General features: G+C 46.5%; 1 protein-coding gene and 1 long non-coding RNA gene across 2 annotated transcripts; one reads left to right on the top strand and one right to left on the bottom strand.

Annotated features, from left to right (window-relative positions):
- The first annotated feature begins 50,138 nt into the window (after positions 1–50,138).
- Positions 50,139–134,637, top strand: LOC120988611 (probable N-acetyltransferase 16). The gene is made up of 4 exons (XM_040416191.1): positions 50,139–50,351; positions 85,568–85,792; positions 107,972–107,989; positions 133,934–134,637. The coding sequence occupies exons 1-4, from the start codon at positions 50,169–50,171 to the stop codon at positions 134,543–134,545; spliced, it is 1,038 nt and encodes a 345-aa protein (XP_040272125.1). The 5' UTR covers positions 50,139–50,168; the 3' UTR covers positions 134,546–134,637.
- Positions 66,851–77,799, bottom strand: LOC120986520. Its single transcript, XR_005775692.1, has 3 exons — positions 77,666–77,799; positions 71,118–71,122; positions 66,851–66,893 (listed from the first exon to the last, which is right to left on the bottom strand). It is a non-coding gene; the product is annotated as an uncharacterized LOC120986520 (long non-coding RNA).
- Positions 134,638–144,179: the final 9,542 nt, after the last annotated feature.

The raw sequence follows: 144,179 nt of genomic DNA, 5'->3' as shown, positions 1-144,179 counted from the left end.
GCCCCTGCACTTCCTGAAGCTCTATTGTTCCACTAAAGGAAAAAGCACCCCAGACCATTATGGCGCCCCCTCCACTGTGGCGCGTAGAAACCATCTCAGGTGGGATCTGCTTGTCATGCCAGTAACGTTGGAAACCATCAGGACCATCAAGGTTAAATTTTTTCTTATCAGAGAATAAAACTTTCTTCCACCTTTGAATGTCCCATGTTTGGTGCTCTTTTGCAAAGTCCAAACGAGAAGTTCTGTGGCGTTCAAGGAGACAAGGTCTTTGAAGACGTTTTTTGTTTTTGAAGCCCTTCAGTTCAGATGCCGTCTGATGGTTATGGGGCTGCAGTCAGCATTAGTAAGGGCCTTAATTTCGGTCGAGGATAGTCCAGTGTCTAGACGGACAGCCTCCGGCTCAGTCTGATCCTCCGGCTCAGTGCTGGTGAAATTTTTTGGGGTCTTTCACTTCAATTTTTTGTTCCATAACCCTTAGGACCATTTAAGAAATTCCAAATGACTGTCTTACTGCGTCCCACCTCAGCAGCGATGGCGCGCTGTGAGAGAAAAAAAAAAAAAAAAGTCCAGCAAAGGTACCCTGTTTAGCGCATAAGATGACTAAATTTTATGAGAAATAAAGACATAAACAAAACTCTACATGATCAATCCGAGGCGAGAGGCCAGATTACAGTCAGATGCACTGGGTAAGTGGTGGGGAAAATAAATCCCTAGCACTGATACCCTAAACTGGTCCTCTGCCCAGGTACGTCTCCTGGTGGTGGGGACGCCCTGTCCACGTACCTAATCTCAAGCTCCTGTCTGTCCCTGGTAAAGTGACGGGTGGAGAGAGATAGGTTAAAGTGGTGCCCTAACGGATCACTAGCACAACAATAGAAAGACTAAGAGGTGTCCACTGTATAGCGCCCTCGTGACAACTTGCCAGGAGGTACAGGGTCCACCTAGAGGATGAAATATACACACAAACACACACACATAGACACAAATAAAGTAAGGATAGATAACCTACAACCTGCGCGCTGTGAGAGACCCTGCTTATGCAGTTCAACAACCCGACCACGCTCAAAAAGGGAGTTTTTTTGGCTTTGCCATCACAACGTGTGACTACCTGACAGAAAATGACAATGAATCCACATATTTGCACAGATTTGGCCTTTTAAAGGCATGTGGTCCTAAACTTTTGATCAGCTGAAAAACAGCCTCTTTCAGTTTATTCATTGTTTTCATTAATTTGAATGCTCAAAAAATGTTTTGTCTCAATCTCATTTCTTCTTGTTGCATGTTGAAGCTCTACTTGGAACCTTGTTAAGATCCAACAATGTAAAATATGATTTTTTGCCATTTTTCAAGTGGTCTTAAATAGAGTTGAGCGAACACCTGAATGTTCAGGTTCGAGAAGTTCGGCCGAACTTCCCGGAAATGTTCGGGTTCGGGATTCGAACCCGACCCGAACTTCGTCCCGAACCCAAACCCCATTGAAGTCAATGGGGATCCGAACTTTTCGGCACTAAAAAGGCTGTAAAACAGCCCAGGAAAGGGCTAGAGGGCTGCAAAAGGCAGCAAAATGTAGTTAAATCCCCTGCAAACAAATGTGGATAGGGAAATAAATTAAAATTAAAATAAAATAAATAAAAATTAACCAATATCAATTGGAGAGAGGTCCCATAGCAGAGAATCTGGCTTCATGTCAGCAGAGAATCAGTCTTCATGTCATAGCAGAGAATCAGGCTTCACGTCACCCAACACTGGAACAGTCCATTGTCAGATATTTAGGCCCCGGCACCCAGACAGAGGAGAGAGGTCCCATAACAGAGATTCAGGCTTCATGTCAGCAGAGAATCAGTCTTCATGTCATAGCAGAGAATCATGCTTCACGTCACCCAACACTGGAACAGTCCATTGTCATATATTTAGGCCCCGGCACCCAGGCAGAGGAGAGAGGTCCCATAACAGAGATTCAGGCTTCATGTCAGCAGAGAATCAGTCTTCATGTCATAGCAGAGAATCATGCTTCACGTCACCCAACACTGGAACAGTCCATTGTCATATAATTAGGTCCCGGCACCCAGGCAGAGGAGAGAGGTCCCATAACAGAGATTCAGGCTTCATGTCAGCAGAGACTCAGTCTTCATGTCATAGCAGAGAATCAGGCTTCATGTCAGCCAAAACTGGAACAGTCCATTGTCAGATATTTAGGCCCCGGCACCCAGACAGAGGAGAGAGGTCCCATAGCAGAGATTCAGGCTTCATGTCATAGCAGAGAATCATGTTGCACGTCACCCAACACTGGAACAGGCCACTGTCAGATATTTTTAGGCCCCGGCACCCAGACAGAGGAGAGGCTCATTCAACTTTGGGTTGCCCCGCAATATAATGGTAAAATGAAAATAAAAATAGGATTGAATGAGGAAGTGCCCTGGAGTACAATAATATAAGGTTAAGGGGAGGTAGTTAATGTCTAATCTGCACAAGGGATGGACAGGTCCTGTGGGATCCATGCCTGGTTCATTTTTATGAACGTCAGCTTGTCCACATTGGCTGTAGACAGGCGGCTGCGTTTGTATGTATTGATGCCCCCTGCCGTGCTGAAAACACGTTCAGACAAAACGCTGGCCACCGGGCAGGCCAGCACCTCCAAGGCATAAAAGGCTAGCTCTGGCCACGTGGACAATTTGGAGACCCAGAAGTTGAATGGGGCCGAACCATCAGTCAGTACGTGGAGGGTGGTGCACAAGTACTGTTCCACCATGTTAGTGAAATGCTGCCTCCTGCTAACACGTTCCGTATCAGGTGGTGGTACAGTTAGCTGTGGCGTGTTGACAAAACTTTTCCACATCTCTGCCATGCTAACCCTGCCCTCAGAGGAGCTGGCCGTGACACAGCTGCGTTGGCGACCTCTTGCTCCTCCTCTGCCTTCGCCTTGGGCTTCCACTTGTTCCCCTGTGACATTTGGGAATGCTCTCAGTAGCGCGTCTACCAACGTGCGCTTGTACTCGCGCATCTTCCTATTACGCTCCAGTGCAGGACGTAAGGTGGGCACATTGTCTTTGTACCGTGGATCCAGCAGGGTGGCAAACCAGTAGTCCGCACGCGTTAAAATGTGGGCAACTCTGCTGTCGTTGCGCAGGCACTGCAGCATGTAGTCGCTCATGTGTGCCAGGCTGCCCAGAGGTAAGGACAAGCTGTCCTCTGTGGGAGGCGTATCGTCATCGTCCTGCGTTTCCCCCCAGCCATGCACCAGTGATGGGCCCGAGCTGCGTTGGGTGCCACCCCGCTGTGAACCTGCTTCATCCTCATCCTCCTCCACCTCCTCCTCCTCTTCGTCCTCCTCGTCCTCAAGTAGTGGGCCCTGGCTGGCCACATTTGTACCTGGCCTCTGCTGTTGCAAAAAACCTCCCTCTGAGTCACTTCGAAGAGACTGGCCTGAAAGTGCTAAAAATGACCCCTCTTCCTCCTCCTCCTCCTCCTGGGCCACCTCCTCTTCCATCATCACCCTAAGTGTTTTCTCAAGGAGACATAGAAGTGGTATTGTAACGCTGATAACGGCGTCATCTCCACTGGCCATGTTGGTGGAGTACTCGAAACAGCGCAACAGGGCACACAGGTCTCGCACGGAGGCCCAGTCATTGGTGGTGAAGTGGTGCTGTTCCGCAGTGCGACTGACCCGTGCGTGCTGCGGCTGAAACTCCACTATGGCCTGCTGCTGCTCGCACAGTCTGTCCAGCATGTGCAAGGTGGAGTTCCACCTGGTGGGCACGTCGCATATGAGGCGGTGAGCGGGAAGGCCGAAGTTACGCTGTAGCGCAGACAGGCGAGCAGCGGCAGGATGAGAACGCCGGAAGCGCGCACAGACGGCCCGCACTTTATGCAGCAGCTCTGACATGTGGGGGTAGTTGTGAATGAACTTCTGCACCACCAAATTCAGCACATGAGCCAGGCAAGGGATGTGCGTCAAACCGGCTAGTCCCAGAGCTGCAACGAGATTTCGCCCATTATCGCACACCACCAGGCCAGGCTTGAGGCTCACTGGCAGCAACCACTCGTCGGTCTGTTGTTCTACACCCCGCCACAACTCCTGCGCGGTGTGGGGCCTGTCCCCCAAACATATGAGTTTCAGAATGGCCTGCTGACGTTTACCCCGGGCTTCGCTGAAGTTGGTGGTGAAGGTGTATGGCTGACTGGATGAGCAGGTGGGAGAGGAGGAGGAGGAAGCCGAGTAGGAGGAGGAGGCAACAGGAGGCAAAGAATGTTGCCCTGCGATCCTTGGCGGCGGAAGGACGTGCGCCAAACAGCTCTCCGCCTGGGGCCCAGCCGCCACTACATTTACCCAGTGTGCAGTTAGGGAGATATAGCGTCCCTGGCCGTGCTTACTGGTCCACGTATCTGTGGTTAGGTGGACCTTGCCACAGATGGCGTTGCGCAGTGCACACTTGATTTTATCGGATACTTGGTTGTGCAGGGAAGGCACGGCTCTCTTGGAGAAGTAGTGGTGGCTGGGAACAACATACTGTGGGACAGCAAGCGACATGAGCTGTTTGAAGCTGTCTGTGTCCACCAGCCTGAATGACAGCATTTCATAGGCCAGTAGTTTAGAAATGCTGGCATTCAGGGCCAGGGATCGAGGGTGGGAATTTACGCTTTCTCTCAAATGTTTGTGAGATGGAGAGCTGAACGCTGCCGTGTGACATGGTTGAGATGCTTGGTGACGGAGGTGGTGGTGGTGTTGGTGGTACATTCTCTGTTTGCTGGGCGGCAGGTGCCAACGTTCCTCCAGAGGCGGAGGAAGAGGCTGAGGCGGTAGCAGCAGAAGAGGTAGCAGGGGGAGCCTGAGTGAGTTGCTTGTTATTAAGGTGTTTACTCCACTAAAGTTCATGCTTTGCATGCAGGTGCCTGGTCATGCAGGTTGTGCTAAGGTTCAGAACGTTAATGCCTCGCTACAGGCTCTGAGGGCACAGCGTGCAAACCACTCGGGTCTTGTCGTCAGCACATTGTTTGAAGAACTGCCTCACCACTGCCTCTTCCTCCGAACTGTGAAAGTCAGTGGCACGACCTTCATTCCATGTGGGGTCTAGGACCTCATCGTCCCCTGCATCGTCTTCCACCCAGTCTTCCTCCCTGACCTCCTGTTCAGTCTGCACACTGCAGAAAGACGCAGCAGTTGGCACCTGTGTTTCGTCATCATCAGAGACGTGCTGAGGTGGTATTCCCATGTCCTCATCATTAGGAAACATAAGTGGTTGTGCGTTAGTGCATTCTATCTCTTCCACCCCTGGGGAAGGGCTAGGTGGATGCCCTTGGGAAACCCTGCCAGCAGAGTCTTCAAACAGCATAAGAGACTGCTACATAACTTGAGGCTCAGACAGTTTCCCTGATATGCATGGGGGTGATGTGACAGACCGATGGGCTTGGTTTTCATGCGCCATCTGTGCGCTTTCTGCAGAAGACTGGGTGGGAGATAATGTGAACGTGCTGGATCCACTGTCGGCCACCCAATTGACTAATACCTGTACCTGCTCAGGCCTTACCATCCTTAGAACAGCATTGGGCCCCACCAAATATTGCTGTAAATTCTGCTGGCTACTGGGACCTGAGGTAGTTGGTTCACTAGGACGTGTGGCTGTGGCAGAACGGCCACGTCCTCTCCAAGCACCAGAGGGTCCACTAACACCACCACGACCATGTCCGCGTCCGCGTCCCTTACTAGATGTTTTCCTCATTGATACCGTTCACCACAATAAGAAAAAAATTATTTGGCCTAATGTATTGAAGTTAAATTCAGGCTTTTTTTTACAGGCACCTAACACTATCTGGCTATCTATTTAGGTACCGTATTACACTAATACAGGCACAACAGTAACGACAGATTGAGCTGAATATAAATTGTAGGCCTAGTATTTAGGCGCTGGGTGACAGGTATACGTTTACGGACGGAATTAAACTTGGAAATGCACGGTAGTGTGTGAAGTTATTAAGGATGACACTATCCGCACCTTCAATCTAATATACCCTTTTATGGATAGATTTAACCTTGGCCTGATAGTAATTCCCTAAATTTGTGGTTTCTGCTCTAAGTTGGGAATTGTATTTCAACCCAGAACAAAAACTGTGCTTTGGCAGACACTAAATAGATTGACCAGCCACAGCAGTATCAACAGATTTAGCTGAATATAAATTGTAGGCCTAGTATTTAGGCGCTGGATGACCGGTATACGTTTACGGACAGAATTAGACTTGTAGATGCACGGTAGCGTGTGAAGTTATTGAGGATGACCCTATCCGCACCTTCAATCTAATATACCCTTTTATGGATCAATTTAAACTTGGCCTGATACAGCAGAAAAAAAATATTTCGGGGATTGCTAAATTGGGAATTGTATTCAACCCAGAACAACTACTGTGCTTTGGCGGACACTAAATGAATTGACCAGCCTCAGCAATAAACACAGATTTAGCTGAATATAAATTTTAGGCCTATTATTTAGGCGCTGGGTGACAGGTATACGTTTACGGACAGAATTATTTAAACTTGGAAATGCACGGTAGCGTGTGAAGTTATTGAGGATGACACTATCCGCACCTTCAATCTAATATACCCTTTTATGGATCAATTTAAACTTGGCCTGATACAGCAGAAAAAATATATTTAGGGGATTGCTAAGTTGGGAATTGTATTCAACCCAGAACAAAAACTGTGCTTCGGCAGACAGCAGACAGTATTACAATTGGCTAGCCACAGCTGAAACACCAGATTTAGGGTACTGCTATTTTGGCCAATTGTATTTTACCCCTCAATAAAATAGCAAGCACAGCCAAGCCCCTGATGTAGGATATAGCAAAAAAATAACCACACTATTGATGGTTAAATGGACTTGGTGGCAGCTTGTGCTGGCGCACCACAAGACACAAAATGGCCGCCGATCACCCAAGAAAAAAGTGACATAAAAACGCTCTGGGCAGCCTAAAAACAGTGAGCAATTAAATAGCAGCAGTTCAATGATCCACAGCTGTAGATCGATCACTGAATTAAGTGTTTTTGCTGAGTAAATCCCTGCCTAATCTCTCCCTAACAGAAGCAGCTGCAACCTCTCCCTACACTGATCATAGCTGAGTGACGTGCGGCGCTACGTGACTCCAGCTTAAATAGAGGCTGGGTCACATGCTGCACTGGCCAATCACAGCCATGCCAATAGTAGGCATGGCTGTGATGGCCTCTTGGGGCAAATAGTATGACGCTTGTTGATTGGCTGCTTTGCAGCCTTTCAAAAAGCGCCAAGAAAGCGCCAAGAAAGCGCCGAACACCGAATCCGAACCCGGACTTTTTACGAAAATACAGTTCGGGTTCGCTCATCCCTAGTCTTAAACTTTTGATCAGGACTGTATAAATATATATATATATATATATATATATATATATATATATATATACAAAAAAAGGAACAATAGACATACAAAAATACATGAAATGCACAACAGTTTCTAAAAATAAAAGGAAATAAACCAGAAACCTAACACTCCTGTTGACGGCATGGGCTCTGGTGAAGGGGCAGGCAGAAAACTAAGATAAATCTTCACTACTTCGGTGAGCCCTAAGTAACACCTAGCACTGGTTTTTCATACCTTATGAATGTTCTCTTTCTACATCCTTCACCCCATCCTCTGATGTCACTGTGGAAGATATGAGTAAAGCTAGATTTTTGACTTTTATGACGTCAGCCCCATATTACCTCCGGTTGCTGAGGTGTGACTAGCCAGAAGACAACTTCAAAGGCCCTAGATGACCAGACTCAAATCTGCATACACAAACATATACACAAGAATCACCAGAGAGGGGGAAGAGCTGGACACAAATTAATATCAATATTTGCAACACCTCCCTCTTTTAAAAGGTGACAGGGGAACTGTCAGCCACAGGACAGTTTCTAGGTACAATGCCTTCATTTTGGCATGATAACCCATCAGCATTACCATGGTCACTGCCTTCTCTTGTGCTGTACAGTGAAAGTGTTCTGCTGAAGGGTCAAACTCCACCTTAGTCCAGTAAAGGGCCAGCCTCCTGCTCCTCCTCAGGCAAACTACATACAGCTAATTCCAGGGGCCCTCTCTCATGGTAAGCTTTGTTCATGTTCGTATAGGTACTGTGCTGAGGGCACCCTGGGGTGTTTGACTACGGACACTGGGAGAAGCTGTAAATCCTTACTTCTGGTTTGGCTATACAAAGAAGCACTATCATGCAGGGTAGTACTACTGAAGCCAGCAAGGGAGAAGTTTAGAGAAGTGCATGTGGCATTAATGGATACAGCAGTTTTTGTGGAGTCTCTGGGCATCCAACAACTTATGACCCAGGCAAAGACTTGCAGCGTACTCAAGTTGTGTGTAATAGAGTTTCTGGGTGTAGTAGTGCAATGACACTAACCTGAGACGGCTGACTCTCTGCATAGGCAGGTGATGATAGAAATTGTTCGTGACGCCAGTGCCAATTAAACGGTGGCACGCCGTTTGCGGATAGCAGGAATAAATTGAAGAACACGTGGTATTAAAACAGAACTCCAACTTTAGTAGTTTTCATGCAGAGACAATATTGGAATCGCAGTTCCTTGGCATACAGTCGATTTTGCAATACGGTTGATGCAGGCAATTACAGATTTAGCAAGGTGATTACAGAGTGTTGAACACAGGACTTGCAGTACAGGAGCTTGCACTCTATTTCTGTCTGATCCTGGAATATAGCAATTCTTCACCAAGGCCCAATAACCTAGTTCTGGCTTTATATCCTTGGCTATAGCTTTAGAAAGTACCTCCTCTGTTATTTTGAGTACCTCTTGCTTCTCTGCACTTTGACTCGGTCTCTCTCTGCTGCTTCCTCAGACTCTTTATCTAAGATATTCCTGTTTCTGCATATGGGGATTCAGGAGGGAATCTTCTCCTGGACAGCAGGCTTCCGGCCTGGACTGGTCTCCGACATTGTCTAATCTCCCACTGTAGATTACAGACACTAGACTCCGTCCCTCTTTCCCTTCCCTGACTGGGCCTTATATAGACTAGGGCTCCCTAGCTCCCTCTAGCGACTAGAAGCTGGAATGACACCCCTAGCAGGCCTGTACATGCAAGTGTCATAGTAACAGGGAAACACATAGCATTGCATTACATGACATTTTATAAAACTGACATATACCAACTTCTCCATAACTAAGGAGGGACGACAGCACACCAAGTGACACTTTGGTAGTGACGGGTATTACAGTCCCCGTACACTACATACCCCACTGCTTTAAGCTGAGTACGACCTCGTACTCCATCATGGGTCGCACAACTGGAATCTCTACCTGAAATAGAAAATAGAGACATGCAGGCATACATACATGTAATTCATCTGCATTTACATTTACATCAGGTCCAATTGGCAAAGGTGAAAGGTGATGACAAGGGGCGTCGTTCTCTTCTCTCAGGATAATGAATGGAACGGGGGCGCTGACCTGGCACAGCGTAACATTATAACCAGGATAGTCCATGACAATGAATAAGTCCATGATAGAACAGCAAAATAGATAAAACAGCATAAAAGTTCTTGGAGGTTCAAAGAACAAACATGAGTCCGTACCCAGGTTATTTTTCTATTAAATCACAGAGGCTCTCATGCGGTGGAGTCCATCTCTGGGCACATTTCCTTTTTAAAAGAGCAAAAATCTCAGAGGCTCAGGTTCTTTTGAGTCTGTGTCCGGGCACGGTTCCTTAGTATGAAGTTGCACAATAAAAGGACAGCAAAGACAAGTGCTGTAAGACCCCTGATCAACCTGAAAAGGGGGTGAAGGGTAAAAGGTGCAACTAAAGGAACAGGCACAACTTGGCGTGGGGTAGCAAAAGCAGGCAGGAGGTCCTGGAAACAAACGTGGCCTTGCTGACTTTGTGATTTCAGTGGTCAACACCTACCACTGAGCCGTGGACAAACTGGCAGCCGCAACAAAGGACCAGAAACATAGGACTCCTGTCCTGGAAGGATAAACACCATAATTCTTTGGTGTATGAAATCAAAGGCCTAGCAGGCTGATTTACAGTGGCATATCATAACCACTCGGCTCCGCTGGCAAGTATCGTCTGTAGTATTCTTCTACAGGCGGGTGTGCCCACATAACAGTGTCAGGGGGCAGCTGTAGGGTAAAGGGGCCCCTAATAGGTATTGGCCCCATAGGCCTAGGGGTGAACCCTCTCGTGGACCGTGCCGGTCCTGGCATGATCACTGCAGGGTGCAATGTGCTGGGTACCGCCGCCGCAAGCGGTCCGGTGCGCTGTGTGCAGCAGTTTACAGCAATCGCAGGTCCGGTCTGGGGCACTGACGGAGCGGTGGCAACAGAAGGTGGTCTACGGGTGGTGACAGGCACCCTTACCTCGTCCTTCTTTGGCGGCGTCTGGATCCTGGCAGTCGCGATCTTGCGCAGCTCCCGCAACTTCTCCTCCAGCCGGATAATCTGCTCACCGATGCTCTCTGTGTCGGAGTCGCTGTCATCTGCTGGCGCCGCCGGCGCAGGTACAGTCACCGATGGTGCGGACTCGGCCTCTGCAGGTTCTGGCGATGTGTCTGGTCTCCGACCCATCCGGATGTTTTTGAAGGTATTTTGAAGTCCTTGTAACTTCCCCATCTCGTGCAGGGTCTTCTCCTGACGAGGCAGCTCGGGGGAAGGATAGGGGCTCACCCATTTCTCCAACACGGTTGGCTGCCAGAAGACGTTAGGCCCAATGAAGGAGCTCCGCTCCTGAAAGGCGTGATGGGCCGGCTCTGGAGAGCGTTCAGGTTCCCGCTCGCAGCCAGAGTAGTCTTCTTCTTCTTCTGCCTCCCAGTCCTCAGATGTTCGCTTGGGACGGGTCACGGCAGTCGCATAAGGGCCTCGCAGGCTCTCGGCAGGGGTGTACTCCACTTCCTCTCCCTCACGGAGGCTGTGCTGATATCAGGGAGGTAGTCTCTTTTGACAGACCTTCGATTCACATAGAGGTCTCTGCCAGTTAGATAGTCCTGAATGAACCCGTAGCCACGGGTTTTGTCGAATGACAGCACCACTCCCTTTCTCCTTTCCAGGCGGGGTTGGGTGTTCGTATGCTTCTCATGTATTGTCTTAGTTAGTTCCTCATAGAAGATCTTGGTCTTTGTATTCCGCTTTATAGCGGCCTCTCGGATCTCCGCCATAAGTGATGACCACTTGAACGAGGGCTGAAAAAAGTCTCTCCACGAGCCATAGTAGGGCTCTGGTTCTTTCTCCCTTGGGCGGCAGGCGGGTGTCTCCGGTCCCGGAGAGTAGGCCGGTGGAGCCTCTTCTGGCTCTACACCAACATCAGGCACTTGCGGTATTTTAGGCGTAGACATTGCAGCACAATGATGCTCACTTTCCAACATGCTCGATCCTTCTGAGGAGAGTGATAGGGTCGCGTCAATTACAGCAGCCAGCTCCTCCCACTGCACTGGGAGGCCGCCCCCCAGGTATTCCAGTATATGGAAGGCGGTGTCCATGCTGGCAGACATGCAAATGTCCAGATAAGCAGTGGCGCCTGACCTTGAACTCCTTCCCGCTCTTTTCTCTGAAAGGCGCCAATTTTTCCCGCCTTTTCGGGATGAAGGTGACGCAGCAGTAAATTCAGCAAGCCCAGCAGCCATCTTTGGGTATAAACGCTGTCTATTCCCTGACAGCAAGCAGGAATGTAAAAAGTCCACAAAACCACACTCCAATGTGGCGATTTTCTTCCTCTTGGTAGCGCAACACTGCACAGCGCTTTTTAGAAGTTTTGGGTACACTTTGGGTACGATTTTCAGTCCACAAAGTCCACTTTAAATAAACAGGTAATTTGTCACTTTGGTCACAGGGCAACTGTATAAGGCACAAAGTTCACGCTTCTTGCACTGGAAAGCGTGCGTATCCTGTTCGTGACGCCAAAAGAGAGGTGCAGCGTACTCAAGTTGTGTGTAATAGAGTTTCTGGGTGTAGTAGTGCAATGACACTAACCTGAGACGGCTGACTCTCTGCATAGGCAGGTGATGATAGAAATTGTTCGTGACGCCAGTGCCAATTAAACGGTGGCACGCCGTTTGCGGATAGCAGGAATAAATTGAAGAACACGTGGTATTAAAACAGAACTCCAACTTTAGTAGTTTTCATGCAGAGACAATATTGGAATCGCAGTTCCTTGGCATACAGTCGATTTTTCAATACGGTTGATGCAGGCAATTACAGATTTAGCAAGGTGATTACAGAGTGTTGAACACAGGACTTGCAGTACAGGAGCTTGCACTCTATTTCTGTCTGATCCTGGAAAATAGCAATTCTTCACCAAGGCCCAATAACCTAGTTCTGGCTTTATATCCTTGGCTATAGCTTTAGAAAGTACCTCCTCTGTTATTTTGAGTACCTCTTGCTTCTCTGCACTTTGACTCGGTCTCTCTCTGCTGCTTCCTCAGACTCTTTATCTAAGATATTCCTGTTTCTGCATATGGGGATTCAGGAGGGAATCTTCTCCTGGACAGCAGGCTTCCGGCCTGGACTGGTCTCTGACATTGTCTAATCTCCAACTGTAGATTACAGACACTAGACTCCGTCCCTCTTTCCCTTCCCTGACTGGGCCTTATATAGACTAGGGCTCCCTAGCTCCCTCTAGCGACTAGAAGCTGGAATGACACCCCTAGCAGGCCTGTACATGCAAGTTTCATAGTAACAGGGAAATACATAACATTGCATTACATGACATTTTATAAAACTGACATATACCAACTTCTCCATAACTAAGGAGGGACGACAGCACACCAAGTGACACTTTGGTAGTGACGGGTATTACAGTCCCCGTACACTACAGACTTCCTAAGGATAGTTTCTTCAGAGTTTATCATCTGTGTACAATGGAGCTAACTTGCTGAAAATTAGCATCACTAATATAGTCAACCTACAGCATCCTTTAACCAGTTAATTCTACCAACTTTGCCTATCTGTACTGGAACTACGGGGCAAGGCACTTTTTCCCTTTCATTGGCTGCAATACCAATAACACTATAATCCCATTTGAGGAAAGCTGTCTGTCTAGATCTGTATCTGACAACATATCTGAGGGGACGGACCGAAGAACAGGATTGGTTTCTAACACAACAGTATTACCCTTAATGTCATCTAAAGCATGTAGTGCACACATACTACCTGGTGGACTATTACTTGACTCATGAGAACTGTTGGCCACTGTCCCTACCTCAGGTGAGGACCTAGGTAAATAAACAGAATTAGATTTTGACATATTGCTAACAGTATAGTCTGAAACCATCCTGCCTAAGTCAGTGTGTAAGATTGAGAAACAGCTCTCATTGTTTGAAAACTGTTTGTGTGTGGATTAAATTAAATGTTCTGTGCTGACGTTCTGCTGTTTGGCCACAAGATGCTGCTGTTTCCTAGGCACAGCTGACTGACTGAATATATATTTCCATATTCATGAGAGGTGTGGTTCTTCAGAGCATGAAGAAGGAGCTGCAGCCATTTTAGGAGCGAACTGAGAGCTGAGGGACTGTGTTTGAGCAGAGAAACTAATGGATCCAGGAGTGAGAGGACCCCCTCTGTGACCATAGCTGCAGCTGAGTGAAGCTGATCATTGTCCAAGACCCAGATCCTGTCCGGGGAAAGGAGGATTGTTTCCAGGAAGGCTGACAAGAGCTAAGGAACAAGCTGCATACCCTGTGAGACCTCATGTTTTCTGGAGAAACTGGTTGTTCGGTTCAGAGACATCAGTGGATAAAGAGCAGACCCAGGACGGTAATATCGTGCACGCATCTCGCTGCAGTGTTGGCGCCTAGAGACTTAGAGCAGGACTGTAGTTAGCTAGTTAGGGTCTCTGCTTTGTGTCAGGTCTAAAGAGTTGCTACTGGTACTACAAGGACTCCATTACTAAAAGGGACATTGCACATTTGAGAGCTGATAAACACCCCCACAAACTCTATCCAGTTCAGCGTTTTGCTCAGGACTAATTAAAAGGGACGTGCTACCAGACTAGTTATGGGAGGGAGAATAATATAGAGCACGGTAAGATTGTAAACTGTTGTGTTGCACCACAGGCCAGCCTGTACTAAGCAACCAACCAATTGTGTTTGTTTCAGGGTAATAGGTACGCCGAGGTAGTTTTAGTTGTGCCCGCCAATAGGTAAATTACCGCAAAATTTCTGCTGGCATCCATCAGAGGGCGCCGTGCTGTGCAACACAGACGTCTCAGCCTTTGGGCTGGGTGTATGTAAATTTATTTTAATGTCTCAGCATTTGTGGTTGTGTTTATTATCAGGTGTTCTGTTTTGGCAAAAGCTGGTGTTGGAGTTGCTTTCCTTATTTGTGACTTTGCTGTATCCTGGGGAAGCCCACCCCAGTACACGGCTTACAACTTGTCGTAGTTGACAGGATACAGCGACCGTTATGGATGGGAACGCCGCGGGAGACATTTCAATGGCTTCGGTCCAGGACCCAGCACAGGGTCTGGCAGTGCAAGGCCAACTTACCCCAACATCGCTGATACAGCTTGCTCCCGCCATGCCCGCCCCAGTAGGGTATATCCCCATAGGGACGCTGTTGCATCACCTGCCAAAATTTGACAGTAAAAACATGACGTTGCAGGACTGGACTGAAAGGGTGCGAAGTTTGATTAGAATCAGTAATCTGACCCCCGAGCTGCGGGCAGAGGTTGCATTGGGGGCTCTAGAGGGTGACGTCAGATGGACAGTGATGGTAAGGCCCGAATTCGAGAGAGACACCCTACAGAAAATATTCTCATTGCTTGAGAGAGCCCAGGGGAGCGTGCTAAAGTAGTGTAGTTGAGGAGTCATTTCTTCAACCGACCACAGCGAGAGGGCGAGACCCTGATGCAGTACTCCAATGCCCTACAGGAGACGCTAAATGAAATACAGCAGCGAGACCCAGATGCCATGGGAGCCTTTCGGGAGGTGGACCGGCTACTAAGAAACCAGTTCATAGTGGGGCTCTCCAACAAGTTCTTACAGGACAAATTGCAAGAGATGACCCGGACGATGGATGACATGACATTCTACAGCATCTACCTAGAAGCCGTGAAGAGAAAGGAAGAGCACATGCCTGTGGCGGTGAGAGTAGTGAGTAGCACCCATGCTACAGGGGACTGGTCAGGGTCTGAAGACTCAGCGTCCTTAAAAGATATGGTCCAGGCCCTGCGGACAGATTGAGAGAACTTCAGCTGAAAGTGTCCCAGATCAAGGCAGAATATCCCCGACCTCCAGAAATGACCCCAGCACCCCGTACCACTCCACCCAGGTGCGTCAAAAGAGGACCCTTCTGCTGGGCTTGTTAACATAAGGCCAGAGAGTGCCCTGAACAGATGAAGTCCGAGCAGCTGTTAAACCTCCGACCGCCGCAGTAGATGGGCGTCCTTCGGCGGCACACCAGAAGCTATGGCTGAGGAACACGACCTGTATGCCAGCAGCCCAGTTATGGAAGCCGAGTTGGAAGGCCAAAAGGTACGCTGCCTAGTTGATACAGAGTCGGAGTGCACCCATATGCCTCTCGAGTTCTTCGAAAGACACTTTGGACATATGATGGAGCCAGAAGACGGGAGCATCATCAGGCTGAAGGCTGCCAACAACAGAGAGATGGACGTCCGAGGGATAGTCTGGATGCGGGTCTGACTGTTTGGGCAAGACATCGGCAAGAAGGGGGTCGTGCTGATGGACCGATCGTCCCAGAAAGGAACGGACGTGACACTAGTTAAGAATGTGCTGAGACCTAGACCATCAACTCTATGCCAAAGAAGGGCCGAAGTATTGGCAACGGGCCACAATGCACCGGCCAACCCAGAAGGTTTTAGAGCAGATGGTGAGGAGCTGTGGTCTGTGAAAGAGCAACATGTCCGGTCGGCCCATTGGACACGTGAAGGTGCCGCGAAGGACCCCGGTGAAGATCCCACCTCGACAAGAGCAAATATTGATGCTGCCAGTGGGGGCTGGACGACAGCTGAATGGACTGGAGGTTCTGATCGAGCCCGCTTAAAAAAGAGGAAATGCAGACTCGCCCTCGCTATTGTGAAGAATGGATGTGTGCCTGGACGCTACCTCAACGTTGAAGACTGTGAGTTGACGGTTCCTGGGTATACTTTGCTGGCCAAAGTTTATATGTCCGTAGGGGCTATCCTTCGATGAGGGGGGTTCACACACCATCAAAGGGAGACCCCAACAGCGGAATGGAACGGTCGAGTGATCATGGCCCGGATGGGGTGGACTGCAAGACCCTGACTCCAGGACAACAGAAGTTGCTGAAAGACACCATTTGGGAATTCCAGGAGGCGTTCTCAAGACATGATGAGCACTTGGGTGTGCTTCCGCCATCGAGCACGAAATCCCCAGCGGTGATGCTGCAATCAGGGAATGTTACCGGCAAATCCCACCTAAAATGTACCAGGAGGTGAAGGACATGGTGGCCAGCATGTAGGAAAACCAGGTGATCCAGGAGAGGAAAAGTCCTTGGGCTGCTCCAGTAGACTTGGTGCGGAAGAAAGATGGGAGTCTCTGGTTCTGCATGGATTATCGGAAGCTGAATGCCCAGACCGTCCGGGATGCCTACCCCCTTCCGTGAATTGAGTCATTATCCGCTCTGAGGCATGCAAAGTTCTTCTCGAGTCTTGACCTGGCCAGTGGGAATTGGCAGGTACCGGTGGCCAAGAGGGACAAAGCGAAGACGCCTTTCTACCTATCTATGGGATTCTACAAGTTCAACCGGATGCCTTTCAAATGTCCCGGGAACATTCCGGCGGTTGATGGAGCACTGTCTGGAAGATCTCAACTTCGAGTTGGTATTAATATACCTGGACAACATAGTAGTGTTTGGGGCCTCCTTTGAGGATCACCTCCATAAGCTGCGACAGGTCCTAAGGCTGCTTTCACACTTGCGGCAGAGTGATCCGGCAAGTAGTTACGTCGCCAGAACTGCCTGCTAGATCATGCAATCTGCATGCAACCGGACAGCATTTGTAGACTGATCCAGATGCGGATCCTTCTCACAAATGCATTACAAGAACGGATCCGTCTCTCAGTTTGTCATATGGACAAACAAATCTGTTTCTATTTTTTTCACAAGGGACGGATCAGGCATTGCAGTATTTTAAATGATCCGGCACTAATACATTTCAATGTAAATTAATACCGGATCCGGCATTCCGGCAATTGATCCGGAATTTGGGACGGAGATAGTACTGCAGCATGCTGCAGTATTTCCTCCATCCAAAACGCCATTCAGTGACTGAACTGAAGACATCCTGATGCATCCTGAACGTATTTCTCTGCATTCAGAATGCATGGGGATGAAACTGATCAGTTCTTTTTCGATATTGAGCCCCTAGGACGGATCTTAATGCCGGAAAAGAATAACGCTAGTGTGAAAGTACCCTAAGACAGCTGTGAGTCCATGGGCTCAAGATCAAGCCCAAAAAGTGCCAACTGTTTAGACAGCAGCAAGGTAGAGGCCGTCCAGAAGTGGCTCCAGCCGAGTACACTACGAGAGGTGCGGGCGTTCTTGGGACTGGCCGGCTACTACAGGAGGTTTATGCCCAAATTCGCTCATTTGGTGGGCCCGTTAAACGAGTTATTAAGGCGCACTGCGGGGGGCGCGAAGAATCGTCCCATCAAATGAGGACCCCGGCAACAAGAGGCATTTGAAGCTGTGAAAGAGGCGCTGACCAGTGTCCCGATTCTGGCTTATGCGCGGCTCAATATCCCATTCCTGCTATACACTGATGGAAGTCTACATGGTCTGGGGGCCGTGTTATGCCAGATCCAGGATAGGCGTGAGAGAGTCATTGCCAATGGCCGCTGGTCTCTGGGGGAGTCAGAGTGCAACCCTGACAACTATAGCTTCTTTAAACTGAAATTACTGGCACTGGTGAGGACCATGACCAAAAGGTTCACAGAGTATCTGACAGGTGCAGAGGTGACCGTGATGACTGACAACAACCTGTTAGCACATCTGGAGAATGCCAAGAACGGTGCGCTTGAGCACAGGTGGTTGGCTCGCCTTTCTAAGTACTATTACCGCATCAAGTTACGGTCAGGTAGGGAGAACGGCAACGTAGATGCACTCTCCCGAGTCCCTGTAGGGTTGTCGACTCAGAGTGCCAGTGAAGAGCTAGAGGACACTGATTACCCATGCTCCAGGACGTGGCACATTCAAGTGGGGTGGCGTCCGGGATGTCAATGGTGTTGGGAAAGACGTTGGTTGATTGGGAGGGAGTCCAGAATAGCTGTCAGCACCTGTGGAATGTGAAAGAATGGGTCGGACCAAGATCTGGCCTCGGCCAGAAGAGCAGGCCCGTGTGACTTCAGAGGGCCAAAAGTTGTTGAGACAGTTGGATAAGCTGACTGTTACCCAGGGCCTCCTGTGTCAGACCATATACTTGCAATCAGACTTGCAGTACCGGTGACAGATTATCATGCCCATGTCATTGGGACCGGAGGCTACCTGGAAAGCCCATGAGAGGGGCGCCCATGAGAGGGGCGCCCATTTTGGGAGCGACAAAACGTTCAAGTGGCTCCACCGACTGGTATACTGTCCAGATTTGGCAGACATGGTGGCCGAGGCATGTCTTAAGTGTCGGCCCTGTGGGCTGAATAAGAGTACTGAACAGCGAGCTCCCTAGAGCTCCTTATGATCGATTATGTACAGATTGGGTACACTGCACTCAAAACAATAGCCATAAGGCTAATTAATTCTGTTTTAGGCCTACATTCTTTCTTTTTTCTTTTTTCATAAATAAAAATTTAAACCTTTATTATTTCCATTTAAAAATCAACACAGAAATAAATATATTGTCTTCAATGTTGTATTTTTATCTTTAGTGTTTTTTTTGTTATTTTTGATCTTTTTAGAGAGTTTACAGTACTAATAATGGTGGCTGTGTTATTTAAATCTCACCATCGCTACCAAGTGTCAGATTAGCAACTGTAAATAATTTACTTCTTAACTGCAACTTTCATGTGTTGGATTGTTCTTATATACAATTTACTTTGTTGCAAAAAATCCCTTCAGTTTTAGCTTACCTTAAATGATCCTCTCCTGCTCTATTAGAGCTAATCTACTATTCATAGTTCTTTTCTCAGCTATATACTGGTCCTCTTTACATTAGGAGCTCTAAACCCCTGAAGACGTCACATTGTGGTGAAACATGTTGGGGGAGCTCTGTTATTTTAAAATCAAATAACTATAGTGTTTGTTATAACTAGGGGATCGACCTTCAGGCATTCCCAGCAGTGTTAGAAGCACATAGAAATGTAAAGAGGACCAAAAATAGCTGAGAAAAGAACTATGAATAGTAGATTAGCTCTAATAGATCAGGAGAGGATTATTTAGGATAAGCTAAAACTGAAGAGATTTTTTGCAACAAAGTAAATTGTATATCAGAACAATCCAACACATGAAAGTTGCAGTTAAGAAGTAAAGTATTTACAGTTGCTAATCTGACACTTGGTAGCGATGGTGTGATTTATATAACACAGCCACCACTTTTATATTTTGATACTCAGCCATTAGTACTGTCAACACTCTAAAAAGAACAAAAAGAACAAAAAAGACTACTATAAGTGCTTAGCAAAATAGCAGTATATTGATCCGCCAACCGGGCGGCTTCCTCCAATGAAGCAGGTTCCAGATCCATCACCCATTCTTTCACATCTGCTGGGCTCAGTGTAAGGAACTGCTCTTGAATCATAACATCCTTTAGTCCATCAAAGCTGGTCATTTTCATCCCCTCCAACCCATTGTTGGAAAATAGTAGATAACTTGGCCACAAGTCCACAGTAGGTGTCAGAAGCATTGTGCTTTCAGCTTCTGAACTTTTGTCTTTGAGCCTCTGTGGAAATGTTAAAATGTCTCAGCAGGGCACTTTTGTTTGCCTCATATTCCTGATCCAGCTCAGGGGGAAGATCTACAAAGGCTTCAAAGTCTTTCCTTTCAGTCCAGATGTTAAGTACTGCGCCCAATGACTGCGGGGCAGCTGGTACTGTCTGTAGGTTTTCTCAAATCCTTGCAAGAAACTGTCCAGATATCCATCATTTTCCAAACCAGTGGCCTGTGAAAACTAGTCTCTCTGGACTCTGGTTGCCTGGACATTTTAGCAAGCTGCATTCTGCAGCGTCTCTCTGCTGATATTGTTGTATAAGCTTTAGCTTTGCATCCAGATCCACTGGGCCAAGACATTTTAAAGCACTTTGTAGAAAAGTATCCATAGCACTATCCGGATGTGAGCAGTTAGACTCCTCAGATAATTGTACAGCCCACGACGCAACTTCCACAGCCAGACCAGTCTAGCAAAACTCTCGTTCATCGGGAAATCCGGTCGTTTGTACACACCAAAACCATCATTGCCCAATAGCAGATTTTGCCATGTAAACATGATCTCCTGTACAGCAAACAACGAGTCCTTATGGGTAAGAGCGATGACATTAGTGATCGCTCCTTCCCATACTTTGGAGAAGATCGCTGCATGTAAATGCACAGGTCTCCTCCACTAGTGATCAGCAGATTATCAGAAAGGAATGCTTCCTTCCCGACAATCTGCTGTAATATCATATATATTAGACGGGCAGATTTTCTGCACAATAATCGTTGACGAGTGTTCCTATGAATGCTTGTTAGCGATCATCTGGCAGTCTAATGCTGCCTCCGATTGCTTGTCCATTGGACAAATCATATCTTTTGGCATGCTGACAGATCTGGATTTGCTAGTGGCAGATCATGCTGTGTAATCATGATCTGCCGCCGGCATACTGCTCTCCTGCATGGGGACGAGCGATGGCATAACGATCACTCTTCCCCATGCTGCTGAGGACATCTCTGCATGTAACAGCAGCAGTGTCCTCTGCTAGATATCTGGCCACTGCCGTGAGGGAATGTTTCCCTCCTGACAATCGCTTGCAGCATTGGGGTGTCTAATACACCCTTTGGTGCCCAATTGTTGGGCAGATTATCGGGAATAAACGTTCCAACAAATGCTCCTTCCTGATAATCTACCTGTCTAAAGGTGCCGCAGATCATCCGAGGACTGAACTAAATATTCATTCATTGGGTGAAGTGATTGTTGGTGCAGACACCTAAATCACCATTTTTGGGCAGCAGATCATGCTGTCCAAACAGCGATCTGCTTCCCAGTAACAATATATATGTATGAGGATGAGTGGTAGCAGCAGCCATCGCTCGTCCTCATACGGTGGAGGTGATCTCTGCATGTAAATGCAGCTTTTCACCTCCACTAACGAGCAGCCACTTCCTTTACGACAATCGTCTGCTCATCAGCACAATGTAAATGCACTTTAAATAGTTAGGGCCTATTTGTAGCGTTTTGTTTTGCTGGCCATAAGCGACATCAATATCCCATAACATGTAGAAGGTGCGCTCATGGATGCATACCGTACAATGTATTTGGGTACGAGCTTACAAAGTCTGTGGTGCAGCCAGCAGATTGTGGGGCATAGCTCCAATTGGGGATTCTGCGATGGAGTAGATGGAGTGGGCACTGCAGGAATAACGACATTGGTGCAGCTGGGGGAAGAGGAAACTCCTTCTGGGCTGTGATATATAGCCTTGGTTTATAATGTACCTACTAAGTGCCAAGTGTTGTAGTCTTATGTAAAGGTTCTGAGGGACTGTCTTTTTTTCCCCCTTTATGTTTCTCATGCTCATGTAAAACATTTTTCTGGTATGCTTTTTTCCCTCTTGTACACCAACTACAGAAAAGTTTCCCCCCCCCCCCCCCTTCATAGTGGTAGAGAGAAGATCCTTCTGGTCTCTCTCCCAGTTACTGGTTTTATGATGTTTGTATGTCTGAAATGTGACAGCCCCACCACCTCCCACATACTGTAGAGTGAGCATCTGACAACAGGAGGAAATGTTACTGGACATCATAGTTCTGAGCCAGACCCCCAGTCCTACAACCACATAGCTGAAAATTGATGTAGTATATACTGCTATTATTCTGTGAGCTATTAGTAGGCCCAGAGGACATCTGGTCATTGTGCTACTTGTTAGCTTTTCAAAGATCCTCAGTATAGGAAGGGCTCAGAGTAAAACTGGTAAAAAGGCAAATAGACAAAATTCCCTTGGCCAACAGATTGCAGTTAAAGGGGTTGTCCGGGTTCAGAGCTGAACCTGGACAGACCCATAATTTCCCCCAGGCAGTTCCCCTTACAAGAGCATCGGAGCATGCAAAGACTTTTTTTACAATAACACTGCCGGGCGGAGGCTTCCGCCCAGCAGTTGGTTTGGTGACGTCACTGGCTCTGATGGGCCAGCTTTAGCGCTGCCCCAGCCGTTTTACAGGCTAAGGCAGCGCTAAAGCCTGCCCATCAGTGCTGGTGACATCACCGGGCTCACTGCAGGCCAGCCTCCACCTGGCCTCCACCTGGCAGCCCCAAGGAGAACCCGGTTCGTCACCGGAACTCCAGAAAATGCCTTTGCCCTGCGGGATTCAGATTTAATGGGTGGAGTCCATGGAGGGGGCTGAGACATGGGAACTTATATTTCATGTAGAGCACGAGGAGTCTCCTTCAAACAGCTCTTACTTCAAGAACAGGTTGGATTACATCTACTTTCTGTGTATGTCTAGTATAATATAAGTATAATATCTCAGGAGGCTTTACAGATATTTTCAGCCTGTTACTGACCACATTTTCTGAGTATCCAGGGAGGGCAGGACAGGAGGCCGCTGTGTGCTGGTGTCTTCTGTGTAATGTGTTGTGATTGTATCTTAATGTCATGTCCATTGCTTTGTCACCTCTATAAGTATTTTTAGAGATAAGTATCTGCCAGGGTTGTAGGTTGCCCCTGGGGTGTTCTTAGGACTGGAGGGAGTGTATATGACACACAAGGTAAGTGAGTTCTATAGGAAACAAAGACGACAGCCTAGGAACGAGATGGAACACGCAGATAGAAATCTCCCATTTCCAAGTGAAGTTTCCTTTATCAATAGCGAGCCACGGCCGAACTGTCACATCAAAAGTAGAAAAACCCTCTAAAAAATGTCACCTTTTTATTGTAAAGATGTTAACCCCTTAGGGTTAATTGTTAAACAGTATCAGCCTTTAGTCTTCTTCAGTTTAGCTGTATGAGACCTTGAATTTTGCAGGACGAGTTGTGTTTTTTTCTAGGAACTATTTTGGGGTATATATGGTGCAGTATATAACTTTTACTATTTTATTTTTAGTGGGAAAGATAAAAAAACAGCATTTTTAACATAATTTTGTGTGATTTATTTTTAAAACGTTCACTGTGTGGTATAAAATTATGATGTTGGCAAATTTATTTTATGCACTTATATAGCGCTACTATATTCCGCAGCGCTTTACAGACATTAGCATCAGGCTGTCCCCAATGGGGCTCATAATCTAAGGTCCCTATCAGAGTTGCCCCTTGCAGACGAGTGTGTCCGGATTAGGTCCGGATGCGTTGCGTCTGTGATCAGGAAAAATCGTGCGAGTAAGTACTCAATTGCAGTCAGTTTTGACTGCGATTGTGTTCTGATGTTCAGTTTTTATCGCGCGGGTGCAATGCGTTTTTACATTTCCATTGTTGTGCAGAAAGGGTTAAACAGGTTTGAAGTTTAGAGGCAAAACTGAAGAGACCGTAGAGAAAGCTATGCAGATAAGCACGCTGCAGTCTCAGTTATGTGAGAAGGATGATGCAGATGTGGAGAAGGTGTTCATACTGCTGTATATTCTCTGCCAGCACAGCCTGATGTGGGAAACTAGGCTTAGAAAGAAAAACTCCCAAGGAGTTACTTGATACCATGACTCCGGTGATAGAGCAGGTCAGGTGGGATGTGCTAATTAATCATAAGACCCTAATAATGAGGAAAAAAGGTAGGGGTTATTAAAACCGGCACGTAGGCAAATACCTGTCTGCTCTAATGTACCTCATCTGGGGAAATAGGGGATGTCTGCTACTTCCACTGTCTACAGTATGGACAAAACAGTTCTGTCCACGGAGACTTCTCAAGTATGTTAGGTGGGGTGTCTCATTACATGGGCAGAGACATGTTTCACTTCTGAGGACACACAGAGGTGTAACTAAAAAAGACTGGGCCCCATTGCAAATTTTCAAACAGCCCACTCCCGAGCAATTTTCCATCCCATGGCTAGTCAAGACACCCCAAACCTCCCCCCATTCATTAGTTATGCCTTCTTAGTGCCCCCACACAGTAGTGCTCCCCCTGGGGGCCTGCTGGAGAGATCAAGGTCGGGGAATGAGGCCCAGGACGTAATGGATGACAGACATCGCCTGGGTCCACAATAGTCATTATTACCATGTTTACTTGCAGTAGGAGGGACACTTTCATAACCCCTAAGAGAAGGACATCACACCCCCTAAGAGAAGGACATCACACCCCTAAGAGAAGGACATCACACCCCTAAGAGAAGGACATCACACCCCTAAGAGGAGGACATCACACCCCTAAGAGGAGGACATCACACCCCTAAGAGGAGGACATCACACCCCTTAAAGGAGGACATCACACCCCTTAAAGGAGGACATCACACCCCTAAGAGGAGGACATCACACCCCTAAGAGGAGGACATCACACCCCTTAAAGGAGGACATCACACCCCTAATAGGAGGACATCACACCCCTAATAGGAGGACATCACACCCCTAATAGGAGGACATCACACCCCTAAAAGGAGGACATCACATCCCTAATAGGAGGACATCACACCCCTAAAAGGAGGACATCACACTCCTAAAAGGAGGACATTTCACCCCTAAAAGGAGGACATCAAACTCCTAAAAGACAAAGGACATCACACCCCTATAAGAAGGAGTTCACACTCCTAAAAGGAGGACATCTCACCGGGACAGTGGGGGGCGATCCTCTATATTACACTAGAAATCTACAACAATCTTCGCTTTTCTCACCAGAACTACAACTCCCAGCATGTCCAGGCTGATATTATGTGATATCAGAGTACATTACAGGGAGGAGATATGAGGACAGAACTACAACTCCCAGCATGTCCAGGCTGATATTAAAGGGGTTGGCCACTTTCTGGCTACTGTTGATCAATGTATTTATAAGATGAAAGAATTATAGTGGCTCTCCCGTTTTGGTTTCTGGATGTAGGTGCTCTGTTCTCAGACTACCACACAGTCTGTAGAATATACAGGTGAAACTCGAAAAATTAGAATATTGTGTAAAAGTCCATTTATTTCAGTAATGCAACTTAAAAGGAATTGCATTAATGCAGCTCAAAATTTGAATTTTGTGAAAAGGTTCAATATTCTAGGCTCAAAGTGTCACACTCTAGTCAGCTAATTAATCCATGTCCCCTGAGCAAAGGGTACCTCAAAATTGTGACTTTGGTGCTTTATAAGCTTTAAGCCATAATCATCCAAATTATAACAAATAAATGCTTGAAATATCTCGCTTTGCATGTAATGAGTCTATCTCATATGTTAGTTTCACCTTTTAACAGGGGCATAGCTATAGGGGGTGCAGAGGTAGCAGTCGCTACTGGGCCCAGGAGCCTGAGGGGGCCCAAAGACCCTTGTACCAAATAAGAAGACACCAGTATTATAGAAAGTGCATGTCGGTCAAGTTACACCTCTGGCTGGAGGGAAGGGGTTAAGTCAAGAATTTGGCATTGGGGGGGGCATTTAGATTTTTGCCTCAGGCAGCAGGAAGGCTTTGTGCGTCCCTGCCTCTGGCCACAAAGCAGTGAGGGAAGGGGGGCCCACGCTGAACTCTTGAACCAGGGCCCATGAGCCCCTAGGTACGCCCCTGCCTTTTAAGTTGCATTACTGAAATAAATGAATATTCTAATTTTTTGAGTTTCACCTGTATAGTATTAAATTTTAAATATTAACAGGCACTCGATCATCAGGAATTGTACCAAAAAAATATTTATTATAGTAACATAGTAACATAGTATATAAGGCCGAAAAAAGACATTTGTCCATCCAGTTCGGCCTGTTATCCTGCAAGTTGATCCAGAGGAAGGCAAAAAAAAAACTGTGAGGTAGAAGCCAATTTTCCTCACTTTAGGGGAATAAAAAATTCCTTCCCGACTCCAATCAGGCAATCAGACTAACTCCCTGGATCAACGACCCCTCTCTAGTAGCTATATCCTGTAATATTATTACACTCCAGAAACACATCCAGGCCCCTCTTGAATTCCTTTATTGTACCCACCATCACCACCTCCTCAGGCAGAGAGTTCCATAGTCTCACTGCTCTTACCGTAAAGAATCCTCTTCTATGTTTGTGTACAAACCTTCTTTCCTCCAGACGCAGAGGATGTCCCCTCGTCACAGTCACAGTCCTGGGGATAAATAGATGATGGGAGAGATCTCTGTACTGCCCCCTGATATATTTATACATAGTAATTAGATCTCCCCTCAGTCGTCTTTTTTCTAACATGAATAACCCTAATTTTGATAATCTTTCAGGGTACTGTAGTTGCCCCATTCCAGTTATTAATTTAGTTGCCCTCCTCTGGACCCTCTCCAGCTCTGCTATGTCTGCCTTGTTCACTGGAGCCCATAACTGTACACAGTACTCCATGTGTGGTCTGACTAATGATTTGTAAAGTGGTAGGACTATGTTCTCATCACCGGCATCTATGCCCCTTTTGATGCAACCCATTATCCTATTGGCCTTGGCAGCAGCTGCCTGACACTGGTTTTTGCAGCTTAGTTTGCTGTTTATTAAAATTCCTAGATCCTTTTCCATGTCAGTGTTACCCAGTGTTTTACCATTTAGTATGTACGGGTGACTTGCATTATTCCTTCCCACTTTACATTTGTCAGTGATAAACCTCATCTGCCACTTATCTGCCCAAGCCTCCAATCTATCCAGATCCCTCTGTAGTAGTATACTGTCCTCTTCAGTGTAAATTACTTTACACAGTTTAGTGTCATCTGCGAAAATTGATATTTTACTATGCAAGCCTTCTACAAGATCATTAATAAATATATTGAAGAGAATAGGGCCCAATACTGACCCCTGAGGTACTCCACTAGTGACAGTGACCCAATCTGAGTGTGTACCGTTAATAACCACCCTCTGTTTTCTATCATTGATCCAGTTACTTACCCACTTACAGACGTTTTCTCCCAGTCCAAGCATTCTCATTTTATATACTAACCTTTTATGTGGTACAGTGTCAAATGCTTTGGAGAAGTCCAGATATACGACATCCATTGATTTTCCGCGGTCAAGTCTAGAACTTACCTCCTCATAGAAACTGATTAAATTAGTTTGACATGACCGATCCCTTACAAAGCCATGCTGATATGGCGTTATTTGCTTATTTCCGTTAAGATGCTCTAACATAGCATCTCTCAGAAAACCTTCAAACAGTTTGCCCACAACAGATGTTAAACTTACCGGCCTATAGTTTCCAGGCTCTGTTTTTGGACCCTTTTTGAATATTGGCACCACATTTGCCATGCGCCAATCCTGTGGGACATTCCCTGTCAGTATAGAGTCCGCAAATATCAGAAATAAGGGTCTGGCTATGACATTACTTAATTCCCTTAGGATACGGGGGTGTATGCCATCCGGTCCTGGCGATTTGTCTATTTTGATCTTTTTAAGTCGCTGTTGTACTTCTTCCTGGGTCAGACAGGACACTTTTAATGGCGAATTTATTTCAACATTCAGCATTTCATCTGACAGTTTATATTCCTCAGTGAATACACTGGAGAAAAAAATATTTAACAGCTTTGCTTTCTCCTCATCGCTCTCTGCGACTCCCCCCTCATTACTCTTTAAAGGGCCGACACCTTCAGATTTATACTTTTTAACATTTATATAATTGAAGAACATTTTAGGGTTAGTTTTACTCTCTTTGGCAATTATTCTCTCGGTCTCTAGTTTGGCCACTTTTATTTGTTTTTTACATGTTCTGTTTTTTTCCTTATAGTTTTTCAGTGCTTCCGTGCTACCCTCCTGTTTTAGTGTTTTATATGCTTTCTTTTTGTCATTTATTGCTTTCTTTACAGTTCTGTTTATCCACATTGGTTTCTTTTTGTTCCTTAACCTTTTATTCCCATACGGTATGTACCTCTCACAATGAGATTTTAGGATGTTTTTAAAGATATCCAATTTTGTGGATGTATTTTTATTTTTAAGGACTTTGTCACAGTTAGTTTGGCCTATGGCCTCTCTTAGTTGGCTAAATTTAGCTTTTTTGAAGTTTGGTATTTTTGTTCCTCCCTGTAGAAATGCTCTTTTGAATGATAATTGGAAGGTTATTACTTTATGGTCACTATTTCCCAGGTGTCCCCCAACCTGCACGTCTGTTGTTCTGTCAGGTCTATTGGTTAATACTAAGTCCAGTATGGCCGTCCCTCTAGTCGGGTCCTGAACCAGTTGGGAGAGGTAATTGTCTTTGGTTATTGCCAAGAACCTGTTTCCTTTATGAGATGTACAAGTTTCAGTTTCCCAGTCTATATCTGGGTAGTTGAAGTCCCCCATAATAAGCACCTCATTATGATTTGCCGCCTTGTCTATCTCGTTTAGTAATAGATTTTCTGTGGACTCTGGTATATTAGGTGGTTTATAGTAAACTCCTGTTAGTAATTTATTGTTGTTTTTAGCTCCATGTATCTCTACCCACAGTGACTCCACATGTTCATGTCCCTCACTTATATCTTCACGGAGTGTGGGCTTTAGACAAGACTTTACATAAAGGCAGACCCCTCCCCCTCTCCGGTTTTGACGATCCTTTATAAACAGACTGTAACCTTGTACATTAACCGCCCAGTCATAGCTATCATCCAGCCATGTCTCAGTTATTCCCACTATGTCATCGTCCTCCTCACACACTAATTCCAGCTCCCCAGTTTTATTAGTCAGGCTTCTGGCATTAGTATACATACATTTGAGAGGTTTATGTATATTTTTTACTCTACACCTTTCCTTCTGAACTGTTCTAGTCCCTCCTTCCTTTCCTCCCCCAGTCCCACTACCTTGCCCCCGGTCTCTATCTGCACTTCCCCTTCTATAGTGTAATTACCCTCCCCCAGTCCCTAGTTTAAACACTCCTCCAACCTTCTAGCCATCTTCTTCCCCAACACAGCTGCCCCTTCCCCATTGAGGTGCAGCCCGTCCATACGATAGAGCCTGTAGCCGACAGAGAAGTCGGCCCAGTTCTCCAAGAACCCAAACCCCTCCATCCTACACCAGTTCTTGAGCCACTTGTTAATTTCCCTAATCTCCCGCTGCATTTTTTGTGTGGCCCGTGGTACAGGTAGTATTTCGGAAAAAATGTCTGGCCTGCCCTGCTCTCCTGGTCCCCTGCTTACCGGAGCTGACATTCCCCTGACTGGCAGAGGAAGTGTCCGGCTGCAGCAGTGCCGTCCCTGGACTGATATGCCCCTCATCTGCCAAACGTGCAAACTTGTTGGGGTGTGTCAGATCAGGGCTAGCCTCCCTGGCACTCTTCCCTCTACCCCGCTTTCTAACTGTTACCCAGCTAGCTACCACACTTTCCTCAGCCTTCTCTCTGTCACCCTCCCCCTCATCTACCCCAAAGAGTGCTTGCTCGGTGAGAAGCAAACTCTTTTGCAAATTGTCAATGCCTCTCAGTGTTGCAACTTGCCCGTTTAGAGACTCGATTAGCGATTCCAAACGGGTAATTTGCTCACATCTTGAACAAAGAAATACACCCTGGAATGGCTGTTCCAGGACTGCATACATCATGCAAGATGTGCACTGGACTGCGTTGTCAATTGTGCAACACATACTAAATGGGGATTACACCACAAAAGCAAAAAATACAATACAATATAGTACTATTTTATTATATCAAATAAAAATGAATCAATATCAGCACAAACATCCAAAAATTATAAAATGCAAATAAAAATATTAAAATTAGTCTGTAGAAAAAAGGTATATTAGGCCTCATGCACGGGCAACATCCGTGCAGCGGGCCGGACCCATTCAACTTGAATGGGTCTGTGGTATGTCAGCACCGCAAAAAAATATGTCATATTTTTTTGGCGGTGCGGAACCACGGAAAGAAACACAACAGAAGCACTCCGTTGTGCTTCCGGTGTTCCGTGACTCAGTTCCGCATCTCACTTGAATGGGTCCGCATCAGTGATGCGGGGTGCACACGGCCAGTGGCCGTGGATTGTCGACCCGCCATTTGCGGGCAGCAATACGGCCACGGCCACCCAACGGCCGTGTGCATGAGGCCTTATACAGAGATCAGTTATGTGTTTGCCTGTCCAACCAAGAGACAAACAGTGTGTTGCTGGCAATGTGTCTGTCACCAGTGATGGCCAGTTCGCAGTGTTCGCCAGCGAACACATGCAGGCTGCCATCTTGACTCACTCGTCCGGCGATGCACAAGTACAGGGCCGTCTTTAATATTGATTGGACCCTGGGCAAAATTTACTTGGGCCCCCTGGATCCTGCCTTCCCACACCCTAGCATGCAATCACGCCCTCCACCACAACACACACAAAAAAAATCCATATACCTGGTAGAGTCCAGTGAATGACTTTAAATACTTCCAATTCTGACAACTCCAGCGGCTCAGGATCAGTGCTCGGGGCAGCTGGGCTCAGGCTGGAAGTGGGCACCGCTCTGCAGGAAGGAGACCGGGGCTCGGCTCACCCTAGTGTTACAGTGCACCCCAGCACCCCACAGTATGCAGTATAGCACCCTATAGTATATAGCACACCACAGTATGCAGTTTAGCACCCTATAGTATACAGCACCCCACAGTATGCAGTATAGCACCCTATAGTATACAGCACCCCACAGTATGCAGTATAGCACCCTATAGTATACAGCACCCCATAGTATGCAGTATAGCACCCTATAGTATACAGCACCCCACAGTATGCAGTATTGCACCCTATAGTATACAGCACCCCACAGTATACAGTAGAGCAGTATAGCACTCCACAATATACAGCTCCCCACAGTATACAGTAAAGCAGTATAGCACCCCACAGTATACAGCAACCCAACGGTATACAGCACCCCACAGTATACAGTAGAGCAGTATAGCAATCCACAATATACAGCTCCCACAGTATACAGCACCTCACAGTATACAGAACCCCACAGTATACAGTCCCCACAGTATACAGCACCCCATAGTATACAGTAGAGCAATATAGCACCCCAGTGTACAGTAGAGCAGTATAGCATCCCACAGTATACAGCACCCCATAGTATACAGTAGAGCAGTATAGCACCCCACAGTATACAGCACCCTACAGTATACAGTAGAACAGTATAGCAACCCACAGTATACAGCACCCCATAGTATACAGTAGAGCACTATAGCACACCACAGTATACAGCCCCCACAGTATACAGTAGAGCAGTATAGCACCCCACAGTATACAAAACCCCACAGTAGAGCAGTATAGCATACCACAGTATACAGCACACCATAGTATACAGTATAGCAGTATAGCACTCCACAGTATACAGCACCCCATAGTATACAGTAGAGCAGTATAACACCCAGTATACCCCACAGTATACAGCCCCCGACAGTATAAAGTAGCTTACAGTATATTAGTATAACAGCCACTGTCACCTTTTCCTGATGTAATCTTCACACAAAAAAGCTCTACAAGTCTAGCAAACTTCTCCTGCAGCAACACTCGTGGTAGACAGGACCTTTGATGACCTCATAGCCATGTGACCAGTAATATTGCTAGGTTACTGTTCACATGGTGATGATGTCATCTAAGGTCCTTAAGAGAATCACAGCTCTCACAGTTCGCTGCCTGGAGTGCCGGCAGGCAGGCATGGCATGGCATGGCAGCAACCCCTTGTGTAGCTGACAGCCTGACACCCAGGGCAGTGGCCAGCAGGGCTCAAGAGGCAGCTGCCTTGGGCCCCCCAGGAGCAACTGGGCCCAGGGCAGCTGCCCCTTTTGCCCCTTGTTAAAGATGGCCCTGCACAGGTAAGCCCTTACCTGTGCCTGTGCCGGGAGTCGGTCTGAAATCACATGCGGTCACCGGGAGCAGACAGTTCCGAGAACAGCCCGATGAAGTCCCCCTCAGCCCAAAAAAGATAACTTGATTCAGATGTTGGTAATCGTAATTTGTGGTATATATATATATTATGTCCTTTGATGAATATGAATGATGGTTCAGTAAATAACTTGTCAATACATTATGTATATGTTTCTTATTTTACAAAAGGTTTATATGTTACGGCATTGTAGACTTTCTCAGGAGTTGGTCTTCTATATAAGCCAAATTCCACTCCTGGATCCAATCTCCTTTACTATATATATATATATATATATATATATATATAGCGCACTGTCATTCGGTATGCCTTGGCTCTTTATATCAGGGATTATGTTGCTGCATCAGGTTATGACAGTACCGGGGTCTCTCTGGATTACTGTAGTCTTGCCATACGCGTTTCAGAGAAACCAGCTCCTTCCTCAGTGGCTCCGATCAGTAATCCATATATCGCTACTATGTATACCCAAAAACATGGGTGGAGTAGATTACTCTCTGGGATTCTGTTAAAAAGTGGAATGGATCCTCACATTGTTCTGGTTATGCCTTCAATAAATATACTAATAGATGTAAAAAAACATGTTAAAATTGTGTACAAATAAATGAACAGAATATAGAGATATCTATACCAATCTACTTACACCTCTTATATTTATAGTTTATACATATATTTTAGAGTTGGGCGAACCCGAACTGTAAAGTTTGGGTTCGTACCGAACTTTAGGATTTTTGGACCCCGGACTCGAACCCGAATATTTTAGTAAAAGTTTGGGTTCAGGTTCGGTGTTCGGCACTTTTTGAAAGGCTGCAGAGCAGCCAATCAACAAGCGGTTAACTGTCTGACCTTAGAAGCCATCACAGCCATGCCTACTAATAACATTGCTGTGATTGGCCAGTGCAGCATGTGACCCAGGCTCTATATAAGCTGGAGTCACGTAGCGCTGCACGTCACTCTGCTGTGCTTAGTGTAGGGAGAGGATGCTGCTGGTGATTTCAGGGAGAGAATAGGAGAGAATCTTTGTTCAGAATGTGAATCTAACTCAGCGATCTACATAGATTGTGTTGTGTGGGTGCAGGGCAGAATCTTTTTACCCTGCCCTGAGCCCAGTGACCGAAAAATAATATTTTATGCAAGCTCAGTGCACTAGCACTGCATCTGAGCTTTTGTGACATTGAAATCCTAACTTGAAAAACTGCACTAATAATCTGGTTGTAAAAAATCACCCTTTTTTGGCAATATACAACATCTGGTGCATTTGCAGGATTAGTCAGTGCAATTTAAGCTAGAAATACAGCCATAATTTACAGTTTTTTTTAAAAAGACCCTTTTTGTGCAAATTACACTATTTTACATCCCTAGCTGCATCTGGACGTGTGAAATTCAAACGTTATATACAGCTTTCATATTCTGTTAGTAAAAAAACACACTTTTTGGCAATATACAACATCTGTATTAGTCAGTGTGTAATTTAAGCTAGAAATACAGCCATAGTTTTCTTGGTTTATAAAAACACTTTTTTGCCAAAATACCAATTTTTTCTGGCCTTGCAGCATTAGCAAGTGTGAAATTCAAGGGTTATATACTGCTGTCATATTCAGTTATTAAACAAACACCCATTTTGGGCAAAAAAGTTTATTTTGCAGCCTTTGCTGCATATGTCATTGTGAGATACAGCCTTTACATAGTGTGGTTCTATTCAGTTATTTGAAATACAGCCATTTTGAGCACAAATCTTTAATTGCGACCTAGTGTGGGTCAGGGCGTGTGAGATACACCCTTTATATACAGGGGTTATATTCTGTTATTTGAAATACAGCCATTTTGGGCACACATCTTTAATTGTGGCCTAGTGTGGGTCAGGGGGCGTGTGAGATACACCCTTAATATACTGGGGTTATATTCTTCTATTAATAAAACACCCTTTTTTGGGCAAAATACACAATTTTTCAGGCCTTGCAGCATCAGCACGTGTGAAATTCAAGGCTTATATACTGCTGTCATATTCAGTTATTAAACAAACACCCATTTTGGGCAAAAAAGTTGCCCAAAAAAGCTTTTGCTGCATATGTCTGTCACCGCCAGTTCTGTGAGAACGTCTAGCAGACGTTCTTCTCTACCTCTTGTATGATGTTCTTTGTTTTGGTTTCACTTTCTCATCTCCTTTCCTTCTGCCAGGTGTCACTTATTTAGACATAATCGTCTTCCTTTATATTCCCTCCCATACTGCCTCACTTTGTGGTTTATACTACTTCCTGGGTGAAGTGTTCACTGCTGGAGGCTGTGTCTGCTGTTAGCTCAGATAAGTCCTTTGCTTTATTGTGTTTGCTTGCTGGCTTGATTCTAGGTGACCCTGACTCCCTCCGTATTAAGTGCAGGGAGCCGGTGGTCATGTCCCCTCACTATTATAGGGTTTTCAGGTGTCACACAGGCTTAGGTATGTGGGCATGCAATCGTCTACCATCGAGACCCTTGTATGTGCATAGCAGTCAGGGAGAGCTCTTAGGGTTTTATAGGGCTCACCTGTAAGCTCCTTAGTTTGGGATCAAGCCAGTCGCTCGTTTATTTATAAGTTCCAGCTATCTGCAAATCTCATCCATGACATTATAAACCGCCATGGATGGATGGATCCGGTTTCAGCCTTGATTGACCGCATGCAAGGTCTTTCGCTGGAGGTAGCAGATCTCCGTAAAACTGTGTCTCAGTTTCAGGTGACCGGTTCTGCTGGCGTTCATGGAGTTTGTTCCGAGCCTCAGATCTCGCTTCCGGATACGTCCTCCGGGGGTAGTGAGAATTTTGTTCGCTTTAGAGAGGCTTGCAAACTCCATTTTCGCCTACGTCCCCATTCCTCTGGTGATGAGGGGCAGAGGGTGGGGATCATCATCTCGCTGCTCAGGAATAATGCTCAGTCTTTGGGCTTTCCGTTGCCGGTAGGGGCACGGCCCCTCCGATCTGTGGATTTTTTGTAGCCCTGGGGAAGATATATGATGACCCGGATCGTATTGGTCTGGCTGAATCTAAACGGAGTTTTTTATGCCAGGGTAAACAGTCCGCAGAGATATATTGTTCTGAATTTCGGAGATGGGCAGCTGATACTTGTTGGAATGATGCTGCACTCCGAAGTCAATTTTGCCATGGTCTTTCAGAAAGATTGAAAGATGCATTCGCTTTTCATGAGAGACCAGCGGCCTTAGAGTCAGCATTGTCTCTAGCTGTTAGTATTGAGAGGCGTCTTAGAGAGAGAGAGGAGACTACTCTTTCCTGTCATATTCAGCCCAAGGACAGTGGAGCTGTCTCATTCAGTGCGCAGGGGTCTCAGTCTGTCTCAATCCCCTCTGAGGAGCAGGCCATGCAGCTGGGTTTGCTTGCCTCCTCTGATAGAGGATTCAGCTCTCAGAGGAGGGTTTGTTTCTGCTGTGGGGGTATAAATCATTTAGCTAATGTTTGCCCCTCTAGGAGATTCATGAAGTTTTCTGAGGGTAAAAAAAACCTCTAAAAACTTTACATTTGCTACTATTGGCAAGGTTGATACGGAAATTGAAGGATTGCCGTTTGCTTGTAGTTCCCATTTTCTCCTACCTGCCAGGGTGGCGCTAGACAGCAAGAACATTGTTTGTGAGATTTTTGTAGACAGTGGAGCAGCTGTCAATCTTTTTCAGAGGTTTCTACCAAGACTGTGCCATCTTTACTCTCTGAATTTTCGGATGTGTTTTCCGAGAGTGGTGTCCAGGAGTTGCCCCTCACCGGGAGTACGACTGCCCTATTAATCTCATCCCAGGCGCCAAGCTGCCAAAATCACGTCTATACAATGTCTCCCAACCTGAAAGGGTTGCTATGTGTACTTATATCTCTGAGAGCCTGAGAAAGGGACACATCCGACTCTCGAAGTCACCTGTTGCCGCTGTTTTTTTTTTTTGTTAAGAAAAAAGATGCTTCTTTAAGACCTTGTCTGGATTTCAGGGAGCTGAACCGTATCACGATTCGTGACCCATATCCGCTTCCTCTGATCCCGGACCTGTTTAACCAGATTGTTGGGGCTAAAGTTTTTTCTAAGTTGGATTTAAGAGGGGCATACAACGTAGTCAGCGTCAGGCAAGGGGACGAATGGAAGACGGCCTTCAATACCCCTGAGGGTCATTTAGAAAATTTGGTTATGCCCTTTGGTTTGATGAATGCTCTGGCCGTCTTCCAACATTTTGTGAACAGCATTTTTTATCATTTAATGGGGAAATTTGTACTGGTGTATCTAGATGATGTTTTGATTTTATCTCCTGATTTCAAGACTCATCAAGACCACCTGTCAGGTCTTGCTGATTCTGCGGGAGAATAAATTGTACGCTAAACTGGAAAACTGTGTGTTTGCAGTTCCGGAGATTCAATTTTACTTGGTTTTCTTCTCTCCACTTCTGGTTTTCGATCGGACCCTGAGAAGGTCCGCGCTGTGCTTGATTGGGAGCTTCCTGAGAATCAGAAGGTGCTGATGCGGTTTTCGGGTTTTGCCAATTATTACAGAAAGTTCATTTTGAATTATTCCTCTGTTGTTAAGCCACTCACTGATATGACTAAAAAGGGGGTGGATTTTTCCTCGTGGTCGGTAGATGCGCTTAAAGCCTTTTCTAGTATTAAAGAGAGTTTTACTTCCGCTCCAATTTTGGTACAACTTGATGTCTCTCTATCTTTTATTGTTGAGGTGGATGCTTCTGAGGTGGGTGTGGGTGCGGTCTTGTCTCAGGGTCCCTCTCCTGCCAAATGGCGACCGTGTGCCTTTTTCTCAAGGAAACTATCATCTGCAGAGAGAAATTACAATGTGGGAGATAGGGAGTTGTTGGCCATCAAATTAGCTTTTGAGGAATGACGCCATTGGTTAGAGGGAGCCAGACACCCTATTACGTGTTTACCGACCATAAGAATCTGGCCTACTTGGAATCGGCCAAGCGTCTGAACCCGAGACAGGCCAGATGGTCTTTGTTCTTTTCTAGGTTTCATTTTGTGAATACGTTCCGCCCTGGGGTTAAAAATGTGAAGGCGGATGCCCTGTCACGTTGTTTTCCGGGAGGCGGGAAATTTGAAGACCCGGGTCCCATTTTGGCTGAAGGGGTGGTCGTCGCTGCTCTTTATCCTGATTTGGAGGCAGAGGTTCAGGCAGCCCAGGCAGAGGCTTCTGATCTTTGTCCTCCTGAGAGGTTGCTTGTGCCTCTCGCTTTACGACACAAGGTTTTTAAGGAGCACCACGATACTGTCCTTGCTGGGCACCAGGGGAGTAGAGCCACAGTGGATCTCATTGCTCGGAGATTCTGGTGGCCGGCTCTTTGTAAGACGGTTGAGGGTTTTGAGGCAGCCTGCGAGACCTGCGCCCCTGCCAAGGTCCCTCATTCACGGCCATCGGGTTCTCTCCTCCCGTTACCCATTCCTTCCTATCCTTGGACGCATCTGTCCAGGGACTTCATTACGGACCTGCCTCGTTTCTTGGGGAAGACTGTGATTCTGGTGGTAGTGGACCGTTTTAGCAAAATGGCACATTTCATTCCCTTTCTTGGGTTACCCAATGCTAAGACGCTGGCGCAAGCGTTTGTTGATCATATTGTTAAATTGCATGGCATCCCTTCAGACATCGTTTCTGATATGGGCACGCAATTTGTTTCCAGATTCTGGAAGGCCTTCTGTTCTCGCTTGGGGGTTCAGTTGTCGTTCTCTTCTGCTTTTCACCCGCAGTCGAATGGTCAGACCGAACGTGTCAATCCGAATCTGGAGACATATCTGCGCTGTTTTGTGGCGGAGAATCAGGAGGATTGGTATTCTTTTTTGTCCCTTGCTGAGTTTGCTTTAAATAACCGTCGCCAGGAGTCCTCTGATAAGTCACAATTTTTTGGTGCATATGGGTTTCATCCGCAGTTTGGGACATTCTCTGGAGAGGGGTCTTCTGGTTTACCTGATGAGGAGAGATTTTCCTCATCTTTGTCATTTATTTGGCAAAAGATTCAGGGTAATCTGAAGAGGATGATTGAGAGATATAAGCGTGTGGCGGATAAGAGGTGTGTGCCTGGTCCGGACCTGAATGTGGGTGATCTGGTGAGGTTGTCTACAAAGAATATCAAACTGAAGGTTCCCTCCTGGAAGTTGGGTCCTAAGTTTATTGGGCCTTACAAGATCTTGTCCGTCATCAATCCTGTTGCCTTCCATCTTGATCTTCCTCAGACTTGGAAGAACCATAATGTTTTTCACAAGTCCCTATTAAAACCTTATGTCCAACCCACTGTACCCTCCTCTTTGCCTCCTCCTCCAATTATTGTTGATGGTAATCTTGAATTTCAATATTGTGGATTATCGCATTATCTGCGGTTCTCTTCAGTACCTCGTTCACTGGGAGGGTTATGGTCCTGACGAGAGGATGTGGGTCCCAGTGGCGGACATTAAGGTCACTTGTCTCATCAGGGCTTTCCATAGGTCTCATCCTGAGAAGGTGGGCTCTGAGTGTCCAGAGTCCACCCGTAGAGGGAGGGGTACTGTCACCGCCACTTCTGTGAGAAGGTCTAGCAGACGTTCTTCTCTACCTCTTGTATGATGTTCTTTGTTTTGGTTTCACTTTCTCATCTCCTTTCCTTCTGCCAGGTGTCACTTATTTAGACATAATCGTCTTCCTTTATATTCCCTCCCATACTGCCTCACTTTGCGGTTTATACAACTTCCTGGATGAAGTGTTCACTGCTGGAGGCTGTGTCTGCTGTTAGCTCAGATAAGTCCTTTACTTTATTGTGTTTGCTTGCTGGCATGATTCTAGGTGACCCTGACTCCCTCTGTATTAAGTGCAGGGAGCCGGTGGTCGTGTCCCCTCACTTTTATAGGGTTTTCAGGTGTCACACAGACTTAGGTACGTGGGCATGCAATCGTCTACCATCGAGACCCTTGTATGTGCATAGCTCTTAGGGTTTTATAGGGCTCACCTATAAGCTCCTTAGTTTGGGATCAAGCCAGTCTCTCGTTTATTTATAAGTTCCAGCTATCTCCAAATCTCATCCATGACAATGTCATAGTGAGATACAGCCTTTACATACTGTGGTTCTATTCAGTTATTTGAAATACAGCCATTTTGGCCACAAATCTATAATTGCGGCCTAGTGTGGATCAGGGCGTGTGAGATACATCCTTTATATACAGTGGTTATATTCCTCTATTAATAAAACACCCTTTTGTGGGCAAAATACACAATTTTTCTGGCCTTGCAGCATCAGCACGTGTGAAATTCAATGGTTATATACTGCTGCCGTTTGGGGAAAAAAAGTTGATTTTGCAGCCTTTGCTGCAAATGTAATTGTGAGATACAAACTTTATATACTGTGGTTCTATTCAGGTATTTGAAATACAGCCATTTTGGGCAAACTAATTTAATTGAGGCCTAGTCTGGATCAGGGCGTGTGAGATACACACTGTACATACTGTTGTTCTATTCTGCTATTAATTAAACACCCATTTAGGGCAAGATCCTAATTTTGAGAAATATGAGGAGAGCGTCAAATAAGGGACATGGCCCAGGTCGTGGTGCTGCTAGTGGAGCGCCTGTTGCAGGGAGAGGACGTGGTTGATCTATGCCAGCTACACGCACAAGTGAAACACCTTCCTCAGGTGCGAGTAGGCGACAGAACCTGCAGCGGTATTTGGTCGGGCCTAATGCAGCTCTACGAATGGTGAGGCCTGAACAAGTACAGGCGATAGTAGATTGGGTTGCTGACAGTGCCTCCAGTTCCTTCACATTGTCTCCTACCCAGTCTCCTGCTGAAAGATCAGAGTTGGCACCTGCAGCCCATGTCCATCAGTCTTTCACCTCACCCCCTTGCAAATCAGCCAAGCAGTCTGAGCCCCAAGTCATGCAGCAGTCTCTTCTGCTTTTTGATGATTCTGTTAGCAGGGTTTCCCAGGGCCATCCACCTAGCCCTGCCCCAGAAGTGGAAGAGATTGAGTGCACAGATGCCCAACCACTTATCTTTCAAGATGAGTACATGGGAGGACCATCGCAGCACGTTTTGGATGATGACGAACAGGTGCCAACTGCTGGGGCTTTCGAAAGTGTGCAGACCGACAAGGAGGGCAGGGGTGAAGACTGGGTGGAAGATGATGTGGAGGATGATGAGTCCTTCGACCCCACATGGAATCAAAGTCATGCGAGTGACCTATGTAGTTCGGAGGAAGTGGCGGTGGTCGCACAGAGCCACCAGCACAGCAGAAGAGGTAGTAGGGTGAAAAAGCGGAGAAGCCGTCCTCTAGACACTACGCCTGCTACTGCTACGATTTATACAGGAAAATCATGACGATTAACAAGGTTGCCCAAACTTTTGCATCCCACTGTACATAACTTTTACTGCTCACTAGGTGAACCTTCTGACGGCCGTCAAGCATGCAACCCGTGGCACCCGTGTAGATTTGGTATTACCGCCACGGATTGCATGCAGGCCTGCCTCTCCTCCTCCTACTCCATCCTCCCTCTCCTTCTCGGCTGACTCCTTCTTTTCCGCTGCTACCGTCTCTTCTGCTGCGCCACCCAAGATCCCCAGAACCTATTTGACGTGCCAGGTGAGAGGTTGCCATGCTGTGCTGCGTTTGTTGTGCCTGGAAGACAAGAGCCAAACCGGTCCTGCACTCCTTTCAGCTTTGCGGTCACAGGCCGATCAGTGGCTAACCCCGCTCAATTTCACAGTTGGTAAAGTGGTTTGCAACAACGGTGCCAATCTGCTGAGCGCGCTGAAACAGGGCAAAATGACACACGCGCCGTGCATGGCACACGTCCTGAACTTAGTCGTGCAGCGTTTCGCTGCCAAATAGCCCGGGGTCCAGGATGCCTTGCAGCAGGCCAGGAAAATCTCTGACCATTTTAGAAGATCTTACACGGCCATGGCTTGCCTTGCTGACATTCAGTGGCGACACCACCTGCCCGTCAGACGTCTGATTTGTGACTGCCCGACGCGATGGAACTCCACCTTGTATATGCTTGATAGGCTTCTCCAGCAGAAATGTGCAGTTAATGACTATCTGTACGAACTCTGCAGCAGGACAGGTTCTGGAGAGATAGTTTTTTTCACCGCGCCAGTGGCTGCTCATGAGCGATGCATGCAGACTTCTGCGGCCATTTGATGAGATCACCAAACTGGTCAGTCGCAGCCAGGGTGCCATCAGTGACATTGTACCTTACGCCTTCTTTCTGGAGCGTGCATTGCGTTGTGTCATTGATCAAGCCATCGAGGAGCAGGAACAGGAAGATGAGGATGCCGCAATGCTGGATAAATTCCCAGGGGGGCTACATCATCTGAGACAAGTTAACAACAGGAGTCTGAAGAGGAGTCAGAGGAGGATAGTGCTGGGGAGAAGGAGGAGCAAGAAGAGAATGCTTTAAACCTTTCTGAGAACACAGGTGTTGCCCGTGGCTGGGGGGAGGAGAACGAGGACGACATTATCCTGGATGATGAGCAGGAGCCAGGCCACTTCACCGCTTCCAGTTTAGTGCAAATGGGGGCTATCATGTTACAGTGTTTGAAGAGGGACTCCTGTCTAAAAAGAATAAAGGGCAAGGACCAGTACTGGGTGGCATCGTACTTAGACCCCCGGTACAAACACAAAATTGTGGAAATGTTACCACCATCACAGAGGGCTGTCATAATGCAGCACTTCCAGGCCTTGCTTTGAAAAATGCTTTTGCGGGCACTCGCAGAGGAATTTCCACTTACAGAGAAACAGTTGCGGGTACCAATCCAACAGCGCATGCAAGAAGAGGGTGTTTTGAACATGTGTTGGTCATTTCGGATATGAGATCATTCTTGCAGCCAACCCATCGACAGCCGTCCTCCAGATCCAGCCTCATGGAACGCCTAGACCTACAGGTGTCTGACTACATCTGGTTAATGACCGATGTGGATGCTCTGAGACGCGATGAACCCCTGGACTACTGTAACTGTTGGCTTTCCTCTCGTCCAGTGTCCTGTCCGAAAGGACATTCAGCGCAGCAGGGGGGATCGTGACCGATAAGCGCACTCGCCTAACTCACGACAGGGTGGACTACCTCACATTTCTAAAAATGAATGAGGCATGGATCTCCAAGGAATTCAACACATGTGACAAGTAGACCACGTTTGATTGAATATCCTCATGACAGCCCACAAATATCCGCCACCACCCAGAACAAATCATGGTCCCTCACTTAGGTAAATACAGCGGCATAAAAGGCCTTTTATGTCCGTTGAATGCCTAATTTTTGTGGCCTGTACTGGCCGACAGTTACATATTTATCCTGTGAACACCTAATGTACTCCAGCCACAGACTCCAAAGTTCTTGTCACGGATGATGTTGCAGAATATAAAGGAAAGAGGATTCGTCTAAATAGGTGACACCTGGGAGAAGGAAATGAGATGACAAAGTGAAACCAAAACAAAGAACATCATGCAAGAGGTAGAAAAGGACGTCTATCAGACCTTCTCACAGAAGTGGCGGTGACAGTACCCCTCCCTCTACGGGTGGACTCCGGACACTCAGAACCCACCTTCTCAGGATGATTACTATGGAAAGCCTTGATGGGACGAGTGGCCTTAATGTCTGCCACTGGGACCCACGTCCTCTCCTCAGGACCATAACCCTCCCAATGAACAAGGTATTGGAGAGAGCCGCGGATAATGCGAGAATCCACAATCCTAAAGACCTGGAATTCAAGATTACCATCAACAAAAATCGGAGGAGGAGGCAAAGAGGAGGGTACAGTGGGTTGGACATAAGGTTTTAATAGGGACCTATGAAAAACATTATGGATCTTCCAAGTATGAGGAAGATCAAGACGGAAGGCAACGGGATTGATGACGGACAAGATCTTGTAAGGCCCAATAAACTTAGGACCCAACTTCCAGGAGGGAACCTTCAGTTTGATATTCTTTGTAGACAACCACACCAGATCACCCACATTGAGGTCCGGACCAGGCACTCGTCTCTTATCCGCCACACGCTTATATCTCTCACCCATCCTCTTCAGATTACCCTGAATCTTTTGCCAAATAAATGACAAAGACGAGGAAAATCTCTCCATCAGGTAAACCAGAAGACCCCTCTCCAGAGAATGTCCCAAACTGTGGATGAAACCCATATGCACCAAAAAATTGTGACTTATCAGAGGACTCCTGGCGACGGTTATTTAAAGCAAACTCAGCAAGGGACAAAAAAGAATACCAATCCTCCTGATTCTCCGCCACAAAACAGCGCAGATATGTCTCCTAATTCTGATTGATGCGTTCGGTCTGACCATTCAACTGCGGGTAAAAAAGCAGAAGAAAATGACAACTGAATCCCCAAGCAAGAACAGAAGGCCTTCCAGAATCTGGAAACAAATTGCGTGCCCCTATCAGAAACAATGTCTGAAGGAATGCCATGCAATTTAACAATGTGATCAACAAACGCTTGCGCCAACGTCTTAGCATTGGGTAACCCAGGAAAGGGAATGAAATGCGCCATTTTGCTCGACTACCACCAGAATCACAGTCTTCCCTGAGGAACGAGGTAGGTCTGTAATGAAGTCCATGAACAGATGCGTCCAAGGACAGGAAGGAAAGGGTAACGGGAAGAGAGAACCCGATGGCCGTGAATGAGGGACCTTGGCACGAGCACAGGTCTCGCAGGCTGCAACAATACCCTCAACCGTCTTACGAAGAGCTGGCCACCAGAATCTCCGAGCAATAAGATCTACTGTGGCTCTACTCCCTGGGTGCCCAGCAAGGACAGTATCGTTGTGCTCCTTAAAAACCTTGTGTCGTAAAGCGAGAGGCACAAACAACCTCCCGGGGGAACAAAGATCAGGAGCCTCTGCCTGTGCTGCCTGAACCTCTGCCTCCAAATCAGGATAAAGAGCAGCGACGACCACCCCTTCAGCCAAAATGGGACCCGGGTCTTCAAAGTTCCCCCCTCCCGGAAAACAACGTGACACGCCTTCACATTTTTAACCCCAGGGCGGAACGTGACAACAAAATTAAACCTAGAAAAGAATAAAGACCATCTGGCCTGTCTCGGGTTCAGACGCTTGGCTGATTCCAAGTAGGCCAGATTCTTATGGTCGGTAAACACGGTAATAGGGTGTCTGGCTCCCTCTAGCACACGGTCGCCATTTGGCAGGAGATGGACCCTGATATAAGACCGCACCCACACCCACCTCAGAAGCGTCCACCTCAACAATAAAAGGCAGAGAGACATCAGGTTGTACCAAAATGGGAGCGGAAGCAAAACTCTCTTTGATACTAGAAAAGGCCTTAAACGCATCTACCGACCATGAGGAAAAATCTACCCCCTTTTTAGTCATATCAGTGAGTGGCTTAACAACAGAGGAATAATTCAAAATGAACTTTCTGTAATAATTGGCAAAACCCAAAAACCGCATCAGCGCCTTCTGATTCTCAGGAAGCTCCCAATCAAGCACAGCGCGGACCTTCTCATGGTCCATGCGAAAACCAGAAACGGAGAGAAGAAAACCAAGAAATTGAATCTCCGGAACCGCAAACACACATTTTTCCAGTTTAGCGTACAATTCATTCTCCCGCAGAATGAGCAAGACCTGACGTAGGGGGTCCCTCTGAGTTTTGAAATCAGGAGAAAAAATCAAAATGTCATCTAGATACACCAGTACAAATTTACCCATTAAATGATAAAAAATGCTGTTCACAAAATGTTGGAAGATGGCCGGAGCATTCATCAAACCAAAGGGCATAACCAAATTCTCGAAATGACCCTCAGGGGTATCGAAGGCCGTCTTCCATTCGTCCCCTTCCCTGACCCTGACTAGGTTGTATGCCCCTCTTAAATCCAACTTAGAAAAAACTTTAGCCCCAACAATCTGGTTAAACAGGTCCGGGATCAGAGGAAGCGGATATGGGTCACAAATTGTGATACAGTTCAGCTCCCTGAAATCCAGACAAGGTCTTAAAGAACCATCTTGTTTCTTAACAAAAAAAAAAACTGCGGCAACAGGTGACTTCGAGGGTCGGATGTGTCCCTTTCTCAGGCTCTCAGAGATATAAGTACGCATAGCGACTCTTTCAGGTTGGGAGAGATTGTATAAACGTGATTTTGGCAGCTTGGCGCCTGGGATGAGATTAATAGGGCAATCGTACTCCCAGTGAGGGGGCAGCTCCTGGACACCACTCTCGGAAAATTCAGAGAGAAAAGATGGTACAGTCTTGGTAGAAATCTCTTAAAGAGACGCCATGAGGCAATTCTCTCTGCAAAAGTCACTCCAACCATTTATTTGCCTTGCTTGCCAATCAATGGTGGGTTATGTTTAGTGAGCCAGGGTAGCCCCAACACTAGAGGAGTAGGTAATCCGCTTAGGACGAAACATAACATATCCTCAACATGAGCATCACCCACAGTCAAACGGATATTGTGAACTATGCCCTTTAACGATTTTTGAGAAAGTGGAGCGGAATCGATAGCAAAAACAGGTATATCCTTTTCCAAAGTGCATACCTGGAAACCATGCGTTATAGCAAATTGATTATCAATGAGATTGACAGCTGCTCCACTATCTACAAAAATCTCACAAACAATGTTCTTGCTGTCTAGCGCCACCCTGGCAGGTAGGAGAAAACGGGAACTACAAGCAAACGGCAAACCTTCAATTTCCGCATCAACCATGCCAATAGTAGCAAATGGAAAGTTTTTAAAGGGTTTTTTTCTTTTGTTTCTTTATTACCCTCAAAACTCCCTGAATCTCCTAGAGGGGCAAACATTAGCCAAATGATTTATACCCCCACAACAGAAACAAACCCTCCTCTGAGAGCTGAATCCTCTACTATCAGAGGCAAGCAAACCCAGCTGCATGGCCTCCTGCTCAGAGGGGATTGAGAGAGACTGAGACCCCTGCATACTGAATGAGACAGCCCCACTGTCCTTGGGCTGAATATGACAGGAAGGAGTGGTCTCTCCTCTCTCTCTAAGACGCCTGTCAATACGAACAGCTAGAGACATGGCAGACTCCAACGAGGCAGGTCTCTCATGAAAAGCAAATGCATCTTTCAATCCCTCCGAAAGACCATGGCAAAATTGACTTCGGAGTGCAGCATCGTTCCAACCAGTATCAGCTGCCCATCTCCGAATTTCAGAACAATATATCTCTGCGGACTGTTTACCCTGGCATAAAAGACGCAGTTTAGATTCAGCCAGAGCAATACAATCCGGGTCATCATATATCTGCCCCAGGGCTACAAAATATTCATCCACCGATCGGAGGGGCCGTGCCCCTACCGGCAGTGAAAAGGCCCAAGACTGAACGTTATCCCTGAGCAGCGAGATGATGATCCCCACCCTCTGCTCCTCATCACCAGAGGAATGAGGAAGTAGGCGAAAATGGAGTTTGCAAACCTCTCTAAAGCGAACAAAATTCTCACTACCCCCGGAGAACGTATCCGGAAGAGTGATCTTAGGCTCGGAACAAACTCCATGAACGCAAGCAGAACCAGTCACCTGAAACTGAGACACAGTTTTACGGAGATATGCTACCTCCAGTGAAAGACCTTGCATGCGGTCAATCAAGGCTGAAACTGGATCCATGCTTAAGACAGTAATGGCGGTTTATAATGTCACGGATGATGTTGCAGATAGCTGGAAGTTATGGATAAACATCCGACTGGCTTGATCCCAAACTAAGGAGCATAAAGGTAACCCCTATAAAACCCTAAGAGCTCACCCTGATTGCTAAGCACATACAAGGGTCTCAAGATTTAGACGTTTGCATGCCCTCGTGCCTAGACTGTGTGACACCTGAAAACCCTATAATAGTGAGGAGACACGACCACCGGCTCCCTGCACTTAATACGGAGGGAGTCAGAGTCAACTAGAATCAAGTCAGCAAGGAAACACAATACATGAAAGGACTTATCTGAACAAGCAGCAACAAAAGTCTCCAGCAGTGAACACTTCAATCCAGGAAGTAGTATAAACCGCAAAGTGAGGCAGTATGGGAGGGAATATAAAGGAAAGAGGATTAGTCTAAATAGGTGACACCAGGGAAAAGTAAATGAGATGACAAAGTGAAACCAAAACAAAGAACATCATGCAAGAGGTAGAGAAGAACGTCTGTCAGACCTTCTCACAGAAGTGGCGGTGACAGTTCTTTGCTGTCAAGTGAATGCCTATTGGCTAATTTTTGGGGCCTGCACTGGCCGACAGTTACATATTTATCCTGTGACCGCCTAATGTACCTCCAGCCACAGAATCCAAAGTTCTTTGCTGTCAGGTGAATGCCTATTGGCTAATTTTCGGGGCCTGCACTGGCTGACAGTTAAATTTTTTATCTCTAGCCACATAATCACACCCTTGTCTCACTCTTCTGCTTCACATTAAAGTGGCGTATGAACCACATTCACTATAAGGACCTTCTAATATCACAGGGTCATGTGACTGTGCCCCCCACCCTGTACTGTGCCCCTCACCCCCTACTGTGCCCCCTTACACCCTGCATTGTGCCCTCTTATCACACCCTGTGCAGTGCCCCTAGTAATTCCCTGTATTGTGCCCTCTTATACTCTTTTATCCCGTCACGGCAGTGTTATCCGGTCATAGTATGGCGGTGTTATCCGTTCACTATGCAGAGGTGTTTTCCGGTCAATGTATGGCAGTGGAATCCAATATCTGGATGGCCATAACTGTATCCCTTTCCCTGCCCACGCCATCCTTTTTTAGACCTGGCATGAGCGGGAAAAAGATGCAGATTGCGGTGCTAAGGACCTGTGCGCCACAATCTGTGTCAGAAATACACCTAACATAGATGTATTTCTATATAATAAATGACCACCTAATTGTATTATTATTCAGGGGTAGGGATAATATCTTTATATTATATAGATTCTAGTGTATTATACTGTGCCCTGTATTTCCCAGTAGAAAATGATCCTGACCACCAGGACCAGGTAGCGCTCTGTCAGTACATGGCGGCCTCCCCTCTCCGCCACGCTGCTCCGGTTTGTACTGGTGCTTATTCTGATACTTGGGCTGGTTTCACATCCTATTTTTGCCATCCATTTATTGTATACCAAAAATATATGCGTTAACAGATGCCTCAGACTGATGCCGCACAGTGGCGTCCGTTAACCATACAGTTCCATGGTAGAAATAAAATTTACGTTAACATATGCATTTTTTTAATAGACTCTGCAGAATACAAAAACGTGGAGTGCTGCACATTTGTATACATAAAAACCGATAGGAAATAAAAAGTTTCTAGCCTCCAGCATGGCACATTTCTGATAGTTTCCCTTTAAGATGCATAAAAATGGCCCTTGATTAAAATACATTTTTTTTGTGGGAATTTTTGCCAATGATCCCCCTCTGGTATATCACTGTCCATGTTGTGGGACTATTTGTGTACTTCTAGTAAGTGTTTGCTGGCTGCAAAGATGAGCTGAAGTTTTTTCAGGTTCGCCTGCCATTAAAGTGAATGGGGCCCGCCGCGTACTTGCGGGTTGCGAACATTTGATCGCGTTCGCACGATCGCGTTCGCAAACCGTCCCGGACGATGTTCATCCATCACTATCAGTGGGTATTGCTTTCTCCTCCAATACCCCCAGGACCAGGTTAAGCATCTGCTGCTGAGGAGCAGGACCAACTGTCATCCCTCCTGATACTTCCAGCTGCAGTTGGGTATCTGGGCCGGCTGTCCAGCATCCCTGAAGGGTCGGTAGAGAGACCTCGGTCCCATCTCCACCTGCCAGTTGGGGTTCCTTCCAGGACCAGTCTATGAGGTCCCTCTATTAATTGAGAAGAGAGACCAGCTGTCTCCTCTTCCGGTATTTCAGGCTGCTGCTGGGGAGAGAGACTGGTTATCTCCTCTCCCTGTAGGGTAAGCTGCCGCTGGGGAGTCAGACCGACTGTCTCGACTCCTGGTAATGCCACTTGGTGCTGGGTAGTGGGACTGACCGTCTCCACTCTCTGTGATGCTTGTTGCTGCGGGGACGAGGGACCTACAATCTCCTCTTCCCGTGAGGCTAACTGCCGCTGGGGAGAGAGACTGGTTGTCTGCTCTCCCAATAACATACTTGACCGCTGGGGAGTAGGACCGACTGACCCTACTCTCGGGAACTCTGGCTGTAGTTGTGGATCTGGGCCGGCTGCCCAGTATCCCTGAAGGGCCGGTAGAGAGACCTCGGTCCCATCTCCACCCGCCGACTGGGGGTCCACCCAGGAACAGTCTATGAGGTCCCTTACCTCCGCAGCTGGTAGTGAAGCAGGGGATACCTCAGTCAGGTCTTCCCAGCTGTAGGGTTGTAGGTCTGGGAATGCCACCCAGCTCTCCTGCAGTGTATATTGGGGCCAAATTGAGCTGAGATGGTATTGGTAATCCTGCTCCAGCTCCCACTCCATTGTCACTAGAGATGCCAGGTCTTGTCTCACCTCTCTCGCTGTAGCCCAATCATGCATAGCCTCCCTGTAGTCATAGATATCCCAGAACCGGGACTCTCCAGCATTTCCAAACTTTGGTTCAGCGAAGGCCTCAAACAACAGGCCAGGGCCATCGTAATGATCACCCTCGGGCCTGTTATGATCAGCCATCCAGGGGTAGTGCCGAATCGAGTACCACCAGAGTGCCTGGTAGGCGTTGTCTAGCCAAAGCTCCTTCCATACCAGGCTCTCGAGTTCTGTCACTCACTCATCCAGGGGCTGCTCTCCCAGGAGGGGCATTCGCAGTGTAGGTCCCACTCGAGGAGACAACCTTGGCGTGGTGAGTGGGCTTATGCACTCTGATCAAAATGTGTACCAATGCCTTATGTACAGTACGTGTATCAGGGGGTTGTATACCATTTATTACACCGAGAAGCAGTTATAGACCAATGCACAGCATGCGGATGTGAGATACATGTTTTCTTTTTTTTTTTTTAAGCTCAGAGGGTGTGAGAGGCTTCAAAGAGTCTTTCATAACAACAGGTTTTTTTACTATCCAACCTGCAAAAAAATCTCAGTTGTGATTGGTGAAAGGATTTGTACCAAGATTAAAACGTATTCCCAGTATAAGGGACAAGTATCGGAAAGTGTCTGACTGACTGCTGGGAACCCTATCAATCTCAGGAATGATGGTAGACTTTGCCTGATTAAACTTTTTCTCTTCTCCTTTCAGCTGAGACTCTGGTCTATATCGCGCAGTGACACCATGTCGGTTCTGACTTCAGTTCCAAAAATTGATTTTTCGCCTGCAACGGCAGAAGACTATGAAGAACTGATGTCTATCTCTAGTGGGTTATTCAACGGACTGGACCATGTGCCTGGGATGTACCATAAATGGCTGAAGGAACCCCTGAGAAGAATGTTCATGGCCAGGTGTGAAGGGAAAGTGGTGAGTAGAAAAGAGTAAATTATTGATGACGGTCACATTTATGAAGAATATTAATAGAGAGAGGGAAATAAGTCACTGCTAGACACCTCTGGTAGAGTCTTATCTCCTGCAGGAACATAGGATCAGACATGTTGAAATCCAGCATGTCCAATCAATTTTTAGCCCCTGTGGGTGGGGTCGCTCCATTTAATGCATTATCACTTGGCCAGTGATGCGGCCCGGCTCATCCCCCTCTTGTTTGATGGACAGTCCCTGAGATTTTATATCTGTAAACCTACTCTGAATGTCCCTAGCCGCCACCCGGTAGTCTGCCATCCTAGAGCAGTTTCTGCTTTTTCAGAGCTACAAGATGGCAGCTGTCCCAACGTAGGAGGCTATTAGTGGCTGTGTCCTTCCGGAACAGACGTGTGCCTATATTCCCTTCAGGATCCTTAAAGATGTTAAGATCTAAAAAGGTAATGTGGTTTTGATGGATTTCCGACGTGAAATATAGTCCCAGGTCATTCTTATTCAGGTCAGTGACAAAGTCTTTAAAGTCATTCACACTCCCAGACTATAGGATCAGCACGCCGTCGATATAAAGTAACCACAGGCCTATGTGTTTGATCCATCTGTTTTCCTCCTCAGTAAAAAACGTTTTCCGTTCCCACCAGCCCAGGTAGAGATTGGGAAAGGTCGGTGCACATGGGCTACCCATTGCCACTCCCCTGAGCTGGTGGAACAGGCGGCCATTAAACAAAAACACATTATGTTCCAGAATAAACCGTAATAACTCCAGTACAAACTCATTGTGCCGCCACAAGTGCATACCCCGTTCTGGTAAAAAAGCCCCCACAGCCCCACAGATGGATCAAACACATAGGCCTGTGGTTACGTTTAGAGTTGAGCGGACACCTGGATGTTCGGGTTCGACGGTTTCGGAAAAAAGTTTGAGTTCGAGACCCGAACTTGACCCCGAACCCGAATCCTACTGAAGTCAATGGGGACCCGAACTTTTGAGCACTAAAGTGGCTGTAAAAATGTCATGGAAAGGGCTAGAGGGCTGCAAATGTCATCAAAATGTGGTTAAGAGCATGGCAAGTGCTCTGCAAACCAATGTGGATAGGGAAATGACTTTAAACAACATAAAATACGTAAAAATAAAAAATAATAATCTTGCTCTAGGAGGACCAGGTCCATATGCAGAAGGAGGTTGAGGAGGCGGTGGATGTGGCGGTGTAGGTGGAAGTAGCGGTGGCGGTGGCGGTGGAGGAGGAGGTAGCCTACACTGCTTTTTGTTTTAAAATTTATTTTTATTTTTTTAAATTAGGGTGCACCCCAAAACATTGGGAAATATAACCCTCCAGTCGTGATAAACACACGTTCAGACAATACACCGGCTGCAGGGCAGGCCAGCACCTCCAAGGGGTGAAGGGCAAGCTCAGGCCATGTGCCCAATTTGGAGATCCAGACGTTGCAGGGGCTGACCCCTGTCAGTTAGTTTGTGTAGGCGTGTGCATACTTACTGCCCCACCCCACCATGTCGCATGTCCCTGTGATGTTCACCATCCACTTTCAATGTTTTTTCATGCGCCTACCATGGTGATTACAGGTGGCAGGGAATCAGGGTTCCAGGCCGGACAGGGAGTGTGAGAAAAAGAGACCAAATTTAAGGGAGATTAATTTAAAAAAAAAAATTGGGATCGAGAAGAAATGTGGGAAAAGCTATTGAGGCGCAAATGTGGGACAAATTACAGAAGCCCAAATGTGGGCCAAAAGAGTCAAGCGGAATTGTGGGAAAAGCTATTGAGGCGCAAATATTGGCCAAAAGAGTATAGCGGAAATGTGGGACAAAGTATTGAAGCTTAAATGTGGTACCACTTATTTAAGTTTAAGCATTGAATCAAAGGAGGTGGCGAGCATCAATTAAAGAAGCATTTCAGAAATTTTATTCCCTGTCACCTATGCAGAGCAGGGGTTTATTCACGTCTAAAATTGTATAATGTGAACCCAATAATGTAACAGAAAAATTGCAGACCTTTATTAACCTGTCTACTTGGTAGAGCAGGGGTCTATGATGGAAAACAATTGTTTATTGTCACCCTAATGTAAAATAAAAATTATTGAAATTTATTAAGCTGCCAACTAGGTTACACCCAAAAATTGGCGAATTTGACCCTAAAATGTAACTGACAAATGTTGTTGCTTTTTTACCGGTCTAATAGGTATAGCAGTGGTACTTCCCACCAAAAAATTGCTGAATTTCACCAGAAAATGCAACTCACAATTTTATTTTATTTTGTTAACCGGCCTACTAGGTATAGCAGTGGACCTATACACCCAAAAATTGGTGAATTTTACCAGAAAATGTTAATGACAAAGTAGTGAAATTCTATAAAATAAAATATGTAAAAAAAAAAAAAAAATTGATTTTCGAAGTGGAGTTCCATATGGAGTAGGAGTTTGAGGACGCGGCAGCATGCGCTTGTACTCGCGCATCTTACGATCACGCTCCAGTGACGGAATTAAGGACGGTACGTTGTCCTTGTAACGGGGATCCAGCAGCGTGGCCACCCAGTAATACGCACAAGTTAAAATGTGGGCAACTCGGCGGTCGTTGCGGAGTCACTGCAGCATGTAATCGCTCATGTGTGCCAGGCTGCCCAGAGGCAACGAAAAGCTGTCCTCTGTGGGAGGTGTATTGTCTGTGTCCTCTGTATCCCCTCATCCACGCACCAGTGATGGCCATGAGCTGGTCTGGGTGCCACCCTGCTGTGAACATGGTTCCTCCTCCTCCATCTCCTCCTGTCAGGGCCTTTGGTTTGCGCTGTGACACTGTTGCCACACTTGCGGTTGCCTGCGGCAACGTGTTGCTGTGAGAGCATGCGGTGGCAGTGTCTCGGCCTTCTGGGTGATTGCCGGAACATGGTTGCACATGCATGCTGTTGCCGGTGGTAACATGTGGATTAGTATGCTTGTGTGTGCACTTCCCCTTTAAGTGGCTTCCTTCCCTTGTCTGGTGTTTGAAGGGTTAACTCCCTTCCTAGTGTTTTGTGAACACTGGGTTTATGGGTTCATGGGTGTGTGGGTGTGTGGGTGTGGTCACTTGGGCTTCTTATACCTGTGGCTTTAGGTCAGGAGTCAGTTCTACTCCAGCCTTGGTGTGTGCTGGAGTTAAGCTCCTTGTCTGGTTATTCCATCTGTCCAGTGAGGGCCACGCTTGAGGTCATAGATTTTCTTATGGTGGCTCACGTTTATTGCAGCTATGGATATCCTGGGTTCCTGTGTGGTTCGTGGTGTGTGCTGTGTCCTTTAATGTTGGTGTGGACACTAGCACTTGTGCACGGGTTCCAGTCAGTGTGTCTGTGGCAGGTAAGTGTGTTACTGGTTTCACTTACCTGCCATCTCCTTTTGCTGTATGTGTTTCCCCTCCTTGCAGCCTGGCCTTAGTTAGAGACTCCTGTTCCTCAGTGTTGTGGATGAACAGGTAGTCTCTCCCCTGCTCCTAAGTGAGGGATTTCCAGGGCGACTCAGGATATTAGGTATCCAGTGTATGAGCCGTCCCACCATCGGGGTCCGCTCATATGGTGAGGAGTCAGGGAGAGGATTAGGGATGCGGTAGGAGGTGCCCTGCTCCCTAATAACTCATTTTGAACAGGCTGATCCCCTTTACCCTTTGACACTGCACGGTGGGGGGTTTCCCCCACTCCCCGCCGTGACACCTCCTCTCATCCTTCACCTTGTCATCCTCCAGAACTGTGCCCTGGCTGGACAATTGTGTACCTTGGGTTTGTGGGTGCAGGAACCCACCCTCGGAGCCACTTGGGAATGACTGGCCGGAAAACCTATAAAATGATCCCTCTTCCTCCTCCTCCTCCTGTGCCACATCCTCCATCATTGCCAGGAGCATTTTTTCAAGGAGGCGTATAAGTGGGATAGTAACGCTGAGAACGGCGTTATCAGCACTTGCCATGTTGGTGGAGTACTCGAAACAGCGCAACAAGGAACACAGGTCTCGCATGGAGGCCCAGTCATTGGTGGTGAAGTGGTGCTGTTCGGCCGAGCGACTCACCCGTGCGTGCTGCGGCTGAAACTCCACTATCGCCTGCTGCTGCTCGCACAGTCTGGCCAGCATGTGCAAGGTGGAGTTCCATCTTGTGGGCACGTCGCATATGAGGCGGTGAGCGGGAAGGCCAAAGTTGCGCTGACAGGCGAGCAGCAGCAGGGTGAGAACACCGAAAGCGCGCACAGACGGCCCGCACTTTATGCAGCAGCTCTGACATATCGGGGTAATTTTTAAGGAATCTCTGCACCACCAAATTCAGCACATGCGCCAGGCAAGGGATATGCGTCAAATCGGCTAGTCCCAGAGCTGCTACAAGATTTTGCCCATTATCGCACAGCACCAGGCCGGGCTTGAGGCTGACTGGCACAAACCACTCATCGGTCTGTTGTTCAGGGCCCGTCCACAGCTCCTGCGTGGTGTGGGGTTTGTCCCCCAAACAGATAAGTTTTAAAACTGCCTGCTGTCGTTTACCCCTGGCTGTGCTGAAGTTAGTGGTGAAGGTGTTACGCTGACCGGATGAGGAGCTGGTAGAGGATGAGAAAGCAGAGTAGGAGGAGGAAGCAACAAGAGGCAAACTGAAGCGCCCTGCAATCCTTGGTGGTGGAAGGACATGCGCCAAACTGCTCTCTGCCTCAGGCCCAGCCGCCACTGCATTAACCCAGTGTGCTGTTATGGATATATAACAGCCCTGACCGTGCATACTGGTCCACGTATCCGTAATCAGGTGCACCTTGCCACAGATGGCGTTGCGCAGTGCACACCTGATTTTGTCCACCACTTGGTGGTTCAGGGAAGGGATGGCTCGCCTTGAAAAGTAGTGGCGGCTGGGCACGACGTACTGTGGGACAGCCACCGCCATAAGGCCTTTAAAACTATCCGTCTCCACCAGATGGAATGAAAGCATTTCAAAGGATAGTAATTTAGAAAGGCTGGCATTCAGGGCTAGGGATCGCGGGTGGGTAGGGGAGTACTTCCTCTTCCTCTCCAGCGCTTGGGAGATGGAGAGCTAAACGCTTCCGTGGGACATTGTGGAGATGCTTGTGACACAGGTGTTTGTGTTGCTGGCAGATCCTCTGTTTGTGGGGTGGCAGGTGGCACTGAAGAGGCCGAGACTGCAGCAGAAGAGGAAGCAGGAGGATCCAGAGACCTTTCTTGGTTTTTGAGGTGTCTACTCCACTGCAGCTCGAGCTTTGCACTTAAATGCCTGGTCATGCAGGTTGTGTTTAGGTTCAGAACGTTTATGCCTCGCTTCAGGCTCTGATTGCACAGCGTGCAAACCACTCATGTCTTGTCGTCAGCACATTGTCTGAAGAACTGTCACGCCAGGGAACTCCTTGGAGCTGGCTTTGGTGTGCTCAGTCCCTTGCTGCGGTGGGCAGTAGCAGGCGTACTGTCTACAGGACGGCCGCTCCGCTTTTGCACCCTGCTCCCTCTTCTGCTGTGCTGGTGGCTCTGTGCGACCACTGCCTCTTCCTCCGAACTACATAGGTCACTCGCATGACCTTGATTCCATGTGAGGTCGAGGACCTCATCGTCCTCCACATCATCTTCCACCCAGTCTTCACCCCTGTCTTCCTTGTCGGTCTGCACACTTTCGAAAGCCCCAGCAGTTGACACCTGTGTTTCGTCATCATCCGAGACGTGCTGCGATGGTGCTCCCATGTACTCATCTTGAAAGATAAGTGGTTGGGCATCGGTGCACTCAATCTCTTCCACTTCTGGGGCAGGGCTAGGTGGATGGCCCTGGGAAACCCTGCTAACAGTCATTAAAAAGCAGAAGAGACGGTTGCATGACTTGGGGCTCAGACTGCTTGGCTGATTTGCAAGGGGGTGAGGTGAAAGACTGATGGACATTGGCTGCAGGTGCCAACTGTGGTCTTTCAGAAGGAGACTGGGTGGGAGACAATGTGAAGGAACTGGATCCACTGTCAGCAACCCAATCTACTATCACCTGTACATGTTCAAGCCTCACCTGTCACAACCTTGTGTTAAGGTCGTGGCTTCATTTAGTTGCCTGCGGCAACGTTTAATGGTGTTTTCCCTGATTTGGTGTGCACGGGGTTAAACTTGTTGGAGTGTGGTGGGTGTGACCTCAGGTCTCCTTATATGTTGGTGTGGTGGAGCTTGAGGTTAGTTTGAGTTTGCTTGTTGTCAGTCTGTGTTGGAGCTCTGCTCCCTGGCTGAATGTGTCATGCTGTGTGAGCCACCCTTAGTTGTTATTATTTGTGTCTGTTTCCTGTACCCCTCCTCTCTGGTTTTGTTGTAGTTTTGGTGTGGTCCCTGTTTGGAGGTTCGCATGGTGGTGTGATTGCTCCGGAAGGGGCTAGCTTTCCCGGAGGGGTTTAAGCGAAGGCAAGACTGTGGGTTTCCCAGCCTGAAGCCTCCGCCCATCTCGGCTGTGGCAGGTAAGTGTTTATAGCATTGTTATGTTGCTGTGTGACTTACCTCCCGTACTGATTTACCCATAGTCTTGCATCCTGTCAGCTACTGGGCCTCTGGAGACGCCTGTCATCCGTGTCGTGGATGCACAGGTATTCTCTGCCCTGTCATCATCTGTAGGGCAATGCAGGGATTCCTAGGTCTCTAGGCACGTGGGTATGAGTCATCTTACCACTGAAGGGAGCTTATACAGTTAGGAGACTAGGGCCTGTTGAGGGAAGCGTTAGGAGGTGACCAGCTCCATTTTCCCTGCATTTCAGCCTGGTAGCCAGAGCATTGCGCAATGGGAGGTTCCCCCACTCCCCGTCGTGACATCACCATTTGTAGCGCAGCATTAGGCCCGACCAAATACCGCTGCAGGTTTTGTCTCCTACTCGCACCTGAGGAAGGGGTTTCACTTGTGCGTGCAGCTGGCACAGATCAACCACGTCCTCTCCCTGCAATAGGAGCTCCACCAGCAGCACCACGACCTGGGCCAAGTCCCTTATTTGACGCTCTCCTCATATTTTTCGAATTTAGGATCTTGTCCTAAATGGGTGTTTAATTAATAGTAGAATAGAACGACAGTATGTAAAGGGTGTATCTCACACGGCCTGAACCAGACTAGGCCTCAATTAAAGATTTTTTTGCCCAAAATGGCTGTATTTCAAATGTCTGTATTTCAAATGCCTGAATCAAACCCCTGTATGTAGAGGGTGTATCTCACACGATCTGAACCAATGTAGGCCTGAATTAAATATTTCTTTGCCCAAAATGGCTGTATTTCAAATGGCTGTATTTCAAATGCCTGATTCAAACCCTTGTATGTAGAGGGTGTATCTCACAGGGCCTGAACCAGTGTAGGCCTAAATTAAATATTTCTTTGCCCAAAATGGTTGTATTTCAAATGGCTGTATTTCAAATGCCTGAATCAAACCCCTGTATGTAGAGGGTATATCTCACACTGCCTGAAGCAGTGTAGGCCTAAATTTAATATTGGTGCACCAAATGGCGGTATTTCAAATCTCTTAATCTAACCCAAATGTATTAAGGGTGTATCTAAAAATGACATCTGCATCAAAGGCTGCCAACTAAATTTTTTTTGCCCAAACGAGTGTTTGTTTAACAACTGAATTTGACAGCAGTATATAAGCCTGTAATTTTATACGTGCTGATGCTGCAAGGCCTGAAAATAGTGTTTTAATGTCAAAAATGTGTGTTTTTAAAACCTCAGAAAATGATGGGTGTATTTCTAGCTTAAATTACACAGAGACTAATTCAGATGTTGTAGATTGCCAAAAAAATGGTGATTTGCAATATCCCAAAAGCACATATGCAGTGCTGGTGCACTGAGCTTGCATAAAATGGCTGCCGCCGCCCACCTAACTAACAGAATTATGAAAGTTTTATTTTTTTTGTCAATGAGCTCAGGGCAGGGTAAAACGATAGTGCCCTGCACCCACACAACTATTTCTTTGTAGATCGCTGAGGTTTAGATTCTCTCCTATTCTCTCCCTGAAATCACAAGTCCAGCAGCATCCTCTCCCTACACTAGTAACAGCAGAGTGACGTGCAGCGCTATGTGACTCAAGCTTATATAGAGGCTGGGTCACATGCTGCTCTGGACAATCACAGCCATGCCAATAGTAGGCATGTCTGTGATGGCTTCTAAGGACACAGTTATCCGCTTGTTGATTGGCTGCTCTGCAGCCTTTCAAAAAGCGCCAAGAAAGCGCTGAACACCGAATCCGAACTTTTACTGAAATATTAGGGCGGAATGCCTCTTATAGTTTTCCGTGGTGCATGCCGTCATAGAATTCCGTTATGGTCAGATTCAGTGGTAACGGAATCCATTACAGAATTCCTAGATAACCCGAACGCTGAACTTGCAAATCGCAAGTTCGCTCAACACTACCCATAATTATATATATATGCATTCATTTTTATTATTCTAAGCAATGAAGGGGGGAGGGGGTGATTTATATATATATATATATATATATATATATATATATATATATATATATAATATTTAAATTTTTATATAGATGATTTCTATACACCAATATGGTGTATAGTATTACATAAATTACTGATTTCCTATATTGGCCTGCTGGACAATATAGGAACTGCACTTCTAATATGCTGGGTTCTCTTCAGAGAGACCCAGCCTATTACAATTAATTACCAGCATCACCAATCACCGCACGGTGATCCGGGTTTAACCCGGAAGTGCGCTTCTGGGTTTTTCAGCCTTCAGTTACCAGGATTAGAGATTGCCCTGCGCGTTCGCGATTCGCCTTACATGCAAACATATGGCGATGTCCGCCAGCGCCATATTCTTTTGCATTGCTCCGAACTTTGACACATCCATCAGGTGGGATAGGACAGCCAATTGAGACGTTTCAGCACAAGCACATAGACACATCCCCACCCTATAAAAGAACCCGATCTGGCAGCCATTTCTTGCTGCACATTTGTATACATCAAACCGATAGGAAAAACGTGATGTGAACCCACTGGGGTGGGTGGGGGGCGTACTAAAATTTTCTGTGGGGCCCAGTCAGTTCTAGCTACATCACTGCACAGCTCCTTCTCTCCTCCAGGCCCGGCCCAGCAGTGACGTCATGACGTGTGTCTCACTGCTGCAGCGGGCCGGAGGAGAGCAGGAGCGCAGGGAGCTGCAGTTAGTAAATGACAGGACCGCCGGCTCCCCTGCGCTCCAGCAATGATAGGTATGTGAGGGGGGTCATTACACTGTGAGGGCCCCTTACACAGTATAATGACCTCCAGTGCCCCCCATTTAATATAATGATCCCCAATTGCCCTCCATTAAGTATGATGACAACCAGAGACCCCATTCAATATAATGACCCCCAGTGACCACCATACAGTATAATGACCCCCAGTGCCCCCTCCATACAGTATAACCCCAAGTGTGGGGGCCACTGGGGGTCATTATTCTGAATGGGGGGAGCGACTGAGGTTATTATTCTGAATAAAGGGCCACTGTGGGGTCATTATATACTGTGTGTGGGGCCACTGGGGGTACTTATACTGTGTTTGGGGGCATGGGGGGGTCTTTATACTGTGTGAAGGGCCACTAGTGGCCATTATACTGTATAGGGGCCACTGGTGGTCATTATACCATGTAGGAGCCACAGAGGGACATGTAAATGTACAAAAATGCCTCAAGGGGACCCACTGGGATTTATCGCCTGCCTCCAGCCACATAATCACAAGTTCTTTTCTGTCAGGTGAATGGCTAATGTTTGGGGCCTGTACTCCTGTGGCCTAAAATAAAAATTTTCTAGGCTCCAGCAGGGCACATTTTTGAGAGTTTCCCTTTAAGACGCATAAAAATGGCCCCTGATTAAAATACATATTTTTTGTGGGAATTTTTGCCAATGAGCAACCTCTGGTATGTCACTGTCTATGTTGTGGGACTATTTGTGCACCTCCAGTAAGTATTTGGTGGCTGCAAATATGACCTGAAGATTTATAAGGTTCGCCTGCCATTAAAGTCAATAGGGCCAGCCGCAAACGCGCGGTTTGCTAACATTTTATCACGACCGCGCATTCGCGAACCATACCGGCTGATGTTCGTTCATCACTAGCCTGTCACGGATGTTGTAGGGGAGAACACCAAAAGACAACAAGACGGAAGGGAAAAGACACTAGGCCTCACCACTAGGGAAGGAAAAGGGTCACCACCTATGAAACCCTGCTCCTGGCCCTAACTCCTATCCGTATGGGCACCTCTCGATGGTAGAGATGCCCATACACAGGAACCTAGAAAACCCTGGTGGCCCTCAGAAGCCCTAGACTTATGACAGGGCAGAGACAACCCGCTCCTTCCCAGGTGAAGGAAGCAGCGTCTCACTGAGGCCTAGTAAACAACAGGGGGGGGGGGGAATACAAAACACAACAAGCGGAACACTTAACTTCTAAGGATGATGGATGATGGATGATCAGGACTTCAACTAGAACCACACTCCAGCTCTTCCAACACCAAATGAAGCTATCCAGAGCAAGGAGTGATGGGTGGAGTCAAACTAAATAGGGGAAGGTAAAGGTCACATGATCCACACCTGAACAGGAGGTGTGGACATACAAGCAACACACAGACAAAGTGAAACCAAAAGATGCTGTCAGATCACTAATGAGCAGATAATCTTTCAGATCTTCTCAAACCTGTCACCGGTGTGACAGTACCCCCCCCTTCTACGGGTGACCTCCGGACACCCAGGACCAACCTTATCAGGATGAGCTCTGTGGAATGCTCTCACCAGACGACTAGCATTAACATCGGTCGTTGGATCCTCTCCTCTGGTCCGTACCCTCTCCAATGAACGAGATACTGAAGGGATCTCCGGAGAACTCGGGAGTCCACAATCTTGCTGATTTGAAATTCCATATTGCCGTCCACCATGACAGGAGCGGGAGACAAGGAGGGCGACTCAACAGGTTCAACACATTTCTTTAACAACGATTTATGAAATACGTTACGGATTTTTAATGCCTGAGGAAGTTCAAGACGGAAGGCTACAGGGTTAACAATGGCAGTGATCTTATATGGACCAATAAATCTTGGTCCCAACTTCCAAGAAGGTACCTTAAGTTTAATGTTTCTTGTAGGCAGCCACATAGAATCACCCACTCTCAGGTCCGGACCACTCATACGTCTCCTGTCAGCCGCACGCTTATACCTGTTGCCCATCTTTTCCAGGTTATTTTGGATTTTCCGCCAAACAGAAGACAAAGAAGAGGAAAATCGTTCCTCCTCAGGAACGCCGGAATTATGAGCACCAGAAAATGTACCAAACTGTGGATGGAACCATATGCCCCAAAAAACGGCGACTTATCAGTGGATTCCTGTCTACGGTTATTTATAGCAAACTCAGCTAACGACAAAAATGAAGACCACTCTTCCTGATTCTTTGAAACAAAACATCTCCAGTAAGTCTCCAGATTCTGATTAGTGCGCTCCGTCTGTCCGTTCGACTGAGGATGAAAAGCCAAAGAGAAGGACAATTGTACACCCAGAAGAGTAGAGAACGCTCTCGAAAATCTGGAAACAAACTGAGTCCCTCTATCGGACACCACATCAGAGGGAATGCCATGTAGTTTCACGATGTTATCAACAAACACCTGCGCAAGAGTTTTAGCATTGGGTAGACTAGGTAATGCAATAAAGTGTGCCATTTTACTAAAACGATCGACAACCACCAGAATCACGGTCTTTCCTGAAGAATTCGGTAAATCCGTGATAAAATCCATGGACAAATGGGTCCAAGGTCTGGACGGGATGGGCAATGGAAGCAGAGATCCGGAAGGCCGAGTATGTGTCACCTTAGCACGTGCACAGGTACCACAGGCTGACACATAGTCCTTAATACATTTACGCAACCCCGGCCACCAGAATCTGCGAGAGATGAGATCGATAGTCGATCTGCTCCCAGGGTGCCCAGCAAGCACCGTACAGTGATGTTCCTCGAACACCTTGTGACGTAATTCGGGGGGAACAAACAATTTCCCCTGAGGACAAGAGTCCGGAGCATCCTCCTGTGCCTCCAACACCCTGGCCTCGAGATCAGGATAAAGAGCGGATATAACCACCCCTTCAGATAAAATGGGACTAGGGTCATTAGACTCACCCGCCCCCCAGGAAAGCCTTGACGTTCTCAACCCCAGGGCGGTAAGTGACGATGAAGTTAATTCTGGTGAAAAACAATGACCATCTGGCCTGCCTTGGGTTCAGTCGCTTAGCCGACTCCAAGTAGGCCAGATTCTTGTGATCCATAATTACCGTAATAGGATGAATTGCTCCTTCCAACCAATGCCGCCAATTCCTCGAACGCCAACTTAATGGCCAGCAATTCCCTATTCCCCACATCATAATTCCTTTCAGCAATCTAAAGTTTTTTAGAGAAAAATGCACATGCGCGCCATTTACTGGGTGAAGGACCCTGCGACAATATTGCTCCTACCCCAACCTCTGACGCGTCAACCTCAACAATAAATGGCTGAGACACGTCCGGTTGCACCAGAATAGGGGCCGAAGCAAAACATTCTTTCACAGCAGAAAAGGCCTGTAATGCCGCATCAGACCAGATAGAAATATCAGCACCCTTCCTAGTCATGTCTGTTAAACGTTTAACCACCGATGAATAGTTCGAGATAAATTTACGGTAGTAGTGGTAAACCCCAAAAACCGCAAAAGCGCTTTCAGATTTTCGGGTCGATCCCAGTCCAACACGGCACGGACCTTCTCGGGATCTATACGAAAACCTGAGGATGAGCATACAACTTATTCTCTCTTAGGATCTGTAACACCTGTTTCACATGATCCTGATGAGTCTCCATATTAGGCAAATAAATTAGTATGTCATCAAGGTATACAACGACAAACCTCCCCACCAGATGATGAAAGATGTCATTGGCAAAGTGTTGAAAAACCGCAGGAGCATTGGTTAACCCAAAGGGCATGACCAGGTTTTCAAAATGACCCTCAGGGGTATTAAAAGCGGTCTTCCACTCATCCCCCTCCTTGATCCTTACCAGATTATATGCCCCCCTCAGATCCAATTTAGAGAACACCTTGGCACCAACAATCTGACTAAACAAATCCGGAATCAAAGGAAGGGGGTAAGGATCACGGACGGTAATACGATTGAGCTCACGGAAGTCCAGACATGGTCTCAGGGTACCATCCTTTTTCTTTACAAAGAAAAATCCAGCAGCCACTGGGGACTTGGATGGTCTAATATGTCCCTTTGCCAAACTCTCGGTGATATACTCCCGCATAGCCTTTCTTTCGGGTTTCAAAAGATTATACAACCGAGATTTGGGCAATTTAGCTCCGGGAATAAGATTGACAGGACAGTCATACTCCTGGTGCGGAGGCAACTCCTGATTACCACTCTGAGAAAACACATCAGAAAATTCAGCAATGAACGAGGGTACAGTTTTAGTGGTAACCATAGAGAACGATGCATTAAGACAGTTGTCCATGCAAAAATCACTCCACTCGAGAATCTGTCTCGCCTGCCAATCGATGTTAGGGTTATGTTTGCTTAACCATGGTAAGCCCAACACCAACGGAGCAGGCAGACCCTCCAACACATAACAGGAGATAGATTCCTGATGCAAATCACCCACTCTTAAATGAATGTCATTCACTACCTGCGACAGGCATTTTTGGGTGAGAGGTGCTGAGTCAATTGCAAAGACAGAAATACTATTCTCTAAAGCATTAGTAGTCAACCCGTGAATGCGTACAAACTGTCCATCAATCAAGTTAACTCCTTCCCAACTGTCGATAAAAGCTTTGATTTTCACAGTTTTGGACTCTAGCGCCACCTCAGCTGACAGGAGAAAACGGGTACTACCAGTAAAAGACAAAAGTAGGTTTTCTTGCTGCCCACCCACACTTCCAATAGTAATTTGGGGCTTAAACTTTTTTTTTTTCTTTGGTTTACACCTTGATGCTGCAAGTACGGACAAATATTCACAAAATGTCCCTTCTTGCCACAACAAAAGCAGACTCCTTTCACATGACCCAAGCTTTTGCCAGTAGTTCCAGGAGTAGCTCCTCCTAACTGCATAGGCTCATCACAAGGCACAACCACCCGAGTCTCTCCACCATAAGTGTCAAAGGAAGCAGTACCCTTATTGGACAGTACGTTCTGAAGGTGAGGACCCCTAGATCTCTCCCTCAGGCGTCTATCAAGACGTACAGCAAGGGTCATAGCTGCTTCCAATGACTCAGTAATTTCATGAAAAGCCAATGCGTCCTGCAGTCTCTCAGAGAGACCCTGGCAGAATTGGCTACGGAGAGCAGAATCGTTCCACTCTGTATCCGTAGCCCATCTCCTAAATTCAGAGCAAAAGGTCTCCGCAGAACGTTCTCCCTGCCGCAAACCCCGTAACTTGGTCTCGGACTGAGAGATCCGATCTGGGTCATCATAGATTAGACCCAAGGCTCTAAAGAATTCATCCACCGACCGGAGGGACGGTGATCCGGTCGGCAGAGAAAAAGCCCAAGATTGTGCGTCCTCTTTAAGTAATGAAATAATCATACCCACACGTTGACACTCATCACCAGAAGAGTATGGACGAAGGCTAAAGTATAATTTACATGACTCCCTGAACCAGATGAAATTGTCACCACCCCTGGAAAACCTGTCTGGGAGAGCCACCTTCGGTTCAGGGCAGGCCTGGAACCCACCACCCGAACCAGCAGCCTGTGGGCTCTGAATTTGCAAAACCATCGCACGGAGGTCTGCTACCTCCAAAGTCAGATTCTGCATCTGTTCGACCAGTGCAGTCATAGCATCCATAGCTGCACAGATCAGAACAAAAAAATTGCGGTATTGGCTCTGGATAATGTCACGGATGTTGTAGGGGAGAACACCAAAAGATAACAAGACGGAAGGGAAAAGACACTAAGCCTCACCGCTAGGGAAGGAAAAGGGTCACCACCTATGAAACCCTGCTCCTGGCCCTAACTCCTATCCGTATGGGCACCTCTCGATGGTAGAGATGCCCATACACAGGAACCTAGAAAACCCTGGTGGCCCTCAGATGCCCTAGACTTATGACAGGGCAGAGACAACCCGCTCCTTCCCAGGTGAAGGAAGCAGCGTCTCACTGAGGCCTAGTAAACAACAGAGGGGGGGGGGGGGAATACAAAACACAACAAGCGGAACACTTAACTTCTAAGGATGATGGATGATCAGGACTTCAACTAGAACCACACTCCAGCTCTTCCAACACCAAATGAAGCTATCCAGAGCAAGGAGTGATGGGTGGAGTCAAACTAAATAGGGGAAGGTAAAGGTCACATGATCCACACCTGAACAGGAGGTGTGGACATACAAGCAACACACAGACAAAGTGAAACCAAAAGATGCTGTCAGATCACTAATGAGCAGATAATCTTTCAGATCTTCTCAAACCTGTCACCGGTGTGACATAGCCATGATCACGGCATCTAAAGGCTGTAATGACCCCGATTGGCATTATTGACAGTCGCGGTCATTAGCCGCGGGCCTCTGCTGTTTGAAACAGCAGAGAAAAGCTGGCTATGGGACACGCAAGCAGGCGCCATGTTTAAACTTCATTCCACATCACTCCATCATACATGTAGGGAGTTGGTAGCGAAAGGGTTTATGAAACAATATTGAAAAAGTCTTCTGTAAAGAGTGAACTGGCGTTTAGGTTGATGCCCTACATCTGTTACTTTTGGGATATGATATGTCAGCATGTTCCAATTAAACAGGGGAAAAGTTAGGAGGATGTTTCATAGTTTAGTTGTATCTTTTAAGAACCTGCTGAATAGCTTTTTATTTTAAGCATGAAGCTGCTTTTGAAATTTAAGGCCGACCCCAGTATAATAATCATCACAAATATCTCTAATCGGCTCTTTCTATATGTGTGGTTGTGCCATGGTTGGCAGGATGGTTCCTTGCAAATTGGATCACATGCCATTATATTCCTTAAAGATAGATTAAAGGACACGATCCAGAGGGTATTGGCTAATAGCGCACATTCACACTACATACAAAAACCTGTTGCAAGAAGATTCTGTGCTCGTCCAAGTGTGTGCACTAAGGGTATAAACACACAATGCCATCCACATCTTCTGACCACACCACCTGTCTCTATTATCCACCATCTTGTGTGTGTAACACCCCAGAGTTGTGTTACTACACGCCTCTTCCCCATTACTATCTCCTAAGAGCCTTTATAATGTCATCTGATATAATTTACATTATGTCTTCCACAAATGTGCATATAAATCCATGTTAAATGTAATTGTTCCTGTAGTTTGCCTGGTTACCAGTAGGTGGCAGCAACTCATTGGCAAGTACAGTTTAGTGAATCTAAGCTGGAATGGATTATTCCAGCTTAGCTCCCCCTCTGTGAGAGAGTGGGCAGTTCCCACATCCTGCAGCATAGGTAGAGAAGGAAGTTAGAGTCAGTGTAGCCTCCCACCTGCTAGGGGTAGGGTGTGTGATAGCGTCCAGGAGTTCCCCTGCATAGGGAAGACAGCAAGGACCTAGTCTCGGCTGAGACTTAGTCATATTGTCATGACTGTGACTGATCCAGACAGGTCTGGGAGGAGAAGGTCGCAGCGACTTGCTACTCACGATAGCTTGTGAGTTTGCTCCTTGGTTCAGGGTATGTCATCTGGGTTTTGCCTTGTGAACCTTTTTGTCCTGACTGGGAGTTTGTAGGCATCCTTCTCAGGTGAGTCCTGTCTGCCACTCCCAGCTACTATATTAGTTTCAGTTTCACTTGCAGTCATTGCCAGATATAGTCCTTACTTCCAGTGCTACTCTGACCTTGGAAGGAGATCGTTTGATGGTGTTGCTGTGGAGCTCTTGTCCGGCGTGGACTGTCGTGTTTGGGATCGCCTTCTCTGCTCGTGACTGGATAAGTCTATCTCTGCTGTTGTTTGTTTGTTGCTGTCTTCCCCTGTTGTTTTCCTAGACGTGAGTGATGGTGACTAGCGCTCCCATCGGCCTTTCCCCAGTCCAGTGTTAGGGCGACTGAGGGTTTAGGCATCCTGCTCGCCGCACGGGTTCACACCCCGTCTAGGGTATCAGGGCAGACAGGTGCCAGCTTAGGGTTAGTCAGGGGTGGCCATTCTATTTCCCATCCGTAGATATGGGTCCCCCTTCCCCTCTGTCTGGTACGACACGACTGCTGCTGGGATAGCGGTCGTGACAGTATATCTGGCCTTTTTAAAAAAAAAAAAAAAAAAAAAGTGACATTTCATTTTTTTCTTTTCTTTTTTGCTTGCTGTTTTGCTTTGTATTTTGTCTGTTCCACTATGGATCCGGTTTCGGTTTTGGCGAAACAATTACGGGGTTATCCCTTGAAGTGGCAGGATTAAAAGCAACAGTGCTGCAGCAGCAATCCTTTGGTTCCACCGTTGCTACGGGAAACCAAGGTACTCCTGAGCCAAAAGTGGCTTTACCTGATAGGTTCTCAGGAGGGAGAGACCAATTTGTAACCTTCAGAGAAGCTTGCAAATTGTTCTTCAGGTTACGCCCTAGATCCTCCGGCGGTGAGGAACAACGGGTGGGCATTGTAATTTCTCTCCTGCAAGGAGATCCGCAGGCTTGGGCTTTCGCCCTACCATCAGACTCTCCGGCCTTACGATCAGTGGAGGAGTTTTTTGAAGCCCTGGGTCTCGTATATGATGACCCGGACAGGGTCTCACTGGCTGAGTCTAAGCTACGTAGACTTCGGCAAGAGAACCGGTCTGCTGAACTATATTGTTCCGAATTCCGTAGGTGGGCTACTGATACGTTATGGAACGACTCGGCCCTTAGGAGTCAGTTCTGCCAGGGTGTCACGGCGGGCGTGCGCTCAGTATGACAGATAACGAACCAACCAGGCTCTGGGCGAGAGACAGGGAAGGGTCACCTCCTAGCTAATCCCTGACCTCTTTCTCTGCACTGCTCAGCCCATCTACAGATCTTGAAGGTAGATCTGAGATGTCCCCGTGCCTGGGCTGACAAAACCCTGAATTTCCTGAGATGGTGAAGTGGGAAATAGGAGCAGCCTGCTCGCACAGAACCTGGATGGGAAAGATGACACAAAACAACCAACTAGAAACAACACTTATCTTCCTGAGCTGGAGCAGACAGCCAACCTTCCTTCCTAGCTTCCAAGATCACAATAATGAATATAATCCGCTCAGGGCACTGGGCAGAGGAGCTATTTAAACTAATGACTCCACCCAGTGCACCTGATGAGGGGCGGATCCAGCACGACTCCAAAACAAACACTAAACTCGTGCTGCAATCCTGGCCGACCTCCGCACATCGTCAGAGTGGGGCATGACAGTACCTCCGGACACCCTGGACCAACCTTATCCGGATGGGACCTATGAAAGGCCCTCACCAGACGGCTGGCGTTGACATCTGACGCCGGAACCCACATCCTCTCCTCAGGACCGTATCCCCTCCAGTGAACCAGGTACTGGAGGGAACCCCGCAGAACTCTCGAGTCGAGAATCCTGGAGATCTCGAACTCCAAGTTTCCCTCGACCAGAACAGGAGGAGGAGGCATGGCGATGGTACCACCGGTTTAACATATTTTTTTAGTAAAGACTTGTGGAAGACATCGTGGATCCTCCAAGTCTGCGGCAGTTCAAGTTGAAATGCCACAGGATTGATCACAGCAGAAATCTTATATGGACCAACAAATCTTGGACCCAGTTTCCAAGATGGCATTCTCAACTTGATATTCCTAGTGGACAACCACACCAAATCACCCACACACAGGTCCGGACCAGTCACACGTCTCCTGTCAGCCATTCGTTTATACCTCTCACCCATCCTCTCCAAATTCCCTTGAATCCCCCGCCAGATAGAGGATAAGGCAGAAGAGAATCTCTCCTCCTCTGGCATCCCGGAGGAACCAGACCCAGAAAAGGTACCAAACTGAGGATGGAAACCGTATGCGCCAAAAAATGGCGACTTACCCGTGGACTCCTGCCTACGGTTATTCAATGCAAATTCTGCTAAGGGCAAGAACGAGGACCAGTCCTCCTGATTCTCAGCCACAAAGCACCTCAAGTAGGTCTCCAGGTTTTGATTGGTACGCTCCGTCTGACCATTCGACTGTGGATGAAAAGCCGACGAGAAAGAAAGTTGAATGCTAAGTCGAGAGCAGAACGCCCTCCAAAACCTGGAGACAAACTGCGTGCCCCTATCAGAGACAATATCCGAAGGAATACTGTGCAATTTAACAATATTATCCACAAAAATCTGAAAAAGAGTCTTTGCGTTAGGCAGACTTGTTAGTGGTATAAAGTGAGCCATTTTACTGAAACGATCGACTACCACCAATATCACTGTTCTCCCGGAGGAACTCGGTAGGTCCGTAATAAAGTCCATGGACAAATGTGTCCAAGGACGAGATGGAATAGACAATGGAAGAAGTGAACCAGGAGGTCGAGTATGAGCAACCTTAGACCGAGCGCAGGTTTCACAAGCTGCCACGTAATTCTCAATACTCTTACGCAAACCTGGCCACCAGAACCTCCGGGACACCAGATCACAGGTGGACTTACCATCAGGATGTCTAGCGAGAACAGTATCGTGATGTTCCTTAAACACCTTGTATCGTAGGCCCTCAGGAACAAACAACCTCCCTGGGGGACACGAACCAGGAGCCCCCTCCTGAGCTCCCAACACCTCCATCTCCAATTCAGGGTACAGAGCGAAGACCACCACTCCATCCGCCAAAATCGGCGCTGGATCTTCTGAATCACCTCCCCCAGGGAAGCTGCGAGACAAGGCATCTGCCTTGACGTTCTTGACCCCTGGGCGAAAGGTAATCACGAAATTGAACCTGGTAAAAAAAAGTGACCATCTGGCCTGCCTAGGGTTCAGACACTTGGCAGATTGCAGGTAAGCCAAATTCTTATGGTCAGTATACACCGTAACGGGGTGAGACGCCCCCTCCAACCAGTGGCGCCATTCCTCAAAGGCCAACTTGATAGCCAACAACTCTCTATCTCCAACATCATAATTCCTCTCGGCAACCGAGAGCTTCTTGGAGAAGAAGGCACATTGGACCCACTTGCCAGGAGATGAACCCTGTGACAGCACCGCCCCAACCCCCACCTCTGATGCATCAACCTCCACTACGAATGGTTGAGACACATCCGGCTGCACCAGAATGGGAGCGGACGCAAAACGCTCCTTAACAGCCGAAAAGGCCTGCAACGCCTCATCCGACCAGACAGAGACATCGGCGCCCTTCTTGGTCATATCAGTAAGAGGTTTTACTAGGGTAGAATAATTCAAAATAAATTTCCTATAATAATTTGTAAACCGCATCAAAGCTTTCTGATTCTCTGGTCGGTCCCACTCCAGAACCGCCCGGACCTTTTCTGGGTCCATACGAAAACCGGAATCAGAAAGCATGTATCCCAAGAACAGAAGCTCTTGCACCGCAAACAAACATTTCTCCAATTTGGCATACAACTTATTCTCCCGAAGGATCGTCAAAACCTGTCTCACATGATCCTGATGGGTCTTCAGATCAGGAGAATAAATTAAAATGTCATCCAGGTAAACTACTATGAACCTCCCCACCAAGTGATGAAAAATGTCATTGACGAATCGCTGAAATACTGCTGGCGCGTTCGTCAACCCAAAAGGCATCACCAGGTTTTCAAAATGACCCTCGTGCGTATTGAAGGCCGTTTTCCACTCATCCCCCTCCTTGATCCTGATCAGATTGTAGGCTCCTCTCAAATCCAACTTGGAGAACACCTTGGCTCCAACAATCTGATCAAAAAGATCAGAGATCAAGGGCAGGGGATATGGATCCCGGACTGTAATACGGTTCAACTCCCGGAAATCCAAACACGGTCTCAGTGATCCATCTTTTTTCTTCACAAAGAACAAACCTACTGCCACTGGAGACTTAGATGGTCTAATATGACCCTTTGCCAAACTCTCGGCGACATACTTTCGCATGACCTGTCTTTCGGGTTGAGAGAGGTTGTAAAGCCGAGACTTTGGCAACTTGGCGCCAGGAATGAGATTAACTGGACAATCATAGTCCCGATGAGGGGGCAATTCCTGAGCCCCACCCTCCGAAAAAACATCCGCAAAATCCGAGAGATACGGAGGTAAAGCCGTAATGGACACTTCAGAAATAGATGTGACAAGACAATTGTCCGAACAAAACTCGCTCCAACCAATGATTTGTTTCGCTTGCCAGTCTATAATTGGGTTATGTCTAATCAACCATGGCAACCCCAAAACTATAGGAGCTGGCAAATCCTTCATGACAAAACAAGAAATAATTTCAGCATGTGAATCACCCACCCTTAAATGAATACCATGAACAATGTGAGTGAGACTCCTTTGAGAAAGAGGGGAAAAATCAATTGCAAAAACACGAATCTCGTTCTCTAACGTGCAAGTACTTAGTCCCAGGCCTTGAAGAAAAAGAAAGTCAATTAGGTTTACCCCAACACCACAATCAAGGAATACATCAACAAACACATTTTTTGACTCTAGCGCCACCATAGCTGAAAGGAGAAAACGTGAACTGCAGGGAGCTTGCATACCTGTCTGCTCCACCACACCATTCATACTACCAAGTGTGAGGGAGTTTTTTTTTTCTTTTTTCCTTTTCTCTTCCACCTGTGATTTAACATGAGGACAAGAAAAAATAAAATGACCCCTCTTTCCACAAAAGTAACATAGTTTGTGCAATTTCCTAAAGTCTCTACTATCAGAATGGCAAGAAATCTGACCCAATTGCATGGGTTCCTCCGCTACTCCAGAGTTATAAGCAATATCACCCTGGGCAGAAGAAGAAACAAAACCACACGCAGGAGGGATCCCCTGCACGGAGGGACCCTTACCCCTCTCTCGGATACGTCTATCCAACCGTATAGCCAAAGACATTGCATTCTCTAAAGTATCCGGATACTCATGAAAAGCCAGGGCATCCTTCAACCTTTCAGATAACCCCTGACAAAACTGACTACGTAACGCGGGGTCGTTCCACCCCGACTCAGTAGCCCACCTCCTAAACTCTGTACAGTAACCCTCTGCAGTATGTTCACCCTGCAGTAAGTTACGCAATTTCGATTCTGCCATCGAGACCCGATCTGGGTCATCGTAAATCAATCCCAGGGCTTGGAAAAATTCCTCCACTGACCGGAGAGCCAGAGAACCGGGCGGCAGAGAAAAAGCCCAGGATTGAGCGTCCCCTTTAAGCAGAGACATGATGATACCAACCCTCTGATCCTCATTACCTGACGAAAATGGACGCAGTCGAAAGTACAATTTGCATGACTCTTTAAAGCGGAAAAAATCATCCGTACTCCCTGTAAATCTGTCGGGAAGAGCGACTTTAGGCTCCCCACCAATTTGACCAGTATCTGATGCCAGAAACCTCTGACACTGTGTGACCGTACCACGCAGATCCGCAACCTCTAGGGATAAACCCTGCATGCGGTCAACCAGTGCATCAATTGACGCCATCACAAAAGCGCTGAGTGATGGCAGTCACAGTATGGCGGATTATAATGTCACGGCGGGCGTGCACTCAGTATGACAGATAACGAACCAACCAGGCTCTGGGCGAGAGACAGGGAAGGGTCACCTCCTAGCTAATCCCTGACCTCTTTCTCTGCACTGCTCAGCCCATCTACAGATCTTGAAGGTAGATCTGAGATGTCCCCGTGCCTGGGCTGACAAAACCCTGAATTTCCTGAGATGGTGAAGTGGGAAATAGGAGCAGCCTGCTCGCACAGAACCTGGATGGGAAAGATGACACAAAACAACCAACTAGAAACAACACTTATCTTCCTGAGCTGGAGCAGACAGCCAACCTTCCTTCCTAGCTTCCAAGATCACAATAATGAATATAATCCGCTCAGGGCACTGGGCAGAGGAGCTATTTAAACTAATGACTCCACCCAGTGCACCTGATGAGGGGCGGATCCAGCACGACTCCAAAACAAACACTAAACTCGTGCTGCAATCCTGGCCGACCTCCGCACATCGTCAGAGTGGGGCATGACACGGGTTGTCTGAAAAATTAAAAGACGCGCTGGCGGTATACGAGGTCCCTGGGTCTCTTGAGGCTGCTATGTGTCTGTCCATAAGAATCGACAGACGACTCAGGAAGAGACTATTCAATTTTACGGAGGCCTCTATAGGGCAGGGATCGGTCTGTTATGGTCCAGTCAAACCAATGCAAATAGGGGGCGCCACTAGACGGGTGAATCCTCCTAAATTCCGCCGTAGGTCAGAGGTTTGTTTTCGTTGTGGGGGGAGGGGTCATTTTGTAAAGGTTTGTCCCTCAGAACCCAAGAGACCACAAACAAAGGAGCCGCCGGAAAACTAGAGTCCCCAGATTGTGCGGAGGAGAACAGTCTGGGCGTATTCGTTTCCTCCATACGCATGTCTCAGTTTTTGTTGTCTGCTACCGTTGAGGCGGGCAATAAAACTGAGATCTGTTCCGTCTTTTTGGACAGTGGGGCGGGGGTCAACTTGGTGGATTCACGGTTTGCTCAGGCTCTGGGTTTTACTCCGGAACAGGTATGCAGAACTATTCCTGTTTTTGCCATCGACTCCTTCCCTCTTACTCAGAGAGAGTTAACTCAGATCATCCATAATATCCATCTGCAGGTAGGGGACCTCCATAAAGAGCATATCTCTTATGTCCTGGACGGTCTTCCGGCTCCTATAGTATTAGGGCATCCCTGGCTGGTGACTCACAATCCAGTGGTGGATTGGCAGGCCGGGGAGATTGTGGAGTGGAGTGAACATTGTAAGGACAACTGCTTGAGTAGTAGGTGCTCTACACTCTCTGTAACATCTTTACCTGCCTTTCTGTCAGATTTTATGGATGTGTTCTCTGAGAAGGGTTGTCAGGGGTTACCACCTCATCGTCCATATGATTGCCCGATTAATCTATTACCTGGGGCAAAACTACCTAAAACCCGGTTATACAATCTTTCCGGCCCGGAGAGGAAGGCTATGAAAGATTATATTTCGGAGAGTTTGGCTAAGGGACACATCAGACCCTCTTCTTCACCTGTGGCTGCAGGGTTCTTTTTCATTAAAAAGAAAGATGGGGGCCTACGTCCTTGCCTGGATTTCCGGGAATTAAACCGGATAACTATCCGAGATCCCTATCCTCTTCCTCTCATTCCCGACCTCTTTAATTAGGTTGCTGGTGCTAAATGGTTCTCCAAAATGGATCTCAGAGGAGCCTATAACCTGGTTCGCATCAAAGAGGGGGATGAGTGGAAGACGGCTTTTAATACTCCGGAAGGGCATTATGAAAATCTGGTCATGCCATTTGGTCTTACTAATGCGCCTGCGGTATTCCAACATTTTGTCAACAATATTTTTAGTCACCTTATCGGGAGATTTGTTGTGATATATCTTGATAACATCCTGGTCTATTCCCCGGATCTGGATACACATAAGATCCATGTGAGACAAGTGCTGCAGATATTAAGGGCCAACAAATTGTTTGCTAAGTTAGAAAAATGTGTGTTCGCCGTAAAAGAACTGCCATTTCTGGGGTATGTGTTGTCAGATTCAGGTTTCCGCATGGATCCAGAGAAAGTCTGGGCGATTATAGACTGGGATCTGCCTGAGAACATGAAGGCATTGCAACGCTTCCTGGGGTTTGCCAATTTTTATAGAAAGTTTATAAAGAACTATTCCTTGGTGGTCAAACCACTGACGGACATGACCCGAAAGGGATCCGATTTTTCCAAATGGTCACATGCAGCCAAAACTGCCTTTGCGTCTCTGAAGGAGAGATTCACCTCGGCCCCTATTCTCGTACAGCCAGATGTCTCGCTTCCTTTTATTGTAGAGGTTGACGCATCAGAGGTGGGGGTGGGAGCGGTACTATCTCAGGGCCCGTCCCCTGGTGAATGGCGTCCGTGTGCTTTCTTTTCGAAGAAATTGTCTACTGCAGAAAGGAACTATGATATTGGCAACAGGGAACTTTTGGCTATTAAGTTGGCTTTTGAGGAGTGGCGTCATTTTTTGGAGGGGGCGGTTCATCCCGTCACGGTGATTACTGATCACAAAAACTTATTATATCTGGAGTCTGCTAAACGTCTCACCCCTAGACAGGCTCGGTGGTCGTTATTTTTTACTAGGTTTAATTTTGTAATAACCTATCGCCCGGGGGGCAAAAAATACTAAGGCGGATGCATTGTCTCGAAGTTTTCCTGGAGGGGGTGATGTTGAGGTACCAGAGCCCATTTTGCAAAAGGGGGTGGTGGTCTCTGCATTACACTCAGGTTTGGAGGGGAGGGTGTTGGAAGCTCAGGGGGACTCCCCGGCCTCCTGCCCCTCGGGTAAACTGTTTGTGCCAGAAAATTTACGACTGGAGATACTAAAAGAACACCATAACTCCACACTGGCAGGACACCCAGGTAGTAGGGCAACCTCTGAGTTAGTGTCTCGTCAGTTCTGGTGGCCTAAATGGCGCCAGGAGGTGTTGAATTTTGTGTCTGCATGTGCTACCTGTGCTCGTTCTAAGGTAGATCATACTCGTCCGGCAGGGCGTCTTTTACCTCTGGCCATCCCCAACAGGCCTTGGACGCACCTGTCAATGGATTTCATTACGGATCTACCAGTATCAGCGGGGAAGACTGTTATTCTGGTAGTTGTCGACAGATTCAGTAAAATGGTGCACTTTATTGCTCTTGCCGCATTGCCTAATGTTAACACAATGGCTCAGGTTTTTATTGACCACATCGTGAAGCTTCACGGGGTCCCTTCCGATATTGTTTCGGATCGTGGTACCCAATTCGTTTCTAAATTTTGGAAAGCTTTTTGTTCTCGTTTAGGGGTTCATCTGTCGTTTTCTTCATCAAAACCTAGAGACATATTCTTCAAACAAAACCTAGAGACATATTTGAGATGCTTTGTTTCCGAAAATCAAGAGGAATGGTCATCTTATTTACCGTTAGCTGAGTTTGCCATTAATAATCGTCGTCAAGAATCCACCGATAAGTCACCATTTTTTGGTGCGTATGGTTTCCATCCTCAGTTTTGTACGTTTAGTGAGGGGGGGCCGTCTGGGATTCCCGAGGAGGAACGATTTGCGTCTTCACTTTCTTCAGTGTGGCAGAGTGCGCAAGAAAGTTTGAAGAGAATTGGTGGTAGATACAAACGTGCGGCTGATAGGAAGCGCTCTGAAGGTCCGGACCTTGGGGTGAATGACTTGGTGTGGTTGTCTACCAGAAATATCAAGTTGAAGGTTCCCTCGTGGAAATTGGGTCCGAGATTTATTGGTCCTTATAGGGTAATTAAGATCATTAACCCGGTGGCTTTTCGTCTGGAGCTACCTCAGACTCTAAGGATCCATAATGTCTTCCACAGATCTCTGCTTAAGAGATATGTACAGTAGAACCTCCTGAACCATTGCCACTACCGCCTCCACCGGTGGTTGTTGATGGCAGTCTTGAGTTTCAGGTAGAAAAGATTGTTGATTCACGATATGTTCGCCGCTCTCTTCAGTACCTGGTGCACTGGAAAGGTTATGGTTCCGAAGAGAGAATGTGGGTTCCAGCATCAGAGATAAAAGCGGACAGACTCATTCGGGCTTTTCATAGCTCCCATCCGGAGAGGCCTGGTCTTGAGGGTCCAGGGGCCCCTCGTAGAAAGGGGGGTACTGTCACGACTGTGACTGATCCAGACAGGTCTGGGAGGAGAAGGTCGCAGCGACTTGCTACTCGCGATAGCTTGTGAGTTTGCTCCGTGGTTCAGGGTATGTCATCTGGGTTTTGCCTTGTGAACCTTTTTGTCCTGACTGGGAGTTTGTAGGCATCCTTCTCAGGTGAGTCCTGTCTGCCACTCCCCAGCTACTATATTAGTTTCAGTTTCACTTGCAATCATTGCCAGATATAGTCCTTACTTCCAGTGCTACTCTGACCTTGGAAGGAGATCGTTTGATGGTGTTGCTGTGGAGCTCCTGTCCGGCGTGGACTGTCGTGTTTGGAATCGCCTTCTCTGCTCGTGACTGGATAAGTCTATCTCTGCTGTTGTTTGTTTGTTGCTGTCTTCCCCTTTTGTTTTCCTAGACGTGAGTGATGGTGACTAGCGCTCCCATCGGCCTTTCCCCAGTCCAGTGTTAGGGCGACTGAGGGTTTAGGCATCCTGCTCGCCGCACGGGTTCACACCCCGTCTAGGGTATCAGGGCAGACAGGTGCCAGCTTAGGGTTAGTCAGGGGTGGCCATTCTATTTCCCAACGTAGATAAGGGTCCCCCTTCCCCTCCGTCTGGTGCGACACGACTGCTGCTGGGATAGCGGTCGTGACACATATACCCAGTCTGAGCACCTTCAGCTCTGCTGGATGAGAACAGCAGAAAACTACAGACTACCTCCAAAGTTCCAGGAAGAATGCATCCCCTGAGAATCCATCTGTGAGATAAATCCAGAGACCTAGGATAAGCCAATTCCTTCTCAGCTAGTCTGTCCCCACAAAGAAGAAGCTATCAGATAAGTGCAGAAGCTAACCCTGCCATAGTTACAGAGCTACCAAGCAGACATTTTTATCCTGCAAGCTCCATATTTAAAGCAGAAGTATTCTGATCAGCAGCAGGGGCCTGGCTGTTACAACAGATATTTATCTTATACCTTATCTCTGTGGAGCCTCCTCTCCTGATTTTCGCTCAAAATCACTGACCAAACACTGATGTGTGAATGAGGCATAAAACAGTTCAGCATATATTGTACTGTATTGAAACAGTGGAGCAAAAAATTGGTTTCAAGTGTCAAAATAGCCTTTTTTTTGGGGGGGGGGGGGGGACCTCAGCCTCTCATCAAATGTGAAATGGTGCCCAAAAACAATAAAAAAAAAAAAATATGTACCCTCCAAAAATCATATGGAGCTCATTCCCTTCTGACCCCTGCTGTGTGCCCAAACAGTTTACAACCATACATGAGGTGTTTGTATTCAGAAGAAAATGTTTAACTAAATTTGGTATATATATATTTTTATTTTTATTCTTGTTAGTAATTACACATTTATTTTGTGCCATACATTTTTTACAATTACTAAAGAAAATTAAAAATATATAAATTTATTTTAGCCTCTATTTCTGATACGTTTCTGCCAGGATTTAACCTCCTCAGGACCGCCGTACGCAGGATTGCGTCTTTGCGGCGGCCCTGCTCTTCTGGGTGGACGCGCCGGCGCGTCCTCTCGCGAGACGCGAGATTTCCTGTGAACGCGCGCACACAGGCGCGCGCGTTCACAGGATCGGAAGGTAAGAGAGTTGATCTCCAGCCTGCCAGCGGCGATCGTTCGCTGGCAGGCTGGAGATGTGATTTTTTTAACCCCTAACAGGTATATTAGATGCTGTTTTGATAACAGCGTCTAATATACCTGCTACCTGGTCCTCTGGTGGTCCCCTTTGTTTGGATCGACCACCAGAGGACACAGGCAGCTCAGTAATATGTTGCACCACTACACTACACCCCCCCCCTGTCACTTATTAACCCCTTATTCACCCTTGATCACTCTTGATCACCCTTGATCACCCCTGATCACCCCATATAGACTCCCTGATCACCCCCCTGTCATTAATTACCCCCTTGTCTTTGATCACCCCCCTGTAAAGCTCCATTCAGATGTCCGCATGATTTTTACGGATCCACTGATAGATGGATCGGATCCGCAAAACGCATACGGACATCTGAATGGAGCCTAACAGGGGCGTGATCAATGACTGTGGTGATCACCCCATATAGACTCCCTGATCACCCCCCTGTCATTGATTACCCCCCTGTAAGATCCATTCAGATGTCCGCATGATTTTTACGGATCCACTGATAGATGGATCGGATCCGCAAAACGCATACGGACGTCTGAATAAAGCCTTACAGGGGCGTGATCAATGACTGTGGTGATCACCCCATATAGACTCCCTGATCACCCCCCTGTCATTGATTACCCCCCTGTCATTGATCACCCCCCTGTAAAGCTCCATTCAGATGTCCGCATGATTTTTACGGATCCACTGATAGATGGATCGGATCCGCAAAACGCATACGGACATCTGAATGGAGCCTTACAGGGGCGTGATCAATGACTGTGGTGATCACCCCATATAGACTCCCTGATCACCCCCCTGTCATTGATTACCCCCCTGTAAGATCCATTCAGATGTCCGCATGATTTTTACGGATCCACTGATAGATGGATCGGATCCGCAAAACGCATACGGACGTCTGAATAAAGCCGTACAGGGGCGTGATCAATGACTGTGGTGATCACCCCATATAGACTCCCTGATCACCCCCCTGTCATTGATTACCCCCCTGTCATTGATCACACCCCTGTAAAGCTCCATTCAGATGTCCGCATGATTTTTACGGATCCACTGATAGATGGATCGGATCCGCAAAACGCATACGGACGTCTGAATAAAGCCTTACAGGGGCGTGATCAATGACTGTGGTGATCACCCCATATAGACTCCCTGATCACCCCCCTGTCATTGATTACCCCCCCTGTCATTGATCACCCCCCCTGTCATTGATCACCCCCCTGTCAGGCTGCATTCAGATGTCCGTATGATTTTTACGGATCCACGGATACATGGATCGGATCCGCAAAACACATACGGACATCTGAATGGAGCCTTATAGGGGGGTGATCACCCCATATAGACTCCCTGATCACCCCCCTGTCATTGATCACCCCCCTGTCATTGATCACCCCCCTGTAAGGCTCCTTTCAGACATTTTTTTGGCCCAAGTTGGGCGGAAATTATTTTTTTTTTCTTACAAAGTCTCATATTCCACTAACTTGTGTCAAAAAATAAAATCTCACATGAACTCACCATACCCCTCACGGAATCCAAATGCGTAAAATTTTTTAGACATTTATATTCCAGACTTCTTCTCACGCTTTAGGGCCCCTAGAATGCCAGGGCAGTATAAATACCCCACATGTGACCCCATTTCGGAAAGAAGACACCCCCAGGTATTCCGTGAGGGGCATATTGAGTCCATGAAAGATTGAAATTTTTGTCCCAAGTTAGCGGAAAGGGAGACTTTTTGAGAAAAAAATAAATAAAATCAATTTCCGCTAACTTGTGCCAAAAAAAAAAAAATTCTATAAACTCGCCATGCCCCTCATTGAATACCTTGGGGTGTCTTCTTTCCAAAATGGGGTCACATGTGGGGTATTTATACTGCCCTGGCATTCTAGGGGCCCTAAAGCGTGAGAAGAAGTCTGGGATCCAAATGTCTAAAAATGCCCTCATAAAAGGAATGTGGGCCCCTTTGCGCATCTAGGCTGCAAAAAAGTGTCACACATCTGGTATCTCCGTGCTCAGGAGAAGTTGGGGAATGTGTTTTGGGGTGTCATTTTACATATACCCATGCTGGGTGAGAGAAGTATCTTGGCAAAAGACAACTTTTCCCATTTTTTTATACAAAGTTGGCATTTGACCAAGATATTTATCTCACCCAGCATGGGTATATGTAAAATGACACCCCAAAACACATTGCCCAACTTCTCCTGAATACGGCGATACCACATGTGTGGCACTTTTTTGCAGCCTAGGTGGGCAAAGGGGCCCACATTCCAAAGAGCACCTTTCGGATTTCACAGGTCATTTACCTACTTACAACACATTAGGGCCCCTGGAAAATGCCAGGGCAGTATAACTACCCCACAAGTGACCCCATTTTGGAAAGAAGACACCCCAAGGTACTCCGTGAGGGGCATGGCAAGTTCCTAGAATTTTTTTTTTTTTTGTCACAAGTTAGTGGAAAATGATGATTTTTTTTTTTTTTTTCTTACAAAGTCTCATATTCCACTAACTTGTTACAAAAAATAAAAACTTCCATGAACTCACTATGCCCATCAGCGAATACCTTGGGGTGTCTTCTTTCCAAAATGGGGTAACTTGTGGGGTAGTTATACTGCCCTGGCATTCTAGGGGCCAAAATGTGTGGTAAGGAGTTTGAAATCAAATTCTGTAAAAAATGACCAGTGAAATCCCAAGGGTGCTCTTTGGAATATGGGCCCCTTTGCCCACCTAGGCTGCAAAAAAGTGTCACACATGTGGTATCTCCGTATTCAGGAGAAGTTGGGGAATGTGTTTTGGGGTGTAATTTTACATATACCCATGCTGGGTGAAATAAATATCTTGGTCAAATGCCAACTTTGTATAAAAAAATGGGAAAAGTTGTCTTTTGCCAAGATATTTCTCTCACCCAGCATGGGTATATGTAAAATGACACCCCAAAACACATTCCCCAACTTCTCCTGAAAACGGAGATACCACACGTGTGGCACTTTTTTGCAACCTAGGTGGGCAAAGGGGCCCACATTCCAAAGAGCACCTTTCGGATTTCACTGGTCATGTTTTACAGAATTTTATTTCAAACTCCTTACCACACATTTGAGCCCCTAGAATGCCAGGGCAGTATAACTACCCCACAAGTGACCCCATTTTGGAAAGAAGACACCCCAAGGTATTCCATGAGGGGCATGGCGAGTTCCTAGAATTTTTTATTTTTTGTCACAAGTTAGTGGAAAATAATGATTTATTTATTTTTTCTTACAAAGTCTCATATTCCACTAACTTGTGACAAAAAATAAAAACTTCCATGAACTCACTATGCCCCTCAGCGAATACCTTGGGGTGTCTTCTTTCCAAAATGGGGTCACTTGTGGGGTAGTTATACTGCCCTGGCATTATAGGGGCCCAAATGTGTGGTAAGGAGTTTGAAATCAAATTCTGTAAAAAATGACCAGTGAAATCCGAAAGGTGCTCTTTGGAATATGGGCCCCTTTGCCCACCTAGGCTGCAAAAAAGTGTCACACATGTGGTATCTCCGTATTCAGGAGAAGTTGGGGAATGTGTTTTGGGGTGTCATTTTACATATACCCATGCTGGGTGAGAGAAATATCTTGGCAAAAGACAACTTTTCCCATTTTTTTATACACAGTTGGCGTTTGACCAAGATATTTATCTCACCCAGCATGGGTATATGTAAAATGACACCCCAAAACACATTCCCCAACTTCTCCTGAATACGGAGATACCAGATGTGTGACACTTTTTTGCAGCCTAGGTGGGCAAAGGGCCCCATATTCCAAAGAGCACCTTTCAGATTTCACTGGTCATTTTTTACAGAATTTGATTTCAAACTCCTTACCACACATTTGGGCCCCTAGAATGCCAGGGCAGTATAACTACCCCACAAGTGACCCCATTTTGGAAAGAAGACACCCCAAGGTATTCGCTGATGGGCATAGTGAGTTCATGGAAGTTTTTATTTTTTGTCACAAGTAGTGGAATATGAGACTTTGTAAGAAAAAAAAAATAAAAAAAATCATCATTTTCCGCTAACTTGTGACAAAAAATAAAAAGTTCTATGAACTCACTATGCCCATCAGTGAATACCTTAGGGTGTCTACTTTCCGAATTGGGGTCATTTGTGGGGTGTTTGTACTGTCTGGCCATTGTAGAACCTCAGGAAACATGACAGGTGCTCAGAAAGTCAGAGCTGCTTCAAAAAGCGGAAATTCACATTTTTGTACCATAGTTTGTAAACGCTATAACTTTTACCCAAACCATTTTTTTTTTACCCAAACATTTTTTTTTTTTTATCAAAGACATGTAGAACAATAAATTTAGAGCAAAATTTATATATAGATCTCGTTTTTTTTGCAAAATTTTACAACTGAAAGTGAAAAATGTCATTTTTTTGCAAAAAAATCGTTAAATTTCGATTAATAACAACAAAAGTAAAAATGTCAGCAGCAATGAAATACCACCAAATGAAAGCTCTATTAGTGAGAAGAAAAGGAGGTAAAATTCATTTGGGTGGTAAGTTGCATGACCGAGCAATAAACGGTAAAAGTAGTGTAGGTCAGAAGTGTAAAAAGTGGCCTGGTCTTTCAGGGTGTTTAAGCACTGGGGGCTGAGGTGGTTAAACTCACAACCTTCTACATTAGAGCCAAGAACCTTAACCACTCATCTATACAGCTACACGGTAACCTGCGGTTAAATAAAAAATGACACTTCTGCTGTATAGGAATACTTACTACATGAGAAATTACTATTTGGTTTTTCTGACAGTTTATTATTTAGCTTTATAGCTGAGTGGTTAAGGTTCTTGCCTCTAATGTAGAATGTTGTGAGTTCAAATCCTGGCAGAAACATTTCAGAAATAGAAGCTAAATTAGATTTATATACACTGCTGTCCCCAAGCACTGACTCCATATATGGACATAGCTATATATGGAGTCAGAGCAGGGACTCCTAAGCGCTGACTCACACTGGAGGATTCCCCCACTGTACAGCAATCTTCTGCATAGACCTCAGTAGGACCCGGCACCCTCCCCTCTTCAGAGCAGGGGGAGCCTGGTTTAATGCTCTGGTTCTCCCATAGACTTCTATTGTGCTCGGGTGCTCGATCAACACTACTGATAATACACTGCTCAAAATAATAAAGGGAACACTTAAACAACACAATGTAACTCCAAGTCAATCACACTTCTGTGAAATCAAACTGTCCACTTAGGAAGCAACACTGAGTGACAATCAATTTCACATGCTGTTGTGCAAATGGGATAGACAACAGGTGGAAATTATAGGCAATTAGCAAGACACCCCCAATAAAGGAGTGGTTCTGCAGGTGGTCACCACAGAACACTTCTCAGTTCCTATGCTTCCTGGCTGATGTTTTGGTCACTTTTGAATGCTGGAGGTGCTTTCACTCTAGTGGTAGCATGAGACGGAGTCTACAACCCACACAAGTGGCTCAGGTAGTGCAGCTTATCCAGGATGGCACATCAATGCGAGCTGTGGCAAGAAGGTTTGCTGTGTCTGTCAGCGTAGTGTCCAGAGCATGGAGGCGCTATCAGGAGACAGGCCAGTACATCAGGAGACGTGGAGGAGGCCGTAGGAGGGCAAAAACCTAGCAGCAGGACCGCTACCTCTGCCTTTGTGCAAGGAGGAACAGGAGGAGCACTGCCAGAGCCCTGCAAAATGACCTCCAGCAGGCCACAAATGTGCATGTGTCTGCTCAAACGGTCAGAAACAGACTCCATGAGGGTGATATGAGGGCACGACGTCCACAGGTGGGGGTTGTGCTTACAGCCCAACACCATGCAGGACGTTTGGCATTTGCCAGAGAACACCAAGATTGGCAAATTCGCCACTGGCGCCCTGAGCTCTTCACAGATGAAAGCAGGTTCACACTGAGCACATGTGACAGACGTGACAGAGTCTGGAGACGCCGTGGAGAACGTTCTGCTGCCTGCAACATCCTCCAGCATGACCGGTTTGGCATTGGGTCAGTAATGGTGTGGGGTGGCATTTCTTTGGAGGGCCGCACAGCCCTCCATGTGCTCGCCAGAGGTAGCCTGACTGCCATTAGGTACCGAGATGAGATCCTCAGACCCCTTGTGAGACCATATGCTGGTGCGGTTGGCCCTGGGTTCCTCCTAATGCAAGACAATGCTAGACCTCATGTGGCTGGAGTGTGTCAGCAGTTCCTGCAAGACGAAGGCATTGATGCTATGGACTGGCCCGCCCGTTCCCCAGACCTGAATCCAATTGAGCACATCTGGGACATCATGTCTCGCTTTATCCACCAACGTCACGTTGCACCACAGACTGTCCAGGAGTTGGCAGATGCTTTAGTCCAGGTCTGGGAGGAGATTCATCAGGAGACCGTCCGCCACCTCATCAGGAGCATGCACAGGCGTTGTAGGGAGGTCATACAGGCACGTGGAGGCCACACACACTACTGAGCCTCATTTTGACTTGTTTTAAGGACATTACATCAAAGTTGGACCAGCCTGTAGCGTGTTTTTCCACTTTGATTTTGAGTGTGACTCCAAATCCAGACCTCCATGGGTTGAAAAATTTGATTTCCATTTTTTTATTTTTGTGTGATTTTGTTGTCAGCACATTCAACTATGTAAAGAACAAAGTATTTCAGAAGAATATTTAACTCAGATCTAGGATGTGTTATTTTTGTGTTCCCTTTATTTTTTTGAGCAGTGTATAAAAAAATGTTTCCATTCACTGTCAAAAGGAATTCAAACACAAAGTATACTAGAAAGTTGAAGATGTGTTGATAAAATATGTACTGCTTGTATGTCCTCCTGTATGGTCAGATCTTAGAGCAGAAACTCCATGACCTATTCTATGCTCATCTTGTTTTTCTCCTTATGAATCGTCAGGTGGGCTTTGAGTCATTCATGCTGGTTGATGATGGAACTGCTGCTGTGGTGGAAGATATTCGTGTAGCTGCTGAGATGAGAAGACGTGGAGTGGGTGGAGTGATTGGGATGTTTTGCCGGGATGTTATACGTTCTGACCACCCGGAGGTTAAAAGAGTTCGATCCGCTGTAGCTGGGAATCCACCATCTATTATGGTGGAAACATGCAAAATGATCACCTGTAAGGTAGGTTCAATCTTTCTTTTATATTTCTTTATTATAATTTAAAAAAAAAATAATTTATAATTTTTTTTACTCTTTATTTAATGGCATTTCAGAAATAAGAGAAAAAAAAAGCAGAACCCACAATGTAAGTGTTCCTCCCCATAATCCCCTTGAGCAGAGAGATAAAAACTTATCTAGATCATTCACTTTTTTCTGATTCAACCATAGCGTCCAAGAGTCAATAAATGCCTCATAATTAGTTAAAAAATTATAAATAGTGTGGGGTTTCGCTCTCGTAGATAGGGTAAGCGGATGCAGTACAGAGGCAAAATACAAGTTCTTAACTCCAACTTCAGTGTATATTCACACTTGCGGCAGTTGCACAAAACAACACGTCACTTTGTAGTCTTTGGTGTTAATTCACACACAAATGGGCAGTACAATTTGCACAGAACAACATGTCACAGTCTTTGGTGTTAATTCACACACTATGGAAAGTTCATATTGCACAAGTCACCTTGCTAGCAGTTCTGCCTCCAGTAGTCCACAGCAGGCTTTAGGGGGCCTGTTCCCCCTGCACATGGCTCTCAGCCCTCCAGTCCAGGACAAAACCTCAGATCCCAACACAGAGACTCAGCTGCTTAGCCCAGCTGACTATTTAAGGACAGCCAGGTGCTGCCAAAACCCGAAGCGGCACTTAAACTCCGGTCCGGTATTTCACCTCACATGTGTAACGGTCACGTACACACACACACAGGGGGGAGGGAAGTGACCACTGCGCTCCACCCTCACCCCTGGCCCTGCCTACTTGCCTCGCGAGTCCTAATGACAGGGGACAACTGGACGGCAATCCCTAGCTTGGAATAAGTGCAGGGATGACAGACAGACAAACAACAGAACGTGAAAGGACCGAGTCAATACCAGGAAAGCTACAAAGTGCAAATGGAGCAAGCAGAGAATAGTCAGGAGAAGCCGGGGTCATAAATACCAGGAGAGTCGTGAAGTACCAAAGGAGTCAGCAGAGAATCATCAGGAGGAGGCCGGGGTCAGAATACCAGGAGAGCAGCAAAGTACACAAGGAGCAGGCAGAGGATCGTCAGGAATTCAGCAGGGGGTCAGTACGCCAGGAAAGACAAAATCGCAGGTGGAACCTAAATAACAGGCAATCTGTGGCCAGCAGATTGCTTGTTTAAATAGGGAGCTAGAGGGGTCATGTGACGTGGCCAGCGTCACATGACTCCACACAGACTACACAGCCGAGCACCGAGTGATCAGCTTGGTGCTCAGCCCTAAAACCATTAGCATGAATGCAGATAGATGCACGCATAGTATTATCAGGAGCGCGGGTGATGCTGGACGCACTGATGATGCGCGTGCGCTCCGGACGTGCCCGCCTCCTAGACGGCGCCGTGACAACATGGCTGTAAATCAGCCCAGCAGCAGATGCTGGGTAGTGATGAGCGGCAGGGGCTGTATTCAAATTTGATATTTTAAATTTTTCAAGCTAGTATAAGTTTCCTGAGACTGGAGAAAATGTTTGGCACTACAGAACATTAGAATAGCTTTATATGCAGATAGAGAGAGTCAAGTGCTCCAATATATTCGCGATTGCGCTAATCGGCAGTGGTTAGAATATTTTATCGCACTATGTGCAACTTCACATTTTAGCAGGTCTGACTACAGATTATTGTATTGGTGCACTAAGTATTGTTGTGAACTTGATATTGCTTCCTTCTCATTGGCCCACAAGCAATTCGGTATTTGAATATTCGTGCTCAACAATAAGGGGGTGAACACACACGCCAGACAGTGTACCTGGGACAGGGCATCCGTGTTTCTCTGTAACCGGCCTGCCCTGTGTTCCACCGAAAACTTAAAGTTTTGTAAGGACAGAAACCATCGGGTGACCCGGGCATCCACTTGATAGGGGAGTGGTCAGTCACCATGCGGAACTTTCTCCCTAACAAATAATAGCGGAGAGGCTCAAGTGCCCACTTGATAGCCAGGCACTCTCTCTCCACTATACTATACCTGGTCTCAGCTGGGGTGAGCTTACGGCTGAGGAAGACAATGGGATGCTCCTCCTTTCTTGACTTCCTGAGACAGTACATCACCGAGGCATACTTCGGAGGCATCGGTCTGTACTATAAACTCCCTTTTGAAGTCAGGCGTCACCAAAACAGGGGACCCGGAGAAAGCAGAGACTTTAAAGCGGAGAAAGCCTCTTCCGCCCGATCATCCCAGCGAACCATCACTCACTTGTGTCCCTTCAAGAGCCCTGTCAATGGCGTGGCCACCATAGCAAAGTGGGGACCAAACCTCATCTAATAGCCCACCATTCCCAGGAATGACTTTACTTGCCTAGTGGTGACAGGTCGGGGCCAATTTCTTATCGCCTCTATTTTGTTTACTTGGGGTTTGATGACTCCACGCCCAATGACATACCCCAGGTACTTAGTCTCCTCTAACCCTATTACACATTTTTTTTAGGTTAGCGGTTAGTCCAGGCATTCGAAGGGAGTCCACTTCAGCCTGCACTTTGGGTAGGTGACTTTCCCAGTCGCTACTGTGGATGACAATATCGTCCAGGTAAGCCGTAGCATACCGACAATGTGGACAAAGCACAATATTCATAAGTCGCTGAAAAGTGGCGGTAGTGCCATGCAGACCAAAGGGTAACACCTTATACTGATACAGCCCCTCAGGTGTGACAAATGTAGTTTTCTCTTTGCCAGCCTCCGTTAAGGGCACCTACCAGTACCCTTTTGTGAAGTCCAAAACAGAAAAGTACCGTGCTTGTCCTAACTTCTCGATTAGCTGCCTAGCCAGGAACTTACTGTCCACGGTCGGCACCAGAACAAAAACCCAATCACCCGGGTTAAAGATCCGGACCCGAGTCTGCCAATTATAGACCTGACTCTGGGCTCGCTGAGCTGCCTCTATATGCTCCCTAACAAGAGGCAACACTGTCTCTATTCGATCTTGCATCTGGGTAACATACTCAATATAAATTTTATGTGGAGTGGGTTGTTGTTCCCACGCCTCTTTGGCCACATCCAAGAGACCGCGAGGGTGTCTGCCATATTGCAGTTCAAAGGGGGAGAACCCAGTAGAGGCCTGGGGTACCTCTCGCACTGCGAACATGAGATAGGGCAGAAGGAGGTCCCAGTCCTTCCCATCTTTAGACACTACCCTTGTGGCAGGTGCAGCACTATGAAGTGGCTTTTGTGCTGTGGCATTTGAAAAATTTTGATATCTCTGACTTTTAGTCTAACCAGACTATTACTCTGTAATTCCTCTAGCGCCGTTCTATGGAAACAGTAGGTTTAAAGAGCACACCAAATGCTTCAAATAACTTCTTTATTAACTTCAACGTTTCTTCATATAACACTACCGCCTCCGCAGCAGATAGTCCATGTACATAACACGTGTTGAAAAGATATCACAAAATGGCGGTATGATTAGGATGGTGGTTCAACTGTTCAATCTTGTCATTCAACATAAAATTGTGTATATATTTCTCTCTTCAGTATCTGTACTGTCACTTTAAGTTATTTAAGCACTTTATGATCTCTCTGAGAGGTATATCTGAGGTCTAGTAACTAATAGTTCACTTGCAGTATGTAGTTAGCAGTGACTATTTGCAGATTGGTTGAGTATGATCTGGTATGGTTGTATGCAATTTGGATTGCAATATGGAATCTGAATGCTTGCAATTGTATGCTTGCAACTTGTAGCTTGCAATTAGTATTTGCAATTGTATGGTTGCAATTGGTGGAACTGTAAGTAAACACATATATATCTAGTTCAGTATACAGTTCTAAACACAATACTAACAATATGAACATTATATAACTGTTTTAAATACCTATATTGTTTCCATAAAATTCAGCTCTCAGTGGAGTGAATGTCTCTTCAGCTCCTGTCTCTGGTGAATAATGATGCTAGCAGCTGGAGGAATTCCCAGACAGGCTGTGTGTGAGGCTGGCTGTGATTGGTGAAAACTCTTGCTGTTTGAGAAGCTGGCTGTAATTGGTCTAGAATTCTGCCCAGCAACAACAGATTAACACTATACTTTCTGTTGTTTCTGCTGTGTCACTGAGCCTACCTTACACTATAAAATGAATCTTAAAGGCATATTATCTTTTCTGCTTCTGTGAACACAAAATATAACAGTTATATGACATCCAAAACATGATGTCACAGTAAATAACTCTGCTTTTGTCTTTAACACATAAACATAGGAACTGCACTAAGGCTATTGGCACGTCTAGCTGTATAGTAATGGATGAAGTTCGGCCGAGATGGTTTGCGGCGGGCCCCATTCACTTTAATGGCAGGCAAACCTGAAAAAACTTCAGCTCATATTTGCAGCCCGCAAACACTTACTAGAAGTACATAAATAGACCCACAACATGGACAGTGATATACCAGAGGGGGATCATTGGCAAAAATTCCCACAAAAATTATGTATTATATTGGATACCACCGCCATACATTGACCGGAAAACAACTCTGCACAATGACCTGATAACACCGCCATACCATGACGGGATAAAAGAGAATAAGAGAGCACAGTACAGGGAATGACTAGGGGCACTGCACTGTGGTAAGAGGGCACAATGCAGGGTATAATGGGGCACTGTACTGGGTGAGGGGCACAGTACGAAGCAGAGAAGTGAGCCAAGGGTGTGATTATGTGGCTAGAGATAAAAATGTAACTGTCGGCCAGTACAGGCCCCAAAAATTAGGCAATAGGCATTACCTGACAGCAAAGAACATTAGATTCTGTGGCTGGAGGTACATTAGGCGGTCACAGGATAAAAATGTAACTGTCGGCTAGAGATGTCGCAAACATAAAATTTTCCTTTCGCGAACGCGAATTTACGCAAATGTTTGCGAACGTGCGAACCCGGCAAACCGCCATAGACTTCAATAGGCAGGCGAATTTTAAAACCCACAGGGACTCTTTCTGGCCACAGTAGTGATGGAAAAGTTGTTTCAAGGGGACTAACACCTGGACTGTAGCATGCCGGAGGGGGATCCATGGCAAAACTCCCATGGAAAATTACGTAGTTGACGCAGAGTGTGGTAAGTTGAATTCGCAATGCGATTAATATAACCTGCATTTATCGCAATGCGATTACAACTTAGATCTGAGGTCCTAATGGTTGTATTGCTAGAATTGACGAATATAGCACTATATTCTCAATCTTCGTTATATTCTAGCAATACAACTATTAGGAACCCAGCTCTAAGTTGAATTCGAAATGAGATTAATATAACCTGTATTAATCGCATTGTGATTACAACTTAGATCTGAGTTCCTAATGGTTGTATTGCTAGAATAGACGAATATAACGAATATAGCACTATATTCTCAATCTTCTTTATATTCTAGCAATACAACTATTAGGAACTGTTCGCCGGCGAATAGTTCGGGACATCTCTACTGTCGACCAGTACAGGCCCCAAAAATTAGGCAATAGGCATTACCCTACAGCAAAGAACTTTGGATTCTGTGGCTGGAGGTACATTAGGCAGTCACAGGATAAATATGTAACTGTTGGCCAGTACAGGCCACAAAAATTAGACATACAATGGACATAAAAGGCCTTTTATGCCACTGTATTTACCTAAGACAGGGACCATGATTTGTTCTGGGTGGTGGCGGATATTTGTGGGCTGTCATGAGGAAATTCAATCAAACGTGGTCGACTCGTCACATGTGTTGAATTTCTCCGAGATCCATGCCTCATTAATTTTTAGAAATGTGAGGTAGTCCACACTGTCGTGATTAAGGCGGGTGCGCTTATCGGTCACGATCCCCCAAGCTGCGCTGAACTTCCTTTCAGACAGGACACTGGACGAGGGGCAAGCCAACAGTTCCATGGCAAATTGTGCCAGCTCTGGCCACAGGTCAAGCCTGCACACCCAGTAATCTAGGGGTTCATCGCTTCTCAGAGCGTCCACATCAGCCGTTAACCCGATGTAGTCTGTCACCTGTCGGTCTAGGTGTTCCCTGAGGCTGGATTCGAAGGACGGCTGTCGATGGGTTGGCTGCAAGAATTATCTCATATCCGAAGTGACCAACACATCTTCAAAATGCCCTCTTCTTGCATGCACTGTTGGATTGGTACCCGCAACTGTTTCTCTGTGAGTGGAAATTTCTCTGCCAGCGCCCTCAAAAGCAGAATACAGCATTTCTTGAATCAAGGCTTAGTGCTGCATTCTGCCAGCCCTCTGTGATGGTGGTAACATTTCAGCCATTTTGTGCTTGTACCGGGGGACTAAGTACGTTGCCACCCAGTACTGGTCCTTGCCCTTTATGCTTTTTATACGGGGGTCCCTCTTCAAACACTGGAGAATGAAGGCCCCCATTTGCACTAAACTGGAAGCGGTGGAGTGGCTTGGCTCCTGCTCATCATCCAGGATAATGTCGTCCTCGTTCTCCTCCCCCAAGCCACGGACAACACCAGGGATATCAGAAACATTTAAAGCATGCTCTTCTTGCCTCCTCCTCTGCCACGGCACCATCCTCCTCTGACTCCTCTTCAGACTCCTGTGGTTGACTTGTCTCAGATGGAGTAGCCCCCCCTGGGAATTCATCCAGGATTGCGACTTCCTTATCTTCCTGCTCCTGCTCCTCGACGGCTTGATCAATGACACGACGCAATGCACGCTCCAGAAAGAAGGCATACGGTACGATGTCACTGATGGCGCCCTTGCTGCGACTGACCAGTTTGATGATCTCATCAAATTGCCGCAGAAGTCTGCATGTATCTCGCATGAGCAGCCACTGGCGCGGTGAAAAAAAAAAAAAACAATCTCCCCAGAACCTGTCCTGCCGTAGAGTTCATACAGATAGTCGTTAACTGCACGTTTCTGCTGGAGCAGCCTATCATGCATATACAAGGTGGAGTTCTATCACGTCGGGCAGTCACAAATCAGACGTCTGACGGGCAGGTGGTGTCACCGCTGAATGTCAGCAAGGCGAGCCATGGCCGTGTAAGATCTTCTAAAATGGCCAGAGATTTTCCTGGCCTGCTGCAAGACGTCCTGGACCCCAGGGTATTTGGCAACGAATCGCTGCACGACTAAGTTCAGGATTTGTGCCATGCACGGCACGTGTGTCCTTTTGCCCTGTTTCAGCCACTCAGCAGATTGGCACCGTTGTCGCACACCACTTTACCAACTGTCAAATTGAACGGGGGTTAGCCACTGATCAGCCTGTGACCACATAGCTGAAAGGAGTGCAGGATCGGTGTAGCTCTTGGCTTCCAGGCACAACAGACGCAGCACAGCATGGCAACCTCTCACCTGGCACATCGTATAGGTTCTGAGGAGCTTGGGGGTGCAGCAGAAGAGACAGTAGAAGCGGAAAAGGAGGAGTCAGCCGAGGAGGAGAGGGAGGATGGAGTAGGGGGAGTAGAAGAAGAGGCAAGCCTGCATGCAATCCGTGGCAGTAACCAAATCTACATGGGTGCCACGGGTTGCATGCTTGACGGCCGTCAGAAGGTTCACCCAGTGGGCAGTAAAAGTTATGTACCTTCCCTAAAATTTATTTTGGGGGCCCACCATACGGATACTTTCAAATATAATAAATAATCGAACAAGTTTTTTATTTGAACATAGGCTGGTGGAGGTGCTGTACATTGATTAAATGTATGTAGTGCAAAAAGTCTAATGTGTTATGTGCCACTTGTGCAGAGGGTGGGAGACTAGGGGCCCACTTTACCCAGGGGCCCACCGGGGGATTCCCCTGTACCCCTGTGGGCCAGTCCGAGTCTGTTTCCATCCACAATTACATTGTCTTTTACCTGTATTTTACTGTATTTTGTCTCGTATTGAGACTATAATAAAGTTTATATTCATTTCTATTTGTGTTTGTTAGACCACGTGTCTGTGGTCAGATGTATCTTGGCATCGACACTGTGTGTCAGAGATACATTCACTTGCCGCTGAACGTGGCCATATAGCTCTGGGATGCCCTTCTGGGAGAAATATTTCCGTCCGGGGACCTTCCATTGCAGTGTTTCTATGGCCACAAATTTTCTAAAGGCCCCCGAGTCCATCAGTTTATATGGCAGTAGTTGGCGGGCTAGCAGTTCTGACAAGCCAGTGGTCAGCCGTTGAGCAAGAGGGTTATCCGGCGTCATCATCTTTTTTCGCTCTAACATTTGGGGCAAGGAGGCCTGCCTTTTGCTGCATGAACGCAACGACGGCACGGTGGAAGGTGTAGTGGAGGACAAATAGAAGGAGAGAGAAGGAGAAGAGGCAGGACCAGGAGTGACGGGAGTGTGGCTTTGTGGGTTCTGACGGTGTTGCTCCCACTGGGCTCGGTGATGGGAGGACAGCTGTCTTTTTAAAGCGGTCCTCCCTAGATAAGTGTTGGGCTTACCGCGACTTATGTGCTGACAGCACAGGCTGCAGATGGCAACACTATTGTCAGTAGTGGACACGTTTAAAAAAGCCCACACTGCAGAGCCATGTGCCGGCGTCCTGGGAGCACCAGATGGGACCTTGCATGGTGGATGGCTCGTTCCATATACATTAGCAGTCTGCTTTTTGCCTCCTGTGCACTGTAAGTTCTGCCTGCTTCTCCTCCTTATCTGCTGCTCCGTCTCTCCCTCTGTACTCCCCTCCTCTTAGTCTCTTGTGGGCACCCACGTGACATCCAGCGCCACTGCATCATCGGATTCGTCACCTTCACCTGGGGGGGGCAACTGGTAAATCACACCAGTAGAAATTATTTCTTTAAATAGTGTTTTTCACTCTCTGTAGATGCGGTAAAGCAGCAAAACCACAGCCAAATGCTGCATTACCTAAATGCACTATAAAGAAAGTATATTATTGGCATATAGCACCCCTGCTTCAATCTTTTTTTTGGGGGGAGCAACTGGCTAATCACACCAGTAGAAATTATTTGTTTCAATAGCATTTGGCAATCTGTGTAGCTGCAGTATCGTAGCAGAACCGCACACAACTGCTGCACAATACAATTGCACTATAATATACTTTCTATGTTAGAAAGTATATTATAGGTATATTACACCACTCAGTAAGTCACACCTATCGATAGCACACCTATACCAGTCCTTAAAAGGTATTTTTTGGCCCTATTAGCTAGCGTTTTGTGTCCCTAACAGCCTGTCCCTGCTCCACACAGCAACCTCTCCCTACACTGGCAAAAGACTGAATGTAAAATGGCGGCCAGATCAGGTTTATTTATAAGGTATGGGGTATGTCCATGTGCTCAAACGTCTCAATTGGCTGTCCTGTACCACCTGATGGATGTGTCATGGGTCAAAGTTCTTCACAATGTAAAAGAATATGGCGGGCGCGAATATCGCCATATATTCGCCCGTTCGGTGAACAGCGAACATTCAAAGTTCACCGCGAAATGACTGCCAGGCGAACCGCAAGGCCATCTCTATAGCTGTATAAACATATAAGCTATATAAGCAACCCAGGACAGGTCCCAGCTGGCCAGCTACACTCCCACCAAAATTACCTATAATTCTATGTTCTTAGTCGTAGGACTTGATCATGAATTTGAGGAATCTTCCATCATATTCTCAACTTTCAAGTGTCTTTTATCACTCTCATGTAGAACAACTAACTTCTGTATAGGACGCTCCAACTTCAGTGGAGTAGTGAGACATTTTCCTTTTTGTCAAGTTTTGAGTCTCCTATTTGTAACAACACTCTTCCTACTAGTTTGTTTTCATCCTTTTGAACTTCTAGAACTTTGGCCAATTTCCATTGACTTCTAGGTAAATCTTCTTCTTTTACTAACACTATCTTACCAACTTGGACATTTCTTCTGGGTGTTTTCCATTTACTTCTTAGCATAAGATTGGCTAAGTACTCTTTCCTCCATCTATTCCAAAACTGTTCTGATAGATATTGAACTCTTCGCCATCTCCTTTTAGCATATAAATTCTCTTGGGTGAACTTGTCAGGCGGTGGCTGTATGTAATCAGACTTAGGGTGAAGTAGCTGGTTGCGAGTTAAAGGGTGCAAACTTGTTGGATCATTGATGTTATCAACTGTAAGTGGACTACTGCTAACAATAGGCATTACTTCATAGAATAGGGTCCTAAGTGAAGCATCATCTATTCTTCCGGTGTTTTTTTCAACACTGAACTTAACACATTTCTCACAGTTCTGATTTGTCTTTCCCAAACTCCTCCTGTATGGCTTGCATGTGGAGCATTCATATGAAAATCACACTGTATCTAACAAATACTGAGTTACTTTTTCTTTTTCAATCTCTTTTAGCGCTTTCTTCAATTCATTCTTTGCTCTGACAAAATTAGATCCTTGGTCAGATCTAAGCTCTCTGACGGTACCTTTAATGGCTATGAAACATCTCAAGGCATTGATAAATGTGTCAGTTGACATATCCTCTAACATTTCAAGGTGAATTGCTCTGGAGCTCAGACATGTAAATATCAGTCCATATCTCTTGTACTCCTTGCGGTTCTGTTTGGTGATGAATGGGCCAAAGCAATCCATTCCGCTATAAAGAAATGTTGGTGATGGGTTTACACGATCTGCCGGTAAATCTGCCATTCTTTGTTCTTCGGTATGTCTATGTGCCTTTCTGCAGACTACACATTTATTTATATACTTTGCTATAACTTTGCTTCCTTTCACAATCCAGTTACCACCTTCTCTCAAACAGCTTTGGTGTCACGAGGGTGTCAAGAGCCACGTCTGACTACGTTATACCCGGGGTCAGGAAGTTGCGCTGTTTCTTAATGGTAGCTTTCTGTGTTTGCCTTGCAATCCTTTTTGTCTCACTCAGGGATCCGTAGCTTCTTCTCCTCAGCTGTTTCTTGTCCATCACTCCCAACCTCCTTATATTCTCCCTCCCATTTCTCTGGTTGCCAGATATAGAGCTTCCTGCCTGGACTTCTATACTGACCCACTGGAGCTGTGTAGCTGTGATTCCTGGTTGTCGTTCCAGAGCTTTACCCTCCGGATCCCTGTTGGGCTTTTGTTTTCCGCTGTTGTCGCCCACCTGGGATTATATGTTTTGTCTATTTTGTCTGTCCTCTCCTTGGTGTTTTCCTTTAGTGTTAGTGGTGCGGACTAGTGTCCACATCGCCCTATTCACTACTTAGGGCTCATCTTAGGGAAAGCCAGGGTTTAGGCACATGATCGGCGTACGGGTGAGAAACCCGTCTAGGGACGTCAGGGCAGTCAGGTGCCAGCCTCAAGGTGAGTTAGGGGTCACCACCTTTCCCTCTCCCTTGGACAGGGCCTTCCCTTTTCCCTCCCTTTGCGTCATGTATGTGATCGGCACGCCGGTCGTGATATTATCCCTGGCCCTTATTTTGTGTAGGTAGAAAGAAAAAAAAAAAAAGAAAAATTTTTCTTTCTGCCTATTTAGAATCCAGTATGGATCCTATTGCTGCTTTGACAAAGCAACTTCAAGGCTTGTCTTTGGAGGTGGCAGGATTGAAGGCGTCGGTCCTCCAGCAACAGCAGCAATTGCAGCAGACCGCAAGCCCAGCGGTTGCTATGGGTAACCAGGTTGCTGCGGAACCCAAGGTTGTTCTTCCTGACAGATTTTCTGGGGGAAGGGACAAATTTGTGACGTTCCGTGAGGCCTGTAAGTTATATTTTAGGCTGCGCCCTTACTCCTCTGGTAATGAAGAACAGCGGGTGGGGATTGTTACTTCCCTGCTTCAGGGGGACCCGCAATCCTGGACGTTTTCTTTACCCACTGATTCCCAGGCTCTCCGGTCAGTGGATGAATTTTTTGGGGCCTTGGGTCTCATATATGATGACCCTGACCGAGTCGCCCTGGCTGAGTCGAAGTTACGGCGACTCCTACAGGGAGAACGGCCAGCAGAGGAGTATTGCTCAGAGTTCCGTAGGTGGGCTACGGATACCCAGTGGAACGACCCGGCTCTCAGGAGTCAGTTCTGCTCTGGGTTATCCGAAAGGGTTAAGGATGCGCTTGCGCTGTATGAGACTCCCTTTTCCCTTGATGCTGTTATGTCCCTTTCTATCAGAATAGATAGACGTCTTAGGGACAGATTGAAAAATCCTGAGCAATTAGTAACCCCTCCCAAGCAGCAGCTAATCTGTACAGACCTAGACGAGCCTATGCAGCTAGAAGGAACTACTCGTCGGGTCCGTCCTCCTGAGGCTCGCCGTAGACGTGGGGTTTGTTTTTTCTGTGGGGGGAGGGGTCATTTCATTAATGTCTGTCCTTCCTTACCCAAGAACAAAAGACAGTCGGAAAACTACTAACCCCAGGCTGTGTGGAGGATGTCAGCCGGGGGCAGGGCCGGCTCCAGGTTCATGTGGGCCCTTGGGCGATAAATCCCAGTGGGCCCCCATGAGGCATTTTTTTACATTGACATGTCCCCCTGTGGCTCCTACACGGTATAATGACCCCCAGTGGCCCCTATACAGTATAATGACTACTAGTGGCCCTTCACACAGTATAATGAACCCCCAATTCCCCCCCCCACTGTATAATGACCACCTGTGGCCCTGCATTCAGAATAATAACCCCCAGTCGCCCCCATTTAGAATAATGACCCCCAGTAGCCCCCACACTGGGGGAATACTGTATGGAGGGGGCTCTGGGGGTATTTATACTGAATGGAGGGTCATTGGTGATCATTACTAAATGGGGGACACTGGGGGTCATTATACTATGTAAAGGGCCCTCACAGTATAATGACCCCACAGTGGCCCTCCATTCAGAATAATGACCCCCAGTCGCCCCCACACTGGGGGTTATACTGTATGGAGGGGGCACGAGGGGTTATTATATTTAATGGGGGCTCTGGTGGTCATTATGCTAAATGGAGGGTCAATGGGGATCATTATACTAAATGGGGGGGCACTGGGAGTCATTATACTGTGTAAGGGACCCTCACAGTGTGATGAATGACCCCCCAGTGGCCCCCTCACATACCTATCATTGCAGGGGAGCTGGTGGTCCTGTCATTCACTAACCGCAGCTCCCAGCTCCCCACATGAACCTGGAGCCGGCCCTGAATGACCCCCAGTAGCCCCCACACGGGGGGAATACTGTATGGAGGGGGCTCTGGGGGTCATTATACTGAATGGAGGGTCATTGGTGATCATTATACTAAATGGGGGACACTGGGGGTCATTATACTATGTAAAGGGCCCTCACAGTATAATGACCCCACAGTGACCCTCCATTCAGAATAATGACCCCCAGTCGCCCCCACACTGGGGGTTATACTGTATGGAGGGGGCACGAGGGGTTATTATATTTAATGGGGGATCTGGTGGTCATTATGCAAAATGGAGGGTCAATGGGGATCATTATACTAAATGGGGGGCACTGGGAGTCATTATACTGTGTAAGGGACCCTCACAGTGTGATGAATGACCCCTCAGTGGCCCCCTCACATACCTATCATTGCAGGGGAGCCGGCGGTCCTGTCATTCACTAATCGCAGCTCCCTGCGCTCCTTCTCTACGGCGGCCCGCTGCAGCAGTGAGCCAGGCCTGGAGGAGAGAAGGAGATGTGCAGTGATGGAGCTAGAACTGACTGGGCCCCACAGCGAAATTTAGTACGCCCCCCTCGCCCCCAATGTGTGTTCACATTACATTTTTCCTATCGGTTTGATGTATACACATGTGCAGCACTCCACGTTTTTGTATCCTGCAGAGTCAAGTAAAAAATGCAGACGTTAACGTATATGTTTTTTTTACCATGGAACTGTATGGTGAACGGACGCCACTGTACGGCATCAGTCTGAGGCATCTGTCAATGCATACATTTTCACTATGCATTAAATGGATGGCAAAAATGTGATGTGAACCCAGCCCTAGTGTCAGAATAAGCACCAGTACACAGCGGAGCAGCGTGGTGGTGAGGGGAGGTCGCCATGTACTGACAGAGCGCTGCCTGGTCCTGGTGGTCAGGGGTGAGGACTGTGCTTCCCAAGGATCATTTTCTACTGGAAAATACAGGGCACAGTATAATACACTAGAATCTATATAATATAAAGATATTATCCCCACCCCCGAATAATCATACGATTAGGGGGTCATTTATTATATAGAAATACGTCTATATTAGGGCTCTTTCACACTTGCGTTATTGTCTTCCGGCATAGAGTTCCGTCGCCGGGGCTCTATGCCGGAAGAATACTGATCAGGATTATCCTAATGCATTCTGAATGGAGAGTAATCCGTTCAGGATGCATCAGGATGTCTTCAGTTCCGGTACGGAACGTTTTTTGGCCGGAGAAAATACCGCAGCATGCTGCGCTTTTTGCTCCGGCCAAAAATCCTGAAGACTTGCCGCAAGGCCGGATCCGGGATCAATGCCCATTGAAAGGCATTGATCCGGATCCGGCCTTAAGCTAAACGTCGTTTCGGCGCATTGCCGGACCCGACGTTTAGCTTTTTCTGAATAGTTACCATGGCTACCGGGACGCTAAAGTCCTGACAGCCATGGTAAGTGTAGCGGGGAGCAGGGGAGCAGCATACTTACCGTCCGTGCGGCTCCCCGGGCGCTCCAGAGTGACGTCAGGGCGCCCCAAGCGCATGGATCACGTGATCACATGGATCACGTCATCCATGCGCATGGGGCGCTCTGACGTCATTCTGGAGCGCCCGGGGAGCCGCACGGACGGTAAGTATACTGCTCCCCCGCTCCCCGCTCCTACTATGGCAACCAGGACTTTAATAGCGTCCTGGCTGCCATAGTAACACTGAAAGCATTTGGAAGACGGATCCGTCTTCAAATGCTTTCAGTACACTTGCGTTGTTACGGATCCGGCAGGCACCTCCGGCAACGGAAGTGCATGCCGGATCCCAACAACGCAAGTGTGAAAGAGGCCTTAGGCGTATTTCTGACACAGATGTGGCGCAAAGGTCCTTAACACCGCAATCTGTATCTTTTCCCGCTCATGCCAGGTCTAAAAAAAGTGGTGTGGGCAGGGAAGGGGATACAGTTATGGCCATCCAGTTATTGGATACCACCGCCATATAGTGATAACACCGCTATATAGTGATAACACCGCCATATAGTGATACCACCGCCATATAGTGATAACACCGCCATATAGTGATAACACCGCCATATAGTGATACCACCGCCATATAGTGATAACACCGCCATATAGTGATAACACCGCCATATAGTGATAACACCGCCATATAGTGATAACACCGCCATACAAGGATAAAACCACCATACAGTGATAACACCGCCATATAGTGATAACACCGCCATATAGTGATAACACCGCCATACAGTGACCGGATAAAAGGGTATAAGAGGGCATAGTACAGGGAATGACTATGGGCACTGCACAGAGTGTGGTAAGAGGGCACAATGCAGGGTATAAAGGGGCACAGTACGGGGTGGGGGGCACAGTCACATGACCCTGTGATGTTAGAAGGTCCTTATGGTGAATGCGGTTCAGATGCCACCATAATGAGAGGCAGAGGAGTGAGACAGGGGCCCGGGGCCCTGGATGGACAGGAGGGGTGGACACAGCAAGTAGGTTGAAGGGGCTCTGAGGGGGATTCATACAAGTAGTGGCAGGAGGTCTGTGCAGGGCAGCAATAGGAGATAGGAGGGTGGGACAGGAGCCCTGAATACATGAGGGAGGAAAGGAGACAGCAGGGGCTCCATGAGGATGAGATAGGACAGGATATGGGGGGGGGGGGGGGGGCAGGTGTCATGGAGACAATCAGCTTAATAAAACAGTAACACAACTAAATAGAATGAAGCAGCAGTGTCCCCCCCCCCCCCTTTCCTTCTGTCCCACAGAGAAGAGACAGTCACAGTGCAGACTCACAGACTGTCTCCACACTTCTCTGCTCCAGCTCCAGCCGTGCGGTCTCTCTCGGTCTCTCTCCTCAGGCAGCGTGTGTCCTGTGTAGAGGGGCCGTGTCCTGAGTCTCTGCAGCTCAGAGGGCCCACCAGAGGGGTACTGCGTATGTGAAATGACAGCAGTGAGAGCTCCCATCTGTATTGATGGAAGTGCTCATAGCAGCTCAGTGGGCCCCCCCAGGAGCATTGGGCCCCGGCACTTGCCCGGGGATGCCGGGTTATGACGCCGGCCCTGGCCGGGGGTATACGTTTCCTCCATACGATCATCTCAATTTGTGTTGCCAGCGGTTGTTGTTTTTGGTGTTAAGACAGAGACTATTTCTTTCTTTCTAGACAGTGGAGCAGGAGTAAATTTGATAGATGCCCATTTTGCCGCACTATGGGTTTGTCTCTTTGTACGCTACAGAGACCTATTCCCATATTCGCTATTGATTCTGCTCCTCTGTCTCAGAGAAACCTCACTCACATTGTCCATAACTTACACCTTCGGGTAGGGGACCACCATAACGAGTGTCTTTCATGTTATGTTCTGGAGGGCCTTCCCTCTCCTGTGGTATTGGGTCTTCCCTGGTTGGTAGCGCACAATCCAGTGGTGGATTGGCAGGCCAGGGAGATATTGGAGTGGAGTGAGCATTGCAGAGAAAATTGCTTAAAAAGCAATTGCTTAGTCGCCTCCATAGCTACTCCACCTACATTTGTTTTGGACTTTGAGGACGTTTTCTCTGAAAAGGGTTGTCAGAAGTTACCACCTCACCGTCCTTATGATTGCCCGGTTAACCTGATTCCCGGTGCAAAATTACCCAAGACCAGGTTATATAATCTTTCGGGTCCCGAGAGACAAGCCATGAAAGATTATATCTCCGAGAGCCTGGCTAAGGGACACATCAGACCCTCTTCATCACCCGTGGCTGCAGGGTTTTTCTTTGTTAAAAAGAAAGATGGGGGCCTGTGTCCTTGCCTAGATTTCCGCGAACTAAACCGGATAACCATCCGAGACCCATACCCTCTTCCTCTCATTCCTGACCTGTTTAATCAGATTGCGGGTGCTAGGTGGTTCTCCAAACTTGATCTTAGGGGGGCCTACAATCTGATTCATATCAAGGAAGGGGATGAGTGGAAGACAGCTTTTAACACCCCTGAGGGGCATTATGAAAATCTAGTCATGCCTTTCGGTCTGACCAATGCTACTGCTTTCTTCCAACATTTCGTTAATTACATTTTTAGTCATCTTATCGGCAGGTTTGTGGTGATATACCTAGATGATATTTTAATTTATTCGTCTGATCTGAAAACACATGAGGTACATGTCAGACAGGTACTGCAGGTCCTACGGGCGAATAAATTATATGCGAAAATTGAAAAAAGTGTGTCTTCGCCGTTCAGGAGATACAGTTCCTGGGATATCTTTTATCTGCTTTAGGTTTCTGTATGGATCCTAGGAAGGTCCAGGCAATTTTAGATTGGGATCTTCCTGAGAACCTTAAAGCACTTCAACTTTTCTTGGGTTTCGCAAATTTCTAAAGAAAGTTCATTAAAAATTATTCTGTGATTGTCAAACCCCTTACTGACATGACTAGGAAAGGGACTGATTTTTCTAAATGGTCTGACGCCGCTAAAATAGCATTTTCCTCTCTAAAAGAGGTTTACCTCGGCACCTGTACTAATCCAACCTGATGCCTCCCAGCCTTTTATTGTTGAAGTAGATGCGTCAGAGGTGGGAGTGGGGGCTGTACTGTCTCAGGGTCCGTCTCCTGGCAAATGGCGTACTTGTGCTTTCTTTTCTAAAAAACTATCTGCAGCAGAAAAGAACTATGATATTGGCAATAGAGAACTATTAGCTATTAAACTAGCGTTTGAAGAATGACGTCACTTTTTAGGGGGGGGCAATCCACCCCGTCACGGACCACAAAAACCTTCTGTACCTCGAATCAGCTAAGCGTCTCACCCCTAGACAAGCTAGGTGGTCGCTATTTTTTACCAGGTTTAACTTTTTCATCACCTATCGACCTGGGGCAAAAAATACCAAGGCAGATGCATTATCTCGTAGTTTTGGTGGGGGGGGGGGGGGGGTAATGTGGGTGATCCGGTACCCATTTTACAAAGAGAAGTGGTTGTCTCTGCTGTACACTCTGTTCTGGAGGGGAAGGTGTTAGAGGCCCAGGGGGACGCCCCGGTCTCTTGCCCCTCAGAGAAATTGTTTGTACCGTTAAACATGTGTCTCGAATTATTAAAGGAACATCATAATTCGGCACTTGCTGGGCACCCGGGTAGTAAAGCAACCTTGGAGCTATTGTCTCGTCGTTTTTGGTGGCCAAGGTTGCGTCGGGATGTAATGGATTTTGTGTCTACTTGTTTTACTTGTGCACGCGCGAAATTCTCTCATACACGTCCAGCAGGGTCTTTATTGCCACTTGTCATTCCCAATAGGCCATGGACACCTCTATCAATGGATTTCATCTCTGACTTACCTTTGTCTGCGGGTAAAACAGTTATCTTGGTAGTAGTAGACAGGTTTAGCAAAATGGTACACTTTATTGCGTTACCCGCACTACCTAATGCTAAGACTCTAGCTCAGGTGTTCATCAGTGAAATCGTGAAGATTCACGGGGTCCCTTCCGATGTTGTTTCGGATCGGGGAACCCAGTTTATTTCTAAGTTTTGGGGTACATTTGTCCTTTTCCTCAGCTTTCCATCCTCAGTCGAATGGAGAGACTGAGCGTACCAACCAAAACCTTGAGACATACCTAAGGTGTTTTGTGTCTGAAAACCAAGAGGTGTGGTCATCATATTTACCGTTAGCCGAGTTTGCTATAAATAATCGCAGTCAGGAATCCACTGGCAAGTCACCATTTCTCGGTGCATATGGTTTTCATCCCCAATTCTGTACTTTCAAAGAAGGGGGGTCATCAGGGATTCCCGAAGAGGAACGGTTTTCGTCATCTTTCATCTGTATGGCAGAAGGTGCAAGCTAACTTGAGAAATATGGGAGGTAAATATAAATGCATGGCTGATAAGAAACGGTCGCCAGGTCCGGACCTAGGAGTGAATGACTATGTGTGGTTATCTACTAGGAATATTAAGTTAAAGGTTCCCTCTTGGAAACTGGGTCCTAGGTTCATCGGTCCTTACAAAATAGTAGCCATCATTAACCCCGTGGCTTTTCGCCTGGAGCTACTTCAGACTTTTAAAATCCATAACGTCTTCCATAAGTCGTTACTCAAAAAGTATGTTCCACCACTAGAACCGTCACCGCTGCCACCCCCTCCTGTTATTGTTGATGGTAATCTGGAGTTTCAAATATCCAAAATTGTTGATTCTCGTCGGGTCCGCCGCTCTCTTCAATATCTGGTGCATTGGAGGGGTTACGGTCTCGAGGAAAGAATGTGGGTTCCAGCGTCAGAGGTAAACGCCAACAGGTTAGTTCAGGCTTTCCATGCCTCTTATCCTGAGATACCCGGTCCTGAGTGTCCGGAGGCCCCTCGTGGAAAGGGGGGTACTGTCACGAGGGTGTCAAGAGCCACGTCTGACTCCGTTATACCCGGGGTCAGGAAGTCGCAGCGGGTGGCTGCGCGCTCTATGTCTAAAGATCGCGCTGTTTCTTTTTTTTTTTTTGAACAATAATTTTTATTAAGATTTTCATAAACATAGGTTACATTTAAATGTAAACATTCACATGTACAAGATTGTATCACAGCAGATAATAAGGCACTTGTGACATCTTCTAATAGGGGAAGGTAGTTACATTGCACACGACAGATAAACTGGTACCATTAACAGAAAAGGTCACTAAGGTACATAAATACTGGGATGCATACTAATATTCAAGTAATAGAGTAGAGCTAAAAGATTATAATCTAATAGCTGCATTAGGAGGAATGTTGCAATTTTTATCACTTAGCCACACTTCCCAATTCTTTAGGAAGACAGACTTTGAGTTCCTAGCTGATGCCCAAAGACCCTCAAATAAGCAGTTGTTGTCAAGCGTTCTAAAAATTCTCTTGATATTAGGGAGTGCACCAGCTTTCCAGCAGGCAGCAACTTTCAGACGTGTAACAAATATTAAGTGACTTGCAATTGCTCTAAAGTGGTATGGCAGGTCTATAAGGCCTACAGAAAGTAAAGCCATCTTAGGAGAGGGGTCAATAGGATAACCTGCTAGAGAAGATAAGAACTCAAAAATTGAGATCCACAGACTTTTTACTGTACGGCACTCCCACCACATGTGAAGATATGTTCCAGAATCATGGCCACATCTCCAGCAAGCTGGGGAGACCTCAGGAAAGATTCTGTTTATATAAACAGGGGTTCTATACCATCTGTATAATAATTTTCTTGCTCCTTCTAAGTGATCAGAGCATTTGGAGAGTTTAGAGACAGAGGTAAAAACTTCGTTCCACTCTGAATCTGTGAGAGCTGAACCCAATTCTACATTCCACTTATCTATAATATGCTGTAAGGGGTTTGTATTTGATTCCTTTAGTAAATGATAACCTTTAGTAATACCTTTATCTAATCTGTGTGTCATTTGAATCCAGTCCGATAAAGAGTGATTGAGAGAAGTATGGTGAAAATTTCTAGGGGATTGAAGTAGATGTCTTATTCTCAGATACTTATAGAAATCTGTATTGGGTATGTTAAATTCTTTATGTAGATAAGCGAAATCAACAAAAACATCATTTTTCTTTAGTTGCCCTATATTAGTGATACCCAAAGTAATCCAATTGTCAATCCTTAGGTCAGGAATGGCTAATTCACAAATTTCTAAGGGCAGGGAAAAAACTGAGGTGGTAACTAGTTTTTCTATTCTAGCAATGGTATACCAGATGTTGTGTATTGCTTTCAGAGTTGCGAGTGAGGAAATATTCTTAATGCCAAAGACCGCTGTAGCAGAGAGGTGTAGATTTATATCATGGGATCCCATTATATTTTTTTCCAGTAAAACCCATTTTTTTGAAGTATCATTCTTGATCAGGTATCTCATTTGGTCAAGTATAGCGGAGGCATAGTAATGTTTAATAGAAGGGACATTAAGACCACCTGTTTTAAGTGATTTGTTAAGTATAGGTCCTTTCACTCTGGGTTTGTATTTTCCCCATATGTGTCTGTTGATTAAAGCTTGTAGCTTTGTTATGTAACCGTTGGGAATAGCAATTGGAATGTTACGGAACATGTAAATGATTTTGGGTAGAATCACCATTTTGATTGCAGCTATTCTTCCTAACCATGAAAGCGAGTCCATTCTTAGGTTGTTTAAGGAGTCGTTGATTTTATTATATAGTGGCCAAAAATTGACTTTAAATAGTTTGTTAGTAGGGAAAGCGAGTTGTATGCCCAGATATGTCAATGATTCATCAGCCCATGGGTATTTATACAAGTTAGAAATTGACCGCCTGGTGGCTCTGGTCAAACCCAGGTCAAGAATTTGGGACTTATTAATATTCACTTTATAAAAGGAAGCCTTACCAAAATTAGCAATAATATTGTTAATAGCATTTAATGCAGTGGTTGGGTTTGATGTTAGAATTAAAACATCATCAGCAAAAAGTCCTATGCGATGATCTGTATTTCCTACTGTTATCCCTTTAATAAGGGGGGAAGATCTGATATGTTCCGCAAAGGGTTCCATTGCCAGGGCAAATATTAGGGGTGACATGGGACAGCCTTGTCTAGTTCCATTTTTGATATTGAATGGAGCAGATAGAAAACTAGAAGAATATATAGAGGCACTAGGATTGGAATATAAGGACATTACTGCGGAAAGGAAGAAATCTCCAAAACCGTATTTTTCCAAAGTAGCCTGAATATATTTCCAGTGTATCCTATCGAACGCCTTCTCCGCATCCAAGGAAAGGAGCAAAGAAGGCGTTTTTGTGGCATATGCCACATCTAGGAGATCTATGAATCTCCTAGTACCATCTGATGATTGTCTGTTGGGAACAAAACCAATTTGGTCATTGGCTATTAAGGAAGGAAGAATGGTAGATAATCTCTTTGCTAAAATTTTTGCAAATATCTTTATATCAGAGTTTAATAGCGATATAGGTCTGAAATTGGCCGGTTTATCTGCAGATTTACCAGGTTTTGGGAGTGTAATTATCATTGCATTTAACATATCCTTGGGGATTGATTTTTGCTCTGCTATCAAATTGAAAGATCTAGTCAAGAAGGGATTTAAAATGTTGGAGAAGTTTTTATAATATTCGTTTGTAAGTCCATCTGGGCCAGGAGACTTATTATTTTTAAGGGAATGAATTGCTTCGGATATTTCCAGGTGTGTGATTTTAGAGTTGAGAGATTGATTTTGGGATGGGGTTATAGAAGGTAGGGAAATGCCATTGAGAAAGTCATTAATATATTCAGAAGTTGGTTGAACAATGTCAGTTGATTTCTCTAAATTATACAAATTTTCATAGTATTTAGCGAATTCCTCTGCTATGTGTTTAGGGTTATATAGTTTTTGGTTCTGGTTGTCATATAAGAAGGGGATTCTTGATTTGGCTTCTCTTTTCTTAACTCTGTTAGCTAAAATTTTTGATGCTTTGTTACCTTGAGAATAATGATCTGATTTGACTTTACGAAGGTAAAATTCATGTTTTTCATGTAGGTGAAGATATAGATGATGTCTGGCTGTTTTTAATTTGCTAAGGGTTTTGGGATCTAGAGAAATCTTAGAGGAGTCCTCCAAGGTTTTGATATTAGCTAATAATTTATCTAGGATTTCCCTTCTTTTTTTCTTTTGAATAGCTGCATGTTTTAGTAGTACACCTCTTATAAATGCTTTGTGCGCACTCCATAGTGTAATATCTGATACCAGATTATTATCATTTGTTTTAAAGTATTCTTTTAGAGAGTTTTCTACATCTGTGCGTATAGAGGCATTTTGGAGTAAAGAATTGTTCAGCCTCCATGGGGAATATATTCTATTACTATACATGTCGTCTAGTGTAAGAGATATAAACACATGGTCAGATCACGTTATATTAGAAATTGTTACCTCTAGTACTTTTTGAAGAAGCCATTTATCAGATACTAAGAGGTCAATTCTAGAGTAAGTGTTGTGTGGGTGAGAAAAAAAAGTAAAATCTTTTTCATTGGCGTGATGGACCCTCCAGATATCTAGAAGTCCTTCCTGAAATAGGAAGTCTCTGAGTTGCGAGTTTTTGGGAGAGGGGAGAGGAGACGGGAGTCTATCAATTGAGGAGTCGGGACACATGTTGAAGTCGCCACAAATCAATATAGATCCTTGTTTAGAATCCTGAGCTAGTTTAATGGTGCGTTTGATAAAATTTATCTGATCAGCATTTGGGGCATAAAGATTAACTATTGTGTATCTAGAATTGTTTATGTCACATATAATGATAACATATCTACCCTCTTCATCTATTATTGTTTTATGGCATTGGAAAGCAATAGAATTCTTAAAGCCTATGATCACACCTTTTCTTTTTTTTGAAGCTGGTGAAAAAAAAGTATGTGGAAAGGAGGGGTGAGAAAATCTGTAGGAGTCCTCCTCATTAAGGTGAGACTCTTGAATACAAATGATGTCAGCTCTCTGTTTCCTCACCTCATTCCAACAAGCTGAACGTTTAAAGGGGCTATTAAGACCCCTAACATTTGCAGAGAATATTTTTATACCTTTACTGGACATCTTGATCTACAAGGTGGCATGCTAGTGTTACTAATCTGATTTGGTTGACTAGTAGTGTGTGAATAACATAATAAAGTACCCAAATGTTACCGTATGTCAGTTGTGGGGGTCGTAGATTTGTACCTTTGGTTTCAGTTGTTTGAGGAGGTAGCTGTAAACCTTTTTTGTGTAACCTTATAAAACAACAGATTAAAACATAGAAAATAAAATAAATAGTAAATAACAATAACATAACAATGGTCTAACAGTGACCACAAGATGTGATGTATCTCACTTAGTATGGGAGGCGTTAGGTAAACAGTGGATTAGGGAATGTGAACACTGAGATGGTATAAGTGTTCTGAGAGGTAGAGCAACAGGGTCTGGAACCCCGTAAAAATAGTATAACATGGGAGTATACTTAAGGTAATATAGATATTGTCCAGAGGAGGTATCACGGAGGGTTTCTTCCCACTTTGGTCCATTCTGGTGTTAGGGTTAGGTGACTTCTGTCAGAGGAATTCCTGTTAGGAGGAGAGTTCATAGCTTTATCTTTGTCTTTAGCGCCCTCCGGTGGCAGAGTGATGTTCCAGTTGGCAAAAGCTTTTGACGCTTCCTGAGGAGAAACTAGGACAGTTGATGAGTTTTGATATCTCACAATCAGCTTAACAGGGAAACCCCATTTGTAAGGGATATTGTTATCCCTTAATGCTTTGGTGTAATTTTGAAATTCACGTCTTCTGCTCAGCGTTGCTGGTGAAAGGTCGGTGAATAGGAGTACATTAGAGAATCTTTCAGGAATATCCGACCTCTTTTTCTGAGCTTCCCTCATCAGGGAGTCTTTTAGGTGAAAAAAGTGGATTCTGGCTAATACATCCCTAGGGATAGAGGCTGGTAGAGCTTTGGGTTTAGGAACCCGATGAACCCGGTCTATAATTAACTCAGACCCTGGGGTATCTGGTAAATATGACACTATAAGGTCTGCAATAAAATCATGCAGCTGAGAGTCCAGAACGCTTTCAGGAATGCTTCTGAATCTAACGTTATTTCTTCTGGAGCGATCCTCCAGATCAGCAATTTTAAGTTTGATGGTTGCTATGTCATCTTCAACCGCATTGTGATTGTCAACTAATGAGTTATGCGCTGTGACAAACTCCTCCATTTTTTCTTCTAAATGTGCGGTTCTTTCTCCTATGGCGACTATGTCTGCATGAATAACAGAGATTGTCTCTTTGAAATCACCATGGATAGATCTTTTTAGATCTGCCAGCATGTCCTGCATTGTGGCAACTGTTAAACCAGGGCCTATATCTGGTGAAGCAGGGTAAGTATCAAGGGGAGGGCTGTATGGCTGCAGTTCACTCACCCTTTTTTGTTTTTTAGGTCCCTGTGGAGGTGGAGAACCGGATCCTGCTGAAGAGGGAGATCCAGGAGGACGCTGGACTGGTGCCGCTGCAGAGGACAGACAGGACTCTCCCCCTGTGTGGCGGGAACCGGCGCCATCTTGTGAAGCCCCAGGAGCTGGGTGAAAGAACGCCGTCATCTTCTGCGGCTGCGGATCCTTCTTCCTTCCTCTGGTCATCATCGGCAAGTCTGCCGGCTCAAGAGCTGTCCTGGGACAGGTAAGTATATTAAAATTGTGCTGTAGTTAAGTCGCTATGTGCCGCTGACGGAGTTCCACAGCCGGAGCTCTGGCACTATGCGACCTCTCCTCCCGGCATCCGGCCACGCCCCCCCGCGCTGTTTCTTAATGATAGCTTTCTGTGTTTGCCTTGCAATCCTTTTTGTCTCACTCAGGGATCCGTAGCTTCTTCTCCTCAGCTGTTTCTTGTCCGTCACTCCCAACCTCCTTATATTCTCCCTCCCACTTCTCTGGTTGCCAGATATAGAGCTTCCTGCCTGGACTTCTATACTGACCCACTGGAGCTGTGTAGCTGTGATTCCTGGTTGTCGTTCCAGAGCGTTACCCTCCGGATCCCTGTTGGGCTTTTGTTGTCCGCTGTTGTCGCCCACCTGGCATTATATGTTTTGTCTGTGCAATGAGCAGGACACTGGGTCAGTGGGGATGCTATGCAGTGGGTCAGTTTTTATATGTGTAATAGTTCGTGACGCCAATTGCAGCTTGCGCAGGTACTGTAGCAGGGCCCTTTAAGATGTTAAAACTCACGTACCAGGTGAGGAATGCCAGAGGAGGAAAATGTCTCTGTGTAGCAGATATGGTAGTGTCAACGATGTCTCCTACCTTGGTACATCTGGACTCCTGAATCCTGGCTCACTTGCAATAAAATTGAGTGTGGTTAGTAGGAGTAATGGAGGAATAATTGAGATCCAAACAGGTAATAGGATCCAACTTGTCTTTACTTAATGATTGGCAGCTTTGATCCATACGGTTACAGCAATCGTCTAGGATCCCAGCAGGTATTGGCAATATGTGGCAGGAATTTATATATATTCTGCTTCTTGTCATATGCCTAGTAGATCTGGCAGGTATCTGTCTTCTGCTCTGTCTGTAGTCTGCTTAGTTTGGGTCTGACTAGCTGAAGGAGGAATTTGGCTTCTCCTGGTCTTTGGATAAGTACTCACAGGACTGCTCGCAGGGTATGATGGCTTCTTCCTGGAGATCTTTAGTTCTGGAGATGGCTGCTTGCTTGTCAACCAGCTGAGGAAGATGACTCAGGCTGGGAAGGGTGATCCTTGGGCCTCAGCCGAGGCTTGGATCCTAGGTTGGAATCCCTGTTTCTGGGAGCTCTTACCAACACAGCCTTCCCCAAGAGGGGGGCTGGTACACACTAACTAAACCTCCTTCTCCTCCTCATGAGACAGGACATGGGAACATCCCACTTCTGCTCACATAGGGGAGACCAGACTGGAATGGACTATTCCAGGCTGGAGATACTAACTATGACCTGCTACATACTGCTGCCACCTGCTGGTGTACATTGAGATTACAGCAAATATTATGAAACAGGCATATCATGGTAATGCACAGTGGGATTACACAAGATGGAAATACACATATGCACCTTACATTGTTGTAGCAGGGATACAGAAGTTTAGTGACATACTTCAGGATGTTACATCTGTATTGTCTGTCCTCTCCTTGGTGTTTTCCTTTAGTGTTAGTGGTGAGGACTAGTGTCCCCACCGCCCTATTCACTACTTAGGGCTCATCTTAGGGAAAGCCAGGGTTTAGGCACGTGATCGGCGTACGGGTGATAAACCTGTCTAGGGACGTCAGGGCAGTCAGATGCCAGCCTCAAGGTGAGTTAGGGGTCACCACCTTTCCCTCTCCCTTGGACAGGGCCTTCCCTTTTCCCTCCCTTTGCGTCACGTATGTGATCGGCACGCCGGTCGTGATATTTGGGTAAAGCTTCTTCCTTGATGCAAGGATATGTTGTGGTAGTGATTAGAGTTGAGTGAACCCGAACTGTAAAGTTCGGGTTCGTACCGAACTTTAGGTTTTTCGGCAACCGGACCCGAACATTTACGTAAAGGTTCGGGTTCGGTGTTCGGCCATTTTTATGGCGCTTTTTGAAAGGCTGAAAAGCAGCCAATCAACAAGCGTCATACTACTTGCCCCAAATGGCCATCACAGCCATGCCTACTATTGGCATGGCTGTGATTGGCCAACTGCAGCATGTGACCCAGCCTCTATTTAAGCTGGAGTCACTTAGCGCCGCCCGTCACTCTGCTCGGATTAGTGTAGGGAGAGGCTGCAGCTTCTGTGAGGGAGAGATCAGGTAGCGATCATATCAAGAACTGGTTTATGTACTCAGCGATCTACAGAAAAAGTGTTTTGTTGGTGCAGTGCACAATTTTTTTAAGCCTGCCCTGAGCCAATTACTGCTGAAAACGAACTATTTTTCTTCATTTCATCAATATCAATACCTGATCGGCAGCCATTTTATGCAACGATAGTGCACCAGCATAGGCTATCTGCAAGTCCAGAAATACAGCTTTGGCATACTGGGGTGAAAAAATCCTCTAATATACTGCACATCTGGGATTAGACCAGCATAACTGACTGTCACATTTAGGACAGAAATACAGCTTTTTGGTTAGGGTGAAAAAAGCCTCTAACATACTGCACATCTGTGATTACACGTGCATAAGTCACTGTCACATTTAGGACAGAAATACAGCTTTTTGTTACTAGGGTGAAAAAAGCCTGCAATATACTGCACATTTGTGATTACACGTGCATAAGTCACTGTCACATTTAGGACAGAAATACAGCTTTTTTCTTACTGGGGTGAAAAAACCCTCTGATATACTGCAATCTGGGATTAGACAAGCATAAGTGACTGTCACATTTAGGCCATAAATATGGCTTTTTGGTTACTGGGGTGAAAAAAGCCTCTAATATATTGCACATCTGGGATTACACATACATAAGTGACTATCACATTTAGGCCATAAATATGGCTTTTTGGTTACTGGGGAGAAAAAAGCCTCTAATATATTGCACATCTGGGATTAGACATGCATAAGTGACTGTCACATTTAGGTCATAATACAGCTTTTTTCTTACTGAGGTGAAAAAATCCTCTGATATACTGCACATCTGGGAAAAGACGTGCATAAATCAGTGTCACATTTAGGCCATAAATACGGCTTTTTGGTTACTGGGGTGAAAAAAGCCTCTGATATACTGCACATCTGGGATAAGACGTGCATAAGTGAGTGTTACATTTAAGCCACAAATACCGCTGTCATATAGAGTAAAAAAAAAAAAATAGAGTGCAATACCATACATCAGAGTTTATATTGGCGGTTAATTATTTTTAACATACTTAACCACTTTTTACTTTGTGAACGCTAACTATGAGGCAAACATCTAATAAGGGACGCGGTCATGGTCGTGGTGGTGGTGTTGGTGGAGCCTCTGGTGCAGGGAGAGGACATGGCCATTCTGCCACAGCTACACGTCCTACTAAACCTACTACCTCAGGACACAGTAGCCGCCAGAATCTACAGCGATATTTGGTCGGGCCTAATGCCGTTCTAAGGATGGTAAGGCCTGAGCAAGTACAGGCGCTAGTCAATTGGGTGGCCGACAGTGGATCCAGCACGTTCACATTATCTCCCACCCAGTCTTCTGCAGAAAGCGCACAGGTGGCGCCTGAAACCCATGCCCATCAGTCTGTCACATCACCCCGTGCATATCGGGGAACCTGTCTGAGCCTCAAGTCATGCAGCAGTCTCTTATGCTGTTTGAAGACTCTGCTGGCAGGGTTTCCCAAAGGCATCCACCTAGCCCTTCCCCAGGGGTGGAAGAGATAGAATGCACTGACCCACAACCACTTATGTTTCCTGATGAGGACATGGGAATACCACCTCAGCACGTCTCTGATGACGAAACACAGGTGCCAACTGCTGCGTCTTTCTGCAGTGTGCAGGCCGAAAAGGAGGTGAGGGAGGAAGACTCGGTGGAAGACGATGCAGGGGACACGAGGTCCTAGACCCCACATGGAATGAAGGTCGTGCCACTGACTTTCAGAGTTCGGAGGAAGAGGCAGTGGTGAGACCGAGCCAACAGCGTAGCAAAAGCGGGAGCAGGGTGCAAAAGCAGAGCAGCCGTCGCCAAAACTGTTCGCCTGCTACTGGCCACCGTCAACAGGGACCAAGCACACCAAAGGCAGCTTCAAGGAGTTCCCTGGCATGGCACTTCTTCACACAATGTGCTGACGACAAGACCCGAGTGGTTTGCACGCTGTGCCATCAGAGCCTGAAGCGAGGCATTAACGTTCTGAACCTTAGCACAACCTGCAAAATCCAGGCATCTACATGCGAGACACGGGCTGCAGTGGAGTAAGCACCCTCAAAACCAAGAAAGGGCTCAGGCCCCTCCTGCTCCCTCTTCTGCTGCTGCCTCGGCCTCTTCCTAAGCCTCTGGAGGAACATTGGCACCTGCCGCCCAGCAAACACCACCTCCGTCACCAAGCATCTCCACCATGTCACACGGAAGCGTTCAGCTCTCCATCTCACAAACCTTTGAGAGAAAGCGTAAATTCCCACCTAGCCACCCTCGATCCCTGGTCCTGAATGCCAGCATTTCTAAACTGCTGGCCTTTGAAATGCTGTCATTCAGGCTGGTAGAGACGGACAGCTTCAAACAGCTCATGTCGCTTGCAGTCCCACAGTACGTCGTTCCCAGCCGCCACTACTTCTCCAGGAGAGCCGTGCCCTCTCTGCACAACCAAGTATCGGATAAAATCAAGTGTGCACTGCACAACGCCATCTGTGGCAAGGTCCACCTAACCACAGATACGTGGACCAGTAAGCACGGCCAGAGACGCTATATCTCCCTAACTGCACACTGGGTAAATGTAGTGGCGGCTGGGCCCCAGGCGGAGAGCTGTTTGGCGCACGTCCTTCCGCCGCCAAGGATCGCAGGGCATCACTCTTTGCCTCCTGTTGCCTCCTCTTCCTACTCGGCTTCCTCCTCCTCTTCTTCCACCTCCTCATCCGGTCAGCGACAGACCTTCACCACCAACTTCAACACAGCCAGGGGTAAACGTCAGCAGGCCGTTCTGAAACTGATGTGTTTGGGGGACAGGCTCCACACTGCGCAGGAGTTGTTGCGGGGTATAGAACAACAGACCGAAGAGTGGTTGCTGCCAGTGGGCCTCAAGCCCGGCTGGTGGTGTGCGATAATGGCTGAAATCTCGATGCAGCTCTGGAACTAGCCGGTTTGACGCACATCCCTTGCCTGGCGCATGTGCTGAATTTGGTGGTGCAGAAATTCATTCACAACTACCCCGACATGTCTGAGCTGCTGCATAAAGTGCGGGCCGTCTGTGCGCGCTTTCGGCGTTCTCACCCTGCTGCTGCTCGCCTGTCTGCGCTGCAGCGTAACTTCGGCCTTCCCGCCCACCGCCTCATATGCGACGCGCCCACCAGGTGGAACTCCACCTTGCACATGCTGGAGAGACTGTGCGAGCAGCAGCTGGCCATAGTGGAGTTTCAGCTGCAGCACGCACGGGTGAGTCGCACTGTGGAACAGCACCACTTCACCACCAATGACTGGGCCTCCATGCGAGACCTGTGTGCCCTGTTGCACTGTTTCGAGTACTCCACCAACATGTCCAGTGGCGATGACGCCGGTATCAGCGTTACAATACCACTTCTATGTCTCCTTGAGAAAACACTTAGGGCGATGGTGGAAGAGGATGTGGCCCAGGACGAGGAGGAGGTAGAGGGGTCATCTATAACACTTTCAGGCCAGTCTTTTAGAAGTAGCTCAGAAAGAGGATTTTTGCAACAGCAGAGGCCAGGTACAAATGTGGCCAGACAGGGCCCACTACTGGAGGACAATGAGGAGGAGGAGGATGAGGAGGATGGGGATGAAGCATGTTCACAGCGGGGTGGCATCCAACGCAGCTCGGGCCCATCACTGGTGTGTGGCTGGATGGATACGGAGGATGCAGACGATACGCCTCCCACAGAGGACAGCTTGTCCTTACCTCTGGGCAGTCTGGCACACATGAGCGACTACATGCTGCAGTGCCTGCGCAACGACTGCAGAGTTGCTCACATTTTAAGGTGTGCTGACTACTGGGTGGCCACCCTGCTGGATCCCCGTTACAAAGACAATGTGCCATCCTTAATTCTATCACTGGAGCGTGATCAGAAGATGTGCGACTACAGGCGCATGCTGGTAGACGCGCTCCTGAGAGCATTTCCGACTGACGCTGGGGGACAAGTGGAAGCACAAGGCGAAGGCAGGGGAGGAGGAAGAGGTCGCCAACGCAGCTGTGTCAGCGCCAGCACCTCAGAAGGGGCAGGGTTAGCATGGCTGACATGTGGAAAAGCTTTGTCACCTCGCCGCAACAACCGGCCCCAACTGCTGATATGGAGCGTGTTAGCAGGAGGCAGCATTTGAACAACATGGTGGAACAGTACGTGTGCACACGACTACACGTACTGACTGATGGTTCTGCCCAATTCAACTTCTGGGTCTCCAAATTGTCCACATGGCCAGAGCTTGCCCTGTATGCCTTGGAGGTGCTGGCCTGCCCTGCAGCCAGTGTACTCTCTGAACGTGTATTTAGCACGGCAGGAGGCATCATTACAGACAGACGCAGCCACCTGTCCACAGACAATGTGGACAAGCTCACGTTCATTTAAATGAACCAGGCTTGGATTCCACAAGACTTGTCTGTACCTTGTGCAGAATAGACATTTATACCACCATCAAACATACATTCTTGTACTCAAGTCAAGTGCAATGATTCTTTGTTTTCTTTTTTTTTATTTGGCCCAATATTTTGGGGGCTACCTACCCAATAAAAAAAAAAAAAAAAAACGTTGTTGGCTACCTCCTCCTCCTCCATTGCTGCCTCCACCTACAACACCACATTCACCGCCTCCTCAACCTCCAACTCCATATCTACCTCCTTCTCTGAGTTGCAGGTTAATAATTTGTAATTTTTAGTTATTTTATTTCATTTTAAGTTATTTCCCTATCCACATTTGTTTGCAGAGCAGTTGCCATGCTCTTAAGCACATTTTACTGTCTTTTACATCCCTCTAGCCTTTTCAAGGACTATTTTAGAGCCATTTTAATTTAAAAAAAGTGGCAATTTTAGTGCCCTAAATTGAAAAAAATCTTATTTTCAATTGTCGGGTGACATTTTACCATTTTTGGCGTATACAAACCCCTGCTGAGCCTGGGTGACAGGGGCCTAAATCTCTCAAAATCCTCTGTTGTATATCTGGGTGACATGAACCCCCTTTTGCCGTGAATGAACCCCTGCTGTGCCTGGGTGACAGGGGCCTAAATCTCTCAAAATCCTCTGTTGTATTGCTGGGTGACATGAACCCCCCTTTTGCCGTGAATGAACCCCTGCTCTGTATTGCTGACAGGGGCCTAAATCTCTCAAAATCCTCTGTTTTATTGCTGGGTGACATGAACCCCATTTTGCCATGAATGAACCCCTGCTCTGCATTGCTGACAGGGAACTAAATTTAGGGAAAACATCTGTTACTGATCGGAAGATGCGCGACGACAAGCGCACGCTGCTGATGGCATTCCAACCTGACAGCAGGGGCACAGTGGAAGCACAAGGCGAAGGCAGAGGAGGAGGAAGAGGTCGCCAACGCAGCTGGGGCACCGCCAGCATCTAAGAAGGCAGGGTTAGCATGGCCCAAATGTGGAAAAGCTTCGTCAGCCTTGGAGGTGCTGACCTGCCCTGCAGCCAGTGTATAGTGTGAACGTGTGTTTAGCACGGCAGAGAGCATTATCACAGGCCGCAGCCAATGTGGACAAGCTTACATTTATTAAAATGAACCAGGCATGGATCCCACAGGACTTGTCGGTACCTTGTGCAGAATAGACATTTATACCAGCCTCAACCATCCATTCTTGTACTCAAGTGCACTTATTCTTAGTTTTATTTTGTTATATGTCCCAATATTTTTGGGTGATACCCCAATTTAAAAATAAAAAATAACACAGATTAGTGTTGGCTACCTATTCCTCCTTCACCGCCGCTTCCACCTACACCGCCACGTCAACCTACACCGCCACATCCACCCATCCACCGCCTCCTCAACCTCCTACTCGTAGATCCAGATTGTTATTTTATTTTTTTTCTGTATTTTATGTTATTTTAAGTCATTTCCCTATCCACATTTGTTTGCAGAACAGTTGTCATGCTCTTAAGCACATTTTGATGCCTTTTGCAGCCCTCTAGCCCTTTCCAGGACATTTTTAGAGCCATTTTAGTGCCCAAAAGTTCGGGTCCCCATTGACTTCAATGGGGTTCGGGGTCAAGTTCGGGTCAAGTTCGGGTCCCGAACTCGAACTTTTTTTTCAAGTTCGGCCGAACCTGCCGAACCCGAACATCCAGGTGTCCGCTCAACTCTAGTAGTGATCAATAATCAATCTTGTGAAGGTAGAGTTTTTGGGTAAAATTGCTGGATACTTCACTCTGCTAGGTAACGATGCATTTTCCAGTCTCCCTCCCACCTTCAGTATACCATCCTGCAGAACAAGATTAAGCTTGTACAATGGGTGGTTGTTTGGAAGCCTTTTAGGTTCTTGACTAAGCCTCTTTAACGCTTCACTAGAGTTGAGCGGACACCTGGATGCTCGGGTTTGACGGGTTTGGCCGAACCTCACAAAAAAGTTAGAGTTCAGGACCCGAACTTGACCTCGAACCCAAACCCCATTGAATTCAATGGGGACCCGAACTTTGGAGCACTAAAATATCTCTAAAAAAGTCATGGAAAGGGCTAGAGGGCTGCAAATGGCGGCAAAATGTGGTTAAGAGCATGGCAAGTGCTCTGCAAACAAATGTGGATAGGGAAATGACTTCAAATAACATAAAATATGTAAAAATAAAAAAGAAAAATCTTAAACTAGGAGGAGGAGGTCCATATGGAGTAGGAGGTTGAGGAGGTGGTGGATATGGCGGTGTAGGTGGAAGCGGCGGTGGAGGAGGAGGAGGTAGCCAACACTGGTTTTTGGTTTTGTTTTCTATTTTATTTTATTATTTTATTTTTTGTTTAAATTGGGTACACCCCAAAACATTGGGAAATATAACCTGTGATAACCCCCTCCAGCTGGGCGTAAAGGGTAAGCTCAGGCCATGTGCCCAATTTGGAGACCCAGAAGTTGAAGGGGGCAGACCCATCAGTCAGTACGTGTAGGTGTGTGCACACATACTGCTCCACCATGTCACACGTCCCCGTGATGTCTACGATCCAATTGGATATCTTCTCTATCAACATTCGATGTTCTTATCTGCGCCTACCATGTTGATCACGGTTAGCGGTGAATCAGGGTTCCACGCCGGAGAGGGAGCGTGAGAAAGGGATACCAGATCCAAGAAAGGTCAATGGCTGAAATGTGATCGAGCGGAAATGTGGGACAAGTTGTTAAAGCGGAAGGATTGAATGAAAGGTGGGGATGCGCGTCAATTAAAGACGAATTTTAGAAATTTAAGTACCTGTCACCTATGCAGAGCAGGGGTTTTTTCATTGGCAAAAATGAGTTAATGTCGCCCACCAATGGAACAGAACAGACTATTTTTAAAAATTCCGGTCCCTGTGAACTATGCAGAGCAGGGGTTTATTCACGGCAAAACTGTGTTCATGTCCCCCACCAATTGAACAGACGATTTTACAAAAATTAGGTCCCTGTCACCTATGCAGAGCAGGGGTTTGTATACGGCAAAATTAGTAAAATGTCACCTGACAATGTAACAGACGATTTTTGGAAATTTAGATCCCTGTCACCTATGCAGAGCAGGGGTTTATTCACGGCAAAAATGGAAAAATGTCACCCAAGAATGTAACAGACGCTTTAGCACCCTGCTCCCTCTTTTGCTGTGCTGGTGCCTCTGTGCGACCACCGCCTCTTCCTCCGAAATAGACAGGTCACTCGCATGACCTTGATTCCATGTGGGGTCTAGTATCTCATCATCCTCCACATCATCTTCCACCCACTCTTTACCCCTGCCCTCCTTGTTTGTCTGCAGAAAGCCGCAGTGTCATGCCCCGCCCTGACTATGTGCAGAGGTCGGCCAGAATAGCAGCACGAGTTTAGTGTTTTGTTTTGGAGCCGTGCTGGATCCGCCTCGCATCAGGTGCACTGGGTGGGGTCATTAGTTTAACCACCTCAGCCCCCAGTGCTTAAACACCCTGAAAGACCAGGCCACTTTTTACACTTCTGACCTACACTACTTTCACCGTTTATTGCTCGGTCATGCAACTTACCACCCAAATGAATTTTACCTCCTTTTCTTCTCACTAATAGAGCTTTCATTTGGTGGTATTTCATTGCTGCTGACATTTTTACTTTTTTTGTTATTAATCGAAATTTAACGATTTTTTTGCAAAAAAATGACATTTTTCACTTTCAGTTGAAAATTTTGCAAAAAAAACGACATCCATATATAAATTTTGCTCTAAATTTATTGTTCTACATGTCTTGGGTAAAAAAAAAATGGTTTGGGTAAAAGTTATAGCGTTTACAAACTATGGTACAAAAATGTGAATTTCCGCTTTTTGAAGCAGCTCTGACTTTCTGAGCACCTGTCATGTTTCCTGAGGTTCTACAATGCCCAGACAGTACAAACACCCCACAAATGACCCCATTTAGGAAAGTAGACACCCTAAGGTATTCACTGATGGGCATAGTGAGTTCATGGAAGTTTTTATTTTTTGTCACAAGTTAGTGGAATATGAGACTTTGTAAGAAAAAAAAAAATCATCATTTTCCACTAACTTGTGACAAAAAATAAAAAATTCTAGGAACTCGCCATGCCCCTCATGGAATACCTTGGGGTGTCTTCTTTCCAAAATGGGGTCACTTGTGTGGTAGTTATACTGCCCTGGCATTCTAGGGGCCCAAATGTGTGGTAAGGAGTTTGAAATCAAATTCTGTAAAAAATGACCAGTGAAATCCGAAAGGTGCTCTTTGGAATATGGGCCCCTTTGCCCACCTAGGCTGCAAAAAAGTGTCACACATGTGGTATCTCCGTATTCAGGAGAAGTTGGGGAATGTGTTTTGGGGTGTCATTTTACATATACCCATGCTGGGTGAGAGAAATATCTTGGCAAAAGACAACTTTTCCCATTTTTTTATACAAAGTTGGCATTTGACCAGGATATTTATCTCACCCAGCATGTGTATATGTAAAATGACACCCCAAAACACATTCCCCAACTTCTCCTGAATACGGAGATACCAGATGTGTGACACTTTTTTGCAGCCTAGGTGGGCAAAGGGGCCCATATTCCAAAGAGCACCTTTTGGATTTCACTGGTCATTTTTTACAGAATTTGATTTCAAACTCCTTACCACACATTTGGGCCCCTAGAATGCCAGGGCAGTATAACTACCCCACAAGTGACCCCATTTTGGAAAGAAGACACCCCAAGGTATTCGCTGATGGGCATAGTGAGTTCATGGAAGTTTTTTTTTTTGTCACAAGTTAGTGGAATATGAGACTTTGTAAGGGAAAAAAAAAAATCATCATTTTCCACTAACTTGTGACAAAAAATAAAAAATTCTAGGAACTTGCCATGCCCCTCACGGAGTACCTTGGGGTGTCTTCTTTCCAAAATGGGGTCACTTGTGTGGTAGTTATACTGCCCTGGCATTTTCCAGGGGCCCTAATGTGTTGTAAGTAGGTAAATGACCTGTGAAATCCGAAAGGTGCTCTTTGGAATGTGGGCCCCTTTGCCCACCTAGGCTGCAAAAAAGTGTCACACATCTGGTATCGCCGTATTCAGTAGAAGTTGGGCAATGTGTTTTGCGGTGTCATTTTACATATACCCATGCTGAGTGAGATAAATATCTTGGTCAAATGCCAACTTTGTATAAAAAAATGGGAAAAGTTGTCTTTTGCCAAGATATTTCTCTCACCCAGCATGGGTATATGTAAAATGACACCCCAAAACACATTCCCCAACTTCTCCTGAGTACGGAGATACCACATGTGTGGCACTTTTTTGCAGCCTAGATGCGCAAAGGGGCCCACATTCCTTTTATGAGGGCATTTTTAGACATTTGGATCCCAGACTTCTTCTCACGCTTTAGGGCCCCTAGAATGCCAGGGCAGTATAAATACCCCACATGTGACCCCATTTTGGAAAGAAGACACCCCAAGGTATTCAATGAGGGGCATGGCGAGTTCATAGAATTTTTTTTTGGCACAAGTTAGCGGAAATTGATTTTATTTATTTTTTTCTCACAAAGTCTCCCTTTTCGCTAACTTGGGACAAAAATTTCAATCTTTCATGGACTCAATATGCCCCTCACGGAATACCTTGGGGTGTCTTCTTTCCGAAATGGGGTCACATGTGGGGTATTTATACTGCCCTGGCATTCTAGGGGCCCTAAAGCGTGAGAAGAAGTCTGGAATATAAATGTCTAAAAAATTTTACGCATTTGGATTCCGTGAGGGGTATGGTGAGTTCATGTGAGATTTTATTTTTTGACACAAGTTAGTGGAATATGAGACTTTGTAAGAAAAAAAAAAAAATTTCCGCTAACTTGGGCCAAAAAAATGTCTGAATGGAGCCTTACAGGAAGGTGATCAATGACAGGGGGGTGATCAATGACAGGGGGGTGATCAGGGAGTCTATATGGGGTGATCACCCCCCTGTCATTGATCACCCCCCTATAAGGCTCCATTCAGATGTCCGTATGTGTTTTGCGGATCCGATCCATGTATCCGTGGATCCGTAAAAATCATACGGACATCTGAATGCAGCCTGACAGAGGGGGGTTATCAATGACAGGGGGGGTGATCAATGACAGGGGGGGTGATCAATGACAGGGGGGGTAATCAATGACAGGGGGGTGATCAGGGAGTCTATATGGGGTGATCACCACAGTCATTGATCACGCCCCTGTAAGGCTCCATTCAGATGTCCGTATGCGTTTTGCGGATCCAATCCATCTATCAGTGGATCCGTAAAAATCATGCGGACATCTGAATGGAGCTTTACAGGGGTGTGATCAATGACAGGGGGGTAATCAATGACAGGGGGGTGATCAGGGAGTCTATATGGGGTGATCACCACAGTCATTGATCATGCCCCTGTAAGGCTTTATTCAGACGTCCGTATGCGTTTTGCGGATCCGATCCATCTATCAGTGGATCCGTAAAAATCATGCGGACATCTGAATGGATCTTACAGGGGGGTAATCAATGACAGGGGGGTGATCAGGGAGTCTATATGGGGTGATCACCACAGTCATTGATCACGCCCCTGTAAGGCTCCATTCAGATGTCCGTATGCGTTTTGCGGATCCGATCCATCTATCAGTGGATCCGTAAAAATCATGCGGACATCTGAATGGAGCTTTACAGGGGTGTGATCAATGACAGGGGGGTAATCAATGACAGGGGGGTGATCAGGGAGTCTATATAGGGTGATCACCACAGTCATTGATCACGCCCCTGTAAGGCTTTATTCAGACGTCCGTATGCGTTTTGCGGATCCGATCCATCTATCAGTGGATCCGTAAAAATCATGCGGACATCTGAATGGATCTTACAGGGGGGTAATCAATGACAGGGGGGTGATCAGGGAGTCTATATGGGGTGATCACCACAGTCATTGATCACGCCCCTGTAAGGCTCCATTCAGACATCCGTATGTGTTTTGCGGATCCGATCAGTCTATCAGTGGATCCGTAAAAATCATGCGGACATCTGAATGGAGCTTTACAGGGGTGTGATCAATGACAGGGGGGTAATCAATGACAGGGGGGTGATCAGGGAGTCTATATGGGGTGATCACCACAGTCATTGATCACGCCCCTGTAAGGCTTTATTCAGACGTCCGTATGCGTTTTGCGGATCCGATCAGTCTATCAGTGGATCCGTAAAAATCATGCGGACATCTGAATGGAGCTTTACAGGGGTGTGATCAATGACAGGGGGGTAATCAATGACAGGGGGGTGATCAGGGAGTCTATATGGGGTGATCAGGGGTGATCAGGGGCTAATAAGGGGTTAATAAGTGACGGGGGGGTTGTAGTGTAGTGTAGTGGTGCTTGGTGCTACTTTACTGAGCTACCTGTGTCCTCTGGTGGTCGATCCAAACAAAGGGGACCACCAGAGGACCAGGTAGCAGGTATATTAGACGCTGTTATCAAAACAGCGTCTAATATACCTGTTAGGGGTTAAAAAAAACACATCTCCAGCCTGCCAGTGAACGATCGCCGCTGGCAGGCTGGAGATCAACTCTCTTACCTTCCGTTCCTGTGAGCGCGCGCCTGTGTGCGCGCGTTCTCAGGAAATCTCGGCCATCGCGAGATGACGCATATATGCGTGACTCTGCGCAGGGCTGCCACCTCCGGAACGCGAATCAGCGTTAGGCGGTCCGGAGGTGGTTAAATAGCACTCCAGCCCAGTGCTCTGAGCGGATTATAGAAATCACTTTGGTCTTGGTCTTGGAAGCTAGGAAGGAAAGTTGTCTGTTCCAGCTCAGAAAGATAAGTGTGGTTTCTAGTTTGATTGTTTTGTGTCATCTCTCCCATCCAGGTTCTGTGCGAGCAGGCTGCTCCTATTTCCCCTCTTTACCATCTCAGGGAATTTAGGATGTTTCAGCCCAGGCACAGGAACACATCATACCTACCACCAAGGTCTGCATGTGGGCTGAGCAGTGCAGGGAGAGAGGTCAGGGATTAGCTAGGAGGTGACCCTTCCCTTGCCTCTCGCCTAGAGCCTGGTTGGTGGTTTATCTGTTAGTCTGAGTGCACGTCCGCCGTGACATTATAATCCGCCCAAAACTTTGACTGTCATTACTCAGCGGTTTTGTGATGACGGCAATTGAAGCATTAGTTGACCGCATGCAGGGGCTATCCCTAGAGGTTACGGAGCTACGTGGTTCGGTCGCACGGTGTCAGAGTGCTCTTGCATCAGGAGGAGGTCAAGTTTGTGTGGAGCCTAAAGTGTCTCTTCCTGATCGATTTTCAGGGGGTACGGATGACTTTGTCCGTTTTAGAGAGTCCTGCAAATTGTACTTTCGGCTGCGTCCATCGTCGTCAGGTGATGAGAGTCAGAGGATATGTATAATTATTTCTCTGCTTAAAGGGGACGCGCAATCCTGGGCCTTTTCTCTGCCACCTGGTTCTCGGGTGCTCCGGTCGGTGGAGGAATTTTTTAAGGCTCTGGGATTAATCTACGATGACCCAGATCGGGTCTCGATGGTAGAGTCGCGATTATGTAATTGGTTTCAGGGGGAACATACTGCAGAGGCTTACTGTGTTGAATTTAGGAGATGGGCTACTGAATCAGAGTGGAATGATCCCGCGTTACGTAGCCAGTTTTGTCAGGGGTTATCTGACCCCTTGCTTTTCATGAATACCCAGACTCTTTGGAGAACGCCATGTCTTTAGCAGTATGGCTAGACAGACGTATCAGAGAGAGGTATAGGGCTCCCCCTGCACAAGGTATCCCTTCTGTGAGTGGTTTCATCTTTACTGCCTCCCCGGGTGATGTTACAGGTAACGCAGGGGTAGCGGAGGAACCCATGCAATTGGGTCAGATTTCTTGCCATTCTGATAGTAGAGACTTTAGGAAATTGCACAAACTATGTTACTATTGTGGAAAGAGTGGTCATTTTGTTTTTGCTTGTCCTTATGTTAAACCGCAGGTGGTAGAGAAAAAGAAAGTTCCAGTTTTCTCCTTCCAGCTATGGTGGCGCTGGAGTCAAGAAATGTTTTTGTTGAGGTGTTCCTTGATTGTGGTGCTGGGGTAAACCTAATTGACTTTCTTTTCATTCAAAATCTAGGACTAAGTATTCTCTTCAATATATTTATTAATGATCTTGTAGAAGGCTTGCATAGTAAAATATCAATTTTCGCAGATGACACTAAACTGTGTAAAGTAATTAACACTGAAGAGGACAGTATACTACTACAGAGGGATCTGGATAGATTGGAGGCTTGGACAGATAAGTGGCAGATGAGGTTTAACACTGACAAATGTAAGGTTATGCACATGGGAAGAAATAATGCAAGTCACCCGTACATACTAAATGGTAAAACACTCGGTAACACTGACATGGAAAAGGATCTAGGAATTTTAATAAACAGCAAACTAAGCTGCAAAAAACAGTGTCAGGCAGCTGCTGCCAAAGCCAATAAGATAATGGGTTGCATCAAAAGGGGCATAGATGCCCGTGATGAGAACATATTCCTACTACTTTACAAATCATTAGTCAGACCACACATGGAGTACTGTGTACAGTTCTGGGCTCCAGTGAACAAGGCAGACATAGCAGAGCTGGAGAGGGTCCAGAGGAGGGCAACTAAAGTAATAACTGGAATGGGGCAACTACAGTACCCTGAAAGATTATCAAAATTAGGGTTATTCACGTTGGAAAAAAGACGACTGAGGGGAGATCTAATTACTATGTATAAATATATCAGGGGTCAGTACAGAGATCTATCCCATCATCTATTTATCCCCAGGACTGTGACTGTGACGAGGGGACATCCTCTGCGTTTGGAGGAAAGAAGGTTTGTACACAAACATAGAAAAGGATTCTTTACGGTAAGAGCAGTGAGACTTCAAGAGGGGCCTGGATGTGTTTCTGGAGCGTAATAATATTACAGGCTATAGCTACTAGAGAGGGGTCGTTGATCCAGGGAGTTATTCTGATTGCCTGATTGGAGTCGGGAAGGAATTTTTTATTCCCCTAAAGTGAGGAAAATTGGCTTCTACCTCACAGGTTTTTTTTGCCTTCCTCTGGATCAACTTGCAGGATAACAAACCGAACTGGATGGACAAATGTCTTTTTTCGGCCTTATGTATGTACTATGTACTATGTACTAAGTACTTGCACTTTAGAGAACGAGATTCGTGTTTTTGCAATTGATTCTTCCCCTCTTTCTCAAAGGAGTCTTACTCACATTGTTCATGGTATTCACTTAAGGGTGGGTGATTCACATGTTGAAATTATTTCTTGTTTTGTCTTGAAGGATTTGCCAGCTCCTATAGTTTTGGGGTTACCATGGTTGACTAAACATAACCCAATTATAGACTGGCAAGCGAGACAAATCATCGGTTGGAGTGAGTTTTGTTCGGATAATTGTTTTGGCACATCTATCTCTGGTGTGTCCATTACGGCTTTACCTCAATATCTCTCAGATTTTGCGGATGTCTTTTCAGAGGGTGGGGCTCAGGAATTGCCCCCTGATCGTGACTATGATTGTCCAGTTAATCTCATCCCAGGGGCTAAGTTGCCAAAGTCTCGGCTTTACAACCTTTCTCAACTCGAAAGAGAGGTCATGCGAAAGTATATCACAGAGAGTTTGGCAAAAGGTCATATCAGACCATCTAAGTCTCCAGTGGCAATGGGTTTGTTCTTTGTGAAGAAAAAGGATGGATCACTGAGACCGTGTTTGGATTTCCGGGAAATGAACCGTATTACAGTCCGGGATCCATATCCCCTGCCCTTGATCTCTGATCTTTTGATCAGATTGTAGGAGCCAAGGTGTTCTCCAAGTTGGATTTGAGAGGGGCCTACAATCTGATCATATGAGGGGGATGAGTGGAAAACGGCCTTCAATACGCACGAGGGTCATTTTGAGAACCTGGTTATGCCTTTTGGGTTGACAAACGCGCCAGCAGTATTCCAGCGATTCGTCAATGACATTTTTCATCATTTGGTGGGGAGGTTCGTAGTAGTTTACCTGGATGATATTTTAATTTATCCTCCTGATCTAAAGACCCATCAGGATCATGTGAGACAGGTATTGACGATCCTTCGAGAGAATAAATTATATGCTAAATTGGAGAAATGTTTGTTTGCGGTGAAAGAGCTTCTGTTCTTGGGATACTTGCTATCTGATTCTGGTTTTCGTATGGACCCCGAGAAGGTCCGGGCGGTTCTGGAATGGGACCGACCAGAGAATCAGAAAACCTTGATGCGGTTCCTGGGGTTTACGAATTATTATAGAAAATGTATTTCGAACTACTCTACCATAGTTAAACCTCTTACTGATATGACCAAGAAAGGCGCCAACGTCTCTGTCTGGTTGGATGAGGCATTGCAGGCCTTTTCGGCTATTAAGGAGTATTTTGCGTCTGCTCCCATTCTGGTGCAGCCGGATGTGTGTCAGCCATTTGTAGTGGAGGTTGATGCATCAAAGGTGGGGGTTGGTGCGGTGGTGTCACAGGGTTCATCCCCTGGCAAGTGGGTCCCGTGTGCCTTTTTCTCCAAGAAGCTCTCGGTCGCTGAGAGGAATTATGATGTTGGAGATAGAGAGTTGTTGGCTATCAAGTTGGCCTTTGAGGAATGGCGTCACTGGTTACGGTATATACAGACCCCGTTACGGTATATACAGACCATAAGAATTTGGCTTACCTGCAATCTGCCAAGCGTCTGAACCCTAGGCAGGCCAGATGGTCACTGTTTTTTACCAGGTTCAATTTTGTGGTTGCCTTTCGCCCAGGGGTCAAGAACGTCAAGGCAGATGCCTTGTCTCGCAGCTTTCCTGGGGGAGATGATTCAGAGGATACTGCACCGATTTTAGCGGATGGGGTGGTGGTCTCCGCTCTATACCCTGAATTAGAGATGGAGGTGTTGGGAGCCCAGGAGGGGGCTCCTGGTTCTTGTCCCCCAGGGAGGTTGTTTGTTCCTGAGGGCCTGCGATACAAGGTGTTCAAGGAACATCACGATACTGTCCTTGCTGGACATCCTGGTGGTAAGTCCACCTGTGATCTGGTGTCCCGGAGGTTCTGGTGGCCAGGGTTACGTAAGAGCATTGAGAATTACGTGACAGCCTGTGAAACCTGCGCTCGGTCAAAGGTTGCTCATACTCGACCGGCTGGTTCACTTCTTCCATACTAAACTACTAAATATATATATTTATAGCTACTAAATATATAAATATATATATATATAAATAAAAATATATCTACTAAACTAGTACATGGATTGCAGGATAAAACTTACCAGGAAAGATTAAAGGACCTTACCATGTAAAGCTTGGAAGAAAGACGAGACATCGGGGATATGATAGAAACTTTTAAATACATAAAGGGAATCAACAAGGTAAAAGAGGAGACAATAGAAGAAAAACTGCTACAAGAGGACATCGTTTTAAATTAGAGGGGCAAAGGTTTAAAAGTAATATCAGGAAGTATTACTTTACTGAGAGAGTAGTGGATGCATGGAATAGCCTTCCTGCAGAAGTGGTAGCTGCAAATACAGTGGAGGAGTTTAAGCATGCATGGGATAGGCAGAAGGCCATCCTTCATATAAGATAGGGCCAGGGGCTATCCATAGTATTCAGTATATTGGGCAGACTAGATGGGCCAAATGGTTCTTATCTGCCGACACATTCTATGTTTCTATGTTTTTACGTAGAGAAACTGAAACTTGGAAATTTGCAATTTGGTATTTTTTTATATATAAAAATGTTTTTTTTTTACTTCATTTTACCAGTGTCATGAATTACAATATGTGACGAAAAAACATTCTGAGAATGGCCTGGATAAGTCAAGGCGTTTTAAAGTTATCACCACTTAAAATGACAATGGTTAGATTTGCCAAAAATGGCCTGGTCCTTAAGGTGAAATATGGCTGTGTCCTTAAGAAGTTAAAGGGCTGGAGTGGTTATTTAAGTTTTTTTTTTTGTGGGGTTTTTCACACTTTACTGTGGTTTTATAATGGAGGCATCTGACGGACACCTCCATTACTATCACTATGTGTTAGTGTCGGCCAGCTGTGTTTTTCTACCCTAGGGCTGACATTAACACCCTAACCCCCATTTCTATCTCTAGAGAGACAGACCCAGATAAATGTAACTCTATTGGTACAGCACTAACTCCATCCAATCTTTATCTGCATAATACGACTGTCACCGCCACTTCTGTGAGAAGGTCTGACAGACGTCCTTTTCTACCTCTTGCATGATGTTCTTTGTTTTGGTTTCACTTTGTCATCTCATTTCCTTCTCCCAGGTGTCACCTATTTAGACTAATCCTTTATATTCCCTCCCATACTGCCTCACTTTGCAGTTTATACTACTTCCTGGATTGAAGTGTTCACTGTTGGAGACTTCTGTTGCTGCTTGTTCAGATAAGTCCTTTCATGTTTTGTGTTTCCTTGCTAGCTTGATTCTAGGTGACCCTGACTCCCTCCGTATTAAGTGCAGGGAGCCGGTGGCCGTGTCCCCTCACTATTATAGGGTTTTCAGGTGTCACACAGTCTAGGTACGAGGGCATGCAATCGTCTACCTCTGAGACCCTTGTATGTGCTTAGCAGTCAGGGTGAGCTCTTAGGGTTTTATAGGGGTCACCTTCATGCTCCTTAGTTTGGGATCAAGCCAGTCGGATGTTTATCCATAACTTCCAGCTATCTGCAACATCATCCGTGACACCGACCCAATCCCCTTTATTCCTCCTTACGGTGTGTTCACATGGCAGACTTTGATGCTGTCAAAATCTGCTGCAGAAACCACTGCGGTTGTTCACTTTGAAGGCCGTGGACCCACTCGTGGTTGAGCTCCACTGAATTGAGCTAAACCTCAAGCGGACACCTGTCACTGCTTTAAGCGGCATCCATCTGGACACAGTGCCAAGCGGGAAACTCCTTTCTTTGCACAGTCACAACTTTAAACTGCTGGCCATGAAATGCAGTGCTCCTATTAAAAACAATGTGAGGCAGACACCATGCGGCGGCTGCTGTTGGAGTGTTGATGCTGCGTCTGCACTAAAATTCAGCTAGCTAATTCCACACAGTAGTTTTTCCCCCTTATAGAATGCCCCCTCAGTGCCCTATATAGTAGAATACCCCCTTACTGTCTTCACACAGTAGTTATGCCCCCTTAGTTCCGCCTTTACAGTAATGCTGGCAATTAGTGTATAGCCTAAAACTGTGCTATCCCTAAAGTGACCCCCTAACAGTAGTTCTCTCTCATTAATGCTGCCCCCTTACAGTTGTGCTGTCCCTGTAGTTTTAAGTTAGTTAGTTTAGTTTAATTGGTTAAAAAAATATTGCCTAGCCCCGCTTCCCTGGTGAACACAGTTCATCATCCCCAAGCCAGTGTGGGTCCTACTGAGCATAGCAGATGCCATGTCACCAAATTATTACTGCTACTGGGGCACAGGCCTGCAAATGGAGAAGCTGGGAGAAGACCGTTTCCTTCTCTGGTGTATTTGAGATATAGTCCAGGAGGCTAATAGGGTGCAGAAATGCACAGTACTAGAGTAGGAAGTGCCCATACTGCACCATGAAAAAGGGACTGAGCATGTTCCACAAAGTACTGGGCAGGGAATGATAGTGTAATGAGGGGGGGGGGGCATTAGGCTAAATTGTGCTAAGTAGGTGGGGAAGAATGAGAGTATTGGGTGTGGAGCTGCACTCCTGGAAGGTTCATTGGGAGGATGCTGAGAAGAGCTGCCTGCATCATAAATTACACTCCTACAACATTGAAGAGTTCAAGCAAAAAGAGGTGGTTTTCCATGGCTAATACAAAAGATGTAGTTTCTGTCGGGACTAGTTTAGCAAGCCATGATGTGCATGGTTCCTGGCTCAGCATACAAACCCAGAGCTAGGAGGTTTTTAGTCAATCATTGCCAGTTTCCTGTGATTGTGTAAAGTGGCTCTTTTTGTACTTCTATGCTTTATGTCTGAACTGAAGATCTGCTCGTCAACACCGTGTACCTACCTTGGCTTGTTTTCTTGATTTAACCCCTTGTTTCTTGATTTGGCTTCTGATTTTCCTGCTATTCTGACTGTGTCAAGTTTCTGCATTAACCAATCTGCTGTTTAGGCACGATCTGTCTCTCCTGGTTCTACAACTCTTTGCACCTATTCTGGTCTTTCTAGAATGTCTGCTTCCAGTGAACTTGCACCAATTTTCTGCTACCTTACTCCAGACATAATGTGATTTTTCTCCAGTCCAACTAGCCTTGCAGCAAGTTCTGGTGAAGAACCTAGTGTTAACCTTAGCTTCCTATTAACATGAGTGGATAAGGAAGACTAGTGTCAATTTCTAATTTTGCTGACTGAAGTTCTGAACTGTGACCATAGTATTTCCTTACATCATATTTAGTCAGATGAGTTTCTGCTACCACAACTGTACCTGGTCTGTTTTTAATGAGCTTAAACACTGCTATAAGCTTAAGCCTACCTTTTAGCCCCTTAGTATTCCACAATGGCACCTTCAGCCTGTCTGCACAGGGAAGAAAAAGGAAGAAAACCATGCATCTCTTTGCTCGTGGAGAATCCAATCTCACCCCAAAACCAATTAACAGGTCCCTTAGTCAAGTACAGCTAAATAAACCCTCCCCCCACCATATCTTATCAATATTAATATTTAACTAGCAATTTTACTAGACTAGCAAACCAATGTTGTAATAAAGTTCTGCACCTTGTTATTAAATGTCCAGTGTATCAAACTGGGATCATCAAAAATACTATAATAGTATGAGCAGAGTGAAAGTATTACAACTTCCTTGGCAAACTGGTAATACATGTGTTTGAATGTTCAATCTTCTTCAATTTACAAACTTTAATTATTTGACTATTGGTTGGAATAACTTATCTATTTTTTAAATCTGTTTATTTTTTTATTTTCGTTTAGAGATTTGATTCCGCTTTTCTTTGTAAGTACCGGGTGCAATGACTACTGGGGATGGCTATTGTTCCACCACCTGTCATTCAACCCTCTCAGATGCCAGGTTCATTGCTGATCGTGGCATCTGAGATTATTATTAAGGTCTTACAGGGGTTGATCATTTAAAAAAAAAAAAAAAAAAATTGTACTTGCCTTATCAATTTGAGCACAAAGAAGCCATCGTGGCCATCTTGCTTGAAGAGCCAGCACAAAATCTCATACGGCGGGGGATGTCATGGGTCATCAAGCACAAGATTTTGCGCTAGAAATTCAAGCAAGATGGCTGCGACAGCCTCTTCGCGCTCAAATGGATGAGTTAAGTATGATTTTATTTTTAATGCCATTTCAGAGAAAATTGTTTTGTTACCATGAAGCACGAGGAAATTTGGCTTCGTAGGAAATTGAATTTTTCCTGAAATTTGGATTGAAGTCCACTTTGATTACTTTGATTTGCTCAGAACTAGTTTTGTTGTTTTCCATTTGTTCCTCTTCTACTTTTATAACAGTTCATCTATGTATTGCATTAAATCTTTTGAATCTGAACCTCTCTCCTATGTTCATTGTGTTACCCATTAGGCAGTGATACCTGTACTTGTTTCTGCTGACCAGTTGGAAGCAAAACTCAGGTTACTGGAGTCTCGAGTGAATAATGAAGACAGATCCAAAAAGCTATCTGTTCTGGGACCAGAGGAAATTCTCAGATTCCTTGAAGAGTCAAAGACGAGAGAGCAATTGCTTCCTGGTGGATTGCTGGTTCAAAGTTGGTCTCCTATTGCCGCTCAGAAGTCCAACCTAGATCTTCTACTGAAAAGAGAGATTGTTTGGATTTATTCACATCCTGAGGATTCTAGTGACTCTGCATCTTCTTCCAAGGTCACACCTGGCAGTAATGGCCCCCATGCCTCTCCAGAAGAGTTTCTTAGCCTTGGTTCTCAACCATATCCAATGCCTTTTGCAGACAGATTATGCTTTATAGATATCGACCTGTTTGGAAATGATCCATCTTGTGCTAAGGTCCATGTTCTAGAGCAGTTGAAAATCGGAGTAAAAGGATTGCCGGCAGGGAGTGATATAATATTTATCCTATATGCAGAGAAGAGTCTCCAGACTGAGCTTGTCCAACTGTGTGAAGGGTTGAATATATACTGTTGTATTATTGAGCAGTTTATTTTTGAATGCCCGGTCTGATTGAATTCCACTTCCCAGTCTCGGCATGCTCTTATTTTGCATTTAAGAATCTGTCCAAAGACCCCATTTCTATGACCTCTTTCACACGAGTGGGTTTTCTAAGGTTGCTAAGATATGTTTGTATTGCACCCGTGTGGAAAAAACTGAACGCAATCGCGGACAAAACCAACTGAATTGCTTGCAAAATGGTGCGAGTTTTACTGAACGCATCCTGAGCCAATCTATATCATTCATGTGAAAGGCGCCTATAGATTTGATGTTAAAATGCAGTGCTACATGCTTATTTAAAACATTGATTCCTATGAATCTGTCTTCCATTCCTTCAACCAAAAAGAATCCTACAGATTAGGAGAACCAGTGTTTAATCTCCATTATGCTGTTGGCCATAACAAGGAAGAGAAGCGGGTGACAACTGGTGGCACACAGGTTCATATTTTTCCTTCTATGGAGGCTACAGGGTAGTAATTCCAGATCTAGTGCCTGGGCACCCAAAAGTGCATCTACCAAATAAAAACACTCCAATATTACAAATGGTACGAGCTATTGGTGATACAGTAGCAGATTTAGTTGAGTGACACACTTGACCTCCTCCCGACCACCCAAAGTAAATATAACTTGGGAGTTGGGTATTTAAAGATTGCGAGCACTGTGGGCACCATAGCTGCCAGGTGCCTGCTGTTTTAAACAGCTACCCATAGTGGGGATCGAGTAAGCCAGATATGTTCCTATGAAGATAATAGAAAATAGCAATTTCTGATTCGTGTTTTTTTTTACTTCACCTTCAATAAAAACTACAGTTGTAGTTTTACGATTGTCCCGCAAAAAATGATTCTTTACACAGCTCTGTATAAATAAAAATAAGAGATGTTAATATGGCAATGCAAATGAGAAACTTTTTTTTTACAGCCTTAAACCACAAGAAAAACTATATAAATGTTGTATTGTTGCAATTGTCCTGACCCAGAGAATGAAAATGGGTCTGTTTTTCCACATGCAGAACTCTGTAAATGGTGCCATTAGAAAGTACAACTTGCTGCGTGAAAGACGAGTAGTGTTGAGCGAACAGTTCGAGCATAGTTCGGGTCCGTACCGAATTTTGGGGTGTTCGTGACACGGACCCGAACCCGAACTTTTTCGTAAAAGTTCGGGTTCGGGTTCGTCGTTCGGCATGTATTTTGGCGCATTTTGAAAGGCTGCAAAGCAGCCAATCAACATGCATCATACTACTTGCCCTAAGATGCCATCGCAGCCATGCCTACTATTGGCAAGGCTGTGATTGGCCAAGTGCAGCATGTGACTCAGCCTCTTTATAAGCTTGTGCGCACGTCGGGACGTGCTCACTCCCGATGTGAATAGAACAGGGATAGACGCAGCTGATGCTAGGGCGAGAATAGGCAGGGATAATTGAATAACTGGAAGCAAATTTCTCTCCTCCACCTGTGATTCATCTGAACAACTGCAGCTGAGCTGCTTTTTTGATAGGGATTGGCTATTTTTAGAGTGGCCAGAGTGATTTTTCCATCCACATGTACCTGGGCTGACCGCCGGCCGCCATTTTGCGACTTGTAGTGCTGCAGCAGAAGCTGCCACAGTGTGCATTCCAAAGCTCCAAACAAGTCAGACATCTACACCTGGGATTCAGACCAATAGCGATTTAGCAGCACAGTCCAAGGCTATTTTTTTTAAAGGTTGTGCAGACCATTTTGTGGCACATGTTACTGGGCTGATAGGCGGCGGCCATCTTGGGACTAGTGCTGCAGCACAATCTCTCCCAACGTCCATTAATCACTTGTAATAGTGGTCTGTGCCATAGAAATCCTACATCAGGGACTTGGGTGTGCTTGTGTCACCCCTACTAATACCAGTCCACCTGTAATCCATACAGTGAAAAGCCATAAAGTATTCCAGTGAGGGAATTTTTTTTTTATTTAAAAAAGGCCAAGTTAGTTTATCTGGCGTTCAATATACTAGATACAGTTAGGCCTGCGTTTCATACATCTGGAATTAGCAAACTAATGTGCTGGGGTTGGGAAAACATATATGTACCCATACTAGAATCTGTCAAAGAAAGCGGTACTCACATATAACAGTCATTCCATCTGTAATCCATACAGTGAAAAGCCATAAAGTATTCCAGTGAGGGAATTTTTTTTTTATTTAAAAAAGGCCAAGTTAGTTTATCTGGCGTTCAATATACTAGATACAGTTAGGCCTGCGTTTCATACATCTGGAATTAGCAAACTAATGTGCTGGGGTTGGGAAAACATATATGTACCCATACTAGAATCTGTCAAAGAAAGCGGTACTCACATATAACAGTCATTCCATCTGTAATCCATACAGTCAAAAGACTGAAAGTATTCCAGTGAGGGAATTTTTTTTATTTAAAAAAGGCCAAGTTAGTTTATCTGGCGTTCAATATACTAGATACAGTTAGGCCTGCGTTTCATACATCTGGAATTAGCAAACTAATGTGCTGGGGTTGGGAAAACATATATGTACCCATACTAGAATCTGTCAAAGAAAGCGGTACTCACATATAACAGTCATTCCATCTGTAATCCATACAGTCAAAAGACTGAAAGTATTCCAGTGAGGGGATTTTTTTTATTTAAAAAAGGCCAAGTTAGTTTATCTGGCGTTCAATATACTAGATACAGTTAGGCCTGCGTTTCATACATCTGGAATTAGCAAACTAATGTGCTGGGGTTGGGAAAACATATATGTACCCATACTAGAATCTGTCAAAGAAAGCGGTACTCACATATAACAGTCATTCCATCTGTAATCCATACAGTCAAAAGACTGAAAGTATTCCACTGAGGGAATTTTTTTTATTTAAAAAAGGCCAAGTTAGTTTATCTGGCGTTCAATATACTAGATACAGTTAGGCCTGCGTTTCATACATCTGGAATTAGCAAACTAATGTGCTGGGGTTGGGAAAACATATATGTACCCATACTAGAATCTGTCAAAGAAAGCGGTACTCACATATAACAGTCATTCCATCTGTAATCCATACAGTCAAAAGACTGAAAGTATTCCAGTGAGGGAATTTTTTTTATTTAAAAAAGGCCAAGTTAGTTTATCTGGCGTTCAATATACTAGATACAGTTAGGCCTGCGTTTCATACATCTGGAATTAGCAAACTAATGTGCTGGGGTTGGGAAAACATATATGTACCCATACTAGAATCTGTCAAAGAAAGCGGTACTCACATATAACAGTCATTCCATCTGTAATCCATACAGTCAAAAGACTGAAAGTATTCCAGTGAGGGAATTTTTTTTATTTAAAAAAGGCCAAGTTAGTTTATCTGGCGTTCAATATACTAGATACAGTTAGGTCTGCGTTTCATACATCTGGAATTAGCAAACTAATGTGCTGGGGTTGGGAAAACATATATGTACCCATACTAGAATCTGTCAAAGAAAGCGGTACTCACATATAACAGTCATTCCATCTGTAATCCATACAGTCAAAAGACTGAAAGTATTCCAGTGAGGGGATTTTGCTTATAAAAAATAATATATTTCATTGTGGTGCGAGTTGAATCGCAACAATGAAGAAAAATACTATTAAGGGACGAGGACGCGGTCGTGGTGGTGTCCGTGGAGCCTCTGTTGCTGGTAGAGGACGTGGCCGTTCGGCCCCAGGCGCACACAGTAGGGAACGAACTCCCTCAACTAGCCGGCAGAATGTACCGCAATATCTCGTGGGGCCCAATGCCGCTCTTAGGATGGTAAGGCCTGAGCAGGTACAGACATTAATCGATTGGGTGGCCGACAGTGCTTCCAGCACGTTCACCACATGGTCTTCCACCCAGTCTTCTGCGGAAAGCGCACAGGTGGCACCTGAAAACCAAGCCCATCAGTCTGTCACATCACCCCCAAGCATATCAGGGAAACGGTCTGAGCCACAAGTTATGCAGCAGTCTCTTCTTCTGTTTGAAGACTCTGCTTCCAGGGTTTCCCAGGGGCGTCCACCTAGCCCTTCCCCAGTGGAGGAAGACATACCATGCACTGACGCACAACCACTTATGTCTCCAGATGAAGAGGACATGGGAATACCACCACAGCAGAGTCACCGACTCTCTGATGATGACGAAACACAGGTGCCCACTGCCGCGTCTTTTTGCAGTGTGCAGACTGAACAGGAGGAGGTCAGGGAGGGAGACTGGGTGGAAGACGATGCAGAGGACGATGAGGTCTTAGACCCCACATGGACTGAAGGTCGTGGCGATGACTTTCACAGTTCAGAGGAAGAGGTAGTGGTGAGACCGAGACAACAGCGAAGCCAAAGAGGGAGCAGGGGGCCAAAGCAGACGAGCCGCCGCCCCCAGAGTTCGCCTGCTACTGGACATCGCCAACAGGGACCCAGCCCCACAAAGGCAGCTTCAAAGAGTTCCCTGGCATGGCACTTCTTTAAACAATGTCCTACCGACAAGACCCGAGTGACTTGCACGCTCTGCCATCAGAGCCTGAGGCGAGGCATTAACGTTCTGAACCTCAGCACAACCTGCATGACCAGGCATCTACATGCAAAGCATGAACTGCAGTGGGGTACACACCTTAAAAACCAGGCTCCCCCTGCTCCCTCTACCGCTGCTGCCTCGGCTTCCGCCTCGAGAGGAATGTTGCCACCTGCCGAGCAGCAAACAGAGGATGTGCCACCGACACCACCACCACCGCCACCGTCAACTAGCGTCTCCACTATATCACACAGCAGCGTTCAGCTCTCAATATCTCAAACCTTAGAGAGGAAGCGCAAATTCCCCCCGAGTCACCCTCGAGCCCTTGGCCTGAACGCCAGCATTTCTAAACTGCTGGCCTTTGAAATGCTGTCATTCCGGCTGGTGGACACAGACAGCTTCAAACAGCTGATGGCCATGGCTGTCCCGCAGTATGTGGTTCCCAGCCGCCACTACTTCTCCAAGACAGCCGTGCCTTCCCTGCACATGCAAGTGTCCGATAAAATCAAGTGTGCACTGCGCAACGCCATTTGTGGCAAGGTCCACCTAACCACAGATACGTGGACCAGTAAGCACGGCCAGGGACGCTATATCTCACTAACTGCACACTGGATGAATGTAGTGGCGGCTGGGCCCCCGGCGGACAGTTCCTTGGCGCACGTCCTTCCGCCCCCTAGGATCGCAGGGCATCATTCTCTGCCTCCTGTAGCCTCCTCCTCCTACTCGGCTTCCTCCTCCACTGCTTCCACCAGCTCATCCGGTCAGCCACACACCTTCACCACCAACTTCAGCACAGCCCGGGGTAAACGTCAGCAGGCCATTCTGAAACTCATATGTTTGGGGGACAGGCCCCACAGCGCAAAGGAGTTGTGGCGGGGTATTGAACAACAGACCGACGAGTGGTTTCTGCCGGTGGGCCTCAAGCCAGGCCTGGTGGTATGCGATAATGGGCGAAATCTCGTGGCAGCTCTGGGACTAGCCGGTTTGACGCACATCCCTTGCCTGGCGCATGTGCTGAACTTGGTGGTGCAGAGGTTCATTCACCACTACCCCAACATGTCAGAGCTGCTGCATAAAGTGCGGGCCGTCTGTGCGCGCTTCCGCCGTTCACATCCTGCCGCTGCTCGCCTGTCTGCGCTACAGCGGAACTTCGGCCTTCCCGCTCACCGCCTCATATGCGACGTGCCCACCCGGTGGAACTCCACCTTGCACATGCTGGAGAGACTGTGCGAGCAGCAGCAGGCCATAGTGGAGTTTCAGCTGCAGCACGCTCGCGTCAGTCGTACTGCCGAACAGCACCACTTCACCACCAATGATTGGGCCTCCATGCGAGACCTGTGTGCCCTGCTGCGCTGTTTCGAGTACTCCACCAACATGGCCAGTGGCGATGACACTGTTATCAGCGTTACAATACCACTTCTATGTCTCCTTGAGAAAACACTTAGGGCAATGATGTTAGAGGAGGTGGCCCAGGTGGAGGAGGAGGAGGAGGATGAGGGCTCGTTTCTAACACTTTCGGGCCAGTCTGTTCGAAGTGGCTCAGAGGGAGGTTTGTTTAAGCAGCAGAGGACAGGTTCACAAGTCGCCAGCCAAGGCACTGTACTGGAGGACGAGGAGGATGAGGAGGAGGAGGTGGAGGGGGACGAGGATGACGCAAGTTCACAGCGGGGTGGCAGCCCAGGCCCATCACTGGTGCGTGGCTGGGGGGATACGGTGGACGATGACGATACGCCTCCCACAGAGGACAGCTTGTCCTTATCCATGGGTAGCCTGGCCCACATGAGCGAATATATGCTCCAATGCCTGCGCAACGACAGCAGAGTTGCCCACGTTTTAACGTGTGCAGACTACTGGGTGGCCACCCTGCTGGATCCCCGGTATAAAGACAATGTGCCCACTTTAATTCCTGAACTGGAGCGCGACCGTAAGATGCGCGAGTACAAGCGCACGCTGATAGAGGCGCTCTTGAGAGCATTCCCACATGTCACAGGGGAACAGGTGGAAGGTGAAGGCAGAGGAGTGGCAAGAGGTCGCCAACGCAGCTGTGTCACGGCCAGCTCATCTGAGGGCAGGGTTAGCATGGCAGAAATGTGGAAAAGTTTTGTCTCCACGCCACAGCTATCTGCACCGACACCTGATACGGAACGTGTTAGCAGGAGGCAGCATTTCACTAACATGGTTGAACAGTATGTCTGCACACCCCTCCACATCCTGACGGATGGTTCGGCCCCATTCAACTACTGGGTTTCGAAATTGTCCACGTGGCCAGAGTTAGCATGTTATGCCTTGGAGGTGCTTTCCTGCCCGGCGGCCAGCGTTTTATCTGAACGCGTATTCAGCACGGCAGGGGGCGTCATTACTGACAAGCGCAGCCTTCGTGGACAAGCTGACCTTCATAAAGATGAACCAGGCATGGATCCCACAGGACCTGTCCCTCCCTTGTGCAGAGTAGTCCTTATTAACTGCCTAAAACATGTCTTGTTGTGCTACGGGCCACTTCTTTATTTGATACAAATTTTATGAAACCCACAGTTGAATGAAACTCTTCTCTGTCTGGGCGCCGGGGCCTAACCAGATGAAAGTGGCCGGTTAAACTAACGGGTGACATGAAGCCATAACCTCTGCCATGCTACCTCTGTCTTCTGTCTGGGTGCTGAGGCCTAAGTCAAATAAAGCGGTCTTCTGCTGTGCTGGGGGATATGAAGCTAATCTCTGACCTCTCTCCTCTGTCTGGGTCCAAAGGCCTAAATCACTGAAAGAGGCCTTCTCCTGTGGTGTGTGATATGATGCCAGAATATGTGCTGTGGGGCCTCTCTCCTCTTCCTGGGTGCAGGGGTCAAATAAACTAAATTGTGGCCTACTCCTGTGGTGGTTGATATGATGCCTGATTCTCTGATGTGGAACCTCTCTCCTCTGTTTGGGTGAAGGGGTCAAAGTAACTAAATGGTGGCTTCTCCTGTGGTGGCTGATATGATGCCAGAATATGTGCTGTGGTGCCTCTCTCCTCTTCCTGGGTGCAGGGGTCAAAGTAACTAAATGGTGGCTTCTCCTGTGGTGGCTGATATGATGCCAGAATATGTGCTGTGGGGCCTCTCTCCTCTTCCTGGGTGCAGGGGTCAAAGTAACTCAATGGTGGCTTCTCCTGTGGTGGCTGATATGATGCCAGAATATGTGCTGTGGTGCCTCTCTCCTCTGTCTGGGTCCAAAGGCCTAAATCACTGAAAGAGGCCTTCTCCTGTGGTGTGTGATATGATGCCAGAATATGTGCTGTGGTGCCTCTCTCCTCTTCCTGGGTGCAGGGGTCAAAGTAACTCAATGGTGGCTTCTCCTGTGGTGGCTGATATGATGCCAGAATATGTGCTGTGGTGCCTCTCTCCTCTTCCTGGGTGCGGGGGTCAAAGTAACTCAATGGTGGCTTCTCCTGTGGTGGCTGATATGATGCCAGAATATGTGCTGTGGGGCCTCTCTCCTCTTCCTGGGTGCAGGGGTCAAAGTAACTCAATGGTGGCTTCTCCTGTGGTGGTTAGTATGATGCCAGAATATGTGCTGTGGGGCCTCTCTCCTCTTCCTGGGTGCAGGGGTCAAAGTAACTCAATGGTGGCTTCTCCTGTGGTGGCTGATATGATGCCAGAATATGTGCTGTGGTGCCTCTCTCCTCTTCCTGGGTGCGGGGGTCAAAGTAACTCAATGGTGGCTTCTCCTGTGGTGGCTGATATGATGCCAGAATATGTGCTGTGGGGCCTCTCTCCTCTTCCTGGGTGCAGGGGTCAAAGTAACTCAATGGTGGCTTCTCCTGTGGTGGTTAGTATGATGCCAGAATATGTGCTGTGGGGCCTCTCTCCTCTTCCTGGGTGCAGGGGTCAAAGTAACTCAATGGTGGCTTCTCCTGTGGTGGCTGATATGATGCCAGAATATGTGCTGTGGTGCCTCTCTCCTCTTCCTGGGTGCGGGGGTCAAAGTAACTCAATGGTGGCTTCTCCTGTGCTGATTGATATAAAGCTGATGGTTGTGCCATCTGACATGGTTGCCAGGGTCTGATTCAATGGGGGCCTACTCCTGTGGTGGGTGATCTAAATGCCTGATTCTCTGCTGTGAAACCTCTCTCCTCCGTCTGGGTGTAGGGGTCAAAGTCTTTCAAAGTCGCCTTCTCCTGTGCTGATTGATATGAAGCTGATGGTTGTGCCATCTGACATGGTTGCCGGGGTCCCATTAAATTGAGGCCTTCTCCTGTGGTGGGTGATCTAAATGCCTGATTCTCTGCTTTGAAACCTCTCTCCTCCGTCCGGGTGTAGGGGTCAAAGTCTGTCAAAGTCGCCTTCTCCTGTGCTGATTGATATAAAGCTTATGCTTGTGCCATCTGACATGGTTGCCGGGGTCTGATTCAATGGTGGCCTACTCCTGTGGTGGGTGATCTAAATGCCTGATTCTCTGCTGTGTAACCTCTCTCCTCCGTCTGGGTGTAGGGGTCAAAGTAACTAAATGGTGGCCTACTCCTGTGGTGGGTGATATGATGCCTGGTTCTCTGCTGTGGGACCTCTCTCCTTTGTCTGGGTGCTGTGGTCAAAATAATAGTAAGTGACCTTCTCCATTGGTGGGTGACTTGAAGCCTGATTCTGTGCTATGGGACCTCACTCCAATTAATATTGTTTAATTTTTATTTATTTTATGTTAACTCATCATTTCCCTATCTACATTTGTTTGCAGGGAATTTAACTACATTTTGCTGCCTTTTGCAGCCCTCTAGCCCTTTCCGGGTGTGTTTTACAGCCTTTTTAGTGCCCAAAAGTTCGGGTCCCCATTGACTTCTATGGGGTTCGGGTTCGGGATGAAGTTCGGGTCGAGTTCGGATCCCGAACCCGAACATTTTTCGAAAGTTCGGCCGAACTCGTCGAACCCGGACATCCAGGTGTTCGCTCAACTCTAAAGACGAGCCTTCACACGCCTGTGAATGGAAAAGTAAGTTATGGCTTCAGGAAGGCAAGGCATAAAAAAGCAAAAAAATGGAATGTGGCAAGGTCTTGAAGGGGTTAAAAGAAGTGATAAGGTATAAGGAAATTGGTATAATTCAATCTTAGAAGACAATAGGCGACCAATACAAAAACCATGCTTTTACACAACCCCGAATGTGTAAGGCTAAGATTGTAGGATTGTTGTCTTATTGCT

This window comes from Bufo bufo, chromosome 1, assembly GCF_905171765.1.
Source record: "Bufo bufo chromosome 1, aBufBuf1.1, whole genome shotgun sequence".
Lineage (NCBI taxonomy): Eukaryota > Metazoa > Chordata > Amphibia > Anura > Bufonidae > Bufo > Bufo bufo.
Note: the sequence above shows the minus strand (reverse complement) of the source record. Positions and strands in the feature narration are given on the sequence as shown.

What these genes read in the sequence shown, in the direction of transcription:
- LOC120988611 (XM_040416191.1), top strand. Translation starts at nt 50,169, where the DNA reads ATGTCGGTTCTGACTTCAGTTCCAAAAATTGATTTTTCGCCTGCAACG. An exon ending in CCAGGTGTGAAGGGAAAGTG is followed by an intron (nt 50,352 to 85,567) that starts GTGAGTAGAAAA and finishes ATGAATCGTCAG; the next exon opens with GTGGGCTTTGAGTCATTCAT.